The sequence below is a fragment of the Ammodytes marinus genome (assembly GCF_949987685.1).
Source record: "Ammodytes marinus genome assembly, chromosome: 4".
NCBI classification, from domain to species: domain Eukaryota; kingdom Metazoa; phylum Chordata; class Actinopteri; order Uranoscopiformes; family Ammodytidae; genus Ammodytes; species Ammodytes marinus.
In genome coordinates this window covers 14,529,073-14,673,251 of record NC_137233.1, presented here as the reverse complement: position 1 = coordinate 14,673,251, position 144,179 = coordinate 14,529,073, and the positions used below count along the sequence as shown (strand labels likewise).

The following is a 144,179-nucleotide window of genomic DNA, read 5'->3' as shown; positions in this document are numbered from 1 at the left end:
TTTCTTGCAGATTGTCTATGCATTCATTTTTGTCTCTGGTAAACACCTTTTTAACTAAATGCACACTACATGCATGGAATCCTTTCTTTTCTATCAAAGCCAGCAGCAACTCTCTCTTCTCATTTTGTCAATTAAAAGAATAAAGCAAAATAAAAGAAAGTACGGCTCCGGCAGACTAACAAAAAACTTGATACTGAAAATGACACAATATTAAATAAAAGGCAAACCACAGTTTTACAGATAACAACCATGGCGACCCGTCAAGTTCTGTTTTATCACTTAAGGGAAGAGCAGGAGCCTATGCGTAGGTGTAGCTATATGTAGCGCAAGCTAGAGTATCTGTTGATGAGGCTAACTTATAAAGTACAGTAAACTTTTATTTCAAGTTGTTTTTGTGCCGCTCATTGATTGGACGCCTTTTTAATCTCTTTCAAAAAAGTTTTTTAATGGTCTACTTCAATTTACCAGACACTGTGTGATCATTTAAATCATAGGGATATTGTATTTTATATGCCAAGCACTCTCCCACGCACAGGTGCCCTTACTGCTGCCTGTGACTGTGAGATGTGGACAGCTCATTACAATCTTTGGAGCCACCCACAGAGGCAACATCCACAATGAACTGTAATGAGGCATGGTGGTGTTTTGTCACCCTGTACGGTCCTTGTGACCGGAGAATATAAAGTGCATATGAAGAAGAAAAAAACAAAAAACAGCTTGCTCATAAAATGTAATTCCTCCCACGGGAAACATATCCAATCCAGTTTCTGTGTAGGAAATGTTGATTTGTACCGAACTCATTTGAAATATAAAATATCTAAATTGAGTTCAGTCAGCTTTCCCACCAGGAAGTGTTATGTGAGAAATATTAAAATGACTCTTTAGCTTTGCCTCTGCTCACTTTAGGGGCCGACGGTTAACAACACAGTAGCCAACCAGCCTCCGCCAAAGCAGTTTGAGGAAGCTCCAAGAACTCCACTCTATAAGCCCAAAAGACCTGGAGTGGGATAAAAACGATGGGAGAATGTTAGAATGCATCCCAAGACGCAGAGAGCCCGGATACATTTCAGTTACACAGATGCCAAATTAATACACTCCACAACTGTGTTGGGGGAAAACAGTCTGTATTGAACCACACTCCGGATGGAAGCCAGCAAATGTTCAATTTCAAGCTTTGTATAACAAGCCAGTGTATGGCTAACTGCATGTTTGTTGGACAGATCAATTATAGCTAAGCAAAGTTTGATTTGCATAGAAATAACTGAATCCCTCATCTGTATCTGACAGTATCAACACAAGCCTGTAATTTTGTTGACTGCTTCATATTCTGGTGATTGTCCAATTCACCCGCTGGAAGTCACGTTTCAATTCCACAGCAGAAATTGAACACTTTACCTCAAAGGGACACATCTCCCATCTGGATACGTTGTGTCTTAAATGTTCACTGATCAGAATGACATTTGTTTACCATGCGTTGTAAGCATGTTACAGCATGTCACACAAATCTTTTTTTTTTTATCTTCATGACTCGCACACATACAAAGTCGAAGATACATCTCACCCCAATGTCATTCTTCCACACTTCTTCCAAAAGTATTTGATCCTTTCCCTCTGGCTAGTGTCCACTAATTTCTGTTGTCGAACAGATGGAGGCTTTTTGCGTGCGCAGGGCTTTGTCTGCTCTTCGAGTCAAGCTGCATGTGAGCATGGAGTGCATAATTGTGACAGTGTGGATTTAGGAGATTGTCCCTCGCTGGAAAACAAACTACATGGGTTTCTTTTTGTGGAACGGAACTCTGAGAAATCACAGAATCTGCCCAAAACAATGAGGTGGACAGGAGCTGAGGCACACTGCCAGGCAACTTCTTCGAGAGCATTTGATTTTCAGTTCCACAGTTCCCACAACGCAGCAGTCATGTTTTGGCTGGTTTGGATACTAAACTGTGTCTGATCTGATCAGATGTGCATCCAGACACTTAACTCAATTCAGCCAGTTCCAGGGAGAAATATCCCAAATGTCTGTTGTTCATACTCTGTATCCTGCCTGACTTCATGTAAACAAGCCTCATCCAGTACAATTTGTGTGAAATTCTGATTTATGTACAAAAGGCTTCTTGGTTTAATTTGTGTTACTAATGTCTATCAAGAGTATCAACAAATTGGCCAACTGCTAAGTGAATGGCGTCCTGCCTAAGCTGGTCCATTTGATCTGTTTTGTAACACAGTTTCGAACCGCATAATAGTTAATACCGAAGATTGTGAAGACTTGAATCGGTATACAGTCATGAGGTTCTTCGTTTTCTTTTCTGCTTCTCGGTTTGTCTATCAAGTGACACTTGTTAAAAGTAAGACAGTGAAGACCTTGAGGGCAGTCTGGAGGCAAACGTCCTCACAATGAAGGTCTGCAGGGCAGGAACGTTTTAAACTCTTAAGTGCAGATCCACACTGCAGTTTCTCCAGCAAACACTAAATTAGAAAATAATCCGAGTGAGAAAGGTAAAGCTCTCCTCCTGGTAAATCACGTTTTAAAAAAAATTCTCACAAAACATGTCAAACCCGCTTCTGTTGGACAAATCCAGGCTAAGAAATGTAAACTCTGATTCAATTAACCTTGCTGTTTCAAGTCTGTTCACATGTAAACACAGTCATTTGCTCATTCTTACAATGCAGGGCATATCGTAATAAACTTTAAACGGGAACTACATGGGAAAGAAAACGACTCAAGGGAAAACACAAAATGTTTAAACCCCCCCCCCAACTCAGTTTGTGATTAATATAAGTAAACTGATTTCCATTTGTGAAAGTGTCCCTTTTAGATTTAAATTTCTTTGGAACAAGGCCCACCCCCTAAACCATGTAAAACAATCTCAGAGACTCAGGCCGACAGTATACAGATGTACCACTATACTTTTGGTCCCACTGTATAGTGAGAAATCAGCACAGATGCACTTCTCACATGAATCTCCTTCTTAAATTAGGATGCAATTGGCGATTTGCATATTTTGAAGATACCAGCTAGCTACAGGCTAATATGTCAAACACTTGTCTCAGCACGGGACAGTTATCCTGAAGGTTTTGCTTTCAGCAGTCCGCCGCGTTATCTTTGCACAACCTCTGATGTACAAATGTACGATCTACACTAGAAGTCACTCTTTGACCTGTTCAAGTTGAGTTGAGGTCAAACCCTTTGAGGCGCACTGGGATGGGGGAGCCGTATCCCACTGTGTCAACCAGCTCTGCATTAGAGCATGAAGCCCCAGAGTGGAGGAACACACTGCAGGAGGGAATTCATTTTGCCCACAGCAACATTGCCACCACCTGGTAGCTTTGATACATGCTGCAACCGCATGAAATGAAAATGTACCTCTCCAAGCCGTCTCTCTGACCAGCAGCTGCAAGTAAAGCAGTGACAAAGACATGTGACACTGCTGACACACACACACACACACACACACACACACACACACACACACACACACACACACACACACACACACACACACACACACACACACACACACACACACACACACACACACACACACACACACACACACACACACACACACACACACACACACACACACACACACACACTTTCTCTAAGCATCTGAAGTGATTGTCAATGAGCTATCTCAGACAAGTGAATACAGAACATCACACATGTAAGGCGGAAATGAAGAAATCCTGTTTCATTCAAAATAAACTTTTCATCTATATATGATAACGTCCGCAAATTGAACTTTTAACAAACATTTTTTATGACATACGAAGAATAACGGGATTCGTCACAAGAAAATGGTCATGTATGGCCTCTCCAAAGTTAGTTATGTATAATTAAAACATGGTTCTAAGCGGTCGAGATATAGCCGGGACAAAGTGCCCTCCGCTGATCATGCATAACTTTGATCAGTGTGCCACCTAGTGAGTGGTACAAGAGCCATCCCAGGTTTGTTCTTCTTCCTTTGAGTCAAAGACTTTAGAAACACAAATGTCACGGGGCGGGCTGAACCATGAGCTGAACATAAAAGCCCCTGATGGCCCTTTGATAATCTGCCTGAGGTTTCCTCTTCAACACCTAATGAAACCACTCGCAGAAGAGTGTGTCGCTCACAAAAAAAGAATCCTCCACTCATTTAACACACACACAGATGATTAATTTACAGATACACAGTTGCTCTTGTTTACATCAGGTGTTAATGGCAACAAAAAAATAAAAAAGGAGACAGACCGTTTGAGTGACTAAAATTGATTGTCAGGGTTAAAGGGTAATTACTGTCAGCATCCATGAACAAAGTCTCTTTGTTACAGTGTCGTCTAATTGCAGAGCAGGAGCAGGTAAAGGGGAACGGAAAGCAGTGAAATCCTTTTCAAGAGCCGTATATAAGTTAAAGAAAGAAATCCACCCTCGGGGTCTCCTTATATAATAATCCTTTTGTTATGTGTGTTGCACTCTAGGAGTTGCTGCATATCAATTTATTTCTCCGGTGTACCCCACTTTACTGCAAAACTACTTCATCTCCTCCTACATACAGCAAGTAACTTCACATATTTCCCCAAATCACTTTGATAAGAGGATTGTGAGCACACGTCGCATTGAGCCGTGGGTTATACGCGTAGGTGTAGCAAAAAACAGCATCAGCGACAGCAGCAGAGAGAGACGAGAGCTTTTACTTGAAACCAAACACGTCACTGCATATGCCTTGTGTTGTTTTAAGACTATTGTTGAAACTGATACCTCCTCCTATGCAACAATTCTCAATATAAACTTCACCACCAGCAAGATTTAAGCAGATAACTAAAAAAAAGTTACTGCTCGTCTACTGTGGCTGTGCTGCAAATATCTCAACGCAATGTAACAATGTCAATATACAGCTGGTTATCCACTGGGATATGAAATATACAGCAGAAAATAGACCCAGGAAGGTGCATCGCTTATAGCATGTTTTAAGCAGCAACCCCAAAGCAAGATTGGAGAAGATACAACTGAAAAAAGAGGGGAGGAAATCTCTCTGCATCAGCTGTGATCAAGAGGGGGGAAAAGAGGAATCTTTGTACAGAGTCAGGGTAAACACTGCTTGTTAGAGAGGACATGTGTGAGCTCAAACATTATATTTGGAAAATCCAGTGGCTGCGCAGGGCTGGAGTGCCTTTTTCAAAAGCTGGGAGCTACATGCGGCGCCGGTGACAAGGCCGCAGCCAATTAGGACTGTTTGTGAGCAAGTGTCTTTGCATGTCTTTGAGGGCAGATGAAAGTGGGTCAGAGCAGGCAGCTTCTCTTCTTACTGGAGAGCACAATGGCAGGTAGCGCACAACTAACTCACTAACTTGGAATGAGACAGACAGGGCTTAAAGAGCTTAACTTCAAATTAGCTCAGATGCGGCCGGAGTGACGGTTCTGAAACCATTATCAGTATCAGCCACTTTGATGCTCAGAATTCCATTTTGGAGCAGCAGGTTTCTAGTCAGACTGCAGGTATCACTATCATTCATTAAAAACCTTTTCCGTGCAGGTAAACAACTGTGAGAGTTCAAAGGCATATCATCGCTAACATATTAGCGAGTCAGACACTCCGGTGCAGAGAAAAACCGCCGGCGCTGTATTTCATGGTCTTTTTTTTTCACTTCCCTCTCACATCAAACACTCCAGATTGCGCTGGAAAGGAGAGTGCTGTTTAATGATGCTGAGCATGTCTCTCTGAGCACACATCTGTAGAGAGCATCCCCCCAGACTGAGATGACATCAGAGTTGTGATGTAATGAAATACCTTGACGTCATCGCTGGTTCGATACGGTGGTGAAATCGGATGCAGTCTCAAATCTACACTCAAGGTCTCTGGTCTCAGCTCTCTCTACATGTTTTGGTTCAGCTCACCCACAACTGGGTAGACAAGAATACTAAAATAAATAAACAATAACACATTTGACATTGTACTAAATTAATCCATCTATCTGTGCTATAAAGATAATGTATGTTAGGGTAAGTTAATTTTTCTGTATCTGTCAAAACCTCCTCTGTGTTAAGTACACAAGGCTTTGTGTTGACTTCAGCTAGATGAGTTATGTTACTGTATGTAATATATTGTCCTTTGGTCTTTGTGTTTCATATGTGTTGTCTTTCTGCCGTTTGAACTATAGCAATACAAATAAATGAATTGTTGAGGTGGAGAAGGGAAGATGCGTCAGGTCAATTGTAAAAAGAAATGATAATCTTTAAAGTTTGAAACAAAGCATTGGCTCAAAGAGGTCCTGACAAAACCTAATTGGCTGAAGTGAAAATTGAAAATTCCCTTAGTCGGCTGATAAGCATTACAGTCCTTTGTCATGTGCTTAACAGGTGCTTTGATGCATAGGAGGAGACTCATAGTTTTAATCTGAATGTATTGTCACACACAAGTCACTCTGAAAGCTCTGCATCAGTCTTGAGACCAAGAGAGAGTTATTCAACACGTTTAAAGAGGCATTCTCACAGGGCTGCAGACACACAATTTACCAGAAGTGTTTATACGAGCATTAAGTGTTTGACACTGGACCTCTGTGAGCCGTAAACTGTGGTGAGTTTGGTGTCAGTTACAAATCCACAAACAAAACTAACGGCTTACATCATGTAATATGACACACTAGTGACTCAACACCTGCTTTAAGACACACTGTATAACCAAGGGGCATGAGAACAAAGCAGGCATTGACCCCGATATCACTGTTTATCAGCTATTGTTGATTCGGTACTCTTGTGATAATGCAACTTGAATTCAATTAGACTCTTCTCTTCCAGGCTCTGTACAAGGGCATTATAAATTGGTAGCAAAGCCCCTTGTGTAGTCTTGCTTCTCAGCTTCCAAGCAAAGAGTATCTGATGTATCACACCTAGGTTCAAACAAAGCTCATTAGCTGATCCACTGTCAAAAACATCGCCAAACTTTACTTAATTTAGCAAAAAAAAACATGCTGCTCTTTCTTAGCAATGATTCATAGGTATCCCTTAAGAACAACACATATGGAGGGTCTATATTTTTAAAATATAATGGAAACAAATATTGCCTTCTGAAATAAAAATAAATGTTTCCGTAGTTGTTAATCATTCATAATCACACAAAGGAAGTTCATCTTACAAAAAAAATCACTCCGTCATTGCAAATGTTGACGTCACACTGTCGATCCCATCCGTGCACTGCGTCGTGCCCTGCATGTTAAAAAGAAGAACCCGGGAGAATAGGCTGTATTTCATCACCACAGGAGCGCCTCCACTAACTACTAATGCAAATTTATACAGACTCCAGAGCACACCCGATTCCCCTTAGGATTGCTTTTTGCATCACGGTGATGTAGTGCAGAGAGAGTGATAAGAAGTGGGGTGTCGAATGGAATAGGAAAAGTATTTACAATCATGCTGAGCCGTGTAACAATTATTTATTTCCCAGCTCAGGTATACTTTACGTTAGCTGCAGTGAGTTGACAGTTTGCGGAACAGACTTTCATTTATTAATTGAATTTACTTCCTACGAATTTAGGTTCTCTTTAAGTTCCTCAAATGTGTTTTGACTGTTGTCCCCGCCTTCCTCTCCTCCTATCGCAGTCTGCCGTCTGCTCTGTGGTGTATTGAATGATGAACAGCAGTGTGTAGGGAGGCAGCTCAGCATGAGTCTGCACACGGACAAACTGAGGGCTTTGCAGAGGGGCAGAGGGGGAGAGAGAAGAGGCCGCTGGTACTTGGGCAGGGTGAGGCCGATATGCACTGTCAGCAGACACTCAAGCAGAGGGGCTCAATGATGCAGAAAACTCAGCAGGGATGTGAATGGCACACTGAGAGCTGCTCTCGAGGTGTATGAATTTATTAAAAAACATTTTTCATCAGAGCAGCTCTGAGTGTGTGTTTTGTTTTTGTGCTATGGACCTGAAGTAGATAAGAATCTGTGTTTTTACACTGGCAGGAAGTTGAATAGTCACTCAAACGCACACCTCACCTACACGCGCCAAATTATGCAGAACTACAGCCCCTCCCCTTGTGAAAGTTGCTGTTGTTTATACCTTAAACTCTCTCCCAGCAGCCTGCCCTGCACCCAGCAAGATCCCGCGGTGACAAATTTAGCTGCTTTAAAGTAGAGGGGATGAGTGACTATTAAATCCGGGAGATGTGTTCGCTGAGCGCACAAGCATTCAGTGCCTCCACATGAAATTTTGCAATAACCTCAGTTTTCTATGAGTGTGTGTGTGTGTGTGTGTGTGTGTGTGTGTGTGTGTGTGTGTGTGTGTGTGTGTGTGTGTGTGTGTGTGTGTGTGTGTGTGTGTGTGTGTGTGTGTGTGTTAGGGTTGGGAGGTATTAAGGTATGACCATATACCGGGGTATTAAAAAATAGCAAAGGTATTCCTTTAATTACCTTGGATACCGTCATAAAAAATTGTGGTGGTGTGTCATGCCTGGTGCATGTTTAGAATAAATGCCTTAAGAAAGTGTGTGTGTGTGTGTGTGTGTGTGTGTGTGTGTGTGTGTGTGTGTGTGTGTGTGTGTGTGTGTGTGTGTGTGTGTGTGTGTGTGTGTGTGTGTGTGTGTGTGTGTGTGTGTGTGTGTGTGTGTGCATGTCTGTGTTTGAAGATGCTTTAAAAGTGAGTGACAAAACTCCTGTTAATAATGTAGGCCTAAGTCTTATTTGTCAATTAAAGAACCTTAAAAAAAACTTTAAAGAAAGTCAAAAAAGCATAAAGCTTTTTTATTTAGACCTGCCGCGCTCACGTGACGGCCTCTTAGACGGACAAAAAAGAAATGGCGACTGCAATGGAGTTGGTCCCCAAATAAAATGCCACTGCTGGCTGAACCAGCTAATCTGGACAAAGCTGTGTGCAAGATTTGCATGAAAGAGGTGACCGCCAGAGATGGAAACACCTCAAATCTGTGAGCCCACTTCAAAACAAAATGTCCTTCTTTTCCTTCGTTTGGAACGTAGATTGTGATGTGTTCAAGTGCTGTCCGTAAAAATGTGTATATGGCGGATGTAACATCATACTGAGTAGTTCAATTCAATTTTGTAAAATGTAGCAATAGGAAGCCTATACCGTAAAGCAGGGGTTCTCAACCTTCTGCAAGCTGGGCCCCCCCCAAAGCTGGGTCATTGCAGTTGGGCCCCCCCACCGCCCCCCTGACAACACCCCCCCCCACACACACACACACACACCACCCTACATAGATAGATAGATAGATAGATAGATAGATAGATAGATAGATAGATAGATAGATAGATAGATAGATAGATAGATAGATAGATAGATAGATAGATAGATAGATAGATAGATAGATAGATAGATAGATAGATAGATAGATAGATAGATAGATAGATAGATAGATAGATAGATAGATAATCTATTATTGTTATTATCACAAGGGCTAGGCCAGTGGCGCACCTTTGAGTTGAACATTGGGTTTAGGGTTGGGGTCCGGAAATTTCTTATATTTTAACGTTAAATGCATCATTCTGGTGCACTTTAAAAGCTAATTATGAGATTGTATCAATGAGACACTGAGGAAATGTTTTTTTTTTAAATCTCCTTAGAAGAGAAGAAAATAGTAGCCTAAATAGAAAATACACAGAATAAATTCTACAATAGGTATACCTGTTATGAAAAAGCTTCACAAAACAAAGTCTATGATTAATGGGAAACACTGCTGTCTGACAACCCAGTTCAGAGAATGTTTCAACTATTGAGTCAATCAAGATATTAACTTTAAAAAAGGGACCATTTACATTTTAACATTGAGGAGAACACATTAAGCACTGTCCTCTCACAGATTTTTTTTTTTTTACCATCAAACTCTTGAGTCTGAAATAGTTGGGAAATATAGCCTATAGTTTCAGGTAAGAAATCTTCCCAGCCCTTACACTTTCATTTTTGTCCGTTTTGGGAAGAAGGTTGTCTTTAATATTTGGAAAGTGGCCAGCTTTAGCTCAAAATGCTACCTGCGATTAATGTGCTGTGCAGCCTGAACGCGGAGTTGTGAGTGTCTCAGTGGCGATTTCAGGAAATTTTGACTGGGGGTGGCCAAGGTGGGCCACAGAGCTAGAGTGGGGTGGCCATCGCACCCCTGAATGAATAGCATGTGATATGCTGTACAGCCAATTCAAAGATGATTTATAATCCCAAATGCCCAAATCATGTTAGTATTCATTGTAATGTTTGTCAGAAAACTAAACCCCTGAAGGGGGGTCTGGGGGCATCCCCCCCAGAAGATTTTTTTGTGTTTTTAACATGTAATCTAAGCATTCTGGTGCATTCTGGTGCATTCTGGCGAAGATAATAAATATTATTTCAGTTCAGATGAATAGTAAAATTAGCAAGACAACATAACTTGCTAGCAGCCAGATGCCTAACAACTGGACAGAGGGACGGATGACAACTAGCTTTTGACCAAATATCTTGCTAAAAAATAAACCTTTATTTATGAAATTCTGCCCTTACTAAGAACATGTTACACTTGCTAACTACAAACTTAAATTTTTTTATTCAGATTACAAATCTGCTGGGACACGTGCCCATACATGTGCATGGGTGGCACGCATGTCACAAGCACACTTATGCTGTTTTCAAGACCTTTGCTGAACAGAGACCAGTTCTAGTGGCGACAGTCCTACCATTAATTTAGTAGTTGAAAATTGCAAACTGATCTCATATCAGTGGATTGGAGTGTTTGTGTGATGAACTTGGCAACTACCTATCAAAAAAAGTTAAGAAAGAAAAAAAATACATATCATCTCTGAACTAGGCTACATATCAAGAAAAAAAATAAAATTCCAAAAAAAAAAAAAATATTAAGATTTTTTTTTTTTTTTTTTTTTTTTTTTTCCATCCCCCTCGCGCCCCCCCGGTAGAGTGTCCGCGCCCCCCCGGGGGGGCGCGCCCCACCGGTTGAGAACCACTGCCGTAAAGGTATTACCATATACCGGGCTATAATTTGCGGAAGGTTTAAAGGTATTAAAAAATGGTTACCGCCCACCCTAGTGTGTGTGTGTGTGTGTGTGTGTGTGTGTGTGTGTGTTTGAGTGTGTTTTGAGTGTGTGTGTGTGTGTGTGTGTGTGCATGCGTGCGTGTCCTTGAGAAATAACTATAATCCTTTAAAACAACGCAGCAGAGTATGAAATGTCTTAGAAACAGCAAAGACCTTTTTCTTCAATAAATCCGGCAGATACAATAAGACACAAGAGTTTGGTGCTCTACTGCAGCAACACATTGCCTTTTGTGGAGAAGGGAGGATCGCAGCAACTGTCAGGTGGAAATTACTAGGACAAAGCAAAGCATTGTGATGCTAGAAAATCATAATTATAATCATGATATTACATAAATAAATACAGTATGGTGAGAACGAATGTATATTCTTGACCTCTGTGGCAGTAGATGAAAAACGAAATATCTAAAAGCCGGGCAAACTCCATCTGCTGAGAAAGATGATGCGATAAAGCTGCAGCACAGCTGCCTAATGGACCTTGTGGTAAGATTGTTTTGTCAAATAAATATTTATGTTCTCTCTGCTTTCTCTTCCATTATCTTGTGACTCCATTCTCAAGTTCCCTATCATAACAGCAGACAGGTTGACCATCTTCACCTTCTGCTTTGTAAAGTCTTCACGGTTGTGGTGCAAAGATACTGAACTAACTGCACATTCAAAGTTTACAAAAAAAGGCATTATGTCTATTTCAGGATGAATCAATCTAATGAATCAAGGACAGTAGGTCCAACACTTTGGTCCGGACTAAACTAGTTCACCAACTATTTGATAAATTGTAATGCAACTCACTAAAGATATTGACAGAGCCCAGAGGATTAATCCGAATGACTTTGCTCTTCACCTGAAACTATTGGATGGATTGTCATGAAATTTTGTACACACACTCAATTCAACCTCAGGATGGATTGTAGTCAGTGATCCCCCTTAACTGCTCATTTAGTACAACTAGAGGGTCAAATCGTTCATTTGTCAAATAGTTTGGTTTATAACATTCAGCTGCAGCTTTACTTAGTGTTTAATTCTATATGTTAGCATGTTAATACATAAAACTAAGACGGTGCACATGGGTTAACATTATATCTGCTAAACATTAGCATTGTAAGCATGTTAGCATGCTGTCTTTAGCATTGAGCTCAAAGCACCACTGTGTCAAAGTAGAGCCTATCCGAGACTAGCATGGCTATGTAACACCAGCTTCTTGACATGTCCTGTCACACTTTTGTTATGTGTTTTAATGATGTGGGTATGTGTGAGTCATTAAAAATCCAAATGGCCTTTTGGTCTAAGATGTGAACCGTTAAATAACAGTGTCCGGTAACGGGACATGCTACCTCCTCACACTATCTGTCCTGTCTATTTCTACTCACCAAATAAATAAAATTAAAGAAATTAGACAAGAAAAATAGAAAAACATGTATCAGGAAGGGTGTAGTAGCAGCGCATCCTTGGGAGCCATCCTTGGAAGCTGCTCTCTAGCCTCATTCTGTGTGATTTGTCATAGCATAAAACCAATAGTCAGACTCGGTTATGAGCTCCATCGTTAAGCACATGCTGCATCATGCAAGTCTGGCCAAGGATCCGCCATTCCATGCTGTAAGCAACTGCTCAGGAGCTCATAAAGCCCAGCATCTCCTGAACACAGTGGGCAACTTTCTGTCAGTCAAGGAGAATATGTTGATCTCCTGTCAAAGAGCAGAAACGTTGATTGTGCGAGAAAACACCCAACTAATGCAGTGGGTGAACTCCCATTGGTGTATTGATCCCCCTGAGAACAAGTGTGCTAATGAAGACACATGTCAGCCTCTGCCATGAAGAACTGGAGGAGTCTATGCAACTCAATGTGTGCAATTATAAAGAACAACCTGATACAATTCAGCACGCTGCTGTACATTAAACAAAACTCGTACAACGTTTACCTCAAACTGAAAGCAGATATTTATAGCAGATGGAATAGATTTACACGTTTGATCCGAGTGGCCCGAAGCTGTCGATGTGAGTCGGGTACCTCGACTAACAGACGGCCGGGGTCTTCCACTCTCAGCTCTACTGGGGCCGTTAGACTCAATATGGGGATTAGACAAGACGAGAGAGATCTAAATAGGGCCTGTATCTACTCTGAAGGAGTGATTTCCAGTGCTGCTAGGGACTTAGGATCAATAATTTAGTAATTTATAACAAAAACATGAAAAAACATAGTGAGATATGTATTAAGTCAATTTAGCTGTGGCCACCTATATGTTATTTGCATATTTAAGAGGAAGAATGAGGAATTGTATCATATCTGGCAAGAATCCTTTTAGCTCTGATGGGATTTGTTTTGGGTACACACACCTGCACTGAAAATTACTCAATTAAAGAGGCACTTTCAAAGACCCCTCCCCCCTCTCTCTCTTTCTCTGAATTATATTACTATTAGGTGCAATGGCCGTCAGCCGGGGAGGCTTAATAGGGATGAGAGCGTTGGCCATATGCCAGCACCTTGACCTCCCTGCACGGAAACACCATATACGAGGCTGGCTCTGTCCACACACCAGGGAGAATGAAGATATTCAGAGTTACAGGCCCTTACAGACCCCCTGGACTAATGCTGCGGACAACCGTATACACTTTGCCTTTGCTCACATCACTGTGGTCCAGTGGAGCAGAAAGGGGACTGAAAGCTGCGCAGCTGCACTGTCAGGGAAACGGACATTTGGGCAAGAAAAAGAGCGGATCCCTGATCTTGCAGGGATTTGTGCAAACGCAGTACTCATGCACACAGGAGGGCTTTTTTCATGTAGCAGTGGACTTTTTGTTGCCGCAAGCAGTTTAATGGCAAGAGGTGGGACAAATTGTTAGTAAAAATCACAAGCAAAGATAAAGAGGAGGAAAATCTACCAGCCGAGAGGAGAGGCACCACCACACATACAGTCGGAATTGAAGTGATTAATGCATGCAGTTCTCAGAAACAGAGGTTTTGCCTGCCATTTGCTTCAGGCAAAATTAAAGTTGTAGCGAAGATGCACAAATGAACAAAAGCTGAGTGTCGCTGAATATATCGTTTTCCATGTGAGTATTTTGTCTACTCCACACACTCATTGCTCTATTGCTGAAAGCCTGCAAATGATGGACCATCTCTGTAATATTATCTGGCTGTGTTTGTGTACCAACAGCTCTTCTTATGCTCCTCGTGTTTATTTTTCATGAAAAAAATAAATCAGTAACAACTTAGCATAAAGCCCAATCTCTGCCCAATACATCAAAACACAACGGCAGCCATATCTGGAACTGTGATTTGCATATCTGTTAGATTTGCTCCTCTCGCTTTGCTCTAACCCATTCATTTTGGAACAATCAAACAGAATTTGCATGAGGCGGACAGTGTATAACACATACAATATTTTTATGAGGCCTTTCATGATATAATAAACAGCCACAGCAAAAAAATATATTTCTTAAGAACTTAAGTAAGTCACCCTTGTTAGAGGGTGAGCAATAAAAGAAACTGTGAAGCTGTGCAAGACTTCAACAAAACTACCCAGCATGGGGGGCTTAAGATAAATATGAGGAGTCACGAGGGGTCTCATTAATATCTCTGCTATATACATTTTTTATTTTTCAGAATTTTCTGTTATCTTTGGGTTTTTTTTTGTTGTAAAATACTTAAAGGAATACTTCACCCATACGGAACCAGCGTTCTATCATTATAAAATAACTATTATAATATAATTAATTAGGTTTTTCTTCCCTCAGTCTTCCCTTAGTCTTCCCTTGGCCCAGCTGTCCTGTTATTCCTGACCCTTACTCAAGGACGGATTAACATGACCACGGGCCCTGGACACAAACCTGCCATGGACCCCTACCAACACGCAAATACACGCACTAGCACACCGTGCAATCCACAATCACACACATTATAATGCAGCGCGCAGCCTAGAGAGAGAAAGAGAGAGAGAGAGCGAAATACAATTCTATAAAAGCTCTCTGGTGCTGCGCAAGAGAAAGAGACTCTTTGCGCCTGAGCCTACTAGACAGTTAGATTAGGGCAGAGACACCGAAGATGCGAGCGCGCGCTAGGCGCCCGAGCAGAATTTTTTGCCATTGTAAGATCTCTGCGCCTGCTTTTTGGCCCACCCTTGCCCCCCTCGGAGCCTACACTCAATGTCTGAGCGAAGCAGCGCGTCACCCGGTGAAACGCTGTGTTGGTGTCGTTCACAGTGAGACCGTGCCAGTGTGAGCCGCCGTGCAGACACACTGTGGTTTAAGACTAATTGATCACAGGGTATTCCTGCACGTTAACGGGTGTCGAGGGGACAGGCGGGTGACAGGCTCCGCGATCCGATTGCATGTCCCGAGCCTGGATACCCCAATCCCCAATCTCACTGCCGACTAACTGTAAAGTGACACAGCCGACACAGTTAATATAATCACCACCTAAGCATGGACATCGGTTAAAAAAAGCGATCTCATTCTTATTGTCCTAAGGGCTTTGATGCAATCTATAAAATCTGAACATTACGGAAGCAGTGTTGGTGCGTAAAAGCACGGCGCACTTGGCAAACTCTCCTCACTACAACTGCCACAGCAGAAAAGCCACTGTAGGTCGATCGCTGTGCCGATTCGTGCCCCTGACACGTTGACTCGCACCATAATGAGTCGAGGCTTTGATTTCAGTGCGGGGATGTGGAGCTCTTTGGCCATTTCCCGTGCCTTTTTTTCTCTAGACACATCGTTCTCTCTCCAAGCGGGCACACGCTGGTCCCGGCCGAATATAAGACCCCGAATATAAAACGACCCGACTTTTTACGACCCATTCCCAGGGGAGGAGGGGGAAACCCCCGTCAAATTTTTTTAATTACAAAAAAAAAAAAAAAAAAAAAAAATCAAGGGCCCCCCTATTGGCCAGGGCCCTGGACATGTGCCCACTTTGCCCATGCGGTAATCCGTCATTGCCCTTACTGTGATGTCACAGTAAGGAAACACTCATTCTGCCTTTTCTCAGGCTAAGATGATCCGATTTCATTTTTTTTGCACATTTATACTAAATAGGACCTCCGAGTTCAATACACCTTCATATTCCAACCGGTGAAGTAGGCCTTTAAGTATTCTAGCGGACATAGTTGGGGATGCTATTACAACATGCAGCATTATACAAACAGGCGTTTATGTTATTAAGCCTTGGACAAAAACATCTGTCTGTCATGCTGTTGAGCAGTACTGCATTAAACAGACTGCATTGGATCAACACCACTCAAAATAAAGAACATTTAACCTTCATGAAGGGAGGAAACATTGCAGGACTGTTGCATTAGATTACATTAGTTAAAGCAAGGTGTGCATACAACACTGGTATGTGTTTAATATCATTTACAGTTCGAGTTTTATCTTATTATTCCCTAAATCTAAATCTGAGAGTATATCACGCTTCCATTTCTTCCATTTTTATTTTGAAGGTTTAAGCGGCTCAGCTGTCAGCCATGATGCGATACGACTCTCCTGCACTGCACACCCTCCTCTTGTTTTACCTCCCTTTCTTACGATGTTAGCCTTCAAATAAACTAACACTGTCACACATACAGCACGGAACCGAGGGGAAAAGCCTGCACACACACCAACACAAGGCCAGTATGTTTTAAAAACAAGTGAGGACTTGAAGCTCACATCATATTTGACATTCATTCGTGTTTTACGGACATATAAATTGCACATAGAGTAAATCCTGAGAGGGTCGCCCCCTTTGCTCGCTACAAAACACACAAAACTAGAGATACACAGCAGGTTAGCAGCAGCACTCCAAAACCACTCAATTCAGAATAGAGGTTTCCAGCATTCATCCTGTCTGAAGCGAATATTCGTCTCTTATACTCTTGCAACAGTTTCACAGTCATATCATGTAATTTCCTCAACACAGCTTCAAGCCAACAGATACATCCCAACGAAGTGTGACATGTTGGCCGCTCTTGTACAAAGACACATCAGCAAAGACAACAACAATCCACCACTGTGCCAGATTTATGGTCTCAACTCAACAAATCAAGCAGGCTAAATAAATCCCCAACAGAAGAAGTCCTGAGACATAGCTTAGTTAAAAAAAAACTCACGTAAAGAAGCGTGATTCTTTTCAGCTCAGGCTGAATAACTGATGTGTTTCCCATTATTAGCTACACAAGGTGCCATCTTAACTGGGCTGTTCTTAATGACACTCTCACACTTTCTCCCTCCAGTTGGTAATGAAGAAAGACACAGGACTTTTAAAACCCCTGTGCTGTCCACGGCCATGTAGCTCTCCCCTCATTATCCTTGATAACACTGTGTGAAGAATCACTTTGCATTTATGGTCAAGTGGAGACATCAAAGGCATCGACTAACAGGCCAGATGAGGGAGGATACAGCGGACACTTTCATTCTGGAGGCAAGTCAATCTCCCCCCCATTGGTTTCCATACTCCCTCCCACAGGAAATACGTATCCTGACCATGTGCATTACCTAATAAGATATCACAGATGTATGCCTCATTTGAAGTGCTCCAAGGTTGTCTTCAATGTTTATGCGCCCCTGAATATCTTGATACGTTTTTAATAATTCAGCGGTCAGTCTGAGCTCCTCTGGTTGTATCTCAGCCTGTCGGACGCAATACTCACACTGATACTGTGCACCTGCGTTATGAATAGATTTCAGTTAGAATCTGTTTGACTGGTTCTACATCTGATTTGCTGCTCCAGGATTCAGTGAGATTACTGAAAAAACAAGCTGAAATAGTATTTGCTACCAAACCTTGTATAACTGTCCTGTTAACAAAACCAACAACCCATCCACTTAAAAGCCATTACACCATTAAGGGGCAACCTTTGACAAATGTTACGCCAACACAGCCGAGGCACAGTCCCAAGTTCATGTTGAAATTGTGTCGGAATAAAGATCTGCTTTTGTAGCTGCCTCTTAAAATACAATACTACACTGTCTGAAGCATCCAACCTGCTTCTTAGCAACTTGCCGCACTAACAGAAACATCAACTGTGTGATCACAGTCAGCCATCTATTTAAGATTTGAAACAAGCACCTTTCAATCATTATTTCTTGCTATTTTACATACTCACACACATATCCGACATCCTTCCCCAAAAAAACTGAAAATAATTCCTCTTTTTTTTTCCTTCCTAGAAACTTGCTTTGTCTTAGCAGCAGCCCAGTGAGATTTCAAACGTGATACGGTAATATTTTTGTACCCTTCACAGGAGGAATCCTTAGCATCAGCTTAATAAATAACAAAATGTCAATAACATTGAGGATGGGGATCGTGAAGAAATGCTCAATATACAGAATGCTTTCTCAGGGAGGCAAGAACTGTGGCTTTAATACTCACTGGCTTGCATGAGCTGTCCCTGGCGTCCGAACACCTGGGAGAAGGTGGCATGGCTGCAGGTGAGAGTGTCCTCCATGGCTGTCCCACGGGCGCTCGCTGAGGATAGAGAGACAGAGGGAACCAGAGAGCGAGAGAGAGGACGGGGATGAGGGAAGGTCAGCCACACTGCGTCACATCAAGACGGGAAAAGAGGAGAGAGGAAAAGAGGGAAAAGACGAGGGAGAGGAGGAGGAGGATAGGGTGGGTGGCGGAGCTCGCCTTCAGTTGTAGAAGCGTGGCTCTACTGATGACTGCTGCTCTCCTCTGGACCCCGTCCGGCTGCCGCTGCTGCTGAGAAGTGGAATACAGCCCCCTCGCTGCTCCCACAACACAATAACGGGAGGGGGGTGTGCCTGCCTGCCTGCCTGCCTGGACGCCTGCCTGGACGTCAGCTTGTAAGTGTGTGTGTGTGTGTGCGGGACAAGTTCTCTGGATGTGTGATCTGCCTGTGAGAGTGTTCCCGCAAACGGAAAGAGTAAATCACACACGAGGGTGGCGGGAGCAGGTAGCTGTTGGAGCTCGAAGGCATCAGTTGCTCCTCTGCCAGCGACTCTGATCTGGTGCTACGTCTGTACAAGGCTGACAGTCCTCTCTGCTGCTGCTGCTGCTACAGACAGGGTAGAGCAAAAGGAGAGAAGGGGACACGAGGGGTTGGGGTTGGGTGGGGTGGGATTGGATGGGCGCTGCTCCTTTGGAAGGCAGGTAAAAGTCAAGTCCCTTCCTCCTCCTTCTCGGTGCGAGTAGACAGCAGCAGCAGTGTCTGTCCTCTGGGCACCGGACGGGACTGTTGTTTTCTGATCTGTTTGACTATGCACCCCTCTCTTCTCTACTCTCTCTCCCTCCCTCCGCCCCTCTCCAAAGCCCTCATTTGCTGTGGCTCAGCAGTAACATCTCTCTCTCTCTCGCTCTCTCTCTGTCTGTCTCTCTCTCTCTCGGTCTCCCGCACATCTCTTACTCTCTCCACCACACCCCATGCAAATCCCCTCCATCCATCTTACAGCCCGGGCCGCTGCTGGGAAACAGATTCTAGCAAACTCGATGCTTCATCTTCCCCCAGTGCAGAGGAGGAGGAGGGGAAGGAGGATGAGAAAGTGGAAGGGTTGTATAGAAAGTGAAAAGTAGGGCTGGTACAGCTGTTGTTTTCCAGGGTCTTCGTCTTGAAAGAGGAATAGTAGGAGACTGCTGAGTATAAAATAAAAAAATTAGCTCACAGTCTAGTGAAAAACAAACTCAGACAAACTCCTACTTGCTGTGCAGTGCAACAGCTCCGTTCCAGCAGTGCATTCACAAATGAGATGTGTGCACTGCAAAGGAACATGAAGGTGTAATAAAAAAAATATATATACAGTATCTCACAAAAGTGAGTACACCCCTAACATTTCTTCAAATATTTCATTATATCTTTCCATGCGACAACACTGAATAAATGACACTTTGATACAATGTCAAGTAGTCAGTGTACAGCTTGTATAACAGTGTAAATTTACTGTCCCCTCAAAATAACTCGACACACAGCCATTAATGTCTAAACTGCTGGCAACAAAAGTGAGTACACACCTAAGAAAAAATGTCCAAATTGGGCCCAAAGTGTCAATATTTTGTTTTGCCATCATTATTTTCTAGCACTGCCTTAACCCTCTTGGGCATGTAGTTCACTAGAGCTTCACAGGTTGCAACTGGAACCCTCTTCTACCCATTCATGACGACATCAAGGAGCTGGTGGATATTAGAGTCCTTGCGCTCCTCCATCTCCCGTTTTAGGATGCCCCAAAGATGCTCAATAGGGTTTAAGACTGGAGACATGCTTGGCCAGTCCATAACCTTTACCCTCAGCTTCTTTAGCAAGCCAGTGGTCGTTCGGAGGGGTGTTTGGGGTCGTTATCATGTTGCAGTACTGCCCTGCAGCCCAGTTTATGAAGGGAGGGGATCATGCTCTGCTTCAGTATGTCACAGTACATGTTAGAATTCAATGAACTGTAGATCCCCAGTGCTGGCAGCACTCATGCAGCCCCAGACCATGACACTCCAACCACCATGCTTGACTCTAGGCAAGACACACTTGTCTTTGTACTCCTCACCTGGTTGCCGCTCCACACTCTTAACACCATCGGAACCAAATAAATGTATTTTGGTCTCATCAGACCACAGGACATGGTTGCAGTAATCCATGTCCGTAGTCTGTTTGTCTTCAGCAAACTTTTTGTGGGGTTTCTTGTGCATCATCTTTAGAATAGGCTTCCTTCTGGGATGACAGCCATGCAGACCAGTATGATGCAGAGTGCGGCGTATGGTCTGAGCACTGACAGGTTGACCCCCCACCCCTTCAAGCCCTTCAGCAATGCTGGCAGCACTCATACGTCTATTTTCCAAAGCCAACCTCTGTGTACGACGCTGACCATGTGCACTCAACCTTCGTAAACTGGGCCGCAGGGTGGTATTGCAACATGATAACGACCCCAAACACACCTCCAAGACGACCAGTGGCTTGCTAAAAAAGCTGAGGGTAAAGGTTATGGCCTGGCCAAGCATGTCTCCAGACCTAAACCCTATTGAGCATCTTTGGGGCATCCTCAAACGGAAGGTGGAGGAGCGCAAGGTCTTTAATATCCACCAGCTCTGTGATGCTGTCATAAATGGGTGGAAGAGGGTTCCAGTTGCAACCTGTGAAGCTCTAGTGAACTACATGCCCAAGAGGGTTAAGGCAGTGTTGGAAAATAATGGTGGCCACACAAAATATTTACACTTTGGGCCCAATTTGTAAAAATTTTCTAAGGGGTGTACTCACTTTTGTTGCCAGCAGTTTAGACATTAATGGCTGTGTGTCGAGTTATTTTGAGGGGACAGTAGATTTACACTGTTATACAAGCTGTGCACTGACTACTTTACATTGTATTAAAGTGTCATTTATTCAGTGTTGTCCCATGGAAAGATATAAAGAAAAATGTGAAGAAATGTGAGGGGTGTACTCACTTTTGTGAGATACTGTATAAGAGCGCAATTAGATCAAATGAGCATGTTACAAGATCTTAAAGCAGTCCAGTGATGGGCCTGTAAGCTAAATATTATATCGATTGTGGAGTCGTTGGCATGGAGACCTCCAACACAGACAAGAATCCGACAAAATTATTCCAGCCTCTCTGTAGCGTGTAAACCCTGCATTAAAACAGCCGGTTTCCTCCTAAACAAAAAAAAAGGAAGAAAACTTTGCCAGGAAACCCATTGTCATGGAGCCATCTCTCGCAGCACTTCTCCACGAGGCGAGCACACCGGGGACCTGACCACAGAACTCACATCCTCACATCATATCCTCCTGTTTTGAAAGGAAATGGAAGGACACTCACTGGGCCACAGTGGGAGAGCTGGGAGGAAGGCTCGGCCTGGCATTGGGCTGAATTAAACGGGTGGTTCTGCAGGTGAAAAAACCACATGCCCGATGCACTAAAAGCATTAAAAGAAAAGAATTGTGATGTTAAGTGTGTTTGTTTAAGAGCAAGTTAAGAAGCTATTCAATCCAAATCACGGCTGAGGTGAATGGACAGCACGTGGCTGTATACGACCACTAAAATCCGCAAAACGCTAAGGTCGAAACCCAACGCAGGCATTTCACATATAATGAGAAGAGTTGTGATGCGATTTCACTTTCAAGTGTGAGAGACTAATGCCCAGCAGAATAAACCGCCCTGATCAGCTTTAATGCTATTCTCTTTGAACAGGGAGTAGGGGCAGAGTGAAACTCTTTTTTTCTTTGAAGGCTGTATATTGTCATGTATGAGCAGCTGTCATTACCTCCCACACTGCCTCCCTTTCACTGGAGGGTATTTTTCTCTAGAAGACTAATACCTGTATAGTTTCAAAACCTGCAATCCAGCTTCCTTATAGGCAACCATACATTTTGTAAGGAACGAATAACCCTAGCTCATGTATTAAAGCTAAAACAATTTACACTAGAGCTGAAATATTAGTATAGGCTTGATCGATTAGTTAAAGACAATCTTGATGAATCAGTTTATCCTTTAAATAATAGTCCAGACACAATTTCCAAAAAAAGGCTTTTTTGCGTGTTTAACAATCAAACAAAAGAAGCTTACTAATATTGTATTACCATTTTAACATAAATTAATATGTATGTAATGTTATTACTCCATGAAACAATGGCAGATTAAGTAATGATGGAAATAAACAAACTCCCTGTTCACACCGGGGTCATCCCTATGGTCCCAAAGCCCTATGTTCCTGAAATTGGCAATTAGGTTCAGGCATCACAGCTGCCTGGGTGGTATGGATAAGGGTAATGGGACAGGGAGAGGTTAGAATATGAGTGACACTCACACAAACGTACTATTCTCTATTATATAGTTAGATTACTTAGAAATATGGGAACATGGGTCTGCGGGAACATAGAGCTGTGGGAACATAGAGACACAACCGTTCACACCTAGCCTATTTTATCAATATTGTACCAAGGCTAAATATCCAGTGGGATGATAGCCTGATTGTTATTAAATTGCGTTTTCCTTTTTTTAATATGGTAAGCCTAAACATCATACCTCGTCAACATCAGCATGTTAGCATTGCCATGGTGCTTTTTTAGCATGCTGAAAAAAAAGCCTCACACAGCTGCTAGAGTGGCTGTAAATAGATAACCCAAGGTGAAACAGGCCTGAAACTGTCCACCAAAGACAGCATAAAAAAACAAAGAAACTAGACAAGGCTATAACAAAAAAAAATTGGTTTCAACAAGTTTACCTTTTCCCCTCAACTCTGATTTTCCTCATCTACAGTTTTAAATCACTCTATTTAAGACATCAGGTCAAGTTATGTAGTGAAATATTTTGGTGATATATCCCATTATAGTGAAAAAAAGCCCCAAGTTAAGTCTACTGTCATGAATACGCTTCTCCTGAACCGTCTGCATTCGGTAATTGAGTTCCACTGCCAACCCCCTAGAGCAGTCTCCATGCTCTCCCGCGTCTTAAATCTGCCTCTCTGGTGTATCCTACTTTACTTCGTCAAGCCGCGCACAGAGCTGCTTGGAATTGCATTTTTTATGAATAAGGCTGAAGCATCTCACCCAGCAATCAATTGAGAGTGCAGTGATATATCTAGCTGACAGCATGAGTACGGTGCGGCTCTCTTCCAAGTGCCCACCCCATACACACAGCCTCAACACCCATAAACTATAGGCTAGGCTCCATCCAAGACATAAACTACAACGTCATGGCACCGGGGCAAATAAACACATCTCTCCATCCCACTGAAGAAAGAAAAATCATGCTTGTGGATCAAAGCCAACATACAGACTGCATTTAAATCATAACCCCATCCATCAATATGAGCACATTTGTTAGGCCTATGTAAGGATCCAGGTCCACCAGACTTCCCTGTTCAGCTGGAGGCACGTTTCTGTCGCACACCTTCTGTCCGGTGGGCTCGGCAGCTCATTAATGTCCACGACTGTGTGACGGATGGGGCCCGAACAAAAATATAAATTAACCACTTTTCTACACTATTCACTGAAACAGTTATAATATTAAGCAATGACTGTGTAAGAGGTAGAGGGATTTATGAGAGTTTGTAATTAGTGTGCACTTAAATATTACATTTAACTGTAATTCTTATCCTTCATGATTCATTTTTGTCCACATAATCCCATCATTTTATTTGATTTAGGATTTTTTTTTATGTTCACTTATTAGCCTACTTACGAATGTGTTAGGCCTGGTGAATTTTTTTTTTGATTTAGCTTACCAGGTTTGATTACATTATTTCATGTGCTTGTGATTTTTGTTTTACTGATTGTGTGCAAAATAAACTTTTTTTTATTGCCTTTGTGACATTATTCTTACTGTGAGTTGTGTAATACGTTAGTGACCCTACAGTATATTTAATTCAAAACTAAATATAACGCAGTAAGACACAATATATAATATGGTGCTTACACAATTATTATATGGTGGGAAATTTATGTCAGGGGCATAGGACTTAATTTCCACAACAAGGATAATAGAGTTTGTAATTTAAGGCAGGGGGTTAAGGGTAGCTCATTCCAAGGTGCCGTTTTTTTAATGATTTAAAAAGGTGGAGTCAGCGGTTCTGGAGAAAGCTTGTGGTCAAAATCAGTGAATATATCCTTACAATCCGCTGCCTATACTTAATGCATGTGCGCTGAAAAAAGATCTGATGAGAATAAACAGCCTAGGCTCTGTAAACTGATATGTAAACAAGAGGTTCCACTGTAGCTAGCAACATTCCCATTTACAGAACCTAGGCTGTGTATTAACACTGGATTTTTTTTCAGCACACACACACAGTACTTAAGGTGGCAAAAAGTGAGGAGATGGTCTCTGATTTTGACAAGCTTTCTTCAGAATCGCTGACTCCACCTTTGATTCAATAAAAAAAACTGCACCTTCGAATGAGCGACCCTTATGAAGCACCGACAGACAAAATGTGTAACTACTCTTGCACATTTTGCTCCCTTTTCCATGTTGAGCTACACAAAGTGAAGCTTCACAGCGGCATTAAGAATTTAAGGTACTGTATGACTCACATATCAAACTCCCTGACAAGTGCACTGTTCCCAAAATAGATACAGATCTTGCCGCAACTAGCAAGCTGACGATGGCCATGGCCCCCCCACGGTAGCTGCCTGCTGACCTGCAAAATAAAAAGGCAGCAACTTCAAATCTGATTCATGTTAAGTGCTACCTCCTATCAAATTCAAATAAAATGTTAACTAAAAGTCCTTTTGCATAACAGAGCAGATCGTTGACAGGCTGTAAGTGGAAAAAGCAATCTGCAAATGTAATCCGGAAAACTTTATTACAGCCGTAATGGCAGGGACATCTATTATCTTAAATAAAGAAAAGGTCTCCATGAATAAAGTAGCCTGAAAAGAGAAGGACCCACTTATGAGTGCAGTTAATCACATTCTATCACTAAGGCTGCAAAGTAATCCTTGATTTTTACAAAACCATTAAACTAATAAGACAATTACCACAGACTGAATTTATCTCCTAACTGTTTGTACTCACATTTTGCAGAGCAGAATGTTTGGGGAACCCCTGTAAGCAATAATAAAGCTGAACACAAATTGAAAAACTTTTTTTTTTTATTATGTCAATTACAGCAAAAGGTTTTACTTGAGGTCATTCGGGATTTTTTTGTCTTTGTTCATCCTTAAATACATAATCTTGCTGCTAAAAAGGCAAAACATGAAGATTTTTCTTGTGGAAATATAAATTAGCTTCAAATCATATTGTTAAATTTTCCATTAACATGCTACAAGCGCTTAAGCACTGCCTAGTATCTCTGTGGTGCAACTGGGTAGAGAGTGAGACAGTGGGGTGAGCACTGGAGAGACCATAAACTTAAAAATAAGAAACTCGTCATTGGTAAGTCTTACCAAATAGATCGACTCAAAAAAAAAACAAAGAAGATCTTTCAGTTACATTACCGTGACCTGGCTCTCGCCTGAAAAATGACACGTGATACAACTTTTTACAAGTCCACTTAGAAGGGGTCAAAGTAATACAAAACTGCTGCATTCAACTTCTTTGAGGATTTGAGTAACCATCATGCATTTTGGCATTGAAAAGTTGGTTCATGTGTCATTTCCACGCACTCGATTGCTTAACAGAGACGATCAATTCAGAGAGTTGTCGGCAGAAAAGGCCGCAAAAATAGTCTTTTGAGATTAGGTGAGTGATTTGCACCAATTTACCAATGCAACAGACCTGAATACATTCCATTAATCAAAGTTTAATCGAGTCAATCTTACTGATCCAGCCGGAAACATTTTGGCAGTTTGTTTTAAAGTGCTGCAGGAACACTGAGCAGAATGGGTTATATTAAAATTTTCTTTTCAAGGCGGACAATTATTTTAAGGAGACAACATCATTCCCATCATTCTACAACTGGAATCAACTGCTAACGTCAAATTAACAACAAAAAAAATAGTCAAGAGAAAGCAAGTAAAAACATGAGACACACTGGAGATTTAGACCAAAGGAATAGCCGTCAGGCCGCACATCCAACCATAACCATACACATACTTACCATACACATATACAGTGTTCCTGAGGACCAATTGTTGCAGTAAACAACTGCCATTTTCATTTTTGTTTCCAAAACAAAAATATGCCGATAAGATATATTCTACAATATAATGACTACAAACATTTTTAAACCAAACATACATACTTTGCAAATCATGTATAAACTGAGGTGGCTGTTGGGAGAGACATGGAAATTGGCTTAATCTAGTTTATACTCTATTCAGCACACATGCATTAAGAGACTCAAATCTAAAACAAACAAATGGGTGGGGAAACCGAACGAAAGAATAAACAAGTTTACCTAACCCTTACTGATACATGATTGCCATTTGCAATATATCAGCTTCCCAACATAACAGAGCCCTAATGTTACTGTTTTGGGTCCAGTAATGACACATTTGTATATATTAACTCATTGTCATTTACAGTTTATTTTTTCCTTTTTTTTGCAAGGCTGGCTTAAATTGAGGCTCAGTTCAGTTCAGAAGATAAGATGGAAGATAAAGAGAGTTCTCTCCTTATATCCAGCAAAGGCAGTTGAGACAAGCAGACTTCACTTGTTTTGAGTGAAAAAGCCCAACACAAAAGATCAACCTCAGTGCTGTCAGTGCCTTGATTAGTCCGGAGCTGAGAGGTGAGCACAGTATTCCCAGGGAAGAGCTCAACAATATCCATATGGCTCACTTCATCAACACCTCCTGCAACACACAAGACAAAGAACGTTTGTCAAAAACAGAAAAGTAACCTTTCACAGACACACACACACACACACACACACATATATATATAAATATATTTTTCTTAAATAAATAAGATTAAATACAAAAAAATGACACGTGACGTATGTAATGAAACTGGAGAATTTGCTGTTTTTCCTTGTAATTTTTTACTGCATCTTTGGGGTTCTCGACTATTGGTTCAAACAAGACGAATGTCACCACTGGCTCTAGGAAATTATAATGGTTGATGTGATCCGTTTAAGTTGAATAGGTACTGTATATATTCATCTTTTACATAGACACATACTTGCCCTCTAAATTCTAAAAAATTACTTTTTCATAAAATAAGCCCTAAAACAGTTGTGCTTTTAGATTTGTGGTCTTGTATTTCTTAAAGCTCCCATATTATACACTTTTTGGTACTATTATACACCATATTATATGGTCTTAGTGGTCCCTAATACGTTTTTCTTTAATTGTTTGCTGAAAAAAACTTTCAGATAATTTATTGTACTATGCTGATGTTCAGCTAATCTCACAATGGCCTATTTTTTAAAAAGAGCTGCAGCTCCCCTCGTAAATATACAATCTTTGAGCTCCCCCTGCCCCCTGTCCGGAAGCGAAGCCAGATACGCCTTGCCCTCTGTCTGTCAGGGCCGTGGACCAATAAGAAATAGGGGTGTGGGCTGCACAGTGGAAGCTTCTGGCTTTCCAGTTTGTGAGGTCAGAAACGAGGAGAATTCTGACTGGAGTATATGGGGGGAGGGGTGGGGGTTTCAGAAAGGGGGAGAGTGAGAAAAGGAGAGATTGTTATTTTTTAAAATATTTTGGCAGTCTCTAGGCACACCGTGGACCCATGGATATGTTAGAACACATTTAAAAAGTGCATTTAGCATAATATGGGACCTTTAAGATATAACATAAATCTTAGTTAAATTAGTCAATCCATTATGGATCTTATTACTTTAGTTTATCTGGAGACAGCAATAACTGTTAACAGTTTAGTTAACCCAGATTGTTTTTGTTTTGCATTGTGCCCAACAGCTGGACATTTTGTGGTTGAAAAAGTCGTCAGCGCTCTTTTGGTGGCATATAGTGAGGCCCGATATATCTGCCAAGACAATATGAGCCTGGCCTTATTATCTTGTCAGTCCACAATAAAGACGAAACAACACAATGGAGACAAAGGGGAGAAAGAAACGCAAGCAATGTCTCACCTGAGTCTCTTTTGGTTCTTGAATTGGTGGTTCCTCAATTCTGACCTCGGCCGAAGGAGCTGTGTTGGCTATCTGTAAGCTCCTGGTGACTGGACCGCCTACTCTGTCCCTCATTCGAAGGGAGAAGCGCTCCTCTTTCTTCAGCTGTTGTGGTGCTGGTGGTTTGGCCTCTGCTAATCTCTTGGGTGCTGCCTCTTTGCCCATCCGCTGCATTCTCATGGCCGGCCGTTGCTGTGCAGTGTCACTGGGAGTGTCGGGGGCTGATGGGGTAGGAGGTAGAGACTGAACTTGGCCCTTCTTTGTTTTTTTGCTGACAGACACTGGTGCTGGGAAGGAGGCAGGCCTCTTTAGTCGGCCCAGCTTAGCTTTGACTTTGCTTGCCTGAAGGGGCCCAGGGTCTGCTGCACCAGAGCTACGGGCTCTGGTCTTCCCCAGGCGCTTAGGCTCCGGCTCTGTCTGTGGTATTTCGGACTCTGGGGCTTTCTTCCTAAGATTCATGTTTTTATCTACTGCAGACACTACCGCTTCTTTTTTCACCTCGGCTACAGCTTTCCTGCCCTTTTTAACAACAGGCTTCATGGGACAGCTGACAGCCATATGTTTACTGAGACTTGCAGGATAAGTAAACTCACGACTGCAGTGGGGGCAAACATTAGAGTTGACCTCTTCTTCCACTTTAACAGTAGTCTTCTTTGCAATGGTGGCAGCTTTATTTTTATGTGAAATCGCCCTCTGGACGAGCTGGTTTTTCTTCTTACTGAGGGCACTCATTTTCGTTTTACCAGTGTCTTGATTAAAGTTAAGTCTCTTTGGCTGACCCATTCGACGGAAAGCACTCAGGGCTGCAGTGGCTGCTGAGGGTGACACGACTCCATTCGGACTCTTCACTATTTGCTTGAGGGGGATGGGGTTTTTCTTGGGAGTGTAACGCTTCTTATCACTGGCATTGGCACAGGCCAAAATGTGCTTGTGCAGTTCGGGCATATTGTCAAAGCTGTTGCCGCACTTGGTACAGCGAATGGCAGTGGTGAACGTTTGGGGTATGTTGTGGGTGGTGAAGTTAGTGGCTGAAGCTACAGAGCCGGCATGGGAACGGCTATGATAGGGAAAAGGGGGTGGTTTATAACTGGGGTAGTGTTGATTAATGCCAAGGCGGACATCTGGACCTTTAGGCTTCCCACCTTCTGAGGCCATGATTTTTATTGTAGTGTACAGCTCCTCATTGGGGTCCTCTGCGCCGTCCTCTGCATGATTACCATTAACATCAGGCTCTGCTTTTGCTGTATCAGAGTTATTTTGTGGAGCGGCTTCCTCGGTCGCCTCTGGTGCTGGTGTTGAGGGACTGCTTTCCTCTTTGGCTCGGGATGGATCTGTGTAGTTTTGCGGCCTCAGCTTGCCACTCTCCACGGTGGTGTGTGAACATATGTCGTTTGGATGCAGATCCTTTTGGTGCTGCTGGAGGTTACAGAGAAATGCAAACTCTTTTGAACAAACGGAGCACACAAAGATCCTGCCCACTCCATGTAGTGTTGTCCGGTGAGCCAGCAAAGCCTTGGCTTCACCGAACAGCTGTACACAGAATTCACACTTGAACGGCCAATCAGCGGCATGCTCTGCGATATGTCCGCTGAGCTCTTTGATGGAGTTGAACGGCTCCTCGCAGACATTACACACAAACGTCTTGCAGTACGGCGAGTCATCTTCATCCACCTCAGAGGCTTTATCAGGAGCGGCAGGCTGAGGTGCCGAGTCGACACCGTCCCGAGGTCGGTGATTTGTAACAGGCAGCTCATCTACGCAGTTCTGAGGCTCTTCTTTAATCTTAATCTGTGGGAGGGATTGTGAAACCAATGACGGGAGCGGATCTTTTGATACGGGGGCAGGAGATGATGATGAAGACGAGTAGGATTCTGGCTGAGATGAGAGAGCTGCAGGAGATTTCTCCGTTACTGAGTCAAGGTTTTGATTCATTTTGCCATTTGGGAGACTGCTGCAAGCTGTAGCCAGAGAAACATCTTCTGTAGTGGGCTGATCTACTGAGGTCGGCTGGTGAGGGCTTGACGTCTCGGAACGATCGAGGGGATCTTTAAGTGGAGTCTTTAGGGAGTCCGGTGGCTCAGGGATACTGTTCTCTTCCTCGTCTTGGTTTTCTTCAGCTGACAAAATCTCCTCCGAGTCCGACTTGTCTTCAACTGACTTTGGAGACATTTTTGGCGAGAGGACGGGAAGTGGTCTCAGTGCGGAGGAGTCTGAAGGCTGAGACAGAGGAGAGCTAGGCATAGTTGGTGGAGAGGGTATAGTAGGGAGTACAGGGGGTGGTGGGGTCGGGGAGGTCACACTGGAGGCATCGGGGGAAGAGGGGTTCATGGTGACAGGGGTCAGGGAGGGCGGAGAGGGGTGGGCAGACTCCGATGCAGTGTTTGGAGACCGAGGTTGAAAACAACTTAGGTTCGCTAAGGCCAAAGGACCCTCCTCCGCTGGCAAAGGCAGACCCACATACTCATTCATCAGCACTTTTTCAAGCATGCTGGTGTTGGGCTTTCTCTTTTTGACCAGCGGCTGTGGTGCTGGACTTCCTTTCGAGTCAGGCTCCGCATTGCTCTTTCGAGTAAAGCTTAAATCAAGAGCCGAATCCCCCGTCGGCTTATTGAAGCTGTCACTCCTCCTACTGACAGAGTTTGAAAGATCCAAGGGCTGCTGATTACAAGAATTTCCACCGCTGCTTGAAGACGCTTGGCCGTGCATATTATTTTCAGATAGGCTCTGGTTTTCTCCATCGTCCTTGTCCAGAAGGTTCCCGGGGGGTGACACGCTGCAGTTTTCCAGCTTTGGCACCTTAAGTGTGTAACAGGTCGCCACCTCGGCTTTATAGCTTTCTGTTTTACATGAAGGACTGAGCTGCGGGGATGACGGGGGAGAGGCCGTTCTTCTTTTAAACCTGCTAGAGGCCCCCGACAGTGCCGTGACAGAAAGCGGGGAGGCCAGTCTATGGCTTTCTGTTATCAGGGAGATGGTTGATTTATGAAGGTCTTGTGTCTGAAGGAGCTGTTTAAGCTTAGGGGAGAGATAAACAGTTTTCTCTCGTTGCAGAGCTGATGAATCTGAAGCTTGCTGGAACAGTCCGCCCATTAACAAGTTAGATGAGGAAGATGTAGAGGATGATGACGACGATGAAGAGGCTGTGAAAGATGTGGATTCTGTCTCCACTTTAAGGCTGGGGACGAGTGGGGGTGTAGTTGTCCTCCTTTTTGCTGCCATCTGGCCCATGTTGGAGTTTTGTTTTACGGCACTGGTTCTACCCTCCTTCAGTGCCTGACTGATCTGATTTGGGCTGATGATGACTGTGTCCAGACCAAACAGAGCCGCAGATCTAGAGTCCACCTCGATCACCTCACAGCTGCTCACAGCGCTGGTGGATAGGATCTTGCCGTCGATGTAGAAGCTCAAATTCTCAGAGATGTTTTTGGATATGTCGATTGCGTAATCGTCTCGGTCTACCTCGTCTTCTGTGTCTGCACTGGGCACGTAGACGAGCGGGGGGCTGGTGCTGGGGGACTCACCTGGCTGCTGTTGTTGCTGCACTGAGGGCTCTTGCATGAGCATGCCTTTCCTTCGAACGCCCTTCGGTAATAAGTGTCTTTCGTGTATTCTGCGTTGGTGTCTGCGCATGTTTGTGTGTGTGCCAAATGCTTTATTACAGTACTTGCAGGGATGGAGTTCTTTCGACTCCCCATTTTCATCCAACATAAAGGGACGGTCAGCGTGAGGGCCCAACTCCTTTCTCTGCATCTCAGAGTTGTGCAGATGACCTCTAGTAAACTGGGATCCTATGGCTATGTAGTGACTAGTTGGGCTGGTGCAGTCTGGACTTGAACCGTCAGTCTGCACCACTGGACTGAGTAGGCTGGCGGTCCCAGCCAGAGAGCCAGGCCTTTTCTTAGGGCCACTCTCATGCCTTCTCTCGTGCCGCCGTCGTCCCACCTGGGAGCCAAAGGATTTACTGCAGTAGCGGCACTTAAAGAGTTGAGTTTGCTGGTTTGTGATGGCGTGAATGTGAGTGTGACGTTCCAGACCCTGTCTGGTAGAGAAGTGGCGCTCACAGTATTGACAGGGGTACGACTCTCCGTGAGGATCAACCTCAAGGTCACCATCGGGGTCAAGGTCGCCATCGGGGTCAACCTCTGGTTCTTGCCCTGCAAGAGAGGAAGACCCCAACATTCCTTGCAAAGCCTTATGGCTTTCTTCACCACGGCTCAGCTCCATGCCAGGCTGTTTCATTTGCATGAAATGAGCTGTAGGTGAACGCTGAGCAGTTGGCTGCTGAACTGCTCTTTGCTCCTCCAAATAATCAGCATCCTCTTCTTCTTCCTCCTCCTCCTCCTCCTCTCCATTTCCTCTGTCTGTCATCACTGCTGACATGTCCTCCACATCTCTAGGGTCAGTGCTTCTCATGGGATGGGTTTCCTGGAGTTCCAGTGAGGGTCCAAAGGTTGATGACCTCTCATCCTCCTCCTTCAGACCTGTAAAACATTATATCAAGAAATTCAAGTTGTGCTTTTTCATGGAACCATTTCAAGAATCAAGAATAAGGAATTAGTTAACTCACCATCACCCCCATCCCACATTTCCTTGGCAGTAGGTTTGGTTACTCTTGTTTTCTCAAATCCCCCCAAACCAGACTGCCTGGCTCTCTCCAGCAGCTTTCTTCTGGCTGCAAGAACACAGAAACACAGCAGTTTGTTTTGGGCTTGATCAGAAGCAAACAGGTTTAAAAACGAAAATGGTAGAAAAACTGTATATTTTATATACCGTGTTTTTTTCCAGGAGCAGAATAATCCGCAACAAATGCACAAAAAAAATAAGAATCAAATTGGACCTATTACTTTTAAATGTTAAGAATATGGTTGCTGTTATGTGTGCATTATTTATAAAATAAAATACATTTTAGTTAAATAGCAGTTTAAAAAAAAAGTTCTAGTAACCAAATAGGGACGGTAAATTTGGCTTAAAAACAGATATGTAATAAATGACGTCTCTTTGCAAATAAAGGGACCTATGAAACCTATATTGGGAAAACATCTATTTTACTTTATCACCTCATGTGTTCATTTTATTACAGCAAATCATCTGTGATGGCATACCACATAATGCTATTTAGAAATGAAAAAGAAAAGTGCCAGTGACTGCTTTTGAAATTCTAATGAATGTGTGGATAAACCTTACAGCCTCACTTTGTATTCAGGATTATGGGCTTATATTTGTGAGAAAGTTAAATAATACAATCACTAACTAAGTTATGTCTGGCTATGCTTGATATAACCCCATATGAAATTTTGTAAGCCTTGTCTGACTCAAGAGGCTTCCCTGGCACCTCCTCATCATTGGAGTGTGTCAACAAGGTCACCTGACCTGGCCTACAAAGGCTAATTCATACAAGAGAAACACATGCTGTAGGTCAGTCATCTGACTAGACCAGCACAGTGAGAGGGGTCATGTCAAAGCTAGAGCAGCAAGCAACAGAATATTGTATAAGCATTCATGACAACTATCCTGTCTTTTTTTTTTAAATCCAGAAGTCACTTGCAAGTACACAAACTGGCCTGCATCAGTTAGGTAACATGCATGGTGTTTGAACATGAAGCTAGCAGGATGGATAGGCTAACTTCCTCAAGGTTGACTGTAGCATGCAGGGCTGCCAAAAGCCAATTAACTGCAGTATAAAAGAGATGTGCTAGAGGCTATTGCCTGTTGGTTTACTGGTTTAGCACTTGAACAACAAGACTGCAATTAAGCATGACGACATTAAGCATGATGACATTTCAAAAAGCTTAAAACTCAGGACACTAGCTCACATTACTTTATTGTTTCTTGACTATATTTACGTGTTGATTGTTAATTACATCTAAGCAGAGTTGGAATCTCTTAATGATCTAGCCTACACGGGGCTATTGTATTATTGTAATGTTATACTGTAAAATGTCATAAGGGCTTCTTTACCATACATTGCACCACGCTAATGTCCCTGATCCGACCATGCCAAATATTTATGATAAATAGGGAGAACAAGAAGCATCAACAGATACAGTCATACAGCAAACTCTGACTTTATACATTTGTATTAAGTTGCACTCTTCTTCATGGTGCCGCATTTAATCAACAACATGATCCAAAACATGGCAACACTAGCCTATGTCCAAAGTTCATACTGACACATGTAAATTGTGACATATAACAGCAGTGTTTATTATTAAAGTTGTAAATAAGACATCACTGACTTTTAAGTTTATGTCATTATATCTTATTGGGTGTTTTCTTGTGATTTTTACTCCAGTTGAGCAGGTCTTGGTTTTGATGTCTCAAGTCGCGAAATGTTAATGTTGTCAAACCAGGCCATAACACTACATCGACATATTATAATGAACCCCACGGTGTTTACCGTATGCATATAATCAGATGTTAATCATAATTTACCCCAGATATTGTGTCATCCGTACACCGATGTGTGCGTGCAACCAGGACCTAGCCGTTTAGCCTCATGCTAGCGTGCAACAACCAAGTCTGACAACTCGATGAACTGGTTATTCTGGACGTAAAATACGAAGTTTAAAACACTCTTCATAGATACAACAGCTATATTTTAGGTTGTTAACCCCAAACCCTGCGCTGTAGTTCGCCTACAGTTGGGATAAGATGGCAGGCTAGTTAGCTAACCTGCTAGGCCATCATCAAGTAGAGAGGCTCGCCGATGGATGGCTCTCATGCTTTAGGAAACTCAAGGAAGGTCACATCCTCGACAACGTCGGGACCCAGAGGAGGGGGAAAAGCTGCTAAAAAGTTGCCAAGATGCTGGTTTAACAGCCCGACGATGTGTTTCACGGCAACTGTGTGGCTAATCCGTGGTTTTTGGGGGATAATTGTGCCCACGGCGAGGAGTTTTAGATCGGGTATGAAAGTGGAGAAAAGCCCCACACATCGCCACCGTTCACGTTAGCCTCCACTAGCCTTCCTTCATTTGTAGCTAGCTAGCTCGCCTGTTACAACTTCGACTGCAAAGAGATCGATTCATGGCGAACTTAACGTGCAGCACACAGACACACAGAGGGAAAGAGAGAGCAGGAGATTACACCCGAGCAGAAATGCCATCTGTGGTTTTAAAGTAAGGCCTCACCTCGCTTTGCCCTGGGAGAGTTTTTCCTGCTCAGGCTGCTGGCTCTTTCTTCCTCCAGTGCAGCTGTTATCTCGGGGTTGTCTTCCACAGTGTACCACACCAGCAGCTCCTCTCCCGGCCCGATAGGCTGTAACAATGAGAGATGAGGTCGGCCACCAATCACAGTCTGGTTTGCTGAGAGTCAAGAGGGGGATATTTGGGCCACTGTGCATCTTATCTAAGAGGGGGGTGGTGGTTGTGGAATTTGACAGTTTTTTCACCATAGTCTGCAATAAAGATTTTCCTCCAATGGTGCAAATGTTTGAATGGCATGTCTATTTTTTTTTTGTAGTAACCATAACTCTACTTTAAGGATAAAACACCTCACACTCAGTTAAAGTTTCTACTCTCTATTACACAACTTTTCTTTTTACATGTGTGTGGTGGAGGAAGTAAACGAGCTAATAGGCCTACAGCAATAAAAAGTAAATGTCCTGCCTTTATCAACAGGGAGTCGATCCAGTGCAAGAATCACCAATATTTATACCAATACTTTTTATTATTAAAAGTAGCTAATGATTAGATGATATTTTGGAACCACCTATACAATCATCTACATATATTCTACTTTTGCAAAGACACAAAGTTTTAACTGACATTCATTCAACAATATGTTTATCGTAGAGGTATTTTGCAGCAAAGTTTACGATACTACATTATATTACTACATTTGTGATATACCGCATGCATACCTGTATGTATTTTTTATTTGTTTACATGTTTAATTGTATTGTCTTCCTGTAGATTACAACCACAGTACTTATTCCCTTGGTCCCCAAACAATCCAAACTCTAAAAGACTTGTCATTCATCCACTTACTCGATATATTTCAGTTGGTGTGCCCCTGTTTGAAAGACTTTACTTGTAGCCTGCACAAATGTGTGTTTGACCTACCCTTAAAACATTGTAGTAAATAGCTCTGTTGATCTCCAGAGGGAACAGATTCTGCTCTTCACTGGAGCGTGCCCAGTTCACATAGCGCAGCCAGTTCCCCTTCGTGGGCTCCGTGGCGTCGACACACATCCAGCCCCGCGCTGGGAAGTAAACCTACAGGTACATGATAATGATGTTGTTATAAAGAAATAGAAATAGCTCTAGAAAAACTTTAAGAAATTAAACGAGATCACCATTGCCCATGTGGGCTCTCAAACATAAACAGCAGCATTTGTCATAGCAGTGTAATAATAAATGTCTTATACAGCAAATAGAGAATGCAGTTGGGCTCCTCTTAAGTATTTTAGGAATCAACGAGTCAACGGAGCAACCTGTGACATACCTCCCACATGTAAACATTACTCGTCACCTGGGACCTTTTCTTCTTCTCTCCAACAAATGGGCCGAACCTATGGCCCTTAGGAATGACCTGAGTGGCCCAGACGCCTGAATAGTGTAAGGAAAGAGGACATGTACATGTTACGTTTGAGATTATATTTGTAGGCACTAAATAATAAATAACGAAAATAAATAGAATTTTAGGTACATTCAGAAAGTGGTGGCCAAAAAGAGATATCCTTTATCCTGCAGTTTGACTTAAACAGTTGTAACCTTGAACATAACCATAAGACTCAAGGCATGACGAGGGCTGCGTTCCAATACCAATACTTCCTTTCTATATGATAGAAAAAAGATTTAGGAGTTCCCTATACAAAAAGTCAGATGCATGATTCTGAAACATTTTAAGTATGGAAATCTGCATGCTTTTTCGGCCATTCTGACCCACAATCCACTGTGCAGCGGAAGTTACATGGCACTGACGGTGCCTCCAAGTGAAATCAACAAGCAATGCGAGAAAAATGTGTTAGAACTGTAACCAGCTCCAGTTGGAATGCACATAGTGCACCACTTTTTCAAATTCTAAAGTTGCTTTGCATATGATGTTAAAACTCTTCAGACTTTTGTGTTCCAGTTTTTCAATAATTTCCTTCCTTCTTCTTTTAGCTGTTTTTTTATAACCAGGTCACAGATTCATAGTCATCAGACCAGATCTGTAAATCTCCTTCACTGTCAATTTTGCAGAACAATCTTGTCCAGTTTTCAATTAGGCATAGAGGCCCAGTCATTTGGAACAGCTTTCCTGTCAAACTCTGAAAACACTCATCTTTAGTTACTTTCAAAAAACATCTTAACAATGACCTCATCTTTAAAGCTTACAATAATGTATTAACATATTGACTGTATGTTACATTGTCTTTTTGCCTGTCAGTTATTTTCTTTATTTTGCTTTTTGACCATATGAACTTAAATGCGCTTGTATTTGGCATTTTTAACATGATTTTATAGTTGTCTTTGTTTTTTTTTGTTCTTTGTTTTTTTGCTCACTTTATTTCTTTACCTTACCTTATTGTATTTCAATGTTAGGTGGGCATCCTTTATAAGCCCTCTGGGGTTTCTTTTGTCCCACCAGTGCATTTGTGGATGTACTAAACTAAACTAAATATATCAGCAAGAGGCAAGTTCAAAGCAGAATGTTACAATGAAATTAACAGAAAGATTATGCGATTTGGAATGCAGGGATGGTTTACAATAATTGTCTGGAGGTAAAACTGATTCTGTATTCAAGTTTCAAAGAAGAGATGAGTAGGCCAACATGTTCCAACACAGAGTAGTCCTTCTATATGTTTGACAGGAGATCAAGGTGATAAAAACTCATTATAAAGTAGTTTGTCACGGTTTTGACAATAATAGAAACATACTAATTAAATTATCTTGAAGTTTATTAAAGCAATTACGTGGGTGTGCACGAGTGTGTACCATACAAGTGGTGATGTATCGTGTGTCTGAGGCTTTTTAGAAACTAAAAGCATTTTATTAAACACATAACTAGATTTTAAATTTGCTTTTGATTACACTGATCATCCCCAAATATGTTATCCGAAGCTCTGAAAGTCCTGCCTGGTCTCACTGTGGTCCTCTATCATTGGCTATCATTTTCAAAGTTGCACATCGACAAAATGCAAATGGGGGTAAAAACGTCAATGCTCCTAAAAGATGTTGTAAAAGTTCACTCACCGATGCGGCTTTGATTTATAGCAGAAGGTCCAAGACTCAAACCCTCAGGTAAACCCGTCCACATATGCGCTGGAATTTCCTCTAGAGTTTCCACCGTTCCTCCAGTAATGGCCATGATCTATAATACACGAGACAAATTACGTCAAAACCCTGTGGAAATGTCAAATGTAATTAGGCAGGACATCAGTAAGTGGTATCCGAATTTGACCCGCTCGCATAGTTTTCCACAAGTCAGTGAAGTGTTGTCACATGGGCTGTAAATAATGAAAGGAGTGATTCAAAAGCAGCAACACATTGGAATAGATGCTCTCAAAAGGGATTCATTACAAAGTGTGTATCAGCACATCAGCTGCCTAATATAACTCTCCTCTAAAGTGCTGAGGTCCTTTGCATGAAACTCAAAACAAGACACCATATGAAAACAAAAAATGATATTTCCCATTTCCACAGTGGACCTGACCTGCAGAAGTTATTGTCAAGAAAGTGCTGTGCCTAAGCATGGCCATGGACTTCATTAGAGTAGTGATGTGCTAATTCAACTACAAGACGTCATAATGAAGAGATTTCCCTTTCCTGACTTCGCCTATGATTTAAAATAGTTCGAAGCTCCATTCATAAATATAGCAAGCCCATGAATGTAGCCTATGAATTAATGCAGGCTGATGTTTAGGCATACAACCAAGAACCATGTTTCATTGTGAATAAGTCTGTGGATTGTTAGCCTACTATAGTTTTACCTATTAAATGTCAAATTGCTTGTTTAGTAAGAAAACCCCAAGAGATAAGCTCTGCGACAATATAGCCAAGCTAAAATGACTGCGTTTTGACGTTTACAGTTAAGGAGATGTGAAATTCTGGATTTAAAAAAAGTTTCTTTGTTATGAATGCCAGATTATCTGTGCAGGATGGGTGGAATGGATGTCATTGATAATCATAAGAGAAATTAAGAAGATTCTCTAATTTAGGAAGCTGGAAATGGGGAATGTTGCTTAGAAACTGACTCAAAGGATTATTGGAAAAGGCAATATTTTTGCTTTGATCAACTGTTATATTCCTCAACTTTAAGCTTTCTTGCATTAGCGCAATTTCAGATTTTTCAAATGTTCAATCACAAGCACTTGATATGCTTTAGTAGCCTAACTTGTCTTTAGTCTCAACTGTCGGAAACGCCAATTGTTTAGGGGTACAATGAGCTGACCCAAGGATGGTGGGGCTGAACTCACACGTCACGCTGTAGGCCTTTCTTTTTTATAAGGTAAAGAAGCAGATATTTTGACATAACTCACTTGATTTAACAATTAGTCTCATGCTACATTGTGTCAAAGGCAAATTTGTGACAAAGTTAACAGCATGGCTTTTTGGATAGATTCGTAGTGCTCCTGCTTCATCATCCTCTTAATAATATTAAGGATTAAAAATACAGGAACTTTTTGTTGGCCTGTTCATTTGGTTCATTAAATCGATTTTCTTATAGGCAATTCGGCTGGTAGACTAGTGATGAGACATGTTTAGCCTACCTTCAAGCTGAAGTAAAACAACAAATGGAGAGATTTCGATGCGGTTCAGTGCGTAATGTGGATTTCAAAGCGTTATGCCTGAAGTAAAGTTGACAAAGACAAATATATTTCACGGATATGTGAACCGTGCAGCGCCTGGAGGATGCAGTTTATTGTTACCCTTGTACCGGCCGCTCTCCTTGTTCTCACCGGCGATGCTGGCTCTTTCTCGTATGGCTGCTTTTTGGGGGTTTGAAGCTACTCACACGCGCACTTACCTGCTTTATTTGACCGGGGACTTGGGATTGCTTTTGTTTTTTGTGTGCTCTACCTGCTTTCAATCTGCTGAAAAATGGCGGATGGAGGCTGGAGTCGTGAAAGCCTCCTTCTGTAACTCGGATCGTGGTGTAGTGTGTGGTTGGGAGAGGCAGCCTGTCAGAACCCGTGCACTCACACAGCGATGGGGCAATTATGTGCAGCAAGCAGCTTGTTTTGTAGACGTCAAGGCTCCCCGGTGTCCTCTCCTGTCCAGCCCGGTCCACACACTTGCAGCCGCTTAACACGAAACCTTTGCCAATTAAGTAGACCTACCTTGTTGCTTAGTTCGATCTGTGAGCATAATGGGCCTATTGGCTGGTGCCATCTGTTAAGATAATACTCACAACATGGGTTAACACACAATGTGGCTGCTGGGGCGAATTTCAACTTTTTATTTTATTTTTTATATATATTTACTCAGTTACAGGTTAAAAATTACCTATAGCTCAAAACTAATTCAGTCCAATTACACGATGCTGATATAAATCCTACCTCTATGTGGTTATAATGTTTAGTTTTTTGTTGAAAACATGTCGTTTGAGGTCATTAAGAGAATGTATGCCTAGTTTCTAAATTATAAAGCACCACAAAACTGCATAGGCCTACCCCAAAATAACCATAAAGTTGACTCAACTCCTTTGAAACAGCTTCAATATATATCATTATATCCATAATGAAAGTAAGATGTATTGCAGGACGATTTTATTAGACTACATTAGCTTTAGCTGGTGTAGTTAACTGACTGTGAGTGTCCTCTTGGATACAAAAAAAGGTTTTGAAGCAAAAAAAACATTGTGCAATGTTTAAATTTCTCTCATTTAGGCATTATGGGATGTGAAACAGTACTGCAAATTGTCTACAATGGCCTTAAAAAACCTGATGTGTTAAAAAGATACTGTAGCTGCCAAGTGTGTGTGTGTGTGTGTGTGTGTGTGTGTGTGTGTGTGTGTGTGTGTGTGTGTGTGTGTGTGTGTGTGTGTGTGTCCTATGTTCTCTGCGGTGTGCATCAGTTGAAACCTGAATACGTTTCAGTAACATACAGTTCGTGTTCGGATATGTTGTAACCTCAGATGCCACATACATTAGTCTAACTTGTTCCCCAAAGGCATCATGCTAGGTAACCATGACTCCTTTCCTTATTTACAGGTGATGTATGTGGCCACTAGAGGCCACTGTGCTACCATTAACACTCTGAGCCCTTGCTTCCTCAGATTAAAGCCTATGCCTGGAGAATAGAGAACTGTGGTGAAGAAGAACAGGAGGACTGACACAGAACTAATATATGCCATGAATATTTAACTGTCAGAGCAGTATTATGACTGACAGAATACTTTGGGCCGAGTTGTGATAGTTGTTAGCACATGTGTGATCAATTTGTTTTATCTCTCTGCGGCAACACTTCTCTGCACAGTGGCAACCACGTGACAATGTGTGCAGTAGCTCTACTTCTTTTCGTTGTGCTTTCTTTTATAAACTTGAGAGTGACTAAAGGTAGGCAGCACTATCCTTTCTGTTGAAGAGTATATAACGGATCTGTGTTGCACCTTCTTAAGGCTTGTTGAGCATCTCTCAACCAGATGTGCTCATTCTTGTCCCCCTTTTCACAAGCTTTTACCCTTATAGATCAAGCAATGCCAAATTCTTCCGCCCATGCTCCACCCTGATGAACTCCCCGTGTCCGTCTGTCTGACAGCTGTAACACATCACCCTCCTTTTATGACATCATTAACTCCTTCTTCACTGCATGAGGACTTCCATCAACAAAATGTTTTTGGACAAGTCATCCCCTATAGGATAGAGCCACAGTCTTTCTTCTGTTTTAAAACAATAGTCAGGTGCCCATTTGTACACAGGTTCTGATTGGTCTAATCTAATCTTTTCTCCTGTTCGTAATAGCCATTAGGAGACCCCAATTTGAAAGACTTTAATAAAACTGGATAGAAGAGCCTCTTTCACTATAGTTTCACCCCATTTCAATGCCAGTTTTAGAGGATACAGTCTCCCATATATCAGCACATCCTCCTGCATCTTAGATAGTATCCCCACTAAGCTGCTCAGGGAAATATTCTCTACAATTAGCCCTACTATTCTGAAAATCCTTACCAATTCTCTGGCCTCATGTTTCTGTCTGGATAGCTGTAAGCATGCCATTGTTGACCCACTGCTTAAAAAAAAGTTTAGAAAAACTAATTTGGCCCCTATCCTCAAGAAACTTTAGACCTATATTTTTCTTTGTCCTAGAGAAGGTAATGTCAACTTGATTAATATATTTTATTATTACTCATAGTGTTTTTAACAGTTTCTATTACCCAGGGGGCAAAATCACCTTTTTTTTTGGAAATGGACTGTTGTAAAAGCTTGTTCACCAGAAATGATATCTAGGACCTTCAAGGATCACCACCTGGGTGGACCACCTGGTCAACTACCTGCTGGAAAGCTGCAGGGGGCGGAAATAGAAAATCGTAACATTTTAATGCGAGGGTAAAATTGAAATATTTTAACTTATAGATATCATCATGAAACTTTGCCAGTTCATTACTGGCATTAAAACAATGATTTATATATTGAAGTTTTTTTTCTCCAAAACGTTTTAATATAGGGGAGAACGGGGTACTCTGAGCCACTTTTTACATTTGCTCCCCTCTAAGCGAGCTAAAATGATTTATCACTCAAATTTACACATTTCCCATTAATTCAGGATGTTTCCTAGAAACAGGCATTAGCAGAATTTTTTCAAGACAAAGGGCAGTGAAAATATGGTTGTTTAAAAAAAAGTTGTCATGTGGATCACTTTACCCCAGCTGTGGGGTAAACTGATCCACTTACTTTTTCCACTCTGAAACTACCATAACAACACATATTGTAACAGTAAGAATCCTGAAAGCTAGCCACACATTCCAGAACTAATGTCGGACTAGTAAAAGAATGATGGGGAAGCAAATGTTCTAAACACTTGAAAGTAACTCTGAACAAAATCAAATACAACATATTATAATTCAAAAGGTTTTAATAAGATTCAAATGAAAGATAGAACCAGTTAGATTAGAACACAGTCTAGGGGTCAGAACACAGGACCCTTAGAGCCAGCTAGTGTCTGGGGGTCAAAGCATAGGAAAATCAGAACCAGCGAGAACAGCCTGGGACTCAGAATACAGGAGAAGACCCAACTGGATTATAACATCAACCTGTCATACTCTACAACTAGGCCTACTCTACATTCCAGCCCTGAAGGTTACAGGGAAAGATGAGAAGGTGCTCTTTCCGTGTGGTTGCCCCAGGTCGTCTTCCTGGTGTATTTCCTTGGCATGATGGCTTTTCTACAATGTGTATGACATTAAAATAAAACATATGTCATGTAATATTACATTAAAATATGTTTAAGACTAAACTTAACTTGTGCCTCATGGTGTGGGAAAGTGAGACAGTGGCTCACTTTCCCCCACCACCACAATTTGAGAAAAAACTACCTCTCTTGGCATTTCAGGCTAATCTTCAGTTATCAGCATCACATGGTTTCATATGTTGGTAGTTCATCAACACATATGATAGAAGTTTTTCTACATGAATACATTTGCTTTGGCACAACAGTTGATTAAGTTGACAGCAAGACAATTTACTTTTACATGCAAAATAGCTATTTTGGTGAAAAAAACATGCTTACCACAGCACCATGAGGTCCTCTCTTTCAGGGCCATGGGGAAATGAGAGGGGCTTGAAAACATATATCTCACATGACCACAAATGTTTTCCGTTGCCTAGATACAGGGGGTGGCTCACATTACCCGATGCCTCAGATTCCCCCGTTCTCCCCTATATGCAAATGTAGCATATTTCACAAAGTATGTACGAATTTAGAGAATAATAAATATTAAAGATAATAAAAAATAAAGATTTCAACTCTGGCTTTATCCAATATCTAGATTTTTGGTTTTTAAAGATATGCAAATGTGTGCATAATTTGTGAAATATGCAAAATTTGTATTTATATTTAAACATTTTTGAAAAAAACGTCAATACTATACAGTATATATTTTTTTAATGCCGGTAATCAACTGGCAAAGTTTCATGATGATATGTTTAAGTTAAATCTTTTAGTTTATACCCTCAGATTAAACCGTGGTTACGATTTTCTATATACTCCTTGTAGCTTTCCAGCAGATAGTTGAGCAGGTTGTCCACCCGGGTTGGGATTCTTGAAGGTCCTATATATCATTTCTGGTGAACAATCTTTTACAACAGTCCATGCCCATAAAATCACTTTGCCCCCTCGGTATATGTTCTTGTTTTAGATCACTTCATAGTACTAAGACAACACGTGTAAAGGTTACAAATGACCTGTTGTAAAGTGCAGATAGCCGTGACTGCTCGATTTGGTTCTTTTTAACTTAATCGCAAACTTTGACATGGTTGATCACACTGTCCTATTGCATAGCTCAAGAGACTGAGGCTGGCATCATTGGCTCAGCTCTACTATGCACATTCCTCACCAACATAATTTTTTGGTTCACAAAGGCAACTCCCCTTCCTCAAGTTCTCAGTTCCCCTCTGCTAGTATTTACAAGTTGCCACTTGGTGAGGTCATAAGAGGCATGAGCACATAACCATTGTGCCATCCTACTGGCTCCCTGTTTAATGCTGTATTGATTTTCAAAATGTATGTGCTTACTTTTAAGGCCTTAAAGGTGGAATCAGCGATTCTGTAGAACGCTTGTTGACAGAATGGCCGACTCCACCTTCAATGGCCTTTCTGTGAAATACTTCTAAATGATTGTCCTCATATGGACCCTCTGGACCATTAATATCCACAGATAGAGTTTTTTTTTGCAAATCACTTGATAACATTGTTAAGAAAAGTGCTTCATGAGTAAAGTTTATCATTCAAATTTATATTTTAGAATTTACAACAGCAAAGTCCAGATTCTACTGACAGAAACTGAACAGTCCAGAAATAGAAAGAAATAGAAAAGTATCTATTCAGCCCTAATAGCAGATACATTTGATTTCTTAATTTATCAGTTTATTGACACAAAATCTCAAAGGGGCATCAATACATATATTTCTAATATATAGCCTATAGCTATATATATTTTTTAACTAAATAAATAACGCTTTACTAATAGATAATTTACCCCGTATGTAAAGGTCATATCATGTGCTGAAAATTTGTTCTTAAAATAAATAAATTATGTTACAGTCTTCACTCTCAGCTCATTGGATTTATTTAATACAGGCTCTTTAAAACAAGTGCAATTAAAAGCATGCGCAAATTACATGGCATGTCTTCTGTACTTGGGTGCAGTGTTAATACAGAACACAGTTGAAGACTTTGGTTTGGAACACCATGTCCCCGTCACTACCCTAAAAATATTTACTGCAGGACATGCCGTAGACATATAGCTGGTACTGCAGCATGCCAAAGTGTGATTGATAGGAGGGCTCTCCGTCTCGTACTGACAGGACAGGAAAAGTGATAGGCCTACATGACTCCTAAACAGCATGTAGGAGGGTTTCTCATGCATGCAGTCGACTTGGCTGTATGTACAGTATATGAGTCACGAGAACTATGGAAATGTACATATTGTACATAAAGAACATTTTGTCATTAAAAGCTTTTACATTTTTGATGAAGGAAAAAGTATAAAGATATGCACAGATCACTACTTTAAAGTTCTGCAAAAAAATTAAATCAACTAAAGTTACAAGTGCATCAAAGTTTTCATCATCCATACATTTTAAAATCAAAACATGATCATGAACATTCATAAAGGCTAACCATCAAACACACATTACTTTCACAGAGCATGACTACCCTCTTTAATAAAGTTGGTCACAAGCTCATAATTGTTATAAACCACTGCTATACAATATGATGCATTGGCATAGATTAAAGGTACACTGTGGAGCTTTTGACCACTAGTAGTGCTGTGGAGGATTATTTTACAAGCGGGTCCCCATTTTGTTTGTTTTGGTGCATGAGGAAACGTGACACACATTCCTGCAACAGGTTTCGGGCTATTCCACTGATCGACAGTTAGTGGTGGTAACACGCAAAGAAGAGTAGACAATTTGACAGAAAAGGCAGTGAAGAAGATTATATTGCAAGATTTAAAAAATATTTAAAAAATCAACAAAATGTTTCATGAGGATGAAATTACCTCAATACATTTGTTGGACCTAAAAAGGTACACACGATACACACAATAACAAAACACATTGGATTGTTTGCAAGACAATTTCTCATGGAGACTTTAATCTACCCAAATGTAAATTATGTAGTATTAGCTCTACCTCAACTAACAGGACATTTCTTTGTACATTCCTGATGATGCCTGTCTAAGATTCAAAATATGCACAGGGTTTCTCACAATAAATAAGTGCTTTATATTGATGTGTGGCTTTTTTCGTAAAATAAAATATTTAAAATATGTTGTCCACTGTTTTCCATTATTATAGTTATTTACACAATTTCCTTCAGTGGAGATTTCTCAGGCAAAGATCCAATGCAGAGAAACTTGTTTTGTTCAGTGCTTCAGCTGCTCCATCCAACAACTATTCCATTTGTTAATTGATTTTGAATCCTTTACTTCAGTGTCCTAAAACAGGAAAAAGAATCAAAAGGGCAGTGGCATTGAACATGGCATGATTTTTTATTCAACCTTAATTTAACCAGGAGAAACCCATTGAGATTAAAAATATATTTTTCAAGGTTGACCTGGACATATAAGAAGTTATTTGAACAAGAACATAAAATGTAACGAAATATTTGATAATTAATTATGGATTCAAGCAATGTAGATTTTGGTGACCATGTTTTACTCACTTGCATTCAGCGCAGTTTCTTAGATACAGTCGTCCAAAGAAATCCAAGACAGATGAAAGAAATCACGGTGAAAAATGCTGCACCGAGCACTGTCCCTCTGTTTAACAGAACTGGGAGATCAAAACTGTCATTAGTGACATCAAAGCTCATTATTGCTTCATACAGGTTTATTTAACATTTCTCACTGTGAGCAGACACGAGCATGTCCTCACATCATAATTTTTGCCACAGGGGTTAAATTGAAGCCTTTTTTTTATTTAAAAATAACAATAAATCATGGAACATTTCAACATACTAGTTGGGTAAAAAAAAGTAGACCTATGATAAAAGACAACATTTAAAATGCTAATGAAGAGAACATTATAGTAAACTACTAATCAAAACAAAGTTGTAAAGGTAACATATTATGCAAATGTTCAGGTTGAAAAATTGTTATTTAGGTTTCTTTTAGAAACCTTTTTCACTTTGTACTGTCAAAAAAGCCTTTGAATTTCTCACAGTGCCATCTCCTGTTTTCTGCCTCTGTCTGAAACACTCTGTTTTAGTGCCCATCTCTTTAAGCCCTGCCTTACAAATAGCCCAGTCTGCTCTGATTGGCCAGACCAGTGCGGGGGCACAGGCACCGCCCGCCAGCACAATATGGTGGACTGCTGGTTAGAGTAATTGGGTATCTGGGGGTGTGCTTATCACAGATGGAGGTAGTGCTAAGTTAGGTTAGTAATAGGGGCGCGGCTTCTCCCGTTATGATGTCATGTTGTGTGTGTGTGTGTGTGTGTGCGTGTGCGGGGGGGTCTAACCGGGGTTTTTAGAAGGGGGGATGTGGAGAAAAAGAGAGAGGGTTGTTTTTTCTCATGAGTCTCATGAAACACACAGGTGTATTGTAAAACCATGAAAAACTGCATTTTGCATTATAGGTGACCTTTAAACATAGCTAAGTGTTGGATTCTTACCCTCAGGTTCCTCTTCTATCAATACAATTGCAACTGAAATATCTTCACTGTGTGTCTCGACACTGGTTCCATCATCATCTTTTAGAGGAGCAGGAATGATTTCAGCTGGAGTAGGAGCTGTGGAAGGTTCGATTATTGCAACATGAACCTCTGTTGCAGTCATTGGTACATCCTTGCCTGGATCCAGTGTCATTTCTGTGTTATCAGCCTCAGATGCGGTCTCAGTGACGCAGGTGACAAGTATCTCTGCATCACTGTCGCCTGTTTCATTCTCCTGAGGAGCTGTGTCTTCTTCCAGGTCAACTTCATTTGGTATTGGATCTGATTGGACAACTTCTTCCTCTGTGTTGTTCTCTGGAGCATCTTCATCTAGAATTTCAAGAGGGATGATGATGACTGTGTCTTCTATATCTGGCTCCTCACAAGTAGGTTCCACAAGTTCCCCAAGGGCCATTACCGTTTCCTCTTTAATCACATCCTCTTGATGTTCCTCTTCTGTGTCAAGTTCTGCATGGACAACAGATTCATCTTCTTCCTGTGTTCCAGGAAGAGGTTCTTCATTAGTTGCAGGCTCCTGTTTGTCATTTTCTTCGGGGACTATTGGCACAGGCAAGCTATCAGCTTCTGCTTCTGTAGCTTTTTTTTCTGGTTCATCGGGGGAAACTATGGAGGTTGATTCTTGAACTTGTTCTTCCATCTCTATCTCCTCTTCAGTAGGGTCCAAAGGAACAATGACAACTGAATCTTCTGGGGCTGACCCCTGTGGAGCTGCTTCCTCTTCCGCAAGTTCCACTTGAGCTTCCTCTTTGGTTTCAGACTCTATAGGAAAGATGGAAACAAATTCCTCTTCCTCTAATGTAGTAGGAAGAGGATCTTCATTAGAAGCAGTGTCCACTTCATTTTTTTCTTCCACGACTACTGGGGCTGCTGCTTCTTCTTCCTTTGCATATTTCTCTGGAGCTTCTGCTTCTTCTGTTTCAGAAGAAATTATAGGGACTGTGTCCTCTTGTTCCCCTACATCAGGCTCTGGTTCAGCCGGTTCCACAGGAATGATAACAGAGGGATCTTCTGGCAATATTCCCTCTGATACTTTTTCCTCTGCTATCACATCCTCTTGAAGATCCTCCTCAGTCTCAAGTTTTACAGGGACGATCACAACAGATTCCTCTTCTTCTGGTATCATTGAAAGAGGTTCTTCTCTGACTTCAGTATTGTCATCAGGGACTATAAGCAAAGATTCTTCTCCTTGCCCTTGTTCTTCTGGCGCTTCCTTTTCTTCTGTTTCCGAAGAATTGATAAGGGCTGTTTCCTCTTCCTCCTCTAGATTCTCATCCTCCTGTTTAACAGGCTCAACAGGAATGATAACAGAAGGATCTTCTGGGATTGATTCCTGTGGTTCTGTTTCCTCTCCAACAGGTTCACTTTGACTTACCTCCTCAGTCTCAAGTTCTACAGAGACAATCGCATCAGATTCTTCTTCTGCTGGTATCAAAGAAAGAGTTTGTTCTTCGACTGTTTCCTCTTCCTCCTCTAGATTCTCCTCCTCCTGTTTAACAGGCTCAACAGGAATGATAAAAGAAGGATCTTCTGGGATTGATTGCTCTGGTGTTATTTCCTCTGCAATCACATCCTCTTGATTATCTTCCTCAGTCTCAAGTTCTACAGGGACTAGGACAACAGATTCTTCTTCTTCTGGTATCATTAAAAGAGGTTCTTCTCTGACTTCAGTATTGTCATCAGGGACTATAAGCAAAGGTTCTTCTCCTTGCCCTTGTTCTTCTGGCGCTTCCTCTTCTGTTTCTGAAGGACTGATAAGGGCTGTTTCCTCTTCCTCCTCTAGATTCTCCTCCTCCTGTTTAACAGGCTCAACAGGAATGATAACAGAAGGATCTTCTGGGATTGATTCCTGTGGTTCTGTTTCCTCTCCAACAGGTTCACTTTGACTTACCTCCTCAGTCTCAAGTTCTACAGAGACAATCGCATCAGATTCTTCTTCTTCTGGTATCAAAGAAAGAGTTTCTTCTTCGAATGCAGTATTGTCATCGGGGGCTATAACCAAAGGTTCTTCTGGATGAGCTTCTTTTGGTCCATGTTCCTCTGGACCTACCTCTTCTTCTGTTTCTGAAGAAATTAGGAGGACTGTTGTTTCTTGTTCCGCTTGATCAGGCTCTGGTTCAGCAGGTTGCACAGGAACGATAACAGGAGGATCCAACTCATCTGGAGCTATTTCCTCTGCAGCAAGTTCCCCTTGACCTACCTCCTCTGTCTCAATTTCTGCAGATATGAAGACAAGAGATTCCTCTTCTTCCGTTGTCATAGAATGAGGTTCTTCGTCTACTTCAATGTTGTCATCAGGTGCTATGAGTAAAGGTTCTTCTGGAGCAGCTTCTTCTGCAGCATTTTCCTCTGAAGTTTCTTCTGCTTCTTCAGGAAAAATGGGGATTGGTGCTGCTGGAGCTGCATCTTCCAGATCATATTGTTCTGGGGATGTATTTTCTACAACATTTTCCACAGAAACAGCAGTTTCTTCTTCTGCAGTTTCCTCCGAAGCTTCGTCTCCTAAAGAAATGACTGGGATTAGCGCTTCTAGAGCTTGATCCTCCACATCATGCTCTTCTGGAGAATCGCTCTCTACAGCAACAGCCGGGGCAACTTCTTCTGTTGTCTCATCAGGATGTGATTCTGCATGAGCAGCTTCTACTGGGACAGTTTCCTCCTGGGTATATTCTTGTGGAGCTGCAGCCAAAGGCTCTTGAAGGGCGGGTTCCAAAGATATAGCTCCATCAGTGTCTTGTGAGACCTGATCTCTGACAAAAACTGGGTCTGGATCTTTTGCAATCGCTGGAATGTCTTCTTCAGCAGGAGATGCCTTGGGAGACAAAGCTGCTTCTCCTGCAACAACTGGAATGAGTTTCTCCTGAATTGATTCTTCCTCTTCTATTGAGTGACTGTGGACTACAGGCACTGGAGCAAGTTTTGGTTTTTTGACACATTTGGCCGCTGCAATAGAAATATTATATTGGTGCATCAACAGTATAGCCATTTGGTTTGTTCTCAAAGTCAGTCCACACAATTACTTAGAATCTGCTTTAATACACATCAGAACATTACATTTTGGAACATTAAATAGTGTAACTTAGTTGATATACTGTACATATAACAGTATAATATGTTTGTAAATAATTTAATAGTTTTTATGTGTACATTTGTTGTCATTCCTGGAGTTGCTTTTGTAATATAAGGCTCAAATATAGGTATATTTTTCACTTAGTGTCTTGTTTATTAGTTTGGATTCAAAAGTGAATTGTTATCTAAAAGGCTATTAAGCATAAGTGTAGCCACTTTCCACAGAGTAGACCCCACAATTAACTATGGCACTCAAAATGGCTGACTAACTATAAAACAGATAAGAAGATCTCCAGTCACCTTGGACAAACATGGAGGGTGTGTAGAGGTCCATGTTTAGTTTAAACGTCTTACAGGATATTATGCTAACAGGAGCAGGTTTGTCATTGAACAGTCCATTATAATATTTTTAGATAAGGATGGTAGTTCATACCACCTACATATTCAGGGATATTAGTTTCATTCTTATTTTACATGGGTGACTGAGGTGACAGTTTCCAAACTGAATGCATTTTTAAAAAATTCATTGCTAGAAAATACCTAAAGCAAACCAATATACAAAACACAGGTACCTTATTAAACAACACAATCCCTATGAACTCCATCAAGCTGACCCGTTGAATTAATTGTTATTATTATTACAACTGAATAATAATTAAACTGATAAATAAATTTACTCATACTGCAATAGTATGTAGCAATGAGATATTACTTTACGGTATTTTACATTTCACAAACCTATTGTTTAATATGCCAAATATAAGAATACCTATATTTATTAACAGCAAAGCAACATATCTTTGATCCAGGAAAATGAAAGGATTCCTTTATAATAATTTTAGACCATAATTATTATTTTTAAAAGAAGAAATGCAAGGTCTTACGTATTGGTGCTGATGAGCAAAGCTGAACATATAAGACCAGGGTCAGCAGTAGTATGGAAGAGGCTTTGAACATGATGTCCTGATTTTCAGAGTCCTTTCATTAGAGTCCAACAACTTCCAAAAAGACTAATACAGAAGTCAGACCACTGCGACTGTGATCAAATATCCTATAGGAGTTGAAGCATGTAGCCTAAGTATGAGGTGTCAGTGGGGACACATGTTCTGAAGTGACTCACCATATGGAAACTATTGGCAGGGTGCTCCGAGGGGGTGGGTGGGTAAGAAGAGAAACATACTGTGATATCATGTGGACTACTTCTACAAGGCCTGCATTAAACAGTCTGAAACACTTTCTAAAAACGTTGGGTGCCTAAAGCTAAATAAAAAACGGAGAGGCCTATTTGCAGCTTTGAAGCTACACAATGTATTTTGATGTCTGTTTCTGAACAGAACATAAAGATGCAGATTGTAGTTACAACTATCCACTTTTAGTGTCTTAATTTTTGTGTTTGGATTTACAAAGACTTTTCTCTTTGAATACCGTGTCCAATGGCGGACAGGATTACAGACACTAAAAAATATTATAGTACAGTTTTACTGTACTACCTTTTTAATGCTCGCATTAACTGTAGTGAAGCTTGGAATAATTAAGTGCCATGAATCAATTCAAAGCATACCCTACCTCATTTATAATTAAGTTGTTGGCCTAGGAAGTGATCTTTCATTTATCTGTATGTGTGTTTCTGTTTGTCTGGTGTCTCCTTAATACTTACGGTTTGAATTTGTTGTGTATTTATTTGTCTGATGTTATTTGAGGGGCTGCACATATGAAAAATATTGAAGTTTTATTTAATTAATTTATAAAGATAAGTCACCTCCATGTTTGGGTTTACACCATGTCATTTAGACGGAAGTCTTCAGGAACAAAGCTCAAGCAGTACATTAATCCACAGTGAAGTTACCATATTTTATTTCTTTAAGTGCCATTCATGCATATTGGGGAAGGGGGTGGGATGGGCGGTGGTATCGACAATTCTAATAACACTTCAGTTATTTTACAGCACTAAACGAATACAAAGAGTAGCTGTGTCACCTCATTGGACAACAAAAGTAATAAACCGTGCAATAAACAAAAAAAGGACAAATAGGAGAAAAAAATACAAGAAATGACAAAGACAAAATCAAAAAAAGAAAAAAAGGAAAAAGAAGAAAATAAAACACAAACCAAATATATATTATCAACACTGAAACACTGAATGTAGAACCATAGTACAGGTAAAAGGTAGTGTCACACAAAAAGCCAACGCATTTTCATCACATATATACAATATAGATATATACATACTGTCACCCTCTGATTGGACAATAACAAAATACTCTATTCTTTAACCTCCTCTCTTTGATGAATAAGACCCATCCCCTGCCTTGATACCCCACCCCCACAGGAAAAAGGGATGATTGAAAATACATATATGTACAAGCACAACAACACACCAGCACTGAATAAAATAGGCCCCAATCAGCAGTACTTGTTGGCAGTTCTCTCCCATTGTAACAAGTTTTTTTTTAATTTTATTTTTTTTAGTTTTCAAAACCTTTAATCTTTTTTTCCCACTAATAGTAATCTCTCTGGCAGATACATGTCCAGCGGAACTTAAAAAAACTTAAATTTTCTTTTTGAAAAAAAATCTTAATCTCACACAAGCAAACACTCAAAGAGACACACACACACACACACACACGCAGACAAAATGTAAAATTGTGATTGTGATCCACTGATCCAGTCATTGTCTTCACCTTTTTTCCCTTTAAGCCACGTTCATTAGCTCAAATAATTTGTTTTCCCATGGGGCTGCTGTGCTCATATAGTAGTTAATGTGCGCACAATCTTCACCTGGAAGAATTGAGACACACTTTACCTTCACACTAACTAAGAACTAATCAGGACGCTCTGCTGTAGGACCACAGAGTCCTAATGAATACACACTGATGCTCTTTTTCACTGCTGTCTTTAGTTGCAGTCCTTTGGCCCACACTCACTTAAAACAGTCATGATTTGGGTCACCCGTCTGACTATGTATTCGGTCTGAGGACTAATTATGAAACTCTGGCAGTTGAACAAAACTTTAAAAAACTTGTAGTTGAGATCCACAGGCAAGGAAATCCTCCACACATGGCGGACATTTGATATACAAAGGCAGACAACAACATTGCAGAGAGAAGCAGGAGTGGGCAGGTATGATTGGCAGGGTGAAAAAAAAAAACTATAAGCGGAAAATCTACAAAAAAAAATAACGGCAGTATTATCTGGTGAAAGAAGTGAACTTGACTTTCTCTGCAGCTCCGGACGCTGTAGCAGAAGATCTACGGTATACAACTGGACTGGTTCTAGTTTCAAATAACCTCTTATGGGTTCAAAGATATGGGTCTGCAATATCCAATTAAACAACCATGAAAGTGCCTTTACCTACGATGACAGACATGATACAAAAATATGATTCAAAAAAAGAATCCATGATTGTCATTCAAATAAGAAATAAGAACTACGGTGACCACATTTGCTAAATTATCTTAACGGAATAGTTTGATAGTCTTGGAAATACACTTATTTTCTTTCTTGCCCAGAGTTAGCTGCGAAGATTGATACCACTCCTGTGTGTGCTAAAAAGGAAGCTACAGCCAGGGTTAGCTTAGCTTAGCACAAAGACTGACGCAAGGGGGGAAACGCCTAGCCTGGCTCTGTTAAATGGTATAGAAATCCTAACCTTTTTTTTTTTTTTTTTTTTTAAATAGTAAGGCTTTCGTACCAATAAACAAAATCAGATACAAAGACTTTTACATTAGCCTTCAAATTTACTGTACAGACATGAAGAGTAACAATCTTCTTGTTGAGAAAACAAATATATTCGCCAACATGTTATTTTATCCTATAAACAAGGACACACAGTGTTGTATGCAAAGCCCCAAACACAGTTCAACACTGTTGGAGAGCGGATAAATTATTCTGTTCAATGTCAAATGTGGACCATGTCTCATAATTGGCTCTAGAGGTCTGATAGAAACTGTGAGTAAATAAACAAATGGAACAGTGAGTTTGCCAGTGACTATGTTTTGAGATCAATTAGGTGCTTCACATCTTAAAAACAGTAAGGATGAACAAAAGGTTTAAGTGTGCAAAGGGCTTTTTTTTGTATGTTTGTTTTTTAAACATAGTTTCTCTAAAGTTCAGCACCTGTCTGATTGAGGAGTGACTTGTCACATGACAGAGGACAGGTTACCAGAACCGCTGATCTCCTTGCTCTGTGCTTCAGAAACCCTTCCCAAAAAAACCGCACGTCTCAAATCTAGTCTTTAATCACTGTGTGCATCTGCTTTTGTGCTCATAGATAGCTTAGAGATGGTGGCAGCAATCAATCATAGCCCTGAAATGACAATAAAACTGACACACACACACACACACACACACACACACACACACACACACACACACACACACACACACACACACACACACACACACACACACACACACACACACACACACACACACACACACACACACACACACACACACACACACTATGTACTGTCACATTTCTCATTCTGTTACGATTGTATAATAGCATTGTATATAGCATGTTGTATAATTGTATGCTATCTAACCATCACAACAAAAACATTGGGCAGTTGATACAAAAGAATTGTATCTCCATAATTTAAATGCCAGAATTGACAATAAACACAGAGTGTAGTATCCAAAACTAACGTTCATGTACAATTGTTGGGGAAAAAGGCATGAATTGAAATGCAACTCTATCTAAAAATCAAAGAATTGCACAGTCAAGCTCTACTTGCTTTTTCTGTTTAAATGGAAAGTTCAACATCTGATGCATAACCTACTGATCATTAATCAAAGTATTAGGACATTACAGAAGCTTTCACAAAAGAGCATTTTCTCTTTGGGAAGCTATTAAGAACTTTTAAGTGAATTATTTATTTTTAATGTAATACATTGTATAAGTCAGTGAGGCCTGAACCACTGTTGCCATCATTATTTCTTGCCCAGAGGAAGATGAGAAGATTGACACCACTCTCGGTGTATGGTTAATATGAAGCCTGCTGAAGCACACAGTTAGATAAGCACAGAGAGCAGGAACTGGGGGAAAACAACTTGCCTGGCTATTTCCGAAGTTAATTCACTGCAACCGGCCAAGAAATAGTCCAGGACACAAGGCAGACTTTGCTACCTTTCGAAGGATAATTTTTTACTCATGCTTTCAGTCTTTTTGCTAAGCTAAACAAAGCATACCATTATTTGGCTGTAGCTGGTTCCCTGGCTCTTTATAGTTAGAAAGCGAATACACATATTAACCAAAATATTGTTATTCATCTTAAAAAATAAACCAAACCCCACTGAATGTGTGCTTGCAAACTAGAGTCCAACTGATACTGGATCTTTTTTGCATTCCTGTACTGCAATTTATTGTTATTAATGGCTGACAAATATGCCAATACTGATATGTTGCTGATAAGACAGGATTGGCTGATAGTATTGACCTAATCAATGTATAAACCAGACTCTATTGCAATGTATCTCTTTGTTTCTGAATGACGGTTTGTTTAGTGATCAAAAGGCTACTCAATCAAAAACTGATGAACTTTAACGTCAAAAAATGTGAATTTGTTTAATATTGAACGTTATACCAGCTTCTTATAGGTAAAGCAATTATTAATCGATAGGATGCACACAAAGAACCTAAATATCAGGTTACTTTGGGTTGAATGAATTTAAAAAGACTAAAATTGTCGGACTTCCCTGCTTTCACCTTCCTCTCACACTCATCACCATATTCACTCATCCTGAAGTGCTTGAGATGGGGAACTAAGAAAAAAATCAAAAAGGTTGCTGTACTCCTTTAACTAGTCTGTTGCAGTGAGCCGGATCGCGTTGGTTGGCAACGAAAACGGATCACGTTCACTTTCTGTGATCGCTCTCTTTCCCTCTCACTGTCTCTCTTTGCATTTTTAATATTGAGTCTGCTTGAACATTTATCATCCTGCCCAAAACCTCACTTATTGTAAACCTGACTTTACCACCAATTCAGCCACACTTTTCTCCCAAAAGTTACCAACAAGCACCATCACATTACTCAGAGACGGACTGTGTTTCTTAAAAACAAAATCAAAATCGAATCAAAATTATTTTTTTCTTATTTTTTTTTTAAAGAGAGATAAACTCATCCAAGAGGCAGCTGAGGCCAATGTCAACACGAGAAGAATAACAAGCTGAACACGTCGCTGAAATCACATAACAGTTACGGAGCAGGGGGGTCGGGTGGGGTGGGGTGGAGAGGGGTTCCGACTTTGGAAGGCTGCTGGCTAGGGACGGGGAGAGGGCTGGCTGAGGAGCATCATGTGGTTTGGACGTGAATGTGTTCTACTTGTCTCTAGACAAGTACATAAGCATCACTTTAACATGTCCGACTAAATATGATTGTCTTCAAAGTAACTTTTTCTTGTTTTTCTTTTGTAAAAATGTCAGGATTCTTGACGTCTGTCTCTCTCCAAAGCTAGTCCAATGTTCTTCGTCATCCAGCCCACAATGGCCTTCTCTTCCTCCTCCTGCAGCCTGTCAGCTCAGCCTGGCTTCCACCTCCTCTCCTTGCTCCCATTGGTTGCTAGAAGGAGGTCTAGGGGCTAGACAATGGAGTCCCAATCAAAGTCATCCTGGATATCGTCAGCTGGCATACGATGCATCTGGAAGTTTCTAGCAGGTATCATGTGCTGCGGGTTCATCTGTGGATGGTGTCCTGGAGACAGAACAGTTTTTTTTTTAAGAAAAAGTCAAATCAAAGGTTTAATAATGGCAGAAGCTTTTCTCTTTTTAAATGTTTTGATTTTATGTATATTCTTGTATATTTGCTTTTTTTTCTTTCTACTTAATGCATTGCTTGTTCTGTCTTTGTTTTATGTCTACATTTTGAACGAGTTATAAAAAAAACTAAAAATAAAGTATATATATTATATATAAAAAAGGTTTTATAATGGCTGTAAGTGATGATTAGAATCTTGTTTGTCCCTGTTGTGTCACCTGTCATTGTGGGTCCTGCGCTGTTCATTGGGGGCATGTGGGGATATCCTGGAGGACCCATCATGGACATGCCCTGTCTGGTGTCCATGTAGAGATTTCCTTGAGAGAGAATCAGAGCAAAACTTAATGTTAAGCTTTAACTTAACAAGGCGGCGCACCTCTTAAGATAATCTAAGTGATGCAGTTCCTGCAGTGTAACCCATGGGGTATTGGATTTAATTTGAAAACTATCATAGATTTAAGTTTAAAAAGTACCATAGTCTGTAATTTCATTTACACTGAAACAAATTTAACTTTCTGCCAAATATGATGTTTGTTTGTTCAGCTATACTGTATTGGTAAACTTCTTGTGACTCTGCTTGGAGCAATCTTTAACATTTGTAAAAGCATTATAGAAGATTTTAGTCACATTATGGGATTTGGTGAGCAGAAGAGGGCAAATGTGTGTATATTCTTTTAGAATTTACTTTTATCTTTAGTTAGTGAACAATTTTAATTCCTCAGCTCTCTAAATTCACTTTAAGGGTCACACGCCAGTAAATAAATAAACAGTGTCAATGTCTTAATCTCTTTCAAGATACATGATGATATATATAATGTCATTCCCAGCAGAGGCAGATATACAGCTGTTATGTTAATATAGATATATCTTTAAAAGCATTGAGAGTCCAGAATAGATCACCTTGTCAAAAACAAAAACCACTCACCACAGCTGCACAGATTGAATCAGACCGTGACATAAATGGGGTTGTAGGGTTACTGTGTCGGTGCTGTTACCTGTGTTGAGGTGCTGGCTGGGTTTGTTGGGGTGCATGGCGCCATGACAAACAGGAGGCGGCACTGCCCCTCCTGGCTGAATCACACCGGTGCGGGCAAAGAACTGGTTGATGGACGAGCAGAGGTCTGCGATCTGGGTGGGTTCCAGGGACCAATTGTTCAACTCCGCTTGTCTCATACTCTCTCTTAATCCTTTAGGGATCATAAAGCACAAGTTATAGACGGAACAACCACAGTTACCATCAGAGCTCGTTGAGGTATCTTTCTGCACTAAAAAGCCTTTGTGACGATGAAATGTATGAAACTACAACCAGTCGGCGATCCAAAGGATATAAATATAGTAAATAAAAAAACGAATTTACGAAGATGAAGCAAAAGCTTTTGGTTGCAATATATATATTCATAATGTCAGTAACCTTCAGTGGGTGATATTTAAAAAAAAAAATACATCCTACCTTGCATTCCTAGACTGTAATTGGATAAACTGACCTGCTGAGCTCAGTGTTTTGGTAATTAAAGTTGAAGGCAGTGTTATTTAATTTAGGAGCTCAGTTTAATTAAACTCGTAATCAACTCCACAGTGTCAACACTTCAGCACTCAATCAAAAGCTGGGGCAGTGCTGGGGCTATCAGCTCCTGGCTCTGAATGTTTGTCTCTCCCTGTAATCTTCATACAGCTCAATCTCAGAAAGATAAATCAAGCAAGGTGCATCATTATTGCTTCTTTCATATTTGTAAATGCAGTGAGTTCTATTCGAAGTGTCCAAACCGCACCTTGGAAAGGTGAAAGGTCGACATCAGCCCAGTTATAGCTGCTAGCAATACGACAGCTTTCTTTCAGTGCATCCAGATTTGGGTACCAGTCAGACAGTAAACCTGCAACACACACACATGATACTATCTTTAACATTACAAAATAAGACTTGAAGGATAAAGGTAATTAAGGGTTCCAACACAGAGTTCACTGCTGGAACAAATACAGATTTAGTCCTTATTACATAATTACAACTTTAATTTAATGGAAAACTGCAAAATGATTGCTTCTGAAATTTTGGTTTTTACAGTGGGTTACATAAAAAGCCCAGATGATGCATTTTCATTTAGTAAAAAGGTTATAGCCGTGCAGGCAATCTGTGTGTAGTGCCAAATGAATGAGAAGGCAACACCAAATACAGCAGTTTTATCATGGCTTTTAAACAGTTTAGTACTGTGTGGTGGCCACTAGGAGGAGCCAGTCAACTCTGTAAAAGCTGCTCACTGGGATGCAGCATTGCTTTGTTCTCACCACAGCAACTATAAATAATTTCTCAACGCTTTATGACCTTAAAAAAAAAGAAAGAAAAGAGGACGGATACCAGACCATATTCAGCTGTGAAAACATGTTGTCTTTGTGTGATGAACAGGATGAAGAGAAAACAACAAGGGGGGATGCCGGTTTCAAAGAAGGACTATGACAGACACATACAGAAGAGGCTTACCTGGGTTGCAGGCCATCTGTTGCTGGGTAGGATGAGGCTGATGGGAGAGGCTCTGGTGCTGTTGTGGGTGCTGGTTATGCTGCGTGTGTTGGGAGGGGTGCTGCGTGTGTTGCTGTGGGCCGAGGGAGGGGTGCTGCGCTGGGTGCTGGCCGTGCGCAGCGTGTTGTGGGTGCTGACTGTGTTGGTTGTGCTGCTGGGCGTGTTGGGTGTGTTGGCTGTGTGGGCCGGTGTGCTGCTGCTGAGGCGGGAGGTGCTGTGCGTGGGGCGAGCCGTGTCCGGGGTGGGCCTGAGCCGGGTGGGACAGGGGCACCTGGCCACTGTTGTTAGGGTGGTTGTTAGGGTGGTTGTTGGGCTGGTTGTTGGACAGGCTGTTCTGAGTGCTGATGGCGCCGCTAGGGGAGTGCTGATAGGAGCAAGAGGTGTGGGTCTGCTGCGAGGAATCCGACGGGATGCCCATCAGACCTGGGGGGGAACAAAGGACAAACAACGCAGAGTTTGAAAAAGTCCTGAAACGAGTGCGAAATGATGCACAACTCATTTTGTGATGATTATTTTTCTTTCTTTTTCTCATTTAAGTTTTTTTATTTGTTCCTAACATTAAACCATTGTACAAAGTTAACTTATATACATAATAAAATGCAAATACTGAAAAGAATGAAAAAAAAGACTCTCCCTCCGATTCTACCAATACTCCATGTTAGTAACTGTGAAAATACCTATACAGAATTACACCTACATATTAAATATACATGCATAGCATGTCAATATGCACCCCAAGGCACAGCACCTTTAATGTAGACCAGAAATTTTTGCCACATTTGGCTAGTTTTTGATTGGCTATTATTCAATCTGACAAACATTTGCCTTTCTGTCATCGCTGACTTGTGTCTGCAACTATTTTGATATTTGATAGTGCTGCAACTTAATTGTTATAATTGATTAATTTGCAGATTATTTCAAGTTGATGACCAAGTGTCAAAATCCCCCAAATTCTCATATCATTATATGAAACAGAGAAAATACTAATTATTTGAAATATAAGCGGGCTTTGGACTGTTTGTTATAAAAAAATTAAATAATTGGAACCGGCATTTTGGGAATCAGTGAATCTTAAAATAAATCACAAATTAATATATAGTGAAAGACCTTTAGTTGAAGCCCAGTTTAGTAAAAAAAGCCACTACACAAACATCAGTCTAGCGTTTTCAGACAGAGGTGTGTTCAATTAGTGTAGTTCAATTCAGCAGAAACAAAGAGGAGAGCCGGGGTCTTTCCATGTAAAAACATCTACTTAAGGTACGTATGTATCCTACAATATTACAATAATGGGACCTGGGTCCCCCGTGTTTAAGTAGCTCTACACTTGAGACAGAGCAACTGCCATTTTGTTGTATCAGGGAGTGACTCAGCATTAGTTGCATCTCTGAGGTTCATGAGCCTGCGTCGCCTCTCCTCTCTCCAGCTAGGCAGCTCTGGACTGTCTTTGTGCTGCCGCTCGGCTATTTAACAGACATGACTGGAGCAGGAACATCTGCACAGCCAACTGCAATCATCTGAGTGGCAGGGAGTGGTCTTAAGAGGCTCTGTCCTTCACAGCTTTGGCACAGTAAACCTATTTCACTGGAGTGCTTTTAGAGCTGACTCCAGCCCGGCACCTCCACAATCGGCACGTAACACTCACTGCAAGGGTGACAAAGGTGCATCTCTTATCGGCGCGGAAAGCCCATTGTCCAACCAGGGAAATACAGAAAGCAATTAACGCCGCACCAGAATAATAATGCGAGCTCATTACCTATTATCAAAGCCAGTGAATTAGCTCACTGTCTACAGCGGCAGAGTGTGAAATCCTCCAGCTCGATTATTTACGCTTTTTAATTGCTAGAGCTTGTCTGACTAAGAGATTTCACTTTTATGCGCATAAAAAAAAGGTAACAACTTTCAACTAATGAAACGTAGATGATAGATTAAAGGAGAGGAACTCTTTGAAAACATTAGCATGAAATGCATTTGATTTGTGAAAGTAGGTTATACACCAAAAGCTCTATTTTTCTCATAACCCGCATGTCGAGTGCTCTTTGTTTATCAGTCAATCAGATTACAAGCAAAAATGAATTTTTTTCTGCAGGGACTCACTTTTGGAAAAGCTGTGGTCTGTCAACCCCCACTACGTCATATATCAGACAAATTCCCATTATTGTCATTATGAAAAATGAACATTAAATCCAACTGATTTACTGAGGTCTTGTGATGCCTGAAGCCTCTTCCATTCCACTGATGAAACACAGCTGACATGAGGAAACATTTCAAACATGACAAGAAGCAGACAACCTGTCATGTCATTTGAAACATATAAAGCAAGGAGGAAGGTGTATTGATTTTGAAATAACCGTTAAACAAAATGCAGTAACATCTCTTTACATCCTACATATTTAAAATACTGAATATGAAATATTCTCTTCTCCACATCACACAGGCAAAAGAGCATGAAAATGCTCTAACACTATAGATTTGCACTATGGGCAAGTCAGCTTGTTGAATACTTGCTCACTTCTCAGTTAACTGCAGCTGCTTAACAAAAGAAATTAGCAAAATCATCAAAAACAAAAGAAAAACAAAAAAAATTGTGTTTTTTATTTTTCTGTAACAGTAAATGTGTATCTGTGAATCTGAATCTGATGAAAATGGGGGCGGGACCTGATAAGCCTTTGGCTTCTTCCGTCACCCTTCGGACAACACAAAGTATGATGTGAAAGAGATAATTGTGTATTGTGTGGAATTGTCCGAAAGAATAATAATAAAAAAAAAAAACTTATTTAGCACCTAAAGACTATCTATAGCCCCAGCTGTTAACAACAAACCCACGTTAGGAAAATGGTTGGGAGAATCATCCTGTTCCTTGGTAAATGAAGCTTAGGCTCTCTATTAGGTTTCCACTTGATTCTCCCATGAGGCCACTCACCTTGTTGGCTGAAGGACTGCTCAAAAACAGACTTGTAAAGGCTGCGGAGGGAGGCACTGAGATCTTCAAATTCAGAGAACAGAAGCTGCTTATCCCGATCTGGCATGTTGTACTGGGACTGCGGGGGCTGCTGGAGGCTCATAGACTGGGACACGGGCTCCGGGTGACTGCTCACCTGCGAGAGAGAGAAAAGATGAAGAACGTTTAAAGGTTTACAAACACAAAGATCTGGGAAAAAGTTTGAACTGTGTAAACACACACTGGCTACTGTTCTGCTACACCACAGACTACAGGTATTCATGCTAAGAGAAGTGCACTACAATGTTCAATGATACACACATCAATACATTTCAAAACATACCCGCCATGCTCATCTGGTCATGGAGCCGCAAACAAACAGAGAACAGAAAAAACTCTAGAAAAGTTCATGCAAAGTGGCGCTGTATCTGAGTGTACGCAGCAAACACACAAGTCAAATGTGAGGACAGTTTGATTTTTCTTTCTGAAAAGCCACTGTGCAAATGTTGTTTCTGTCTGGAGAGGAGTCAGTCACACAACATGTAAAGAACAATTACACCAACCACAACAATCTAGGTCAGTGCTCCTTGGCTCACATAACATTAAGAGACCAACTCGAATGGACACGAAACCCAATACTCAGGTGGCCAGGCAAAATGTATTTAATACAGAAATCAATAGCAATAGCTTGTACAAATAAGCAGCCATTTTATCCATGTATTTGTGTGGGCAGTCAATGTCATGCACTGCCCCACTGTGTGTGAGACAGCAAGCAGTGTTCCCTCCAGTGAACAGTTTTGTCCACAAGGTTTATCACAGCAAGGGGCAGCGATGCAAAACATTGCTATTTCACAAAAGCAGGACCCGGCCTGTGTGTGTGTGTGTGTCCACTGTGGGGCTAGCATTACAAGAGGAGGTCACGTCCAATTTCTGATCATAACATCTTGCTCTTTAAAAGATGTGGGCGCGCTGCTGAAGTGCACGGCTCACAGTCTGGCCTGGTTAAGAGTGAAGAGGTGATAATAAAGCGTGTTTACTGGGAGATGCTGCCTTGGCTGTGAGCGAGAGAGATAGATTGAGAGAGGGAGAACGAGAGAGAGAGAGAGAGCACATCCATCAGACTGAGGCTGAGCCGATCGATGCCCAGAGCCTGGAGCAGTGAGCACTCTAGGATGGAGGGAGGACCACACCAAAGAGAGGGGCATCTCTGGTGGGAGGACATCAGAAGAAGCGCTTTCTCTTTGTCTGGCTTCCAGGAGCGTGCACATCTTTCTCTGTTTCCCTTAACCCCTTTCCCCTGATGTTGTACTCTAGTGCATGTCCACGCCTGAACCTCGGTCTATTGCCGTCTGCATGCTGGCTCCTCTGAAGAGCAGCCTCCTGGGGCTTTTCTGATCAGATGAAGTATGGGATACTACACTACACTTTCCAAGTCTGCCGGTGTTTTCTTTCGAATCCTTCGAATCATCAGCAACACCACATTTATAGAAACATCCGGTTAATAATATCCAACAGAGAGACATTTTCCCTCAAAGAGTGGTGGAGCCTTACCGGTGTATAGTTGTGCACACTTCCCACACTGTTGAGATTGACAGAGGCCAGACTCTGATCAGACAGGCTGTTGTTAAGGCTGCTTCTTGGACTATCGCTCCCTTCCTGGTCTGTGTTGTACAACGCCACCTGAAACACATACATGTACATTAGCTTATTCTCTCTCTCTCACACACACACACAACCACCCAATGACATCTCCACTCTTGCTGATGGTGAGAAGCATGTCAGCATTCCTCTGAGATAATGGGTGAGAGTTAATGTTGGTCTATAGTTAAACAATGTAATTAAGTGTGGAAATGTTAAGCGTGAGTGTGTGTACGTGTGCTGCATGCAATGACAGGTCATAATAGCAGAGTGCTTTCTTTTCACTTCCTCAAAGAGTGTGCGTGTGTGCGTATGTGCGTGCGAGACACACAGGGTGCTGGCTGAATCCCCACCACGGTCACTAAAGGGTTCCAGCTGAACGTGTAAAGGGTTCTGGAGACAGCTAAGACATTCCCATCAGTAAAGGTCACACTACTGGCGATGTCAGCCACATCTGCTCACCAAGCGCAAATCCGTTTGGGACACCTAACAAAGGATTCCAGAGCAGCAGAGACACTGACCTTTCAATGTAGCAGCAAAACTGGCCGAAGCACTTCAGCGCGACAATCTTAATTATCGTCTAACAATGTTCGGTCCTCCCACCCTTCCCAAATAAAGTGCGGTGTCAGACAATTAAGACAATAGTAAGAAGAACTCTCCGGAGAGTGAAATTAATGATACCACTAGAGAAAAGCCTGTGTGTTGAGTGTTATATCGTGAGAGAGGAATGGCAGTAATGCACGGATGGTGTCGCAGTGTAAGAGGGCCTGGCATTCTAACACTGGTGTGTGTGCAGCCGTTTGTGTGTCTCTGTCCATGACTGAGTGCAGCATGGTGGCTTCTGCTCATCACTGTCAGTGGAACAGAGTGGGCTCTGTGTTCAGCACAATGAGACAGCAGTGGCAGCAGCCTTCAGGCATACAGATTGGTCCGGCGCTGCCCAGCACTCTGCCTCTCAGGCGCAGCAGCGGACTGAAGGCTCTTGTCTTTCTGTTTAGGGGCAGCAAGGCACCACAGAGGGAGGCAAGGAAACCCAGGCAACCTTGACTGCCTTGCTTTGATTGATCCACCGACCGACGGACTAACATGCCGGTACCAATCCAGGACGCACACATGCAGGTGTGATAGCGTCCCATCATATTCAACTTTTAAAAGGGTGACTATTATGCAAAATTTACTTTTTCATGGTTTTTCCAACATTAATATGGGTTCCCAGTGTGACTCCCAAAGTATGAGAAGAAAACAACCATCTCTCTTTTTCTCCGCCTCCACCTCTCTGAAAACCTGTGTTCCATAATCCCAGTCAGATTTATCTCCCCATTATGATGTCATAAGGGGAGAAGCCACACAAACCCATTACCAATCTAACTTAGCACTGCCTACACATGTGATGAGCACACCCCCAGACACACCTGAATCTAAGTTAAATTCAGACTGCCAGTTCAGTACTAACTAGGGCATTTTAGTAGCCTCGAAATAAAGACCTGCCGCTAGGCGCTGGCAAATTAAATTTGCTGTGCCTGTTGGTCTGGACACTCTCTACTGAAGCTCATTTAATATGTCAAGAAATCCTGAGCTACCAATCAAATCATTCTTTCTGATATGGGCGGGCCAGAGCCCTATGTATGGTGCTCTGGGGCGGACGTAACCGGATGACGACAGCGCGCTAATAGTCTAATAGTAAACAGAGATGGCTGTGGGTTGTTCGAGTGTGAGACAGCTTTCGCCTCAACACTTACTATTTGGAAGACGGCACTCAAATCTTTCATTAGCAAGTAAGAGCAATGTTCTGTTTTGCCGACCGACCACACCAAAAGTTTAATTTAACAGTTAACCCGCTGTTCGCTAAACAAACGGGGCTTAATATGTCACCTTGTTCATTGCTCTGATTGGTCGTAGTGCTATCCAATTGCGTGCAGTGGCATTTGAAATGCTCGCGTACGTGCCGCTCCTTGAGTTGGAAAGGTCTATTGATCGTGGCCAGACCCTCTATCGTTCTAGATATGGGTCTAGATTTCCAGGTTAGCATTTTAGTATTAGCATGTAAACATTTTGTCAATTGTATTCCTTTGTGGTTTTCTATTCTTCTCTGTACACGTGACATCTATTGCATGATGTCCATCCTGCGAGAGGGATCCCTTCCTCTGTCACTCTCCCTGAGATTTGAATTTTTTTTCCTGTGAAAGGGTTTTTTATGGGGAGTTTTCTCTCAATCGAGCAAAGGGTCTAAGGGCAGAGGGTGTGAAGCCCACAGAGGGAAATGCCTATATGTGATATTGGGCTATATAAATAAAACTGATTTGATCTTTTTGGAAGGCAGGAAAAAAGTAAGGGTTTTCTGGACAGTACACCATGAAAAGTTTGTAGTAGAAACTAGGGATGGCCATTTAGAATTTTTTCTTTAGCCGGTTAACCACAAGAATTAACGGTTATTAACCGGTTAACCATTAAGATTTAATGTAGCCTATTTATAGTGAAATACATGAAACATTATAGCAGAGCTCCCGACCTTTTTTTGTTCCAAGGACCTGCATATTAATTTAAAAACAATTCAGGGACCAGTAGCCAATTTAAATGCCTACATTTTGACATTCACACGGCACCTTGTCTGTTGTGAGAAGAGGTCTAGTATGCGAATGTAGGAGCAGAAAGTGAAATAAGTGACTGAAAAGGGACATTTACACACACACACACACACAGGCTTAGGGGATGGTTATAGCCTACCGAAACCCGGTGCTAAGTAGTGCTGAGCATGGGGCAACATTTTGAAAGGCCGTAGAATTGATAAGCGTTATCAGTACTGCATAACAGTACTTTACGCTTTTGTTTATGACAGATTTTCGCTATTGATCCTAGCACACAAGCATGGCAGACCTCTCTGTCTGTGCAGGGGCACTCACTGCCTGTCTGTCACTCTCTCACACTCACTGAGACGGTGATAGATGCAGGACAGCATCCACCTCAAGAAGGCTAATGCTAGCGCTATGTTAAGCTAACGGGAGCCCACGCTGTTAATTAAATTATACAAACACATGGCAGGGGAGTGTTGTGACCATAAGTTGTGACTGGCTATCCTTCTGGGAGCGTACCATGGACCTATTATAAAGTTGAGAGTAGCCTACACAACTCTTTTCATTCTTTACCGACAGTTGGCATTCTTACATCCGGTTTAGCGATATCAAAATAAGAGTCCGGATTTCAGATACATTAAGATGATTTAATTTTTTTTAACCGTTTAACCTTTAGTATTAACCGGTTAAAGATCTTCTTAACGGTTTACCAGTTAACCATGGACATCCCTAGTAGAAACCCAAAATACAAATTTGAACTTGAAAGTTAGCATGATATGTGACCTTTAATATAGTATTGGCTCCTCAGCTGGTAGAATGAGATAAAGATACTGCGATATAATAAAAGACAACAACCGTGTATGCTGTAAGGCTGAATCCAGGCAAACGCACAGTACAAAGAAGAGGGAGAGGAGAAAAAGGCGAGGAAGTAAGAGAAGCTCATTAGGGCAACTCTAGCCTTCCTCCACTCATTGTGGGCTTGGCTCCAGTGTTCATTAGCGTGAAAGGGAACTCAATGAGCAGCTAAGACTGAGGGCTTAAGCACGTCTACAAAATCAGCCTGACAATGCTAATCAACAACAGTGTGCCACAGAAATATAAATGTTATGTGTAATGAAGTCATAAAACCGGCTTTTAGCCTTAAGTCTCTCACCGCAATCTATTTTTACTCCACTCACCCGTAAAGTGTGATGATTTCAAAACCTCACTGCTCTGTGGTTTACGCAGACCCCAGAGTCCCCCGAGTGAAGACGCCCACTCAAGCACGCACCGTCACAGACGAACACCCAGTCGCATCGCACCCACATATGTTGAAGCATGCACAAACATATGAAACACACACACACTTCTGTAGCTACAGAAGTGCACAAAGGTAGGATAAGACACACACACACGTACAGAAACACACAGACAGAGGCAGGCAGGCATGCTCATACAGGCAGCAGAGGCTCCACAATAAATACTGTGTACGGTGTTAGCTAGCAGGCAGGCGAGTCAGAGTTCTATTCTTAGCAGTGAATTAAGTAAAAAGCCAGAGGTGTCTTTTACATGGGGGCCTAATCTGGAGCATGAGACATGGATTATGAAATCAAAGCAAGATTGGCCCAGGTGTCTCCAACAATGCCAGCTAGTGTTCAGCACAATCCCTGCACGCAGGATTGAAGAGACAGGGAGAGGAAGAGAGAAGAAAGGGGTATGAGACGGAGAGGAGAAGGGAGGGAGGGGGAGGCCAGACTATTCATCTGCAAACACACTTCCAACAATTCCCTTTCCTTTCATCATCACACTTCAGTGCCAAAGTTTCGTCACATTCGTGCCAATGTTTAGGGCCGTCTGAGAACACAACCTTTGGGGAGGGAGAAGAAAAATCTCAGTCTATGTGAGAAAGACACAGAAGAGGGAAATGGGGGGCGGGGGGAATTGTGAGGAATGTCCGAGAAGAGAGAGAAAGAGAAAAGAGATTCTTGCTGGTTCAGTAGTCGTCAGCGTCTCCCATTGGTCTATCGGAGAAGGCGGGAATGAGTGAGAGAGACTGGAATAGAGAGAGAGAGAAAAACAGAGAGGGAATTCCTGTGGCTTGGCAAACTGCGCCGAGAGAGGCGTGGCCTGTCGTGTGTTTACAGTGTAAGACAGTGAGAAACAAGCTCTCTCCGAGGAGTTGAGGCCTCAGATCTCTTCCTATTGCACTGTCTTCAGTTCACTTTACCACCCTGACACTTTGTCGCAATCAAGTGAACAAAAAGTCACAAATCAAAACTTCAACCTCTTTCCATCACCTCCTGGAGTGACACAGTAGTCGTGCTTTTTTTTCTTCTCTTTTTGCCAAGTTTTAATGTTGTCTGCTTGTTGTTGCTCGTCCGAGTTATTTGACTGGATGTATGTGATGGCAGGAGTCCAGAATCTTTAACTGTCAGCTCTTTACAGTCGGGCCTCATTATACTGTCACTGCTGGCGGAGACCGGGGCCGCGGCAAGTGCTCGTTTGTAGCAATCAAGAGAGGAAAATGGGTCATCTTTCTCCACATTTAGGCCCACGAATCTGTCCGCCACAGCAAAATTAAAAACTGCAAGTTCTTCATAGCAAGCAGCCCCTAGCTACTCATCACAGACAGGCTCGTCAAAACATGCTGAAACACTGCGTAACATACTCTACATACGTGTACGTACAAGTTAAAGCGTACACCGACATATGCACAGACTTTTGAGCCCCCTCCCACTAAATTAACTCCTCTTTCCTGTGAACAGCCCTGTTCCCATTAAACCCTTCTTTTGGTAACGCTTGCAGCAAATGAATAAGCCACTCTTGGAGGCTTTTTAAAAGTACACCTGAGAGCTGCCCCCAGTGGGCTCAGGATGAGAGCTTAAGGTTAAAAGGCCTATTTAAAATTTCAGAGTGAGCAGCACACTCACAGCTAACAGCTAGCGGTCCCTGTAGCTTTGCACTGTGATGTACAAGTGTTTCAGAGCTTTCACACTTCTTAAATAAAAAAAGAATAATAAAAAAGCTACACAGAGCCGACAGACGAAGCAGCAGGAGTGGTGGTCACCTGTAGTGTGTGACTGAGACTGAGAAACACGACTCCGGGCGTCAACCTTCCACTACAGGTGCGAATACAGTAACCCTGTGGAACGTGTGGTGTATCCTATTGCAAGTCTGCACGGGACTGTGTAAGGTCTATCAGGTTGCAAAGCACTAAGTATCGAGTATGAGCATCATATTTCCGCAGCGGAGATAACAAGACCCTGTTGCCTGTTGTAGAGGAGCTTGTAAAAGGTGCTGCAGTGCAGGTAGTTGCGTATTTTGATGTGGGTTGCATTGCGGAGAAGCTTTAGGCATATTAGCGTTTAAGGTTTATGTGTGCGTGTGTGTTAGTGTGTGTGTGTGTGCGCGTGTGTGTGTGTGTGTGTGCCCGTATCTCCCCTCCACTAGAGTGCTCCTCTCTCTGTGGGGAATAGTGCTGTAGGTGGTTGGAGAAGTGGGAGGGGTCAGGGTGCAGTCATGTAGCCAGGTGTGTGTTGGAGCTGGAGGCTGCATGGCTGGTTGTAGTACCTTGTTAGTCACAGTGTTGATTGCCAGCGTTGGAGAGGCACTTCCAGAGATCATACACTCCATCCCCAAAGACTCCGACTCCAGGCTGTACGGCGTAGAAGCCTGAGGGGGTTGGGGAGCAGACAAAAAAAATAAACATCAAAATTCAACACCATCCAAAGAAAGGCCTGTTTTATGTTTGTGAAACATCTTCTGCTCAGACCAGATACATCTGCTCATTTAAAAAAAATAAAAGAAGAAGAAGAAGAAATTAAATTTAGACCTATTGTCATATGACAACACCTTTATTTAGGTCACATTTGAACCGAGCTTTCTGCAAAGATGGAGACAACCCCCATCCTCACCTCCCACCCAAACACACATACAGCACACACACACTTCTGTACAGGCACACTGGTGTAAGAGATAACTGCGCCGTGCCTGTCTCCCCAAACTGCTTACTGTAAGAGGATTGGCTGCCAACAATACCATTTTTAATTCATGATAAACATAAATGAGATTTCACAAACTCTCAATTTCAATGTCTGAGTATTAATGAAATGCCTTGTAGGCAGACAGTGTCAGGAGGGGGGTGCAACACATGTGTCCCACAGAAAACACACTCCTCACTTGGTGCGTTCTTTTGCGCCATGCTCAAATGAACAGAACTGCATCAGCAGAGCTGCTTTGCTTGAAACTGTTAGCAGAGCTACATATTAAGAAAAATGGACGTTTGGTTCTTTAAAATCACACACCAACAAACACGTAGTTATTTAATGGATGTGATAGCATTCCGATAATGTAGGGCCACTACATACTCAGCGTGCAAATTTTCCTGTAGCCTCTGTGCATGTGTGTTTGGTAGAGACAATGGCGTGTGTTAGCGTGTGAGCATGAGCCTGACAGATTCCTCCTTTCCCCCTAACCTCTGGTAAGCCACATTGAGGGGAAGGAGTAGACAAGAGCCTGCTGTGTCGGGATGCCCCAGGGCCAGGTCAATCTGAGATGCTCACTAAAACCTCTACAGCTGTACGTAACGCTGGACAAAACTCATCCATAATTAAAGACAAAAGCTCCCGCTCAGAATAGCCGGCGCGCACAGCTCTGCATTAATTGCTGTTTGTTAAAAGAAAAAAAGTGAGTGAGTGCAGGGTTTAATGTATGTAATGGCTGCCTGGGGCATAGTTTATTAATAAGGACCCCACTTCATGACTGGCTAGCAGAGCAGCATGGAGAGGCAGTTACATAAAGTCTGGATATGAACTCCTACTGAGTCTGTGTGTGTGTGTGTGTGTGTGTGTGTGTGTGTGTTGCGGTGTGTGTGTCCGTGTGTGCGTGCGTGCGTACATGTGTGTGTTTGCATGTGGGGGAGAAAGAGTGGGAGAAAGGAGGGCAAAAGAAAGAGAAAAATGAGGCCGAGCTAGAGACACAGAGACAAAGAGAAATCCTCAACCAACTAGATTTGGAGGCAGTAGCTTTAACAGAGGAGCAGTGTAGAGAAACGTGTGTGCTTAGGAATATTCAGAATGTTTCTCATCATACTAACCCGCTCTCCAGACCGCGGCCTCTTCTTTGGCCGCGTGGGCAAGGCGTCCTCCTTTGGGTTGGTGTCAATAGCCCAGTAAGAGCCCTGTAGGGAGAGACGAAAGACCTGTGAGCTGATGATATACTGTGTGTTTGCACAGCCTAGGCTCTGTAAACTGGTATGTAAGAAATTAAAAAGCATATGTAAACAAAGGGGGCCCACCGTAGCTAGGAACATGACAATTTACAGAGCTTATACTGTCTATAAACAATGGATTTTGTTTTTAGCGCACACACAGTATTCGGCCAGGTAGCGGATCGTGAAGAGATAATCACTGATTTTGACAAAGTTATTTTGACAACAAGCATTTTCCAGAATTGCTGATTGTACCTTTAATAATCAGTACTTTTCTCTGCTCCCCTATTACTTGTCCTATCAGCTCGGGCCTTTATTTGAGTTGATAGCTGCTTGAGTTGTGTGTACGGCTCGTATGTGTGGGCTTTGTTAGTAGGAAGGGCTTGGCTTTTCCTCCTCTGTAGCTACTCAATGAGAGGCTGTTGTTGAGGGCAGCTGGTGGTGGTGAAATGCTAAGCCTTTCTTGAAGCTGTACTTCCTCAGCCTCAGGTTCTGAGTCAGAACTGCTGTTGCCAAGGATGAAGGCTCCACGGTCTGTGTGCAGCGCTTGCCCGGCCATGTTGCTTTCTTCTCAGGTCTGAGCAAGGCTAATCAAGGAGAGGAGAGGTTGGGGCTGGCTCTGGGGCTGCAGCAGCTAGAAATTCCACAACCAGGCTGCATTATTTATCTTTTGCATTCGGCCCCATTTAATTTATTTTTCAACCATGTTCCTTCTCGAAAAAAACCAACAGGAACACAGCTTACAGTAGAGATTCTTACCCTAAGGCCCCCTGCAAGTTCAGAATTTTATTTTTAATATTTCATATGGCCCCTGATAAAATCTCAATCGACAAGAGAAAGTGAGATCAGGACCTTCAAAATGACTTCCTTAGCAGAGAGAATCATTGTTATTTCCAGAAGAAATTCTCGGAACAACAGGAGGGCTCCATAGAACAAGCTAGTATCTCAAGTATCGACACAGTATACAATAACCGCTCCATAGTGCATACACAATGGCCTGCTCTGGTTGAAGCGGGGCAAATCTATTATTTTCAGAGCTCACTTACACCACTGCTGCAAATTTTTTAATTGAAAAGCTAGGGTTGGCCTATATTTGTCAGGGGGTTAAAATTATAAGTTTTAATATGTGCGAGGCTTTTGGGGTCAATTAACATTTCCCTCAGAGGGAGGAATAACTTACAGCGCAATCAACAAAGCTGAAGAAAAATCACATATTGATGTATGCTACAGCAAAATGCTGCATCTCTTTACACACCCCGTGTTTTGTACAAAGAGCAACAGTGAAGAATGTATGTTAAGGTGAGACAAAGTGTCTCTTCATGTGATCCATCTCCCTGTTAAGATGCAGGGGTTAATTGCAGGGGTACAGATGGAGTACGGTTTAAAAAGTAGGAGTCACAGAGACAAAGCCAGGCATGGTGGCGTTCCTTCTAATTAGGGGGGGAAGAAAACCTTAAGTTAACCCTCACGGGAGGGAAGTTTTTGCATTTCCCTACTCCCACCCCAAGAGAGTTGGCAGGAAAAAATGAAAAACATATAAAAGAGTCATTAAATAATTCACAAATATTCCGCAATATACTGTTGCAATGCCAAGTGAAGTGTGTCCGTGGAGTTTGGGGTAACAACACAGCAAAGCAACATTATTTTTGTACAGATAAAACAAAGGATTTTTTCTAAACCATCCTGATAACAGATGGGCTCTCTTCCCCTAAATGACGCAGCTCATTTTCATACATCAACGTCAAATATTTAATCTAGTTCCCCTTTTGTGTGTAAATATAGGAAGGACAAACACAACAACTACACTGGTCAGACCAATTAAAATAAAAATAAAGATTATTAACGGTAGCTGCATTTCTGGCTCTGAGGTGTGTGTATGTACAAATACCAACTGTCATCTTTTACACCATCTCGCAGAGAGAGAGACAGAGACGACATGACTCTCCTATCTCATCCACCCAGCAGCTCTCCTATTCCTGCCACATTACAATATTGATGCAACATATCAAGAGCGGCTAGCGCCTCTTTGAAGTTGTCTTCGGGGGGGAAGGGAGTGAGGAAAATTCCAAATTAAACATTAAGGATGCAAGCATGTTGGCCATGCATTTGGAATGGGATCCATACAGCAATAGATTATTTTGTATTTAGTGGAGCAGCTCCCAGGAGTGTCAATATCAGAGGATTACAGCAAAACATGAAATTAGCATTCAGTCCCCATCCCCTACACTGCTAGGCGTAGACTCTTCTTGCGTGTGTCGGTGTGTATGAGGGTGTGTGTCTATGTGTGAGTGTGTGTGTGTGTAATTATTTTGTGCAGTTCCCTAATGCATATGTAGCCCGTGCTCTGACAGCACCGGGATGAAATCTAGGTTAGACTACATATGGTTAGACCTATGCGCAACATCATACAGAAAATAAGCCTATGTGCCTTTATTTAGTATGAACTACTCAGGGGACACTATTTATCAGGTTAATGTCGCTATAGATTGTGAAATAAAAAACAGGCTAAAAAACGCAAATGTAGGTGGTCCTACTGAGATTCAAATGTCAAATTAACATTTTAGGCTTAAACATCCTTTCACAGAGGAGATACATGGAAAACATAGAGACATGGGTAGAAAGCAAATGAGCTTTTTCCCTGTGTAGGTTCAGAACCTTGAATAAATACTTCAGGGACGCAAGATTCTCAGATGACCTGACTTCTCCCCTGTTATGGCCCCATCCCTACTAGTCATTTGACTTCCACCCCTCACCCATATCTCCTGTCTGCCCTGCTCCAGAAAAGCAAGTCTCTCCCTACATTTGAAAGTTAAATCTTTGGGGGTGGAAGGGAGGCTCATAATAGATTACGAGCATGCCATGCATTTCCAGACTGTCAAAAGTCCTGGCAGCCATTCAAAGGTAACATTTTTCAACAAGAGATGAAGCATGATACCCGCCAAAGAAAATGTTGTAACAGTGAACCTCTGCCAGCTGACAAACTTAACATATTCTTCTATTTGTATTTCTATCATAACGACATGCATTCTTTGCGCTTCAACATCAAAAAATTATTTAAAAAAAAGTCTCACCTTTCCTGGGTCATCTTTGGAGCGAGGCACTTTGAGAAAACACTTGTTCAATGACAGATTGTGCCGTATTGAGTTCTGTGAGGGAAACAGAGAGCGAGAGAGAGAGAGAAATGAAGAGAAAGAGAGAAAATGTGACAAAGTGAGTGAACACATCAAAAATCAGATTACACAAACAAGTCTGGAGTGTGTGGAGTGCATCAATGCCGGCAGCAACGAGAGCAAACAACTTGTTGGCATGTATCATTTAGGTTTAGTCACAGTTCTTGTCATCGAGGTCAGCTTGTTTCAGTGGCACGAGATCTGGCATCCAACTCCACTGTGTCCAGATTTCACTCTACACCATAGATAGTATATACACGCATTCATACACACTACAGGAGGTCAGCGGGTGCACTGCACACAAAGCCAACCAGGAAGCATTGTCTTTCATTTAAAAGTCCAACAAAACTGCATTCAGGTTGCACAAATGCTCCTAGAGTGCCAAAAATAGGAGCCAGAAGGAATCCCACACTGGGCTGGTTTGCTGATACCAGGGCCTGATATTAATTAAGGCTTCAGCAGAGCTCCTGTGGGGGGGAAGGAAATAAATTATGTAGATCATTCTGAGAGTTAACTCATTACGGTGTTACAAGCTACTCCACAGCGGTGAAGAGGGGAGGGTTCACCCAGCTGCCTGATTGGGGAGAAGGGGAGGGCCTGAAGTAGCCACAAGGGCCGGAGGAGAGCGTCAATGCTCCAGGCCCCCGGGTTAACCAGCTCCTGCCAAAGCCCTTTAGAAGCAGCTGGAGGCAGGCCAGCTGAGGGCCCGACAAGAGCCAATGGACACACGTTTCTCCTCCACTCCACTTTATGGAGTGGTATTGACAGATGGTCACGCTGAAAAAGCTGTAGTAGGATTCCTCTGATGAGTTTAACGGACGGCCGTAGCAGATGAGAGAGAGAGCCACAGGGAGAAGGAGAGAGAGGGAGAGAGCGAGAGACCCCCAAGTGCAAAAGATGGGAGCTGCTTGTTCAACACTATAGGCAATTATATCACAGGAGAGGGAGGATAATGACAGCCTCGTTGTAATGCTGTCAATCTCGCTAGTTTTAATCGCTCTGAAATGCCACTGAAATCCCCATGAAGTTCGAACACTGTTCTCCAACTGAAAATATAGGAGGGGGGAAAGTGGCGCCCATAGTCAAAATAATTCTATTCTTGTGCCAGAAGGGAATATTTTCTGGAAAGGGAAACTCAACCAAAAATCTTTTAAGTAGCAAACTAAAATCCCTGTAGGTTTGAAAGAGGGTATAGTTAAAAGTAAACAGTCTGCGCCTCCACAAAGAATTCATGTTAAGGATCACCTGAAACTTTTTCACAACATTGGCTCTTTTTTGCAGCTCGCATCAAGTTCAAGACTGGGATTTTCGAATGCAGGGCAGTGATGGCAACTGCTCTTACTATTGGCAAGCCGTACACTTTGCCTCAAGAAACGCACAGTCACAGCCCCTAATTCTGCTGCAGGGTGAAAAACCTAACTTTTCAGACTGCGGTACTATGCCTGGACACACCATGCATAGTGTAATTTTCATAAGCAATTGCACTGAAGCGCTAACATTTTTTGAAGTTGTTTGTTTAAGAGGGTTGCACTTCTTGAAGGGATTCATCTTGGTCCTACCAAGTAGCTCAGTGGTTTTCAAACTGTGGGGCGCGCCCCTTTTTAGTTTGTGTTTTTGATGTAAACATCGTATTAAGCAAATGTAAGTTATCATACAAAAAAAATAATACAATGTTTTGGTCTAGATAGTTAATAGCCTAATAATTGAATCAGATCACCTGGGAGATAATCCGAGGTTAACTGATCACGTCACGTTCATGTCCATGGCATACACAGTGTGTATTGAGTTTATTTAAAAACATTTGGAAATGGGGCTGCCTTCAGTTGCCCATGCACTGTGTATAGTCTATAGCCTATTTCAGCCTTGTCTGTGGAAATAAAGATAGCTGGACAAGAGTTCTTCTGCTTCGTTCCTCTCACTGCATTTAAATGCATTCACTATATTACAGAGAAATATGTCTTGTTAAAGAAAAAGAGCTCCAAGACAACCCAGAGGACCCTGCATAATATTTTATTTTAAATTAAATTAATATTTTTATGGAAAATCCATGTGTCTTTCTTCAATAGCTTCTAATTCATCCGACCCAGCGTCTCCAAATTATTTGTTCACACAAAATTCCTCAGATTTAGCCTCTTAATTTTCCTCTCAAAGTGCACCAGATTCATGCATTTCACTTTAAAAAGGAAAAAAAAAATCTCCCGTGGGGGCATACCCCCGGATCCCCCTAGGAGAGTCTGGTTCTCTGCTGGCTACTATTTTTACCAAACTGGACATTGGAGGCACAAGCGAAAAAACACTGGGTGTGTGAATGACATTTAACAAAAGTCTGGGCAAGTCTGTCTGTATCTGCCTATCTTTTTCACTCCACTGCACACTCCTATCCATGCTTAAAGGAAGCAGGATTAAACCACTGGATTAAGATGTTCAAATGTATTTAAAAAAAAGCCAAACAAAAACATACTTAGATAAAGATGTTAAAATGTCTAAAAAAAAGTGTTTAAAACGCACAAAGATGTTAAGAATGTTTCAAAAATGTGTTTAAAATGTGTTTTGAATATAATTAATTAAAAGATTTTTCAAAACACAGGGATTTAGATTTTTTTTGAGGGGTGGGGGGGGGGGGGGGGGCTCTGCTGAAATTTGCTCTCTGAGGGGGGGCTCACTCTCTCACACTTTGAAAACCCCTGAAGTAGCTCCTTCCATGTCACTATATTGCCTATTCTGAGACGTTAAAACTCTATTTGAAGAGGCATAAACACAACTAAAGTAGATTAAACTGTAGGACATTTTGACACTTTATTTCTCTCCACTATTGTAATCCAGTACAAGGGACACAAATGCAAGATAACCATAGACGCTTGATTTCCTTCAGAGCCACCTTCCCAAACGGCAGGATTGAGTGTTTGATATTTAAAAAGATTTTGGGTGGAGTATCCCCCAAATACCAGAACTGAGAGATTTATTCCTTCCTCCAACAGCACAAAATACAATAGACATGGTAATAAAATACAAAGACTCTCAAAAGTTATATACCAGCATGCTAGCTAGTAGCTACCCTACGCCTACACACAAGATTTCCAACAATCAAAGTAAAAATGAACTCAAAACTGTTCTCCATGTAAAACAGAGGATTCTAACATTTGAAAAATGTGTATAGCATGTCTTACTCATGATAATTCCATTATTTTTAATGAATCTATCAGGGTTTCAGAAGCATTTTTGTTGCCACTTTAACTTTCATTGATTCATTTAAGATTAATTGATCAATAGTTATAGCTGTAGTTTCTTATTTAAGCATTACAACAGCAGGCCTACAAAACACAATTGGCCATCAATCAATTGTGGTCACACTGCTATCACATCGTTGGCACTAGGAACGGAAACACCCGGGCTTGCAATGCAATCAGTCTCTGAGGTGAATGCAAACCGGCAGCAGCACGATAGAAAAAGGCTAATCTGTAGAATCAGATTATGAAAAGACACATTGTATTGACACTTGTATAGTATGGTGATCTGGTGGCCCTTTGGAGCAAATTAGTACACATGTAGGGATCCTGTCTAGTCAGCTCACTTGCCACAAAATCCACCCGCTTTAAAGACAGCTTCTTCCTCTCAGCAATAAGAACACTCAATTTCCTCCGTTAGCAAGCGACATAAGGACTTTTGGCTGTGTAATCCCACTGTATATAGTATCTTGTTGGATGCAGTTTATTAATGTGATGTTGTTATTTGTGTAACCGGAAGCAGATACCACCATGTACAAAATTCAATTACTATTTGAATTCTATTTTCTTTTCGATACTTTACACAGGCACCACTATACAGGCCTTCTCCTTTTAACCACACTCTTGCCCTTTGCCTTGTCACACAGTTCAACATTACTTCAGATGAATAAAACAATGTGAACGCAGAATGTGATCATGCATATTGGATGGTGACAAATAGATATGAGGCTCCTCAATTTAGTCAGCTACTTGTTACTTTAAAACCCTGAGACGTGTCCAACAGGAGAGAGTGTGTGAGCGGCAGCGTGTGTGTGATGCAAGCTGTACAATGCCATACACACTGTATGGCATTGTAGTACTTAACACTAGTACTTTAAAAAAAAACATTTCTCCTCCACAGCCTCTCTGTGTGTCAGAGTGTTTGTGCCACTTGATGCCAGGCAGACAGAAGCAGCTGAACTTGCACACACAGCAAGGTGGCTCTATCCATTAAGGACCTTCTGCACGGCCTAAATCATTGATACAGTCAAGCAGCCGAAGCCTCCCGCTACATTGCAACTTTACTTTTTAATGAACTCTGCCTGCCTGCCCTCTTCTCCTCCTCCTGCTGACCGGCCCTGTGCCAAACGTCCTACACTGTGTCAGACAAACTCCATCCACCGGATTTAGACACATTTGCGGTGTGTGACACTAAAAGGCTGTGTGTCGTTTGTAGGCGAAGAAATGAACCTGAAAAAAAAGTGTGAATTTAAAATATTACAGCAGCAGCAGCAGCAGCAGCAGCAGCAGCAGCAGGGGAAGGAAAAGCCAATGTGACAACAGCGTTTGATAGATCATAGTGTACTTGCTGAGTAGGAGAGAAAAGGGGAGAGAAAGACAAAGCATCGGGCTGATGAAAAATTAAGGCCAATTACCACTGTGCATATAAACAATATGTCAGCATTTGAGAAGCAAATTTTAAATTAAAAATGTAAGTCTGTGTGAACACTAGGGCTGGATAAAAAAAATTCATTAGTGATACAGATACAGTACCACGACTAACTGGACTTTGATACCGGTTCCTGAACGTTACTTTTTTCAATAGAATTTTTATGAGCTCCAATATTAACAAGACTATATAAACAACAAGGTGAGTTTTATTTTCAGCTCCTTGGCATTTTTACACAATAGCAATATGTTTAAACTTTAAATAGGCTGAAATTGTAACTAACTACCTTCAGATTACCACAAATGCCCTATCTCCTGAGCCACTGCAGCTCCGACAAAATATACAAGCAAAAAGGAACAAAATGTAATGAATCAGTGCAAATGATTTTCAGTGCAAAAGCAAAAAGGTGCAAGTCAGTATGCACACTGTGCAACCTATTTTATAAACTAATGTATTTTTCCGGGATGCCTCGACTCAAATGGTATGGAGTTGGTCGGTTCCAAAAAAGTAGCGAACTTCGATACCCATCCCTAGTGAACAAAATACATCCGCTTGATAAGTTGGAATAAAGGTATACGTGAAGCTATAGTACAGAGAGAGAAGTGAAGTAGGTGGATGAGGTCAGAGGGTGTGAACAGTGGTACACAAAGTGAGTCAGACAAAGCTCACTGTAGGGGTCCTGCCCAAGTGCTGCCCAGCATCTACCTGCAACCCCCACAGAGCACTTCATATCAAACCTCAGCACAAGCCTGTGTCTGTGTGTGTGGGATGCCTCCTACACACACCTCAAACACACACCTCAAACAAACACACACACACACACACACACACACACACACACACACACACACACACACACACACACACACACACACACACACACACACACACACACACACACACACACACACACACACACACACACACACACACACACACACACACACACACACACACACACACACACACACACACACACACACACACACAGGAACGTGTCTCCTAACAAATGGCGGTGATTTAACACACCAGGACAGCAGTGGAGGCGTAAGCAGCTCCGCCCTCGCTGCCCCCCTCCTGCTGAGGAGCGCTGCAGCTCAGCAGAAGGGCCGCCAGGGGAAAGTAGGTCAGGCTGACCTCTGCGCTCGGTGTGTCAAAGCCTGGCAGTGAGCTAAAGGGACAGGCCATGTCAGAGCCCTGCTCCTCACAGCTGGGGAGGAGAAGGCACCCCGCGCACACGGGTCAGGGACCCAAGGGAGCCAACTCGGCATGGTGGGACAGACACACGTATGCACACATACCGGTTATGACATAGGGACGAACACCAGCAACCGGGGGAGAGGCAGAGTCACACTGTGGGCCAACATGAATAAATCAATGCCACCGTAGGTTCCTTCCAACATTCACACCATCTTCCTGCAACTTTATGCCTCCGGACAAAATAAAGTGTGTGGGGGCCCTAACCGACCAACGCACGGCCCACGCTTCTATTTCCCACAACTAACAAAAAACAACAAGAAGCATTAGTCCAGTCGTGAGTTTACTTGAAACATTCCTGAGGCCAAGTGAGATCCTGAGAGGACCTAGAGGTGCTCTTAAAAGAGTTAAGATTGAACTTCAAATGGAAGGGAACTGAAGGGCTGCTGGATTTGCTGTCTTTGTGATCAAACAGTTCTCCCCGGCATTGCAGTGTGTGGGAAAATAGGCAGTGGTGAACAGGGGAAGGAATCTTAAAGGGATGCAATGCCGGGTCAATGTAACCGATTACTTTGATTAAGTAAATACGTCGATTTGCGTAAAATACGTTGATGCATCGCACTGTTTACATTCATCCCCAAAGATGTCGACTCCCACTCTCCGCCATGTTGAAAATAAACTCCTATCGAAAAAGAAAACATCCTGGGGCTCTCCGACCTCAGAACTACAAGACACCAACGTACAATGTATTAACCGTTGTTTCCATCAAGCGGTTGAGTTTAGATTGGTACGTTGTGTTGCGCACGTAAATAAAGTAAGTTTTGTTTGATTGTTGGTTGGCATCCGTTCCAGAGAGCCCCAACAGCCGTTCTGCTGTTGGAAGGCCATTTCAGTTTTGAATAGAGGGCAAAGAGCCATTTTATTTGGTCTCTGTTCCCATTCTTTTGAAGATGTGGATGCAGCTTTTTCAGTTAGAGTTTAAGTTACGTAATTGAAGCAATCTGTTAGGTTGACGTGTCATTGCTGCCCCTAAAACTTTTACTTGCACATTACAATGACCTCAGAAAAACAAATATTACAAGTAGGGGAGAGTGGCCTAAGTTGTGCAACTTTTTACTCAAAGTGATTTTAAAGTGAGGCCTTGACAGTTATGTATCCAACTCAAATATGTACAGTTAAGTGGAATGGAGATGTCAGTCTCTTCTGAGCTACTGTAGACAATCACTTTCTTTTTGGTGACCAGCCTATACAGCCATGCCACTGGCACAACTCTCAGAAATGTTCGCACTAGTTGCTCCGTGCTTGTGACTGCCACCTGACAAATGTGATTCCCTCTCCATTTCTGCCTTTAAATAAAGGCTCAAAACCCATCTTTACACCCTGGTTTTTCCTCCCCATTAACTATCTTACCTCTGCACTACTATCTTTGTTTATATTTGTGGATGTATGGGCTTTATGTCTTTTATTTTTGTTGTTGTTATTTTACCTTCATTGTTTATCTACTGAATGCACTATGTAAAGCACTTTGGACAGTGCAAACGGTCATAAATGTGCTTTTATAAATATATTTTACTTACTTACTTACTTATAACTCACATAGGCCCTTTGGCACAAATCACCCCAACCCCAGAATTTTGGATAATAGACATGATGCAGCAGTTTAGGGCTGACATCGTGCTAACTGTATAGACTCAACGTGTAGCAAACTAAAGCACTAAAACATGTGTCTAATGTTTTCAAACGTGTCTATAATTGTTCAGACACAATAATCAAAAAACCATGATCATGGAAATTTTACTTTGAAAGGCAAAAAACTGTTTTTTGAGCTTAAATGTGCTTGTATCTTATTCCATGTTTCTCCCTTGTTTACAGGATGAGTCAAATAGATGGCTCTTCTTAAATATGTGGTCACATTTCCAATTTCTTCTATGGTTTTCTAGAAACAAGGGATGGCACACTTCCCCAAACGCACAACTTAGGCCACTCTCCCCTATAAATAATTTAATTTTTAGAAAAAAATTAAATAAAATGTAAGTAAAAAGTGTGGACTCCAATGTTCTTTTAGTGTAAAACTGCAACAACATTTTATGATTCTCAAAGATAAATTATATACGCAATGTTCTCACCAGAATTGAATCCACTGCAACATATGTGCAACAATAAACTCATCATTCATTTCAATTTGTGGACTGTCAACCAACATATCCAAACCAAAAGTCAGAACAAGAGACAGAAAGAAAAGAGGCAGAAGTAAGGAGTGTTATAAGAACTGAGTGTAGCGAGCCTACAATAAAGGAAACTGTAAGTGAATCAGAAGAGAAACAGTAACACGCACACACAGGTATATTACTGTATTTTTAGGCCTTTGTTATTTCATACGGACCCTGTGACATGCCCACCAACACAGAACATACTCCTCAGCCTCGGGGAACTGCACCGAGGCCACGGAATGTAGCACCTTCACTGTCTATTTGTAGTGGGTGTGGGAAGACATGTGGGATGCCACAGCCTTCGCTCAACAAGGCACCGCTTTCAAAAAAAAAATTATTGAATATGCATACACACAGGTAGAGAAAGGTAAGTTCGTCCAGGTGCATTCACCAGAGGATGTAATCCTGTTAGCAATGAGAAGAGCTGTGACCTCAAGGCCATCAGCATAGCTCTTCTGACTGACTGGATGCAATCCTCCTACAGTGTGATGACAAAGGAGTACCAGGATGCTTCACTAAAAACCACCATCCCCTCCTGCTTTTACCACAAGCAGCCACAACATAAAAACAAAAATCATGAGAAAAACTTGCCTTAAAGTTTCACACCAGGTTTGACCGTAAACAAGGTTTTTCCTGGACTTAAATGGACATAAATGATTACATGAAGCACATATAAAAGATACATTTCATTCTATTTAGCACTAGTTAAGCCTTATTGACTACAGTGACCCATCCCCCCCAACAACACCATACTGTTAGGACTCCACAAGTCAGACATGCAGCAAAGCTCTCCGAGAAACCTCACTCAAATACCAATAAAGTCAACTCTAACGATTTTTAACTAGATTTTTTTTAACCATCTTCAAAAAGGTGTTTGATCTGCCTCCCTTGGTGTCTACTAGAAATGTGTTGGCATGCTAGGTTTTAACCCCCTTAGTCTCTGATCTTTGCTCACTTGCATGTAGTTTTAATAAAACATTAACCGTTTGCTTGCCTGCCGCAAAATAAACATAAGCCAAGTAGCCAAGGTGAAATCTGTCATAATTATAATAACCTGTTAATCCGTGCGCAAGGAGAGCTTCAAGTCCGTGTCCATAATGGAAAGACAAAAGATAAACAAACAAGAAGAAGTAAAATGATGGCTAAATGTTGCTATCTAGACCCAGGTCATCTAGTGTAGCACACTGAGCTATTACGGCAATTCAAACTCAACAGCCACTTCTGCAGAAGGAGATGACACGATGGGGAAATTGTATTTCCCCTCCCCTCTCCCCCCTAACAGTGGGCATTTAGCTAAATTAAACCAATTTTTTACTGGCGGGCCAATATAATGGAAGCAATGCATGCAAGAAAGAAATAAATTAGCTTAGATAAGCGATTACATACAGTATGTGGACTCAGATGTAACATGTTATCAAGGGAGAAGAGAGCGCAGTGACGGCAAGAAAAAAAAAGGCAGAACATTTTCATCAATGTTTGGATGTATAACTTAGCACTTTTAAAGGCTATAGAGTGCAATGCATGAGAACAAAAACAAGGAAGAGAGACTAAGAGAATCAAAGATGTCAAAGTCCTCTTGCCACCACGGGGGAGCCAATTGAGATGACAACTGAGGTCACTGGTTTGCATCAGCCTCCACAGGTGTATTGTTTCCAGAGGCCAGCTCCATACATTCAAACTGCAGGAAGGGTGAAGTGGACAGACAGGGGAGTCCGCAGGTACAAAATGTGCTTCATCAGTGGAAGAAAGCCACCTCCAACAGATGCATAAGGAGGAGAGACATTTATTCTAGATAAATTCCACGCAAACTAATGGATGTCGACAGCAACACAAGTATCTCGGGACAACTACAGCAGGCCATATTAGACTTAGCTGTCTAAATATAAACCACTGGCCAGGTAAACCAAAGGACTCTGCAAACATACCAGTACAACTAGATGTGAAGTTGGCCTGCCTGCCTTTTCTGATAGTTTGGTTTCATCAGCAAAACAATTCAACTATATCTGTCAAGAAATTCTGCAAAGGGTAATCCAGGTGATACCGCATCCTACAGCTCAGACAATAGATTGAGCCAAAACTAAAACCCCATCGTTCTCTAGTGGAATATAAGAAGTTTATGAATGCTGCACCAAGGACATTCCCTTTTCAACAGAAGCAGTAAGGTTAGAGACCAAAAGCTCCAATATAAATGTTCTGAACTCAATCTCACTCCGGCACATGCATCCACATTCCCTTCCCTATCTGCTTTGTTGCTGTAAGGCCAACCTTGGAATGGATCTGTAGAAATTCAAGGAAAAAAAAAAAAAAAAAAAAAAAAAAACTTCTGCATTATTTTCTATGTGCACTCTAGGTCACAGCCCTGGCTTGAATACTGCCTTTGAAATTCAGGCATTCCCATTATAAATTAGGAAGCAGTCACTGCGTATTTGAAAAGCTTTGAGGGGGAACTTCCCTTAATGCAATGTTGAATGGCAGGTCACACTACAACACAAGCCCTAAACCACTCATATGAGGACTATTTGATCACAGTCCTTCAGAGAGCGATCCATCTGTCTCTCCCTTTCTCTTTTGCCGATATTTGTGTCTCTCTCCCACTCTGTCTCACTCTCTCGCTCAGAGCCAAACTGCACCCAGTCGAAGTGCTTTGTCCAACCTCTGGTGTTGCTACACTTGCTACACTACGGCACAGTTCTAAAGTGTAGCATTATTCCATTAAGGGGATTATTTCAGAGCATCAATGACCTTGGACGGGGTTGTCATTGGCAATGAACCAAGAAAAAAATGAGGAGAAATGATGTACATATAGACGTCTTTGGAAATTGTCAGGATTGAGTGATAGAGGACGCTGTTGAATAGTAGACCAGTCAATACAACACTGTAGATTAGGCTGGAATGATGGTTGAGACATGGCCAGACTGAAATCAAGTCAGTAGAATAAATGATAAGTGTGCACAATCCACTGGAGGAAATCAAGAATCGACCCAGTTTTTAAGTCAGGATTGTCAATTGGCCCATCATACTTTTCTAGTCACTGCTACAAAAAAGTATCAATATGATATGACAATTTATAGAACACATATCATGGTAGACAAATAACGTCTTGTGTTTGCCAATACATCAAACAAATGAGAATTATTTTCATCGTTTAGATGAAAAATATGCTAATCATCAAAGTACAACCATTTTCCACCAGGGATCAACTTTGCCACGACATTATCTATAAAACCCGACAAACTTACTGTAGCTCACATTAAGTGATAACAGCTACATTACTTCACAACGTACAATGTAATTTTCACTGATATAATAGTAGTTAAATATGTTCAAATGTGGAATAATATTACATTTGTTAACGGCTTTGATTTGTAATCCACTATATTGGACATCATTAGCAGTCAATAATCCAGCTGCTGATGAAACCCTGCTTCGCCATGCATCCAAGGTAACTGACAGCAGGTTTTTGGTATAGTTTGGCAAACAAATATAAACCAACTTAATAAAATGTTGGGGGACAACTGGGCACAGGGAGGTTATGGTGATGAAACATTTTATGTTTTAAGGGCGTCATTGTCACAACAATGAGCTCTGGCTCAAACTGTGTGGGCCTACTGGCATGCATACTGTGCCTTAAGTCCTCAAATGTTGTATCAGCCTTGAGGAAACCAAAAATAATTGACAGATTCTCCAACGGGAAGAAAGACGTGGCACACACTGAGCTTGGTCACTCTAGACAAACTGGGAAACTAGTACAATACAGGTTGACAATATCAGCACAGTGCTATGAATTGAGTCTAGTTCTTTGAGAAAAGCGGTAAGCTACACAGGGCCTTCTCTCTCCCTTCCTCCTTTGCTGCAGAAGCAGCACAAGGCCATGAAAGATCGGAGGCAAAGTGCCGTCCTTTGGTTTATCCTCTCTGAAAGCCTTTGCGTGCTCTCAGTTCCACATGAGGGATCTGATGAAAGCCGTTTGTCAGTACGCCACTTAATTATCAGCCAGAAGAAGAGCCTCTGATGCTATCCTCTGACAATGGCTCAAAGCAGCCTGCTGGCTACAGTGCCCACGAACAGTGAAGAAATGACTGCAGCTACTGATGGTGACGGGGCAGTGCCAACTGTGTACTTAAGTGTTCGACCAATTTAGAAACGGCACAGAAATCCTTGTGTGTGATACTCCAATGTATTTTCTTTTCTTTATTGGTAAATAATAAGTAGCAAGAAGCACATTTTACATCTAAATCCCAAGAATGTAAAATGTCCTACTAAAAAAACATATGTAGCAAAGGGAAAACAGAGATGGTGTGACCTTTTGTTTTTCCTGCATTGTGAACACAAACATTAAAGGACTTAAGCTGCTGCTCAATATGCGCATAGCCATCATACTGCAAATAAATAAAAGAGTTGCATGCACTCTTTAACCTTCTATTTTTGCATGTTCAAAGTCGTGTTGAGAAACAAACAGTGACTATAGGTATATACTACTAGTATTTCTGCGTAGGTGAATACAACTAAATAATTCCATTCACTTTGTTTATTAAAGAAACTCTAGTATTACAATAAAATATGTCATTTGAATATCATGTTTAGAAAAAAAAACATGTTACATGAGAACTACTCTAGTCCTTGCCACTGAAATCTCCTTTTGCCTCATATTGTTGATCCTATTTCCAAAATGACTACGGAGTGTACACCTCAAAAAGGTTGTGTGTTCAATGGCACAAGACAATCAGATAGATTGTCAAATGCAACCTTTTCAGTTGCATTCGTCATACAATTCACTCATGCATACAGTCATCCCCGGGCTCTTAAATACACTTTGCCTGAAGGATACTGCACAAGCAAATGAAAGAGAAAGCCATTTAACATCATCTGTATTAATCTGACCTGATACTTAGCTTTTCATTAGCAAAGTACATTGCTGTACATGTCTATGACAGAAACAGGGTGATGCCTCAGTGTAACCTTGGACTCCCCACAGGAACCTGTCAGCAGGGAGCAGATCCACAAAGGAACAGCAAGAAGCAACGGTTCTTTTTAAATCACTGCTCTGCTCCCACTAACAAACTCTGAAAAAGGCCTAACAGAAGGTCCTTTTCTGTAATATGTATGAGATTTGATTTCTTTCAGAAAGGGAATCACAGACCCACCCTACAGTCCATTACCCAAGTTAATGCAGAGCTGCCAGACTTGCTGACCCATTAATAATACATAGCAGTGGTCAAAAGAGGCCAGACACCTCCGTGCACCCCTTCATCCCTCAACATGGCCACATTAATGGACTAATTCAGATGCAATTAACTGGTGGGGAGAGGCTGTGGCCCTGCGGCTGGTGGAGCACAGGCTGAAGGGTTTACAGCCAGGGCTTGGATTATAATAGCTGTGCACACAAACAACACACACACACACACACCCCAAACACATTCACAAAACAATTTACATACTACTCTAACAGCAGCCACCACATTAAGTAACAGAGAGTGATGCTTTTACCATTGGATAACAGAAGCAAAATAAAGCAAATTTATGAATATCGTTTACACTCTCCATTAAATGTATCCATAGAAATACTGTTATTAATTGGCCCTTGTGTAAATATTTATGTCACCCCTAATTGTTGCCAAAACATTGTCCCCCAATTAAACCTGCAATGACTGACTTATTTGCCCACTTTTCGGGCAGTGAAAGCAACATGTTAACACTGACACTAACACATTATCCGCTTTGAAGTTTATGTGGCCAGACAGCAACAATAGAATTTATTTGGAGTCCCGTTTTTGTGCCCAGCCAAGGGCAAATATTATTCACCGTTCTTTTTTTGCTCCATTTAGGTTCCCACTAACTCCTGAGAAAGAAGAATATCTGGATCTTTAGCTGCTAAATGCCCAACTATGGTAATAAAAGCAAATGAGTAAGTAAAACATGTATGTCAGTCGTGTGTTGCTGGGCAGGTGACATATATTCTTTCTCCTTTTTTGTGCTTATTAGCTAAAAGCAGCTGTCTGGTGTGTCCGAAAACAGCACTATGTGAGAGTAAACCAATAGAATAAAGATAATAAAATTAAAACAAAGGGCGAAAAAAGACTATATAATGTATCTGGCTGAGTCTGGTGATAGCAATGCATTTCACATCCAAATATTCATGATCCATTGTTAATGTAAAAATATCAATTTCAGCGATTTAAAACACCTTATGGCAAATCAGATGGCAGAATAAGACCTACTTTGCAATTTCATTCAATTTAAATTTCCATGTTATTAGTTTCTTTTTCCTCCCCAATGTTTTCCATCCATTAGAGCAAATTTCATTCAATATTGTGTCTGCCGAAACCTGCCTCTTTGAGAATGTGACGTTGACAAATGAGCAATTACAGGAGCGATATTCACGTGACACATCTGTGGCCGGCATGACCCGCGATTAGCCCTACTGATGCTGAATGTGAGATGCGAGCGCCGTGCCTGTCAACACAGGCGCCGAGGAACGGCAGCGCCCGCCCATTCTGGCATATCATCCATCACTGGTTCCGCTCGGCTGCCACAGCTGTGTCACTGTCCCCCTCTCACAGTCCGCTGACCTCACTGAGGATGCACCGGCGGGATGATCAAATATCTCTCTGGGATAAGACACAGCCGTCCTGCTTCACTGACAAGGCAGAGGACACAAAAAAGAAAGAAAAACTATTCCTACATATCCTCTGCCACAGTGACATCTTTATCAATAAGCAGCATTTAAAAAGGTGGAGTCAGCAATCCTGAAGAACGCTTGTTGTCAAAAATCAATTACTGTCAAAATCAGTAAATATCTCCTCATGATCATTCGCTACCTGTCCCTACCGTGTGTGCACTATAAAAAAAATCTGGTGTTAATACACAGCCTAGGCTCTGTAAACCCATAGGTACACAAAGGGTACGTCAAACAAAAGGGGCCCACCAAAGCTACCATCAACATGCCTGTTTACAGAGCCTAGGCTGTGTATTAACACATTTTTTTTTCAGTGCAAACACAGTGCGCACAGGTAGCAGATTGTGAGGAGATATTGACTGATTTTGACAAAGTGATTTTCATTCACAAGCATTCTCCAGAATCACTGATTCATGCCAGGCAACAGCACAGTTGGGGTAGACCAGGGGTGGCCACTAGGTCGATCGCGATCGACCGGTAGTGTGGGTCGATCGCGTGGCATTCTTAAAAAAAAAAAAAAAAAAAAAAAAAAAAAAATCTTTTTTTTTTTTCTATGAAAGAGCGAACGAGCCGTGCGAGCATGCGCCGACGTTCGGTGGAGGGAGAGAGGACACCACTTTCTAATTTGACAGTGAGCTAACCAAAGCTAATCCAAGTCAAGGAAGTGGAGAGGCTTCTGCACTGTGACAAATTCTACTATGTAAAATACAGCCAGAGAGAGGAAGACTGTTCACACAAACAGACCACCACATATTCTAGTGCAGGGGTGTCCAAACTACTAAACTTTTTTTGCATTTCTTAGTTAACCCACTAGTGCAGGGGTGTCAAAACTGATTGATTGGGCTGTGGCACATTTTAAAAATATGATGTAATATGGCCCTTTTAATTTTTAAATAATTTAAATGCACTCATTATATTACAGAGAAATATGTCCCATAAAAGAAAAAGAGCACCAAGCCCATCCCAGAGGACCCTGCATAATATTTTATTTTAAACCTGCAGTGTGTAGAATTTTGGGTTTTATTTCCTAGCAGATTTTGTAGAAAGTAATTATAATATCCATAAGTACATTTAATTTAGTGCATAATAGCTGAAAAAAAGTTTTAGAATGATTTTTTTTCCCCTTAGAAAGGGTCTCATATATGTCCATATTTCTCCATACTTTGGACCAAGGCCTACTGGCCGCCATCTTGAAAGTGTCATAGTTGGAATGTCATCAGGTGCATTGTTTAAAATTTAGAATTGTTCTTGTCCTTGAAGGCCACTGTAGCTTCTGTTATTATTCGAAAGGGTTGGGGTTACCCAGGGGGCGTTGCATTCTAGAACTTTCTTGATGATGTCATATTACACACTGCACCTTTAAATTAATATTATTATGAAAAATCCATGTGTCCTTCTCCAATAGCTTCCAATTCATCTGACACAGTGTCTCCATTTTTTTCATACAAAATTCTTCAGCTTTAGCCTCTTAATTTTCCTCTCAAAGTGCACCAGATTCATGCATTTCACTTTAAAGAGGACCTATTATACTACTTTTCTGGTCTTAATTTCTTGTTTTACACTGCTATTCACCTTATTTTGGAACGCCCCGTTTTCCACTTCCGATTCTAGCGAGTTTATCATGCGACTTCCGGTTCAGCGCTGCAGAGCCGCGAAAGAATGTAAACAGCGGCAAACAATGAAGCACAATTGAATCGTAGGGAAGAAATATTTGTTTACAGAAAGGTTCTAAACGTAAAAGTAGTACGTTTAGTAAGTTAAGTACTAAGCCATTTGTAATGTAGTAGTTTGTTTTCGATAAACTAGCTTACATCGCTAACATCTACACACACCGTGGTCGCATCCTCTTATTACGATGCGGCAGTCAGACGCCCGCAACGAGGATGACATGAGAAAGTGGCTAGATTACTATGGTCATATTTAGCTGTCCCTTGGAGAAGATGGAGCCATGGTGAAAAATGTCAAGAGCACTGAGTCAGTACCTTCAGAGGGGTAAAGCGGGCTGTACTAGGCTACTCCAAGTAAAGCAGCTTCAATTGAGGAAGGTAAGACAATATGATGTTTTTTTGTTTTAAACCTACAATGATTGTCAATCATACAAGGGCATATTTCTCTATTCTAAAGTGTAATCTCAAATTATATCATCTGATAATCTTTCCCAATATACAATTATGTGATTAAATTAAGTTCAAATGATCAGTTTTCTATGTTTTGTCTAACCAGAAAATAGAAATAACATGAAAAATATCGACTCATGTGAAGTAGCATGATAAATGTTTGCAGCTACTTTAGTTAAAATAGCCTCTGACAACACTACAACTTTGCGATTACTTATACAATCAATACCATTTCTATTTAAACCTAATCAAATTTAACTTGCTAACATGCTTTTTCGTGTATCACAGCACAACGAGAATGAGAATCGGCAGAGGAAGAAAGTATGTACATAAATGGATTTGAGGTAAGTGTGTAAATCTTCTCTACATAAAAACAAAATATATCCCATTTGAAATGACTCCATACACAAAGACATTATGGCATTGGCAATACACCATGTTTAGTAGTTGCTCGCTCCGTTTAAGTGGAACACTGTGCAAGCAACTATTAAATGAGATGTACTGCCATCTCTGTGCATGGAGTCGTGTTTTACATTTACACAGTTTAATGCAACTCTTTTCCACAAAATTATTTGGAATGAAATAAGATTGACTAAATCTTACATAATCAACACATTTTAATATCAGTTCTGAGACTTATTCAGGATAATCTGTGATATTCAGTCTATTTCTATGTCACAGAAAGTACAAGTCTAATAATAACACTTTGATTCAAAGTAAGTTGTTTATTATAATATTCAGATGTCTGCCATCATTAATCAGAAATATTTAGAACTGCTGTAGGCCTACATGTATATTGATTCAACCACTCGATTGCTGCTTGACAAAAATATATTTTTTCTTTCTTCTTTTTGCACAGTGGTCAGCAGAGGAGCCATGGCTGTCGGGAAGCCCTGATGGAGTGATGAACACTGAGTACTGTTCCAAGTGTCCAGCCTTGGAGAAATCCTCTGACGTCTCAGGAAGACCACTTCAGTAATAAGATCTCAGATGTGAACATGGGGGGCATTAAAATCACAATCACATGGGCCGCATGACTATTACATGAAGTGGTGGACAGTAAATAAGTTAAATTATTGAGTTCCAACTTTTTGAATGTCTGTACTATACTTGAGTATCTGCTTTTTTGGAAACTTATGACTTTCACTTCACTATTTTTCTAAGACATAAATTTTACTTTTGAGACCACTACATTTCTAAGAGGCTAACAAAGTAAAACTTACTTTCAGTCTAAGAAAAGCTTTGAACTCAGCTGTGGATTGAGAGACAGCGAGATCCTCCCATGAGGCAGTTCTCCCTTTACTCACTGCCAATAAGGGCAGGGACACATTTCCCGGGAAAACCCACTGGTCCGTGTTTGTTGTTACGACAGTCACTCTTCTTTCAGGTGATTGTGCAAAATGTTGTATATTAAAATGTGTAAAGAAGTTGCTGTGTGGATTTTAGATTTTTTTTTAATTGCAATTGGCCAGACGCTCTGTCCCTCACGTAAGGACACCAATTACAGTTCAGCGGGTACTGTAATCGGTTGCCTTACGTGAGGAACAGAGTGTCTGGGCTCAGCTGGTTTTCACAAAGTATAAGGAGAGTGTTATCAATACTTAGAAAAACAATTAAACTGAAAGAAGCAGAGCAGTGGAGTCTTAAAATGACGGGAGGAGAGTTTACCAACAAGACATATTTTCAATTTCCAGTTGGTGTAACCCCATCCCAGCAGCAATATTGCTGGGTGTAGCTAATGATGCAAATTTCTGTACAGAAATTGTGCCAAGTCTAAAGGCTTTCTATTTTAAATATATGCTGCCTCGTATTGCAAATGAAATTCAGGCAGGCAGGTTGTCGCTATATGAAATACAAGCAGCTTTGTAAAAACTAGATCTAAACCAGCTGTTCATTTCTCCCATCTCGCCCTAATGTTAAACATTCTGTTAAATGTAGTTAAAATGTATTTCAAAGAAGAAAAAGTTTCCGGTAGTATGTTAACAATTGTTTGTTTTCACAAAAGCTGCTTCCAAAATTGCTTAATTAATATAATACATTTGAGGAATTAAAACAAAATATTTCTTTGTTGAATGCTGTTGAAATAAGTATGTGTTTTTAATAAACTTTGTGACACTTTACTGTACATTTTGCATGTCTTTTGTAATAAGTACAAATTTAAAATGTTACTGTACATTTTGCATATGTCTTGTAATAAGTAAACCAATTGACATTTAACTGTACATTTCTTGGGGGAGACATGAACTGTAACTATGGTCACAAAGGGTCCAGTCCTCCTCCCACTGGGTCACAGCATCTCAGTGAGTTTGGCACATCCACATCCATGGCTCGGTGCTGGGTGTTGCATTGTCACCTAGTAAAATAGAAAATTGTATTTCATTAATGCAGCCTACAAACAAAATAATAATTTCCCCACTGTAAACAACTCTTAGATAACATGTGCATTTACTATTTCCATAATCCACAATGATTGCAAATATCTGATCTGTAGGCTACTCAGCCTGATTGTGGTCATCATAGGCCTATTCGGCCCAATCTACATTAGTAGGTAGCCTATATTATTATCTGGTTTAACTGTTAAATAAGTAAAATATGTATGTTTACATAGAATTGAATGCAGAATTAATTAGGTAACACACGTTACATGATACATAATTTTCGTTCCGCCATAGTTTTTGTTGTTAGGCTACAAATTGTTCACAAACTTTTTAATCAAACCAGTAAACAGAGGAGGCTGTTGATAGTTTGACATACCTGGATAGCACCCAGAGTGGTTTCTTCAACGTAGCTTCATAGCCAAGTCACTTCTCCGGGTAGGGATGCTATTCAGTTGGTTTATTTATACATAAAGTGGACGGAACAAACAACGGGGCTCCGCAGGTATGCTATACTAAGATCAAGCTAACCGGAAGTTCGATGACAGGATCAACAACAATGGCGTCTTCCATGGTTACGTTCCAAAATAAGGTGAATAGAGCAACCTGACACGAATCACATCACAAAAAACTATGTAGATTTTCGGGAAGCTCTTTCTCTTATTTTGGCGATCCAGCACATCCTGTCAACACTTGAGTGTGTGTGCATCGGCCATCTCCGCTCCCTCCGCCTGTGCTTCGGCAATCTCCGCTCCCCTCCCCCCCCCCCCCCTCCTGCAAACCCCACTCCGTTGTGATTGGTTACCTTCCTTCCGGAACACTTTCAGTGGCGGGAAGCGCGAGCATGGACCTATAAGGGCGCGAGGCAGACGCGAACAGGGAAGTGACAGCATTACCATACATGGAAACATCCGCGTGGTGACTTCACACATTTTTTTGCGACGTCACAAATTATGAAAGGGTAGACCGCTTTGAAGACGTGACTTCTCGACTGGCTAGAATAGTGTTTAGTGCTCTGCACAGACACCCCAGACGGTCAGCAGGGAATACGTCGAAATGCATGTAAGTCATTATTTGATAATTTAGTATGGTTAAGCATGACTATGAATCATCATAACAACGTTTATAGGTCATAAAAGTCAAAAAGCATCATAGGTCCTCTTTAAAAACTTTAAAAAATCTCCCGGGGGGGCATACCCCCGGACCCCCCTTGGAGGGGCGGGATCTCGGCTGGCTACTATTTTCACCAAGCTGGACATTGGACACAAAAGCAGAAAACACTGGGTGTATCAATGGCATTTAACAAGAGGGGGGGTGTATCTGTTTAATGTGCAAGTAAAGTGTTGCCGTGAAGAAGGATTACAATTTACGAAGACACTATGAAACTAAACATCAGAGCAGCTACATGTCCTGATAAATGTGTTATTTTTGCAAAGTGGCCCGGCCCTTCGTAGATTTTTCTGTATGTGGCCCTCAGTGAAAATTCAATTCTGCACACATTTTTCCTCTTAACTGAGAACTGTACCATACAGAACAGAACCGTGACTTAAAAACCAAGGTACGTACCGAACCGTGACTTTTGACCCCTTATAGTAGGTGGTAGCTCACTTTGACTTGGTCATTTTAAAAGTAGCTCACAAGCTGAAAAACAGTGGCCACCCCTGGTGTAGACAGTTGCCTTTTATTTCAATAAAGCAGGGATTGTAAGGAGCAGAGTGAAGCCATTCGCTGCTGGAGGCTGACACAGAAGGTGAAAGGGTTAAATAATTGCAAGAGAAAGAGAGAGGGTGGATTGAAACAAAGAAGAAATGGAACAACATCAGCCAGACGTATTCCCAAGATAATTACTTGCCATGCAGCTTTTATCAACATGGCAATCATCAGGGCGAGCCTACTCTTTTAAAAAATCCTATCAGATGTGAATTACCTATAGTCTGGATCTAAGGCAGTGTGGCTGGAGCTCCCAGTCGCTCTAAGTAGATATTCAGTGGAGGGCTTACCTCAGTCAAGCTACGGACCTTTGACCATATCAGCAGTCTCAGGATGCTGTAGACTTTTTTTTCATTTTATTTTTTAAACCTTCTCCATCCTCTGCTAATTAGCCTTGCAGCCTCTTTCTCTTTCATTTCCGAAAGTAAACGCTGCATCTACGCCACAGTGCTGGCAGATAAATTAGCTGTGCGCTTCACAGGAGGCAACCGTTCTTCAGGGAAAGCAGGCTACCTTAATTATGAATATTATTAATTATAGTTTAAAAAGACAAGGAGGAAAAAAACAAAAACAACAATCAATCACACTTGTACAAAAAAATATTTGTTCAGAATTCACCTCGTTTACTTGAAATTGTAGTGGAAATGATGTGTTAAATACAGACCGAGCCAGTGGCAGCAGTAGCCAGTCTACCCCAGCTGAGAGGAATTTAACAGGGCAGATTCAGTGTTAAATGTGGATTCAAGGACTGTGCTCTATTTATAGCATGCAGAATTTAATCGGCGTACTCTCTTTTCTCTGCTTCCTTGTCGGGCAAAAATCAGTACACATACAAGAGGCTATGTTAAAAGGCACCATCTGTGATCCCAGTGTAAACAAAAGGTAGCCTGATATTCAGACTGAGCGGCCATTATGGTGCTACTCTATTATTCAGTCTGACATTGCCTTCTTATTAGCAGCTTCCTGGAGGGGAAGATTTGATTTTACCCTAACACATCACTAAGCCCATGCATCCAGATGCTCTAGCTGTATTAGGCTGGGCATATTTAATACAAGTTAAGGACATTTGCCGAGAACAACAGTCAAATATTGAGAATAATCATTTTACAAGGACAATTTGCTAATAAAAATATCACACATGCAGATGTGTCCAGGTACAGGAAAATATTAAACAAGGCAGATGTTGAATATACAAGTTCACTGAGGGCGTTATTTTCTAGTTTCAGAACATCAGAGGGGCATTATCACTGTTGGGACATGGAAAGTGATCACAGTGTTCATTATCTGAATACAAATGCTGAGGCAATAAAGATTTATGGAGGCCTGCTCAACCTAGCATGTGTGTACTTACAGTACACAAAAGGCCACTCGCTGGGAAAACTAAGTTAAAATACAGGGAAAACTAAAGAGTTTTTTGTACAAGTGTTATTTTGGTCTGAATCCTTCCAGCCACGGAACGATGACTAAAGAGTTTTCGAGTAGCTCCCTTCATCTTCCCCTTTTGAAAAATCGAGGGACCAGCTAATGATTTTTCCAGTTCTGAGTTCCTGTTCTGAAATGTGTTTCAAATTCCTTGCAGTTCATAACTTAAACGGTGACACCAGAGTTTTATTTTCTTGCCTTACTGAGCTTTGGGCTACGGATCTGTGACAAAGCAAGGGCACGGCCTACTGGAGGTGATGATCTCAGTCACCACATAAATGGACAGCTCTGGAAAAGACATAGAAATACAGATCCAACCCCCTCCTATAGCTATTACAGAGTCTTATAGGTCTCACTCATGCCAGTCAGCTAAATACTTCAGTCTACGCTATAGTTCGGTTATCCAAAATCCCATCCAGCAGAGACTAAGGCCAGAGGTCTTAACTTACTAAGGGCCAGGAGGAAAACTCGCCACCGAACAGACCTAACTACACAGCCTTGGCCTCTCATATTTCTCCCTAATTACCAGCTGAAGTGCATGCCTCAACATTACAAACTGATTAACAGTATTTTCCAAAGGCCTGAAGCTGTGACTAAGAATGTGTGCATGGATCAACTGCCCATCGATGTTCATTGTTATCTGCTTTATAAATGATTTGCAGAAACAAGAAAAAAAACATGGCGGCATTGGTCCCAGTCTGTGAGTCAGGTATCGACCTCGACAGTTCTCATTATCCCAGAGGAGGAAGTCCGCCGAATCAATTGATGATGACCATAGCCAAAAGCTTTTACAACTGGCTGCTGTATCACATCTCGCTGAGAAAAAAAGCATATGGGAGGGAGAAGTTAAGGATAAATGACAATTGAAAATGATAACAAAAGTCATATATACACACACACACAGTATGGGGATAAGCTGTGAGGCCGTGGGCATGGACTGTCCAAAAGCACGGCTCCAGTGTCAAGCAAAATTGAAGCCAACATCTCTACACGGGCCTATGGGCCACAAGAGGAAGCGATAGAAGCCTCAGGCCTTTTATGTTCTGCACTGCAGTCAGCACTTCACTCAGCGGAGTGTGGGGACAGCAGCTCCTGCCAAAATGTATCCATGCCAAGGACTGCCAGCCTGCTCTCCCCGCCCACTCTAAGGGCCAGAGCGTGAGCGGTTGGGCGCCGGTGGGCGGGTGCAAGGTGAGGCTGGTGGGCGGGTGGCCAGGCTGGAGCTTCCTGACACGGAAACCCACCTCACGGCAGGATCAAACTGGCTGCTGAGTGAATCACTACCCCTCCCACCACCTGACAGAGTCAGCGCAGGGCCAGCACACCGCAACTTCTGCTGTGTGTCTACAATTAAGAAGGAATCCAAGATGAGACAAAAGTGTTATAAAATCACCAGACACTTGTGAACTTCATGAAAAGGTTAATTTTGGACTTGGGGGTTGGTGTGTATGGGGGGGCAGGGGGTTACAACAGAAACAGCAGAGCAGTCTGAATATGCATCAGTCAGTACTGCTGAAAAAATGTCCTTATCAGCGAAGTGCTTAAAATGTAAATGCTTGCTTTACGGTGTAATGATGATACAGGCTAAGCAAGTAGATGAAGGTATCAGAGAGTCTAGCAGCGGAGCAATTTTACACTTTCAGATTTCAGGCCCTGCAAACCTAAGCTTGCAGTGGGAGATAGGGACAGGAAGCGCAAACTCTCATACCTGACCAATCTTATTCTAATAAGCAACAGGAGCAGGGGTTTTCTGAGCTGTGGCTAGTCGCTAGTCAGAAGTAGGAACATTATCTCCAGAGTAAATAATGTCCTGGAGGAGCAGTAGCTACCCAAATCGCTTCTTAAAAAATAGAAAACTGCTGCAGGCTACTATTATTAAGCCTCAGATCCAATGGGAAGTTGAACCTTTGATCTGTTTAGGGTACTGTGTATTTGCATTTTATAATGAGATCAAAGCCAGGTCCAGGGCCCCTGCAGAAGGCAGCTCTGTGCCCCATCCCTGCACACTGGATGATTTACAGACCAAAGCTACATTTCCCTGTTAACAACAGCATGTAAGAGGCTCAGCTATGTGGACCTCAGTGAAAATGCAGTGGGAGATTCAATGTTTGTTGGGCAATCGACAACAGTAGCCTACCTTCTCTTCCAGCTAATTTCCTCCCCTGTACACAGGTGTGGCATAGATAATAAATAAAATAAATAAAGTAAAGAATGAAATAAAAACATGCCAGTAGCAACAATCTCCTCAACAGTTAAAGTTCAAGAGCAAACATTTCAAGCATTTTTAAACTGGTTGAGAATTGCTCCAGATTCACTTTGGCATTCTTCACCTGGAAGAAATGCAGAGGGGAATTTACACACTTTGCCTGGAGTGAGCCTGCAAGGAGCCGAGGGAAGGTTTACGACGAGGTCAACATTTGAGGGTGTATGTGCATGCAGTCTCTGTTCAATACTTTTCTCAACCTTCTTCTTTTTTTCTTTTTTTTTAAGAAAATATACCAGAAAATACATTTCAAATTCCATCACTCAGTCTTTAGCTCAGGTGAGAGGTAAGGAGAGTCTCATATGTTCTGACAGCATGATCAGAAGTAGAGCTGGGAGAAGGACTGAACGCAACAGACAACCATGCAGATTAATTAGGTTTGCTTAAATCAGCCCACCCTGTATGATGGTATTATTGTAGAAACACTTGACACCTTAATGAATCTTAAAGAAGATGCAGTGAAAAAAAAGGTGGTTGTTGAAGGCTTGTTGTCAAAAGTGTCATCAGTGAAGATCTCATCACAATCCGCTGTATGTTAACAAAGGGTATTTAAAACAAGGGGGCCGACCATAGTTTTTTTTTCAAGGCACACACAGTATACAGATAGCGGATTACGAGGAGAAATTCAATGATTTTAAGTTTTATCCAGAATCACTGACTTCACCTTTAATGTTTTCAACAAATGATAATAATCAATAACTGATTCAGGTTATTTTACTTGACACTATTGTCCTTCACGGTAGGATCCACAATAGCATTTAAAAAAAATCCCCAATCTTAACTGATAAAGAGACACTTAACTACAACAAAAGCTTGACCTCCATTGTTTTGTTCTGACTGTTCAACTACAGTAATCCTCTATCTGACTGTCCAGGATGGGGCATGCCAGAAAAGGTTGACTAGGGGGAATACCCCCTCCCCTGCTGTTGTCGTCTTGAAGCGCCTTAAAGCAAAGTGTCTGCAAATCATTTATGCAGCTAATTGGTCCACAAACAGTTTGTAGCGAAAGTGAGAGAGCGTCAATTCGTAATTCATGACACGCAAGACAGCGTCTGTGAAGCGTCAATGCAGATTTGAGAAGTTGCGACGACAGATTTGAAAAGTAAATATAGCTCATATTCCATTCAGTCAATTACAAATCATGTAAATGGTGCACATTTAAAAAAAATATTTTAAATTAACAATAAAAAAAGAAAACTAAATAATATCATGCATGTTCTTACGGATTATCAAATACTGAAACTATTCAAAGTATTAAAAAGGTCTCATCTTTGTGAAGCACTCAGATGTAAAGAAGACGTGTTCCTAAGACCTTGAATTAAGAGAGGAGGAGGACTCCCTATTTACCTCTTAAAGCTGGGGTATATGATTTCTGATTGGTCAAAGTTAACATGAGCTGTACACTTTGACCAATCATAGCGAGGCTCCGATTCTCTGTTCTTATTGGCTGTTGGGACTGTCCATTCACTTTGATAAACTTTGTTGGTGCAGAGTGTGTCAGGGAGGGACCATAGGGGAGGGACCAGAGAGAACAAGTGGAGCGGTTGAGGTATTTGAATTTGAATCTCTATCCCAACTGCCATTTTCTCCCCAAATCCTCCACCCCAGCTTTAATGTCAGAGGAGTCATGGCCTTGATGGCTTTCAAATGGATGGGACTGATAAAACAGATTTCAATTAAAACTAGAAAATCCTGCAGAGATTTTAAAAGTACAGGCCCCCCCGTCGCCGACCGCCAGCCCCGCATCAACGGCGTTACGGTGTGAGGGGCTTGACCTCCCAAACTTTTTTCAGTCGGGGCTTAATAACAGCGCCACCTTGTGGAAAAATCTGAATACTGAATAATAGCACATCCCGCAGAGTGGGGACGCACATTCTGTTAAATGTTTGCGTTTCTTCATGCAACGGTGTGGGAGGAGATAGCGCTAGACAATGTGGCGGAAGCAATAAGAATAAGTATGGTGGATAACAATAAGTTACAGGTCCTCAATACTTGAGAGCCTGTACTTAATGACAGACAAATCAGAAACACTTTGACGACACAGTAATACTGCCTTATAGAAAAGTCCTGCAAACAAAAGCCTATACTCTTCTTGGAAATATGGGTTTAAGTATCCTAGTGTGTGGAAATACCATTAAGGAATCTGGCAGGTCTTCAGAAAAAGCTATGCATCGATCGGAGAGAAGGACAAAGAAAGCTACAGTATACGCTGAATCATACAAAAGACTGCTTAGACAAACCTGCAAAATATGAATACCTCAGAGGGCTGCAGACGGTCTCAAGAAAAACACCATGTAATTGCTTGTTCATAGATGCCAGACACAACAGTCTGCACTCTCGAAAGGCAGCGCTTACATTTTTTAACCTTGATGAATTATCTGTTTTTATTGACAGCACTTATTGAGATTTCTTAAAAGTGGCGGCTAAATGGAGTTCCATTAAGATGACTAAATGAGTTGCTGGTGCCCAGATTAGCCGGGGCCATCTCGCCGGCACAGCATGCATTATCATACAGAGCAGACGCATGCGTGCGTCAAGTCCCAAATTCCTGCAAATGACATCTCCAGGGGAACAGAGGAGCGATGACTACATCCGACCTACATTCACCCCACCCAGGCATGCTCGCTTCCAACTAATTACACACACAAACATGCGTACTCGGTCACACTATAGGCAAGAGTCAGTCATTTCATAATAATAGTCACAGTGCAGAGAAATGCCTGCATAATATTACAGACCTATACCATTTCAAATTGGATGTGCATGCTACTTTTCTAAAATTAATGTGAATCTCCGATGGGCTCTGAAGCCAAAAAAAAACAAAAAAACAACGGTGACTATACAAGATCCAAGTGACCTCCTAGAAACTTTTCAGGTTAAGATGAAAATACCATTTGTGTGAGAAGATGTGAAAATTCTCCAAAACAGAAAAACATTACGAGCAATCCTAAAACTACTGGAGCTCATTCAAAGGCCCCCCTCCCTGGGCATGGAAGCTTCACTATTGGATAATGGATATAATCCGGATGTTCCATTTCATTCCTACTGACCGCCAAAGGCGGTGCTTTCAGCACTGGATGTTCCATCGCGCGCATGCGCAGGTCGAGATCTTATACCAAAATAGTCACCTGTGACACCTGGGTGACCCGAGAATATGTATATATTCCGGAAGATCTGTTCCTTCTATCTTCTCGCGGACTAGCAGGTCACACACATTGTTGTGTGATAGTATACCATTAGCTTGTTGCAAGTAGCTTTGTAACCTAAGGGTTGGTGCTTCGATTTGACTTTGTCCACCAAAGGCTGCGACTTGCAATTCGTTCGACTTCGGCTGCGGCCGGTCAGGGGTGAGTAAAGTGTGAAGGCTATGCGTAGCCGGCGGCTATCGCGGAAGCTATATCACCTTTCCACCTTGCTTTAAAGGCCAGGAAACGCCGACCCGATAATCGCCGTCGTAGAGTCGGGAGGGGGCGGGGACACGAATCTGTTTGGTGTGTGCCGTGAAATCGGTCGTCGTAGATGTCGTCGGGCTTCTTTTGAGAGCGGGCAGTCTTTCAGTTGGAGCAATTTGATTTGTGGAGGGCTAGCGAATCACCTAAGCCTTGCGTTGCATAGCTTACTTTATTTGCTTGCCAGTGGGCGAGCCGTGCCACACACTAGTATGCTGTTGTATACACTGCATGCTGCTGTATTGCTCGCCGGTGGGCGAATTAGTTTCCTAAATCGCCTTCACCGTGTTATTTTAGCCGTGTCACACTGTTGCACGTGTGTAGGCTGCTGTAGTATGTCGCCAGTTGGCAGCTTAGTATCACACCGCTGTATTATTATAGCCGTGTCGCACCGTTGCACGGTAGCTCACGCCTTAGCCTGGTTGCATAGGCTAATTTATTTGCTCGCCAGTGAACGTCTTGGGATCCAAGTGTTGCCGTCACTGTGTTATTTAAGACGCATTGTTGCTTGGGTGTGCTCTCGCCTGAGGCTCGATTGCCTAGCCTTCGTTGATTTGCTCTCCAGTGGGCGGCTGGGGTTACCTAAAGCCGCTGACACTGCCAGGGGACTACAGATAGAGAATAGCATTTTGGCTAATTCTAGCATTTTAACCCATGTATGATCATGTGTTTTATTAATTTTGACTTCCGGAATATATACATATTCTCGGGTCACCCAGGTGTCACAGGTGACTATTTTGGTATAAGATCTCGACCTGCGCATGCGCGCGATGGAACATCCAGTGCTGAAAGCACCGCCTCTGGCGGTCATCCGGAACTCATAGAACCGTAGTTACATACGTAACTATCGTTTTATGTAATGAAAAGATTTGATGTATACTGTAGTCTGTAGACATTAGTTCACTTGTTTAGGATTCTCAGAAAAAAATAGCAGGGAAAACACCTTCATTAACAAGAACTGAGAAAAAGATGGTGACGCAGGCTCTAGCTCTATGAGCACATCTTCAAACCGCTTTTTCAGCGTTTCCTGTGCTGTACAGCATCCTGGTTAGAGTGATGTGGTTTTTCACACTTTAAAATGAGAGGGGTTATTTCTATGTTTGCAACCCACATTAAGGCCAGATTCGGTTTATCTGTGCAAAGGCTTTACTCAACTAGAAAGCAGTCGAAGAGCGTCAACCGATGGTGACGAATTCTAGAACTTGCTCTTATTCACAAGACGTAATTCCAGTTACGTCAAGCTTGCATTACACTGCAACACTGAAAATAAAGCCTTTCCATTTCGACATTATATATTTCAGTTTCATCTCTATGGTTACAAAAGCAACAGTTTTAAAGCAAAAAAGAAAAAAATCTATTAATCCTAGGCCAATCAATCCACCGAATTTCAGCTAAAACATTAGACCCTGGACAGATGGATTTAATAGATAAACATATTGAATATAATTTATATTCTTCTCAGGACTTACTGGAAAGCATTTATAATACTGAGTGGATAATTCTAGAGAAATAATAAATAAATGTATTTAATGCAGAGTAACTCTGTATTATCACACTAAATCTAAAAACATTGTGTAAAAATGTTATCCCAAATTCGTAATACAACATAAGGTTCAACCTTTAAAAATGCTTTGGCATTGAAAGTTTGTTGCTCAGCTGTGAACTAAAAGTTGCAACTCTGCACTGAAATCAGTTGAGCTTCATAGGCAATGTTATGAATTTAAAGAAAACATCCTCCATGATCTCCACTGCTTGAAATTCTATGCCTACTTCCAATGTTGGGGGTGTGCCTTTGGTGGTCCATTAATTCCAAAGCAATTTGAACCCACTCTCTGGTTAGCTATACTAAATATATTGAAAACATACATTTACTCAAACAAAAATAGGATAAATTGGAACTACTGCAGTTTAACCACATTTTGAGAATAGCTTGAATAGCCTGAGTTTGAATGATATGTATCATTCTTCGGCTTTCAACACAATGTTTCAATCACATAACAACATCCCAAGTGTTTCCTGAAAATGGGAATCCTGTAATCAGCAACTGATTGACTTGCATGATAAAGTCACATTTGACTACAAAAGAAACCAAACACACATGAGCCAAGCTCCACTGCACTAATCATTTGTTTGCTGTATCAGTGTGACTGTAACTCAGTTGGTAGAGCAGAACCTTCCAGAAGTAACAGTTTGATTCTCACCGAGGCCACCCATTCTTAAATGTATAAGAGTGTATTCATTCAAGGGCTTTGGATACAAGTGCTACGTAAATGCTTCGTCTTATTCACAATAATTCTGGTTGGGCTAGTCAGTCAAGAGTCGATCAATAAAATCCGTGGATGTGCATAAGACAATTCACTTCAACCCACCTAAATTACGATGTATTCATAGCTGATCCCTGGACACAAAGACATATTAACACGATAAATAATCAAAATAAATATAGACAGAGCAAGGAGTGCTACATGCTCTGCACCTGGATTTTTTGAACAATCTGAACACAGCGACAAAGGTATAGGAAAATACTGCAACCTTGTACCAGCATCTGGAGAGAACTGTTAGTGTGCAATGAATGGTTAAATTCAATGCCAAAGAAGGTACGCGATATACAAGATATAGAGGTGACCTCAGTGTTGAGTGAAAATGGCTGTAACGTAATGCTGGAATACATGTACACTGACAGCACGTGCTGTTGCTGACAACTGACTAAAGGATGACGAACGTAAAAGAAAAAAAAGGTTGCAAAATAAAACAATTCATTTCCTTACAAAAGGCCTTGTTGCAAAAGCTCAAATCTATCCATTTACAATAACGCGTGCTTTTTCATCTCCTCCTGCGCTACACACAAACACACCTCCATGCAGCCTGTACACGCCAGATCTTGTCGCCCCAGGAAATGGGCTTCATACATCTTGTCTGACTGCAATAAAGCAGTGCCTAAAATTCTATTTCCAATAAACGTCGACTGATTGGAAAACTCATTCTAATATCAATTTCCATCTGGGCCCTTTAGAAGGTAATCAGCATAGCTTCATCTCTGTATATCATGGGCTCCTTGAGATGATGACACAGCACTGAATCTCTCGTTCTGCATAATGGCCTTCTCCTATCGAGGCATCTGCAATGAATAATACCACCCATGAATGGGGCTATTTAGTCTGTGTTCGCACAGATAGCGGCCACTTCTCGGAATATTAATCCAGGGTTTTACACTTCATATGGTTCTCTCAGGGCTGCATCATTTTTCATTTCGGTAGAGTAAGGCACTTTGTGAGATTCGGTGCACTCGTGGTGTCTCTCTAAGCTTTCTGAAAAGTGACGATGGTGATTACCAATGGCATCTCACTTTGTTTAAGAAGCCCAGCGATCACAGAACAATGATTCAAGTCAGGGAATATCACTTTCAACTATTCTGAAAATGTCAAAGAAGAACTTCCATTAGTAAAAAAAGATCTGCCATTGCGCAAACAAAAGTGCATCCAATAAGAAGCCTCACCACAACCAGAATGCAACTCATCATCATCATCATGACGGAAAACAATTTTTTTTTATGGGTTATGGCAAGATATCTCTTTATCTCACCTTCCAGCCACTGCCCGCCTCCCTGTAGTAGGGGAAGTTATCACAGATCCACTGGTAGATCTCGCTCAGCGTCATCTTCTTCTTTGGCGAGCTGTTGATGGCGAATGTGATGAGGCTGGCGTAGCTGTAGGGCGGCTTGCCGTCTTTGTGCTGCTGCACTTCCTCCTGGTCCAGCGTGGTGTTAGGATCCAGCAGGGCGCTCTTCTTGCCCATGCCTGGCCCGTGGGCGTTCTGGGCGTCCGCCTTTCGGATGGCCGCCTGCATGGTCAGCTGAGGGAGCCAATCCATGGAGGTGAGGCTGCTCTCCAGCTCCGACGTCATGGCGACGGCCGGCTGGACAGGACGGGGGGAGGGGGGAACGTGGAGGTGGTGTGTGCTGTCGGTGCTTTGATGGGACAGTGTGGACCAGGTGTGGAGTAACCAACGGTGATCAGTCACAGGTTCAGGATGAGGTCGCCCTCAGCTCAAGACATCAGCATAACGTCTCCTCTAGGTCAACTCTGCAAAACAGGAAGAGATATGCCTTTATTAGTCAACTGTTCTTTGAGATGAGGAGCAACTAAACATTAGTTAAGTTATCTTTATTTGTCAGTTGTACACGAGGCACATTGAAATTCGTCTTTTCGCATATCCCCTCTCAAGTTACCACACTTCGGAGGGGGTCAGAGCATCAGAGGGGTCATTAGGAATAAATGATATGCATATTAGCAATACTGCAGCAAACAAAATGAAAAGCAAGCGAGGAACCAGCTCTAAACAGTTTGCCCAACATGAAAAAACAAGTGTCTCTCTGTAGAGTATGCTTATATTCGCGCACGGGAGATCACAAACCCACCACTTGCTGCTCTCAAAGCTGACTCATAGCTGGGACTCCATCTGCCCAGAGAAAGAGAGAGAGTAAATGCCAAGCAATTGTTTTCACAACTGCCAGCCAAATGGGGGAATGGCTCAGGAGGAATTCCGACTCTCTTGAGGGTAGTAAACCCCCTCTCCTTTCTTCCGTGCCTGCCAGCTTTCCAGCAGCCCCCTCCCCTTCTTTCCCCAAACTGAGCCTCTGCCGTAAACAAGCCAGCCAGTGTCGTTTTGCAGACTGTCCTCGTCGGCACTGTCTCTGTGTGTGTCTCTGTGTGTGTTGTGTGTCTCTGTGTGTGTTGGTGTCGTGTGTGTGCGTGTGCGTGTGCGTGTGTGTGTGTGTGTGTGTGAGTGTGTGTGTCGTGCAGAGAGCAGCCCACAACAGCCTGTCTCTATCCGTCCCTCTCGGCACACTGCCCTCCCTGTCTTAAAATAGAGGGGCAGAGTAGAAAGTTACAAACGGAGGTGAACACGGACAGAATTTCTTTTTTAAAGAATAATAACTAAATAGAAATAAAAAATAAGTAGGATGACACTGCAAAAACCTAGATGGGGGGGCGCGAAAGGAATCTTTACCAAGTTGAGGGATTTTTCTCTTGACTGATCATGCCAGCTTCTGTGTGAGTGAGTGTGCACTCAGGCTGGGAATAAATACAGTCTCAATAGGTCAAATACCACATCTTTATTAAAAAAAAAATGTTGTCCTTTAAAACTAAAGTTTGTTACAATTCAACCAATTGTTAGCTTTTATATAGTTGAATTATTAATATCTATTCTGTTAGTATCAGATATGGCGAGGAATATAATAAACATAACTTGGGTGGCCTTGAGTTGTCAGTAGTATATATACGATGCAGCAGGAATAGTAAGAAAAACGTCAGATGCAGATAGTGGTTGTCCTTTCTATTGATCTCCGACAGCAGGGGTTAGCTTGCGCCCAGCAGCCGCTATCTGCTATCAGTGTGAACATGTAGAGCCAGATGATGAAGGTATTTTTCATATGTCTAGAATTAACTCTGAGAAGGAAAAAAAATATATTGGCATCATTAATGGCCTGGTGCACTGGTCTTCAATCTTCCCTCATAAAAACAGTGTTCGGTTTTGCAAGGCACTGTAAAGTTTTAAATCTAAATTTGTCTAACATTTTCATTTATTTGATTTCACGTCCTGTGTGCCCCCACCCCTTTGAGGCTTTAAAGGTTATGATGGAGAACAGCTGCTGTGGTCACCTTGAATTAATGTCAGTAATTAAGTAAATTGAGAAGTAACACCAAATGTCTGAATAAGCTTCTCAAACCAATATCAACCCCTGCACTGTCCACCTGTATGATGAGAATGTTTTGAAAGTGTTACTATTGAAATATGCTACTCTTTGAGAAAGGTAATAGCACTACATTAAAGCTTCCATGGTTTAGCAAAATGGCGAATGTTTTGAACAAGCTGAGCAAAAAGAAAGACAACCCAGAAGCAGATTATGCTACAGTTTTGATACTTTGGACTGACAGAAATCACTGTTCCAAACTTTGAAACCTTTGGATACTAAGGGATGGATTTGGGATTACAGTTCTATCTGTTCGCCATGAAAGAGGGCATGTTGTTTACTTCTTAATGTCATTTTTTGGTTCTTCCTACATTAACATTTGCACCATGTTTTGTTGACAGGTCGGAGGCCTTGATGAAAACACTACGGCTTTGAGGTAGCTCTGCAGTCATGAGCAGACTGTGATATGAGCCAACTTGCTGAATGACTACCGACTGGTGAGTCAGCATAATGGTTAACAGTTTCTCATCACCAAAGAAGATGAACACATCATCATACACAACCCATCTCCACCCTGTAACTGAAATAATAAAGGTGACTCACAAGCTGCTAATGGCAGTCATTTTCCTCTTTGAATGGAAATTTTAAACAAATTAGAATTTGAATATATGGCTATATGGGCCTAAATGCACATCATAATTATTGTACACCTATAAATCAAGCACCATGCGTCTCACTGAGCCTCTAGTACAGATTTTAATTCAACGGCATACCAGCATTACAACTACAACCTGTTTAACTGACCTCAGATGAATTATTATATAGGAATTCAAATGGGGGGGGGGGGGGGGGGGGGGGCAATTCTAATGTGCTGATTTCACAATTTCTTGACATTTCATAGACTCAGACTAGATTAGTTCAGCAAATGAACATGAAATGGTTAATGAAAATAATTCATTTTTAGCTCTACAACACAATTCCAATGCATTTACCACACCGCCTACAAAATGGCTGTGCATATCAACCACAGCTCATCTGTCTGTCTGTTGACCTGGATTGCATTAGATGTATCAAGGTGAACATGATAAACTGACAGCTCAGAGATAGGTGGATCTTTACAAATTGATTGTTGGTGGTCTTGCTTTAAATGTTTCCATTCATTCCCCCACGTGGCCCCATTCATTCTGAACCCCCCCACATGTTCAGTGTGAACGTAGGGTAGACAAAAAAGAAGAAACAGGAAGAGCCATGTGGCAGCCGCCCGAGGTGAGCTGGAAAGAGACAAGGGGTTGATGAAAGGCGCTCCGCCCGCTACACGGAGATGGGTGCCGTTTGACCCTCGATATTAATGACCCAGCTGCTACATAATCTGCAGGGCCAAGTCGTTTTCTTAATTAGAGAACCTTGGGCTGTGGCAAGAATGATAAAGTGCAACACAGGAAGGCAGCAGCGGCCCCCCTGCTGTGGGACAGTCAGTCAGAGCAGGGACAAGCCCCAGCCTGCTGCCGCGTCAGGGAGGACTGTCTGGGTATGTTCACTCCACGGGTCTGGGGGCAGGAAGAGGAGGACTGAGGAGGAGGTGGAGAAAAGATTAGAAGAAAAGCCAGGGGGAGATGAAGCAGCAGGGGAGAGGGGGCAATGAAGGGCACCAGGATGCTGGCATCAGGCCTGGCACCCAAAACAGCGTCTTCAACCAAGAGTTCAGGCACTATGATTACGAGCCCCAGGGAACAGACTGCGATCCCACACACAGACTGAGCCATTTTGATCTGGCTCTAAGAGAATGGAACTCCGTCACTCTCACCACTAAAAAAAAGGGAAAAGAAGAGGGAACTTTTTTCCCCTCTCTCTCTCGACTTTAATTTGTTCTTTGAATAGGAGCGCTGAGAGTGTTGACTTGGGAGGGAGAGACGGACGGTCAAATTTATTCTCTACTCAACACTCAAAAGCTTTCTTTATTCTCAAGGGATTAATGGCAGATTCAGTTCTGAATGAGAAATTGGAAGAGTTTTTGAAAACGTCTTAATTGACCAAGTTCTTGACAGGACTCATCAACGTTTCTGCTGCCAACAGAGAGAGCACTGACAGCAAATCAGTGATTGCGCTTTGTGTCTCAGCTACTAAGTCTGAAGTGGCCCAATCAAACTGACAGACGGTTATTATGCATGTGCCGCGCCGTCTTTTATTTGAGAATCTTCAATGAAGCAACAAGCTGAGTAACAACCAGGGATTACTCAACACAACATAGCAGATTACGTCAACGTCATCATCCTAAACAAGCATGAACCGACTGAAGGCAGCAACTGCGTCATCGAATCAGTGCTGTTCCCCATCACCACTATTGCAAAATTGATGCCTTTCCTTAGCAACACTTAAAAAATTTTAGTACTCTTAACAATGCATGGCCCAGGGTGAAATTAATATTTCAAGTGTAAGATTGCTACAATGAATGGCACTTAACATGTTCAACATTTTATATGATGACAATAAATACCTATTTAATTTTAATTCTAATTAGGAAAGTATAGATGTTTTATAAAGTTCATTGCGCCCGTAAAACATATCTAATTGGGTCGGTATAACTAAATCAATGATCGCATGTAACATCCAAACGGACGTTGTATTTTTTTTTATTATTATTTTTTAGGCGTCACCTTTTTAGGTGGTGGTCAAAATATCTAGTGTTACTGTTAATGTCCATGTAAATGAATGCTACTTTGTCTTTAAGGAACGTGTATACTATACCAATAGTTAGAGCCTGGGACTTTACCGCTTTTACAACTTGCCACAGCAAAGAGAAGAACCTGATGGTAATTATACCGTTCTACTTTTCAATTATAATTTATTACATTTAATTTTTTACTGTAACTTATCTATAGTCTAGCAGCAAATTGCACCATGCAATTTTGTACTGACTAAATAATTCTGCTTCAATAAAAGTTTGGTGGAAAAGCACTGATAAGGTTTTGAAGCCTTTTTTCCAATTCAAGGACAAGTCTGAAGTATCTGGTTTCCCAGCGAGTGCTTAAGTAATTCACTCAAAAGGTAAGGACCTAATATGTATGGTATGCATGATTACAGTCTGATGCTTTATGGTAAAAGGCACATAGTTAACATGTATTACAACAGATTAAAGATACAGTGTTCTCACTTTAACTGACTCGTAACGACTTCCATTAAATTGAATAGATCAGTTTAAACGGATTTTCACCTGGAATTAATATCCCCATAGAACAGATAAGTTCCATATTTCCGTCTGCAAAAATGTTCACAGAGTAGACTGGGTCGTCTTGTAGCAAGGAAGCTAGTGAGGAATATGCCTGTGCTTTTAGCTAAGTGGGTTCATGTGTATAGAACTGTAAACACCATTGAGCAACTTCACAAATGTACCACAGCATTAGCTAAAGTAGTCTGCAACAGAATGGTGTAACATTAAACTTTGTAATATTGCTGAGCATTTTCCAAAGAACACAGCGGGTTGTTCTAAACTGCTGAATGTGTTTTCTACAGGACAGTAAGAAAACAACCTCACATAGACCTAACTCCTGCAGAGTTAGGTAAGGCATTTTAGTAAACGTGCCGGATTTTACTTTCATCAAAAAATTATGTTATATTGCAAAGCATAAGAATCATCCTTATACTTAAGTTATCCCTATTGCTGATGTCATGTGTTCTGCTATTAAACTCTGAGTTTAAGGACATTGAAATTAAGGTGTTACTTCAAACATCAAAGCGAAGTCACTAGACATATTAGAGAATCCCCCCCCCCCTTCAGTCTCAATATTTGGTATTACTGCTTTCAGCAGCTACAAGTCCTCGTGTTAAAGTCAGTAAAACACCAATGATGTATAGATGCATGATTATGGAGAAGTAACCATTTCAAACTACTGTTTAAGATTTGAGATGAACTACCCAGAAAATTTAAAATACCAAAATAAGCTAATTTCCCTCTTGACAAATGCAACCTTGACTTGAATGAGAATAACACTCAGAGGGAAATACCTACTGAAGCAGAAGCATAGGAGGCACATAAACGGGATGTAGTTAAAAACAAAAAAAGGTGTATAAATCCATAAAACTGTTTGAATTACAGTCAAAGTAATCTGAGTGAAGAGAAAAACATATGAACAAAAAATGTGTTGTGGCCTTATCCTCATACAAGGTCTTCACGGTCCTGCATCCACATTAATCATACTTTCTACAGTCTACATCCAACAACATGTTTTGCCATGTTCATATTGGGAATTTGGTTGGCGTATATAATGCACTTATGACATCTTTTGCATGTCTGTATGTCGTGGGAGAAGGGTCCCTCCTCTGTTGCTCATCCTGAGGTGTCCTCCTTTTCCCCTCCGAGGGTCAAAGGCTGTACACTACAGATTGGAAAGCAATGTAAGGCAAATTGTTATTTGTGATATTGGGCTATAGAAATACAATTTCGACTTGACAAAAAGCAGGTTTCAGTGCATTCCAACTAGATAGTAGTGTTCAAAGACATGACGAGACAGACAACCAACAGGAAATGTTAGTCAACGATAAGATGCCCTAACCAAAGCAGACGGCACGCCACTTAATGTTTTCATTTGCCATTTCTGTTCACTAATGTAAGGTCAATAAAACCTGACAAAATTGTAAGATGTTTGACCTAACTGATAAAGCCAAAGAAGGATTAAATCAGACATAGCTCTCTCTTTGGTGTATGGGTATTGGGGAAATCTTGGTTTGTCGCTGGTGTGAATATGTCAGCATGGCTGATTTGGTTTCATGATGATTTTACACAGGCCTGACACTGAGCTACCGAAAAGCGTGAAGATCTGTGAAAACTGCTTTTGCTGCTCTGCCTGTGTTCACTACAGCAACCATCACTACACATAGGCTTCTCTCCTCTACAGATAGTAGTACTTATTTAATAGTTCATGTATCAACTGAGTTATAGTTGATATATGTTGTTGAAAGTTTGATAAGGAGATCAATACTGTAATGCATGTGCCTTAAATACATTCACTGTATGAATATATCGCCATTTAACACGTATATCAACATAAATATATTGCTTACCTCTGCTTCATGCACTCTAAATTAACTAATACATGGTTTTTAGCTTGTTGGTTTAATGTGTAGACAAACAGAAATGTAAAATAGAACATCTGTTGTTTCGCTTAGTAACAATGTCTTGGCAACTAACAGTGGTTGATCGGCACAATGGTGCAGGTGATACAATGCCAATCTACTTTTTTTAAAGAAGTAGTAGGTCTCAGATTGTCTGCGACGTCTACCATGTGCAATCTGTGTAAAGACAACACAACTACACTGCAGCCAACATTACATCATATAGCAGAGGCATGTAGTAACTGCAGTCGCTGCAGCAACGGCCAAGTATTTACCAAAAGTCTTTTAACATCAGTCAAATATGTGGGTTGAAACCTATGTTTACAATCCCATGTTAAAGGCCTACTTCACCGGTTGTAATATGAAGGTGTATTGAACTCGGAGATCCTATGAAAAAAATTTAAATCGGATCATCCTAGCCTGAGAAAAGGCAGAACGAGTGTTTTATGGTCTCACTGTCTAACCCTACATTTCTCTTTCTGTGATGTCACACAATTATAAGATTTTTTGTGTGTGTGTTTTGTGAAGGGTTGTCTTTAGGGTCGTTAATTAAGGTGGCCCGGTTTAGTTAAAAGGCACTGTAGAGAACAATTTTAATTGCTTTTGGACTCAGTTTCAAAAGACCAAATATTTATTTTTCACCAGTGAAATAGATTTTATTATACTGAATCAATCAGACATTCACCTCACCTAAGTTGGTGCACGTTATCAATATATCAGAATACATGATTTTGTGACACATTTTCATTACACTAATAGCATATGATGATTTGTTCTCTTGATATTTATTCTTACTCGGCTGGTACCAAAATGCATGTGAAAACTACATGAATTCACCGGCACCATATCCGCTTTTGTATGGCACATCTATTAAAATCATTGGCATTTTCAACCCAATTTCCTATTTAGGTTTTGAATAGCCATTTTCAGTTGGCCATTTCTCCTCAGGTATTTATAAATGACTATGATACAAATAAACAAAAATTAATATACATTGTAACACTCCGTCACAGCTAGTCTACCTAGAACACCTAGCTGTCTACCTAGAAACAACTTCCCTTCAAATGCCTGCACATTACTGTCTCATAATTTCCTCTCCGAGAAAAAGAGTCAGCTATTCTGCTTACATCCCCACTCCCGCTTGCAGACACAAGCCTGCTGATAGCTACCAGACCAGGGACCAGCGGCTCTCCAGCATTTATCTGCAATTTCCGCGATTAATCCCCTTTTTACTGCAGCCATCACAGGTAACACTCAAAACAGCATGTGCCTGCCCAGCTACACACACACACACACACACGCACGCACGCACGCACGCACGCACGCACGCACGCACGCACGCACACACGGACTTGTGACGGCTGTAACTGTCCTGTATGATACGGAAATGTAGACATGATGAATGTGGTATGAAAAACCCTGTCAGTTGGATTCAAACAGACCACAATAAATATTTACACAGCTGATTGTTAAATGCTGCCCAAACATTTGTGTGTGTAGAGAGAGAGAGAGCAAGAGACAAAGATGGAGAGAGATCGTATTATGACAAGAATCTTCCTGTAGTGTGATGGTAACTTGGCAAAAGGGAGGGGAACCGCGCTAAGCGTGCTCCCTCTGTTATGCCTGAAGATTTGGCACATGCACTCACAACAACAACAGTGATGTAACCTGGTAACAAGTCTTTGGCATCTTTACTCTCGACCGAAACCCAGGTCATACCTTCCATATCAACAGCTTTATATCCAACGTGGGAGAAGCCCTTGTTTTCCTAGTGATTTGCAAGGGGGATAAACGGGGAAGGGTGGGAACTCAGCTCACCTGCCCTTCAGTCAATAGGGAGACTCCTCACTTTTTCCAGCCCTAGAGGCAAAGGACTTAGGCGCACTGCTATCTTAGTTTGAGAACTCAAAAATAGCTCCCTGTGCATTGTGATTGCACAATAGCTCTGTAATCACACAGAGAACTACCGTAAGCCCCATCTTCATTAAAAAACAAAAAGTAGGTAACGGCAGTGCCGAGGCAACAGCTTTTAATGTCAGGCTTCCTTCTCAATTAGAGGCTTAATGGTTCAGCTGTAACCACCCCCTGGAAGAAAGCATTAATAACCCAGTCCTTACTTGCATTTTTAGGATGTGTCAATTATCGCTTCACCACTCACGCGGCTGAGCACATTGTTGGGCTTATTGGAGCCCTACAGCCGAGCACCACCCGGGGTCTCCTCACTCGCTGCGACACAGACTGTGCAACAGTGCCGAATGTTTTACAGCGCAATCTATATGTCAGTGCTAATAGTGGGCCATTTTGTGTTAACGTCGGTTTTTTAAGTTGCAGGCAAGTAGCCGTCTCTGCTGCGCTCTTAAAAAAGAAAAATGGCATATACATGCTCTTTCTGCTCCCCTACTCCCTCAATCCCACTTCACCTGTGGTGGAACAAATCAAGACCATAATTATTCTGCCAATCAATCGGCAGAGCAGCTGTGGCTGGGGGGCAGTTAAGCGAAGAGGAGAGAGAGAGTTATCAACAACGCTTAGCAAAACCCTTCCTTTAAAGCCAGGGAACCTTAAAAAGGCAAGAGAGAGATACCTTTGACTTTGTAGTCAGTGCTAAACAAAAGGAGGTCTTCTTAGTATGTGGCTAAGAGAAGAAGCATTCAGCTGCTGCAGACATACCGAAAGACAAGTTGGTAGAGCAGGCAGAGGGACAGAGGATGAGCGTAGTGGAAGATCTGGGAGTTGGCTACGGATCAACTGAGCCGCTTCAGGCTGTCTGGAGAGGACACAAAGCCAGCAACAGAGTTTGTGACCCCTGAATTTACACAGACGAACCAGGGGAGGAATGTGAATGGAGGCTGCAGAGTTAGATATTAGAGATATTAGAGAAAGGCTCTCACCAGCAGGGCTGGGAATTGGCAAGGACTTCCCCATACCCATCACGAAACAGGGCTCACACTATCAGGATACATTGAGATACATTTGTGATATTCGGATTTGTAATAAAAAAAAAGGGGGTTGATCTGATTCTGTCATCCGTGTCGGCCATGCTGCTTCCAGCTTTCATGATGCCACAACATCGTGAAGGGCGGGTTTTTTCCTCTTCAAAATATCGATTGGAGTTGGAAATCGATCAAGGTGTCACAAAAATAAACATATCGATATATTGCCGATTCAATTATCGGCTAGAAGAGATCAAGGCAGAGGAAGGTGAACACTCAGAACCAATGCCCCAGCAGCTCATTGTGCAATCTGCAGGTCAATCCAAAAAAAACGTACACATACAACATTCCAGTAATTGAATAAGCCTTTCCAGTGAATCAGAGCAGTGATCAGGGATGGGATTTGTCTCTCTGTCCCTAACAGCTTGCCCCAGAGGCGGCCTTTGTTTTGGAGGTGGCAGCGGTGCCCTGACACCGACCATGCAAACCCAATTACCCTGGTCCCACGGCCTAGGGGCCCGCATTAACACACTGCCCCTGGTAGGTTGACTCCATGCCAGCCTGGCAGCCAGAGAGAGATCCTGCTGCTGAATCACAAATAGACCACTTAAGGCACAGGCAGGCCAAGCAGTTCGGTGGCAATCTTGAGGGCCTATCCTACTCTGCAATTCTCAAGATGCAGTTCAAGATCGATGTTAAATATTGAGCCAGTCTCTGATGCAAGCACTTAGATAACCGTAAGGTGAGTTTGGTTCTGTTGGGCTGCGATATATAAGCTATCCATTGTCCATAGAAAAATCACAGAAAATCAACTATATTTTGATGATCTGTAACATCTTCCAAGTCAATTTCTTTCTAGCAAAAAAACAATTATTCATTGGCTCCACCTTCTCAACTGTAATGTTGCTTTTGTTTATTTGATGCGAGTTCCCTGAATATGAAGGATGAATATATCTGCGTTTTATAAAATTGGTCATTCAAAAAAATGTATTTGATTATGTGATTTTGAGCTTTGCGACAGGCTTTTTTCACTACTTTGATGTTGTGTACAACAAATGATCTACTGTTTAATGGAGAAAAGAAGAATAGTAAAAATTATTGTTAGTTGCAGCCTTAATTTGAACCTTAATTGATAAGCATGTTAAATATTTCTAATGTGGTGATGATTAACATTTAAGGTCTAATGAATAGCTCATATAATTGTTTGCATAGTTACAGTAAAGATAAAAAGAACACTTCCAGCTGTTCAAGTCAGACAGAAAGTAGCATGGTTAAATGTGTGCATGTCACCCCTCACATGAACAACGCTGGGTGAGCCTCATTTTCAAATGCGATTCAGATGTATTAAAAAAATAAAAAGAGAGAAGAACAACCCAAGCTTGATTTAAAGGAATTACCTTGGTGGGCAACGCATGTTCTGAGAATGCTACACAGAGCAAGAATCAGGTCATGAATTTCAAATTTAGACTGTTGATCGGCACTGAAGCGGTGAGAAGGAGCTGTAACACCAGGTTACACTGACACAGAGCACACACTGTCAAACCCAGGAAGCACAAAGCAAATAAACAGCAATTCAAACAGAGTTAGTTGAAATAGCTTGAGATTTGGTAGATTTATTTTTAGATGTTCCTCAAGTAAAAACCTAGTATCGTCTTCATTTAGGATGTGGCATTAGAGCTGGAGTTATAATTAAAACCATTTAGCTTTTTTATCAATATTCAATCTCTCAGAAATAATTAACAGCATATTAAAGAGTTTACTGCCTGACAGAGCTGGGTGCCTCTACATCATTAAGCTTTTGAAGCGCTGCTCTTTGACTCTGCATGTCCCATTTCCCTGGTAAACTGCGCCTCCGTACAGGCTCTTAAAATGCTGCCAGAGTAATACTGTACCTGCAGATAATAACACAGCCCACTGATTACACGCAGCGTCGTGTACACACTCTCCCACTCTCAGTGAAACATGGCGCTTTAACATGTAATACACAAACACTGGCAAGCCAAATGAGTCAACATGTAAATGACATCATAAGTATGACATACACGTCTACATTATTCAATCACTTCACAAGAAACAGTAGTATTACTATGATCAAGGTTTTCAGAGCCAATTTCTAAAAAGGGACAGCCATGCGGCCATAAATCAACGGCCTTTCCCTTCGAGTGATAAGCAGCCTGCATTGGAAGTTGCACAACAACACAGTAGCACACACCACATTAGAGGGATTATAAGTCTCAGGTCAATAGTTTCCTGTTGCTCCATCTTCTGCTTTACTAAGACGTTGTAACAACATGTAGTTGCAGAACAGACAGCACTCCTAGTTTCACGTATTTTAACCTCATCACTCTGTCTGGCAAATAATGTGCATATCTCACACACACACACACATCTTTAGTCCATAATGTACACACAAATAGAAAGGCCTACTCATCAATCATCTGCTTGATCAAAAATACACTACATACCTGAAAATATGTGCACGGAGGAATATTAACAACTAAAGAAGACACGGTCCAAGCAGTAATTTTGCAGCATACAGTGTGAAAGCCCTTCAATCAGCTTTTGAATGTAACCAGCGCCGTCTTACGTCACCAGGAATTGTCTGTGTTTATACAAGCTAATAAATTCCTTGGGCATTCTCCAGATGACTTCCACGGGAATTTCGGGGCAGCTCGGTTTTCGTCTACCGCTGATTAAGGAGAGCACAGTAGAGTAAAACGTGAGACAGAGAAGCTGTCTACGGCGCTGTATGACAGAACAGGAATTTGTTTTCACGTGGAACGGACAGCTGCCGGTGTCTATACCTGTCCTCTTCATGCTGCTCCGTTCCAGATCATTTCAATTAATATGGTTTCCTGGAGACAATGTTACTATTTATCTGGCTGTGGAATGGGGTGGGGGGTGGGAGGGTGGCAGCAGTCATTGTTGGTTTAAGATCTGCCGTCAAAACACCTCATGGCAAAAATAATAAAATTGGATTCATCACTGTGTGGTTTCTGCATTAGAAGAGCCACAATAGGTCACCACGAACACTGAGGATTTACCATGATAAACAGCAGACACGTGAGTTCGCTTTTAGCTTCCACTTCACAAAACTGACAAGATTTAATGGCAACTCAAAAATAGTGGCACTACTCTCATCCTCTGGCGACTCTGAAGAAAAGCTTTTAGGCAAATGATGGATTTGCTTTTTGTATTATTTAGGCATAAGTCACAAAGATGCCAGTGGGGTAACCAAGACAAGGAAATAACATGGCCAATTTTTTGTTGATGTGCCCATTACAACTATATATAGCCTTGAAATACGCCCAAATTAAAAAAACATGCATGTTGTGCTTACAACTGTGGATGTCCTTTGTTACAAACCCTCTGCTTAAAGGGGTAGTTCACGATTTTAGACATAGGGCCTTATTCCCAAGTTAGCCTTGGTGTTCTTTATCAGTGGAGACAGTTTTCAACACATTTAATTCAGTCCTTCTAGTTGCAGAGTGCGCTCGTGCTAAGCTAGCGCACGGCATCGGGGGGATACCTAGCCTGCTACTAAAACAGTCTTACCCACTCCACAGTACACCCGAGGCCAATCAATTATAACGCCAGACTATCGATGTAAATGTCTGTGTTGATAGAATAATTTTAGAAATAAAACCAACCTCGCATGAATTATCGCATTTTGAGGGACTACTTTCTTAGCAGCAGCGGACTTTTACTTTGCTGTGTAACCGAATCACTACAGCAGAAAGTAAACAGAGCAGCGTGGGACAGAAACTGAAACTGCACTGCCACCAGTCTACCGTCATTCTGTCCCGGTTCTCTGCTGCAGCTCCAGCGGGGGCTGTCTCTACAGACGCTCTTTCTCTTTCTGCCCTTTGAGCATCCCTCTCAATTCTTCATCAGTGTATTCCGGCTCGTACAGGTACGGGCAGCAGCAGGTAAACAAACTATTATAGAGCCTGTAACCTAGGTATTAGTCCGCCGCTGCCGCAGCCTACAAGGAATAAAGTCCCTCAAAATGCAATATGCGAGGTTGGTTTTATTTCTAAAATTATTCTATCAACACAGACATTTACATCGATAGTCTGGCGTTATAATTGATTGGCCTCGGGTGTACTGTGGAGCGGGTAAGACTGTTTTGGTAGCAGGCTAGGTATCCCCCCCGATGCCGTGCGCTAGCTTAGCACGAGCGCACTCTGCAACTAGAAGGACTGAATTAAATGTGTTGAAAACTGTCTCCACTGATAAAGAACACCAAGGCTAACTTGGGAATAAGGCCCTATGTCTAAAATCCTGAACTACCCCTTTAAAGATGTTTACAGAGCCTACGCTATGTATTTACACCAGATTTTTTTCCCCAGCTCACATACAATACGGACAGGTAGCAGATTGTGAGAAGATTCTCCAGAATCGCTGACTCCTCCTTTAAAAAAATGATTTCCGTTCAGCAGCTGATTTTTCCACCAGCACATGATTGCCTTGCATCGTAAGACTGTTCATTGAATAGAGGGTGCAAAATCTAAAACACTATGGAGGTTGTTGTTATACATGATTTTTCTCAAGTAGTCAGGCAGCAAACAGAGTGGTGTCAGACAGGAGAAAGGAGCAGACAGGGACACTGTACTACTATTGTGAAATTTGCTGTGCTGTTTCCAATGGGGCACTCTAGTTTCAGAGGAGGAAGGTGAATACGCTGTGTGGGTGGCTGACATTTCATTCTGCTCTCTAGCTTGATATTGAGTTTTGAACAAAGATGTAGTCAATAAATAATATCATTCATGAGCGATGCTGATCAGTTCCTTGTGTGCAGCTACTATTACTAATTTATTATTGGCCCTTATTCCAACTAATGAACATTTTTATTATCTTAATCAATAAACCGTTTAAAAAAAAGATCAGCACATAATAAAAAAAATTCTTAAAGCCACTACGAGTAACATGGCACGTTGGCGTCCCCTTTGGACAAAAGCGGTAGTATTTTTACGACGCCCGCTGTCGCAAAGCTGTTTTCTAGCTCGTGCAAGGCGCGTGAGTGTGAACTGAGAAGGGAGCAATATAGTGCATGTCCGTGTGTTGAAAGTGTGAGGACTCTTTTCGGCTCTGTGAGAGTGGTTTTGACACTGCATGAACTAATGCCAGTCACTGCCACACGCACCTGATTGCAATGAGTTGATGCAGCAGTGTCACCTAACTACTCTCTCTCACAGAGCTGAAAGATTACGTGTCCGACTCCTCACAGAAAGCGAATGAACGATAGACGGCAGTTAGTATGGATCACGATGAGGTAATGTGTTTATGTTGTTGTAAATAATTACTATTTCAGATAATGGTTATCTGATGATGGTGAAGCAAAGCAAACTTTGTGTTAGTACCAACCGCTCATTCATTTAGGAGTAAACACTGCAGTCTAGTTTCGCTCTCGTGAAATTGTATACACGTTGCTTGGCAACGCCCTCGTCCCCCCCCGTCCCCTCCGTAGCCTATATCACTCTCCCTTTTAGCTTTTCTTCATTGCATTTTCTTTTTTTTCTTTGATGGTTCAGCCCCGTTATCAGTCATTATGACGACAAATAACTGTATCAAACAAGGCTCCCGCTCCCCTTCCCTCACCTGGAGGGATAGGCTTCTCAATTCACGTTGCTGCGCCACACTGAAATCTGCAACCAATACGGATATGTGACCATAGAGCTTGCACGAGCGAACCAAAAATCGGACTGGGTGTGTGACCAGACCAAAAGCAGTAATAAAAACTATTTAAAAACGTCTTTCTTTGCACTGATGGTCTCGTTTGCTGTTAAAGGTAATTTATGATTATCAGAGGAAACATGAGGCTGTTTAAAAGATATTTAAATGTTACTCGTAGCCGCTTTAATATAACATTTCCCATAGTCCAGGATAAGTCTTCAAAGATATTCTGTTCACCATCATACCTCACAAGGAAAAGCAGTAACTCGTTGATAAATGGATTGAAAGCAGAATCAGCAATTTAGACAAACGCTGGTGTCAAAATAAATGTTTTGTCAAAATCAGTCTTCTATAGTCTCACAATCCACTACATGCATGTTGAGTGTGTAAAGGTGCGACCACACTACACGCGTTACACGCGTACAGACGCGAATAAAATAAATGTGCAAGATTTGTCACGCGCGGACACGCGAGTAAGGTGACATACGCGACCGAGAGAGAGAAGAAAAAAGGCATATACGACCTGATCTGCACCTCTAAACATCCCGACCAATTTGTTTATTCACTTTAAGTCGAGTCATAGTGGTCTATGACCAAGCAATCAATGAATAAAAACACAGGAGGTTTAAAGCTCCTTGATTCCTGCCACCACAACTGTCAACACTACAATGCAACTGCCTATCCAGCCAGCTCCATGAGACATAAATAAATCATGCCCTTACATTCAATGTTAGCAAAAGACGTGCCCTATCAACACCATTTACAACTGGTTATTTTTATTTTGACATATTTATTTTATTCAATTATTAAAAATATGTTTCACTTATTTAGCCTATTTCTATTCTCCCTGTTTTCAGTTCAATTAGGCCTTTGTTTAAAGTCCAAAGTCATGCTGTTATTAGAAAAAAAACTTGTTAAAAGTAAAATAGATGCATAATGTTCTTAAATCAATGATTAACTGTCTTTGATAATTGTGATAACACTGTGATTACTCAAAATAATCATGATTATGGTTTTTCATAATCGAGCAGCCCTACCTTCTTGCATTTTCCATGGTTTAGATCAGGGGTGTCCAAACTACGGCCCGATTTTAAAAATATAATGTAATATGGCCCTTTGAAAAAAAAAAAAAAAAAAAAATACAAAACATTTTTTTTTTTTTTTGCATTTCTTAGTTAACCCACTAGTGCAGGGGTGTCAAAACTGATTGATTGGCCCGTGGCACATTTTAAAAATATAATGTAATATGGCCATTTTAATTTTTAAATAATTTAAATGCACTCATTATATTACAGAGAAATACTATGTCCCATAAAATAAAAAGAGCACCAAGCCCATCCCAGAGGACCCTGCATAATATTTTATTTTATATTAATATTATTATGGAAAATCCATGTGTCCTTCTCCAATAGCTTCTAATTCATCTGACACAGTGTCTCCATTTTTTTTCATACAAAATTCTTCAGCTTTAGCCTCTTCATTTCCCTCTCAAAGTGCACCAGATTCATGCATTTCACTTTAAAAACGTAAAAAAATCTCCCGGGGGGGCATACCCCCGGACCCCCCTTTTTGGGGCGGGATCTCGGCTGGCTACTATTTTCACCCAGCTGGACATTGGACGCAAAAGCAGAACACACTGGGTGTATCAATGCCATTTAACAAGAATGGGAATGTATCTGTTTAATGTGCAAGTAAAGTGTTGCCGTGAAGAAGAATTACAATTTACGAAGACACTATGAAACTAATCATAAGAACAGCTACATGTCCTGATAAATGTGTTATTTTTGCAAAGTGGCCCAACCCTTCGTAGATTTTTCTGTATGTGGCCCTCTGTGAAAAAAGTTTGGACACCCCTGGTTTAGATCAATTAGAAACAATTAAAGTATTAAATAGGTAGGCCTAGTCATTATTAGTATTTTGACTTCATATCTACAGGTTGTTTATTGTGATTTCATAAGCGTCAGTAAGCTCCATGGTAACACAGTGATTGACAGGCTGACTGAAATGCTCTTTATCTGGACAGAAACTGCCCTCTCCCAACCCTACATCCCTCTTAAAATACATAAACCGTTTGCCTTTACTGGTGCACAGTCGCGACCCCAAAAAAAGTCGGTCCCGTACTGACCCCCCAAAGGCCCATTCTGAGCCAGGAAAAACCCTGCTGTCTCATGCCACAAGCCCGGTTTGAGGGAGAACATTGGGATAATTAATGTTGTTTTGATGGTGTGTTTAAAAAAAAAAAAAAAAAAAAAAGTATTCAAATAGTCACTCTGAAAACCAACAAGTATTCAAAGCCTGTACAATGGTATTGGGGACAGCCTAGACGGTGGTCTTCATTTTTGGGATGGATGCCTCTGGTATTTTCTCTTTCCATCTCCTTTTAAGCATGTATGTCGCACAACAGTGCATTACAAGGAAAAGCACCACCACCACTTGTCAGACAAAGCTTTCTAATCCATGATCAGTCTAATTTGCCTAATCTTCATGGCTCTTGAAACGTGTCGGAAAATGCACGTAACGATTCTGAATTTCTTCCAGACTTTCAGACTACGGAGCTTATAGTTTCTGCGTCTATTTGGGCAAGAAGCCCCTTCTACCATCTACTACCCCTGAATAGTTAAAGACCCCGCGACATATTGTAGGTCTCAGTTTATGTGAAGTGGCAGTTAACCTCCGATCGATCTGCAGAGCTCATCAAAAAGTCTTGAGTGCTTTACATTATTGGATGGAGAGACAGAAGCCAAAGCATCCCGACATTGACTGGGGGATTTCATTCTTTATGAGAGTGAATAAAATCACAATCGCACAGCCATTGGATAGCCCAGCAGAGACCAATGGGCGGGGGTTTATGACACATTTCACAGAGTGTGGATGGCAGGTAAAATATTCCCGCTGCACTTCGGTCAAAAGCACCCACATCACTGTATTTACCCACCTCCATAAATCACCAACATCTAGTATCCAGTTTATTTGACGGTTTAAGACTTAAAGCAACTTGTTCAAACTCCCCTTTCCTTGTATCTTTTACTGTGATCTTTTATTATCACAAGAGTCTGTCACTCTGATTGTTTTGTTGTCATGATAATTTAACGTGTTAACTTTTTGAAGTCAACTGTAAAACTCCAGACATTCACAAACCTCGGAATTACATCAATAACAAGCATGTTAGGATGTTACACTTCCAGCAGAATCCATACAAAAGCCTCATTACATTTGCTAACAGTGATGAGGATGATCTACTGTTTTTTTTTTATTATTATTTTTTTTTTTCACACCACATCTTGCTGGTGTAAAAGATAAGGCTAATTAACACTGCACCATTTGCATCTTTACCTCAACGTTTTAACGGCAAAGAGAAGAGAAGAGAGCAGCCACAGCGGGCTAATGAATGTTTGATTTGAGAAGGAAGACTTCCTGTCACTTCCAACCGCCTGACATAACCCCTCTCCTAAACCCCCTTAAATTCACATTCTCTGCTTTCTGGCACGGTTGTCGGCATCTCACCTTTTCCATCCACCTTTCCCTCTTACCCGCACTTTAAATTCCTGAGCTCATCCCCCTCTCCGCGCCCCTCCGACTACCACAAACACACACACACACACACACTGACTATAACCACCACCAGCACACAGGCTGCGCTCATTACAGCGGATTTGCATGTCTGCTCCAGAGCCGTACGAGAGGAGATGAAACAGAACTCCCAGTGGCTGCCTCTGCAGAGCTTCACTCATCTGACAGAAAGAGCTCCACCTTGGGCCCCAGACACAGCCAGCAAACAAATGCAGGCTTCTTAAACAGGCCATACACACACACACACACACACACACTCAAACACATAAAAGATACTCCACTCGAAAAAATTTACACTGCACAGTATTCAGTTTAAATATATATATAAATATATATATGCAGGAAATAAATTGAAAAACAGAAGTCTACCTTCCAGCATATTGCTCCCCCAACTTGCACATTACCAATCAAGCCTACTCAGCTGAAAACAGTTATGTTACTGTGCCATCAGTCGGCATTTGCACTGAGAGATTAAACACATATAAGACCGGTCACACTTTTTCTAAAAAAAAATTATGTGAGTCTTTGTATCCTTAGATGTTTGTGAAAGAGCTATGGCTTTCTTTATGAATCCTATTATGACCAATTTCTCAGGATGAGCTTACTTCATCTTTAATTTGTCTGAGTTTCAGATCCTAAAACACTGGAGAATTTTCTATTTCTTATTTCTAAATATTATAATTGTAAATTTAATAACGTTGGCCAGTTCGTCAGACAAAAAAAGCAACTTGAAGACATTACTTTGGAATCAGGGAAAATGTTGTGGGCCTTAATAACCCGTTTCATCAATTTGTCTAAGAGTTCTGAACAACAGCACAAGGGGTACAACTGTAAAAACAGTAAAATTGCAAAATTCCTGAAAGAATAACTGTCTGGCCATTTCTCAAACAGTTTGAGAGATTATTTAGATTTTCTTTGTATTTCTTGGTCGAATTAAGTAGTACGGTGCCACAATGCAAATATAAAGATGAAGATAACTTGTTACTTCCACATGCTGTCACAACTTTAAAATGAACCATAAGCACAAATAAAATGTAATTTTTTTGGTATGAGTAATTGTCATACAATTGACTAAAACCACAGAAGAAAAAGGGGAAAAGAGTGCGTGTTTCGTTTTCTGTCCCCTTCAAATGAGGTGCTTTTGGTAAGGATGACTCCCTTGATGAAAGTGGAGCATCACGTGCCATGCGACGTGCAATGAGTCATTGAGAGAAGAGAGAGAGAAGGGCAGAGATACCTTGATCGTGCAAGCTCCTGATATGAACTGTGTTGTTACACACTGACCACAAACCTCACTTTAGTAAAATAGCACTAGGCCTCGGTGACCTGTGTGGACTAGAAACTCAGGAAAAAGTGAAATGTTTAAAAAGTTTAACTTATTAATATCCAAGCCACACCTTCCCATTCTGATGCTATGAACATTCTAATTTTGCAGTCTGAAATGCATTTATTATTGCACCATTTTGACAAGGAAAATCCCCACTCATTCCACTCTGACTCATGAGTATGAGTGTTTACTGAGCAGGACAAATTAAAAAATAAATAAAATGAGAACTTGGAACATTATTTTTGATTTAACACTTTCAGATCCATATTCTTGGCTAGTAATCATTATCAAAATGAGAATAGTTTGATACATTTCTTGACAATAGAAGACCAGACAAGAGTAGTGCTGTATTTGTACAAAGTGTGTAGTACAAAAGCAGGGTGGATTTGAGGCCCCAGCACAAAGCAATGGAATGCTGGATCCCAGTCTTGTCCCAACATCATGTGTAAGAAGCAGGTAGGGTGGCTTTTTGGATACACAATGCATCACAAATTATTCTAAATACAGATTTACAAACTAGTTGAGTGCAGGGTGATATTACTGTGAAATCACATACTATTAAGCAGAAATAACTGACCTCAAAATATGTTCGCTCACATCGCTGCCATTCATAGACAACAATTAAGCGCTTAACTTTTTTTGTCATTTTCAAGATTGGAATGACAAAAGTTTGATTTCCTTACTAAGCTTTATATACATAAATACAAATGTCAATTTCTAGATGCAGTCAATTCTTACAGAGATTAACCCCTCGAAAATGTTTGTTTATTTAAAGTCAAGTGTACTGCGTTCCTTCCCCTTAATTACCCTGTAAACCCAAATCCACAAAATCCTTCTTACTACTTGAAATTCGGGGAGTTAGTTGCACTAAAGCACGCCTACACAGTCCTGTCAAACAAACAGTCTAGACATGTAAAAAGCATTTTATTTTTATTTTTTTTATATTTATTAACATTTATTTTCAACCATATTTTTATATAATCTTATTTAGACACCCAACTTTGATACAATATATTATTTTTTAGTATTTTAGTCCAGGCTTCCAGAATATGAATGCCATGTACACCAACAACAAAAAACCTAGATGGAGTATGTTCCCTATTAAATATATCTCAATTTTAGAATTAAATAAATCTTGGCCAAAATCAGATGTTGACCTGGCTACAAAGACGATCGAGTCAACAATTACAAATTTAGTCACTGCCATTTGCAACTACAGTATCATGTTGTATTATGCCATATTCAATTAGGGGAGAGTGGCCTAAGTTGTGCCACTTTTTACACAAAGTGACTTTAAAGTGAGGCCTTGACAGAAAAGTCTCCAACTCAAATATGTACATATATTTCAGGGTGTTGTGCATCCCTGGCAATAAAAACTTTTGATCTGGAATAAACTGTTGAAGAAATATAGCTTTCGGAAAAAAAAGTTGTCTTGTGGCACAACTCGCCCCCGTTGTGGTGTAAGTTGGAGAGAATACCATGGGGTAAATGGTGCCATTGATATATATCTCATAAACTATAATGCAAGATAAATCCATTAGACAATCACTTATTTAACGTGTATTTAAAGTAAATATTTGAAAAAGATTGAAGGACTATTTTCTTAAACAAGGCCTAGCAGATCTAATGGTTTTACCTGCAAAGCTCACAATGACAAAGTCACCATCATCATCTTTCTGGCCATCATCTGAACTCTCATCAGTGGTGTCGTTAAGTGGAATGGAGATGTCACTCTCTTCTGAGCTACTGTAGACAATCACTTTCTTTTGGTGACAAGCGTATACAGCCATGCCAATGGCACAACTCGCAGAAATTTACTTTGCACTAGCTGCTCCGCCCTTGTAGAACCAACTGCCACCTGGCATATGCGATTCCCCCTCCATTTCTGCCTTTAAATCAAGGCTCAAAACCCATCTGTACACCCTGGTTTTTCCTCCCCATTAACTATCTTACCTCTGCACTACTATCTTTGTTTATATGTGAATGTCTGGGCTTTACGTCTTTTATTTTGGTTATTGTTATTTTACCTTAATTTTTTATCTACTGAATGCACTATGTACAGCACTTTGGACAGTGCAAACTGTTATAAATGTGCTTTTATAGATACATTTTACTTACTTACGTACTTATAACTTACCCCAGGCCCTCTGGCACAAATCACCCCAACCCCAGAATTTTGGATAATAAGCATGATGCAGCAGTTTAGGGCTGACATCGTGCTAACTATATAGACACAAAGTGTAGCATACTAAAGTACTAAAACGTGTCAAATATTTTCAAACATGTCTATAATTGTTCAGACACAATAATCAAAAAACCTTGATCATGGAAATTTTATTTGGAAAGGCAAAAAACAATTTTTTGAGCTTAAATGTGCTTATATCTTATTCCATGTTTCTCCCTTCTTTACAGGATGAGTTAAATGGCTGGCTCTTCTAAAATATATGGTCACATTTCCCATTTCTTCTATGGTTTTCTAGAAACAAGGGGTGGCACAACTTCCCCACCGGCACAACTTATGCCACTCTCCCCTATAGGTGGTTTTGATAGTGAAATACATTGGGGGACACTTAAGGTCGCTTTGTGTTCACTCACTGTTCACCTCTACTTAAAATACATTTAAAACTATGACTTTACATTTTATTGATTCAGCTCAATACACCATTAAAATTGATTTCAATGTCCTATGATAAACCTAAGTGTGGTTGTTGATTTGCACACAATGTGTGATACCAGTATCATCAGTGTAGCTCCTGTAGCACTGCTTCTTGGTTCAGCAAAACTCTAGGAAAGAATCTGCATACAAGGACATGCTGCTGCAAGACGCCGTGCATTTATAAGCGACAAACGTGCCATTGTACTTTGAAATGTCTTGATTGGACTTTATAAAAAAAAGGACCAGTAGGAATTCAATGAAAGCAAAATGTTTAATAAAACAAAAAGGGAAATCAAAATGCTGTGAGTGGTGGTCAAAGTGGTTCACCACTGGGATTACTAAAAAGAAGCAACTACTTGACAGAATTCATTTGGGAGCTGTGACAAGATAAAAAATGAGGTTTTAAAAAGGCAGTCATTTGGAAATGACTAAATAGGGATTATCAGGCATAAACCCAAGCAGCAATCAGCATTAACCAAAGACTGCATAATTTATTCCTCTCCAATTAAAGTCACTTTTGTCAGAGCATCACTTTGACTTTCTTCAACTGGAATCACACAAAAAGGCAGAAATCAGAGCACTGTGAGCTGTCTGCAGTGTGGCTCGGCTCGCTGTACAGTACATATATTAAGTCATTAAAGTTCCCATGCTGCTCAGTCCCTCTCTAACCCCCCACAGTACACACCAGCAAACCCCCTAGCCAGCAGCAAGCCTTTCAGACCAAACGCTAGCTCTGCCTTATGCATCTTAATAAGAGGAGGGAAACTACAAGGGAAGTGAAGGAATGGCAGTCTTTTAGAGGAAGCCGAATAAATGACTGAACACACACCCTGGGGCGGGCATGCCGGGGGGTTTCCAGGAGGTCGGGGAGCAGGGCCAATCGTGTCAAGACGAAGGCGGCAGACTAAAATCAAACTGACATATCAAAGCAGCCAAACCTTGTAGAAAGGAAATAGCAGCCAATACATCATATTCAACTGCATGGAATGGCATTGGATCCAATTCCTGTTTAATTCATCAGGTAGGCAAACTGTAAACCAGTCTTTTGGGAGATTGATTCTGTACATTCATACCTCTCGTCCTAATCCATTTAATAGTTTAAAGCAATTGTTCAAACATTACCTTGACAGTACAGCCAAAACTCTATCGGTACCAAAAAAAACTGACTAGGCCTCCAGGCGACTTTCACTGATTCATGTAGATAAAGGCTTTGTCTACATGTATGTACCATAATCTCTAACAACCAGGATCAACTTGAAATGTGCAATACAAAAGCACAACGATATTGAAGGATTATGAGAGCACTTAAATGAGTTACATTTTTAAATTACCTTGATGGGAGCCAGTGTGGCCTTAAACTCAGTTTGCTTCTAATGAGATATCAAAGCTAAACTGTTTACTATCGTCTTGCCTTGTGATAATGAAGGGAATCCTCAGAGGTTGGCTGACATGCTGACACAGCCTTAAGGTGCTTAAATCCAAAAATGGGTGCATTAAGTGCATTTTAATTGACTTATATTTACCCACTGTATTGTCTTTCAAAAGAAAATCTTCTGGCACTCCTAGAAGAGTTAAAAAGTAGGTCACACAGTCTCCTGTGAGTCATAGATGTTGGCAGGGGACCAAGAAGAGCAGGTATGGGAGAGACAGAGCTAGAGCTGAGAAAGGCCTTATAGTATACTGATACTATGTCATCAATATTAAAATATAATTAATAAGTAGTTATAAATAAAAAGCAAAAATAATAATGATAAGTTTACTTACAACCATCTGCATTTTGTGTTAAAATATAATAATATCAAACCTCCTACAACGCTACTTTTATATAGTTTGCACAGGTCCGATTTTCCCCAGGAACCTACAAAACGATTTATAGGAGGCAGACCTGAACATCCCGTGTTTCCCAAATGGTACTAAATCAAAGTTTACTATGCTTCACCTTTGTCATATTACCATCTTACATAGTCACATATAAATAGATTACCTCATTGCGACACTTCTGGGTCTCTCTTTCACATACTTCCTAAACAAATGCATGTGCCACCGGCGGAAGCTTTGGTGAAGGTGTCGTAGAAACACTACTGCTTTTTATCCAAAGATGCCGCTAGAATGAACAAAGGTTCCACAGAACTAATTTACGCAAAACCTATTGTAAAAGTTAACTGTGTGACACACAGACAGCACCTTGGCAGAGAGCTGGACTTGTGGGGTCAGAGCTGAGATCTTTTTTAAAAGCCAGGTCAAAGCCATCAGTCATACAGCCATCTATAGGGACAACCACATGTTGAGCCGTGCACATCTCAGACCCTGTGAACAACACACTGACGCTTTCTTAAATACATTGTTGAGCAACTGGCGTGCGCACACACACACACACACACGCACACACGCACACACGCACACACACGCACACACACGCACACACGCACACACGGCCCCTCCTCCAGCGGCCCTCTCCGCCCTCTCATTCATCCACCCTGAGGGAGAGGCATACAGGCCAGAGGAAGTATGACTCATCGGAGTAACAAGATGCATTCTTCTGAATCCTCTGCAGACGTGTTGTTTGCTAAGTGAAGAGCACAGGAGAGTGTGGCGCAGAGAGATATAGAGAAGAAGAAATGAGGAAACTAAAATAAATAATCAAGTGAGCGACTACGTCTGAGAGGAAGAAGACGGATGGGACGAGAGCGAGTCATCATTTCTTTGGGTTCCCTGGTCCACACACACAGATCAACATTTCCTCCGACTCCACAGAGAGAATCCTTGGCTTCCGTTAGGGATTTTCTGAATCACAGATGAAGACTCCAAGTACTACATCTCCAGCTAATCAATTAGGTTTCACACATTGTGGGGAGGGGGGGTGATGTGACAACATGATGACAACACAGAGGTTTTGACATTTAATTCTGCTGAGCATGCAGAGGAGAATGAGGCATAAAAACATTATTGCATTGCATTAAGTATTGAGAAAGTGTTAAATCATCGGGCTCTAACAGATACACCGCAGCTCTCTCCTGACCAACAACACCACCATCTGCACAACTTGGCGCTCTCTCTTACAGAACATGAGCCTCACACACCACCACATCACACACAGTCTCCAACTTTAACATTAAGCTATTTCTAGACTGGTCTACATTAACATTGTCTAAAAATCATAAAACAAATGAAGAAGCTATACACACAGCTTTTAAGGTATGATCAACTGACATATGGGCTGTTGACATGTAGCCCGTCTTGTGACTGTGATAAATGACCAGTATCCCACTAGTTTAGTGTCGGGAGAGGATGAGTGATATGTGGCAGTAAACTGCGTCCTCAGGACTCCACTATTTTACCCTTCTAGGCTGAAGACTGTCGACTTAATTAAACCTATGGCCCTCTCAAAGTCTGCAGAATCTTCATTGTTACTACTAGGACCTGTATGCCTTAATAAAAGGTCTTTCAATATACCATATTTCAATACCTAAGGGGTTAATGTCATCAACGTCAGTGAGCCAATAAGCATGCAGCACGCTCAATGTGCCAAGATCTAAACGTGCTGGTGATTGGCTGTGTGGAGGCATCCAGGACAATTACATGAGGGTTACAATATGGGTAAGGCAGAATGCATCAGTGAGCCTTACATATACTGACTTGCACTTTTCATTTAGACTGAAAACCATTTGCACTGATTCTTTGTATTGTTTAATTTTTTTTCCATTTTGCTCGTATATTTTGTTGGTGCTTGCTGCAGTGGCTCAGAAAACGGGGCATTTTTGGTGATCTGAAGGCAGTAAATTTGATTTCAGCTTATTTCAAGTTTTATTTATTCATATTATGTAAAAATGCCAAGGAGCTTACAAAAAATGTTTTACCATAATGTGTGTAACGTCATCTTGTTAAAACTGATTTCATAAAAATGCTTTGAAAAAAGTATTGTTCAGGAACCGGTATCAAAGTCATGGTATCAGTATCTGTATCAATGTCTGTTTCGTCAAAACGACAATAGGATAAATAAAAGTTAAATGAAAAAAATAAAATAGGGTTAGAACACCTATGAGGGGGTCGGAATCATTTCAATTTGCCTTGCCCACTTTGTTAACTGATACTCATACTTATATGCTGCATACCCTTTACAGAAGAGATTATCCCACCAAACATCACTGACCTTCAGCAAGTGACCTAAAGTCTCTCAAAGAGAACTTGATTGACTCAGGCTCCAGATTTAAAAACTGTCAACCCTCCAATCTCTTTGAATCAAGAGTCAGTATCTGGTGCATTTTACACACATCCTGAGTTACCCTATGCTCAGCCGGCTCTGGCTTATGGCAGCTTTTACACTCATTGCCATGGTATAACTTCTAAGTTAAAATGTTATTATTTTTTGAATTTTGAATGCTTTATTTACAGTGCAGAGAGACAGAGGTTAAATGGGACAGAGAGGGGAATGACATGCAGAGAACTGACCACGGGTCGGAGTCGAACCAGGTCTGCTGCGAGGACTAACCTCATGAGGGGGACGCTCTAACCACTACACCACGAGCGCCCCAAACTTCTGTTTAAAGTTATAAGCAACAGCTCTCTGGCTGCTGGTGCGCAGACAGAACTGCATTGTTTAGTCAGTTGCTATCATGGCACTATCATTTTTTGTTTTAAAAGTCCCTGCTAACAACTGACAGAAAGCCCCATCTCTTTGGGTATCCGACCCGTCCTTTTACCTGGAAGTTAATGTATCCGTCACAGCAACTGTAATGATTAAAACAGATACCAAATGCTGATGAAAAGCCCCATTCTTATTACTGAAGATGTGTCAGCTTAGCGAGCTTCTCTTCCTGAACAGGGCTTGAAATTCTCTTAAGAGTCAGTGTCTGAATCATATAAGCATATCAATTGCTTCTACTAGAGTAAAGAACAAAAACGCTAAGGAGAAATACACTGATACCAAGGGCCCATCAAAACTCAAGGGCACAGCACACAATATGATGAATTATTTAATCCTTCAAGGCATTTAAAAGTCAAGCCAGTCTTACTCATTTTAGGGCTTGGTAATTCCTCGGAACCTTAGTAAGTCAACTCTCAAATGGCACAGCTAGTTGCATTGCATTTACCCTAAAAACTTTTCTTGTCATTAAGCACCACATTGACTCTTCCTTTAATGATGGCAATTCATGAGCCCTGATTCCGTTTGCATGTTTAGTGCACGACCACAACCACATATTCTATTTTTATACAAAAGATGTTCATGTTTCTAATTCAGTTCCTCGACTAACTAAAAGATAAGATCAAACTTTCATAATAGAGAAAATGTATAACTTTTTTTTTTTTTGTTACCACAAGGCTGGAATGAGTCACAGAAACCACCGTGCCCTGCCCCCCACCCCACCCTTTTCTCCTACAATTTCTAAACGTACGCAGCATGCTCTAGTGTGGGTAGTTACAGTGGATCCCCAGTAGAGAGAAGAAGGGCTCTCGTTAGTCACACTGGGGAAATAAAATGGCTAAACACTTTTTAGATGAAACCCTGTATCCGAGCAAATGTGCCAGTAATATTAGGGCAACAAATCAGCTGAATTAAACATCACATGCTTCTCTCGCTGATTCATGTCCACATCCAACTCCGACCAATGGGGTGAATTGGAGCGTACGTGGGACAAGTTCACCAACAGATTCAACTCAATAGACCGGGAGGAGGTGGGATGAGGAGAACTAAGCAGTGTATTGCTGGATGAATAAGAAATGAAAGTGTAGTGCTTCAGTAAATTCGCTCGCTCCATCCCGTGAGGAGGGAGGGTGGGTGGTGAAGGGGGTGAGATGGTGGTGGAGTATAGAGGCTCGTTTGAAAACGCAACCAGCGCTGCATTCCCACATCCACCCCTATTTAGCGAGGGGCTCTTTAAAAATTCATTAATTTACAGCAAAAATAGATTAAAGCACCCAGCTGGGCAAAACTCAAAATTTGGCTCCTGAATAACATTAATGATAAAACATCTCCCTCAAGCTCAGGGGGTTTTGCCTGAGGAAAGAGTGCTGGCTTTTTTCACCTTACAGCACCTTGCGAATAATTTATTTTCAATCAGTGCTAAAATAATGCATTTCTAATTGTCATTTTTAATTACGCTTCTCTTCAGATTAAATAAGAAAAAGGAGCTGAGCAGGAAACATGCATAAACTAATTAAGATCCATCCAAGGATCTGCCATTTCCCATGATGCCATGCCAATGTCATTCTTTTTTACCATTTGATATCTCAGCTACAGACTCAATGACAGCTGCTCCAGGCCCCCCAAAAAGCGCAGAGAACTGCAGTTACAGTAATTGCTCTGGCCAGCACTAAATGAGGTTCACTTAAGTGCAATTATCCCCTTCTGATCTCTCACATAAAGAGACTTCTTTAACATGGAGAAGTGGGCTCACACAATGTGACTGCAAACAAGATTCAAATTGGAATCAGGGAGGAATTTTCCAGCAGATGAATGGCTTCATAGCTCATCTGCATTCTGGTGATGCACGGCGTTGCTAATGAAGACTGGGCCAGTCCCTCATCACCAACACACCATGATGAGAGCAACACTTCCCACTGGATACAGCCAAATACAGGGAGACATTTCCTACAAAACTGTCCAGTCATTTGGTCCTGAGCCACATTAGCGAACAGCCTAGCCTCCATGCTGAGTTAACAGCTGTTGAAAAGAAAAAGGGAGATATGTTTTTGTTGTTCTTTGCCTATTCCAAGGTGAAAAACACGCTGAAGGACACAATGATGGGCAAGCAGGGTAAGAGAAGGGAACTCCAAGCGATATACCGTACACATTCAGAACGGAGAGGAATTGAAACAAGCCCACTTTGGATTCAGACCAAAAATAAGTCATCATGAATATACAGGCCTTTGACCAACGGCATCACCACTACACCATGCCAAAAAAAGATTTAGCCGTCCTCATGAATAAATTGCCATCTGCCAATCGCATAACACAATAGGTTTTCAGCCTGAGGGCTACGATGTGGCAGCCTAATAGGGGTTGCAACAGAGGGTACCTGTTGGGTGCTGTCCAACTAAACAGGGTGGAGAGGGTGGGGGGGGATGTGGCCACAGGCTCAACTACCACCAGGAGTCTGATAACTGCATCTCACGGATGGCCATTTGAATAATCACTTCAACAAGGGGAGAAATTAAAAAGCCTCTCAGTGAGACGGGGCTAGGCACAGGGCCACATCCTGAATTCCAAATGAGTAGCCTGTGTTCAAACAGTAGAAAACCTGTTCCAAATTCACTCAACTCGACCAGCTTACTGACCCGTAAACGTCTTCCAAAATTAGCTCCGTATCATCATGTAATTATTTAAGTTCATCTACAAAACGATTTACTTTCACAGCCAAGCTAAACATCATCTTTGACACAATGATGAAATGTAATTTTTATTTTTTTTACAAGTACTAGTTTCTCTCATTTTTCTCGGTTCTTACAGATGATTTTTCTTCAGAGATGAATGTGCTGCCGCTGGCCGCCACACACTCTCACGCAGAACACAGGAAGAACTTGGCTTGGAGAAGTAGTAGGTGTCGTGTTTTTAAACCATTAGGCAATAGACATTTCTCAAAGACCGCTGTGGGCTGAAACCACCATTAAAAGAGAACCTGCATCACATCCTACCATTCACACTTTGAAATGCAATGGTTGCTGTGTGAATTAACATGTGTCATCGTCTATGTACTTTCTTCACAACTTTAAGTCCATTCATGAAATCCTTAAAGTACATTTTTAACTAAATAAAATCCACATATTCTACTCAGCGTGATCTGAGGTGAATTACTGAATAACAAAGAGTCGTAATATTATTTAGAGATTTAAACGGGACATTAATATCTGAGCCTTTTTGCAAAAAAACAAACAAACAGAATTTGATGGATGTTATACTAGCATTCTTAGGAACCCATTTTACAATGTGTGTGCCCGCCTTGATTTATATTTTTGCACGCAATATGTAATAAGCACGCATTGGCTGCCCTCTGGGTCTATTTTTTAACAGCCAGCCAGCAAACAAAGGCTAAATGCTTTGCTTCCACTGTCCCTGCCAATTATTCTCCTGCTGCATTTCACATAGATGATTCAATCAGAATAACGTATTGCTTCTAAACATTAGTCAGAATTTCATGCATCAAGGATCAAAGTATTTCTGGATCAGGCATTAAGATGTATTGCTACGATAAGAGGGATAAACTGGGGACACCGCAATACGATGTCAATTAACATAAACTAGTAAGCTACTGCTCATAATTTCTGAAAAGACTCAAAAAGGAGTAAAATAAAATACAGTAGCAGCCAGGAACAATTGACACACACACACACACACAATAAGACAGACTGACAAATGTCCTTAATAATTTCTAGAAAATATGACAAATGAAACCACCGTACCCCTGCTTACCTGGATGGAGTAAGATCAAAACTTAAACCCCATGTGCTTGTCTAAAGCTATGTGCAGCCAGTGACAGGCTGAATCCAGACAGCACTGAACGCCTGCTATTTAAAGGATGGGTGATTAAGAAGCAAACCAGGTCTGACCTTTGATTGTGGGTGCTGACTAACGCTATGGGCATTTTGTGAGTGAAAGTGGAAGAAGTGGTCAGGGTTCGGATGTTCTGGGGGAATTTGTAATGGGAATTTTGTCATGAATTAATCCACTTTATGCTTGCTTTATATACATGACAGGATAAACTTAAAGCATTTGATGGATGATCAGCTAATAATATGCACATCATTGCAGCTCACTCCTTTAAATAACATCCTGACTGCATTGGTAAAATTTGCACAAGTTGACAGCGGGGCAAATTAGGAGGTCAGTCACCCATCCCCTAATAAAGGCTCTTGGGGTAAAGCAAGGGCACCGTTTGGTATACATACAGCTGCACGCAAATGCCACAGCTGTTTAGTTTAAAGTCGTAGCATTAACTTATCAGTGTCTGTCCTGGGCGATCACACACCAAAGTAGGGCGACATCATTGCAAACAGAAGCATATGCCCTGGCTGAGAAATGTCTTGCAACGCAGGACTAAATATTCAACTGCAGACCCCGTCTGTCTGTGCCATCTCAGGGCAATCCACCAGAGGCGAGAGACAGTCCCAACGAGATCAAATTCAGTTGCATAAAAATGCACGTGAAAAACGCTTTGCACTTGTTGATTGCCCAGCCACATGACAAACATGCGCCTTCTCATGCAGGTCGACTAGTTGTTGTTTTTTTTACATACTGGGGTCATTATTTTCGAGAGGAATTTATAAGCCGCCTGAGAAACAGACGATTGACAGACGAGAAAACACACTGCAACAGCTGTGAGTCAAATACCATCGGAGCACGCAGGAAAGCCAAATGACACTGGGTTCATACACACACACACACACACACACACACACACACACACACACACTTCACGCTGGCCACACAACGTCTCACATACCAAACAGCTAGCTAACGATAGCTGTTGGAGGGCTGGCATAGGTCATTATATCCACCTTAATGCGAAGAAAAACACGCACACACCTAGTCCTGGCCCATGAAAGAGCACTGACACCGCTCAGCTAAAGTTAGCTGGCTACCAAAAAACTGGCTAGCTAGCTGTCAAAGTTGCCCCGTCAGTTGTCACCGGTTGCACGGCGGTGCTAGCAGGCTAACGCGAGAGCTGTCAACTTGGGAGAGTTACAACAACACCGTTATCGGGGGTGTACTAAAAACACTGACCACGGGGGAGACACGGACTGGCCCCGTGGAGGAAAAGGTGTCCCCGCACGCCCCGCGACGGCGAGCGGAAAAGCCGTGTGGCAGGGGCCTGTTCACCGGGCTCAATCCCCACAACTTCAGTGCAGCTCACTTCCCCGTTAAAGTCGTCCATTTCGTGGGCCTTAGTTCAACTTCCATGCCCGTGTTAGCTCACTTACTCTGGGTGAAAGCTGCCGTGACGGTGGCTCCTCCGTAATCCTGACGGTAGTTTTGGAGTGACTGCCCCCTCCCCTTCCTTCCTTCCTTCCACCTCCTCTTTCTTCAGCTAGCAGGGGCTCCCCTTGGAGTGTCCGGTGCTCTTGACGTTATCGCCCTGTGCAAAGAGCCGCCGCCGTCGCTTCGCCGGTGTGTGCCTGCGGTGCCGTGGTGTCCCTCCTCAGCTTCTCTCCGCCTTCTACCGTTCGCCTTTCTCTCGGCTGCCGAGCCAACATCCGGGACTCTCCCCCGCTTGGGTTAAGTGCCCGGAACTACTTTCACACACGACGACGCACACGAGGGTTTATTTTCTCTCCCTCTCTCCCTTGCTCTCTCACCACCCCTGCCGCCACAGAAACTAGCGCGCGGTCAACAGCACAAGCCCGCAGTGGAAACAACAGCGGGTGCACCCACGCATGAACTTGCATGTAAATCAGTTGCTCAATAAATCAGCTTTATGGAGAGAGTTTTATTCAAGTTTTAGATATAACCTATAGGCTAATTTTAAAAATGAACTAAAAACAGAATAAGACATAGCCTAAGTTGAATTCACACAATAAAGGCAGAAAAAAATAGAAGATAACCTATGGCCATAACTTTGGGGGAGTAAAGGCTCTCTTGATCAGTTAAAAGCCATTCATTGGATGAACATTTGAGTGGCCATGTTGTGAAAAATACATTTTGGCATAAGCTGCTGGCATGCATATCGTCTGTAGCCTATTTGGTAATATAGGCCTATTGATAACTTGTGCAGTTCACCCATCACACTAATAAGCCTTCAAGACTGCAGTAGGCTATATAGGTGTGTTGTTAATAGGTGGATTTTGGTCCAGATGTATGTTATCAATTAGAGGTTCTTTTTTGATTAGGCCTATTTAAAGAGCTTAAAAGAAAGAAAGAAAAATACCTGCCCTGCTGGTGGAACACCTAGCCTACTAGAGTAGGCTACTATTTTTACAACTTGGAAACCGTTTGTCAAATTAATGGATGATAAATGATCTAGCATTAGTTAACTATTTAGGCCATAAGCTAACTTGCAAACAATTTATAATGAGTGGCCTATCTAAAAATGGTATGTGTGTGGTAAAGCTGATGAAAATATATCAAATAATTCAGGCCATGTTTAAAAATGTGCATGTTTTGGGAGTTTTTGTTTCTGAAAACTAAAGGCTGCAATTGTAGTTAATGCTGCACGCAGTTTTTTTTTTTTTTTTGCATTTTTCCTCTTAACTGAGAACCGTACCGTACGGAACCAAACCGTGACTTCAAAACAGAGGTACGTACTGAACCGTGACTTTTGTGTACCGTTACACCCCTAATGTGAACTCAGCTTAAGGGGACTTAAAACACCTCTAAATTTTCCTTAAAAAAAAATTTAAAAAAATACCTCTGTGTCTTCAAATGTATACTGCCATGGCTCTCGGTATGCCAGTGGGTTCACTCTCACCCTGTCTTCATTTGTTTAATCTTATCCTGTTATAATGTATGGCTACAGGTTTTCACATTTTATTTTTAAAGGGGCACTGTGTAATATGACATCATCAAGAAAATTCTAGAATGCAACGCTCCCTGGGTAACCCACCCCTTTTGAATAATAACAGAAGATACAGTGGCCTTCAAGGACAAGAACAATTCTAAATTCTAAACAATGCACCTGATGACATTCCAAAAACATGGATGCCTCCATAAGACTTGCCTGCTCAATGTACAAAATGTAATATTAATATTTGTAATTCTCCGCTCAGGAGGATAATTCAGATTATTGGCAGAGGTGATTTTACACCAATGAGGACATATTTATGAATGAGGATGTTGATTTTAGCTAATAAATTACTTAAAATGTTACACAGTGGCCCTTTAAGTATAGCTTATTCTAGTATAATGATACAAGATATAGAAAGAAAGAAGGATTGTTTACAAGGGAGGGTTCACTAACCTTAACTAATTGTCTCATCAGTGCTTATGACACTTATTGAGTTCTTAAAATATAAGGCTACTTTATGTTTTCACTAATTACTTTGAGTCTTATATTTCCACTCATATAGCACAAGCCAGGCAATCAAAAAAATGTCAGCATGGAAAACAAAAACGTTTAGATTAAAAAACCCCACACACACAGCTCTTTTAAGTTTAAACTAAATATTTTATTTATCTTTTTATGTAACCTAGGCCAAATATATATACTGTTTAACCAACTTATTACATTATCTGCTAGTTGTTGTTTTGTATATAATGACTTCTAAATATTTTAAGATTCCAGGCATCTTTTCCATTTTCAATTACAAACAGCCTTATTGACTGCATCATGAACTGACACAGGATGCCAGTGATGTGTTTATTGAAACTGGAACCGACTGTTAATGTACGGCTACATTTTTCACTGTTGGTGTCACACTTAAAAGGAGTCGTATTCGTTTTTATACAACAAATATACGGGGAAACCTATCAGGTTAATTAACAATCAAATAAAGCAGCTGTTCTCGAGTAGACTATCGTCATCGGCTATTCAGCGGGGCAACAGCGCCTCTTGTGGGTTGACTACGGGCACTGCTTTTATTAAACTTAAAACATTTTGGAAGGAGATTCCAGTAGCCCCTGTTAAGGTTATTGAAAACAGCCCATAATTTCACTACAAAACAAATCCTTAGATAATTGTTTTCCTTACTTGCATTCTTGCACTTATTTAGTAGACCATTAGCCTAAACAAGTTTATACTGTCTATGATAATGACTATAATATAATATAATATAATATAGCCAATATCAATAAGTTATTTCATAGGCTACTTGGTACACTTGGTCCTATACTTTCAGTTCCTGTAGCCTATAATATATGCAAATTTAGATATGAATCTCAGTGCAGGGGATTCTTATAGCCTAGGCTACATTTAGTTTTTCCCCTACCGTAATCAATCAAATGTCCAGTGGAGCAGATTAACCATTTGTTTTAATGGTTGGATCTTTCAATGTAGCTTAGCCTATGCCATTTAAACTTTCAAAACTATCATCACACACAAACAAGAGCAAAAGAATCAAAGAAGACGTGCAAAAAGATCTGGTGAGCACAATGTGTTCTTTAGTTTGTCCCATGACACTGGCTGTCAGTGGGACAGCCCGGCTTAAA

The 144,179-nt window shown here is 41.4% G+C and overlaps 2 protein-coding genes and 1 long non-coding RNA gene across 3 annotated transcripts; 1 reads left to right on the top strand and 2 right to left on the bottom strand.

The window, feature by feature from the left end:
- Positions 1-25,484: 25,484 nt before the first annotated feature.
- Positions 25,485-35,611, bottom strand: prdm2b (PR domain containing 2, with ZNF domain b). The gene is made up of 4 exons (XM_080025489.1): positions 35,536-35,611; positions 32,974-33,078; positions 28,368-32,887; positions 25,485-27,129 (listed from the first exon to the last, which is right to left on the bottom strand). The coding sequence occupies exons 2-4, from the start codon at positions 32,990-32,992 to the stop codon at positions 27,112-27,114; spliced, it is 4,557 nt and encodes a 1,518-aa protein (XP_079881615.1). The 5' UTR covers positions 32,993-33,078; positions 35,536-35,611; the 3' UTR covers positions 25,485-27,111.
- Positions 35,612-53,125: 17,514 nt separating this feature from the next.
- On the bottom strand, positions 53,126-141,245 carry foxj3 (forkhead box J3). The gene is made up of 12 exons (XM_080026144.1): positions 141,020-141,245; positions 107,721-108,220; positions 75,968-76,042; positions 72,783-72,866; positions 71,258-71,359; positions 65,052-65,180; positions 63,483-63,657; positions 60,524-60,985; positions 59,820-59,921; positions 59,046-59,237; positions 58,269-58,367; positions 53,126-57,987 (listed from the first exon to the last, which is right to left on the bottom strand). The coding sequence occupies exons 2-12, from the start codon at positions 108,039-108,041 to the stop codon at positions 57,875-57,877; spliced, it is 1,854 nt and encodes a 617-aa protein (XP_079882270.1). The 5' UTR covers positions 108,042-108,220; positions 141,020-141,245; the 3' UTR covers positions 53,126-57,874.
- LOC307249158 lies at positions 92,458-94,351 on the top strand. Its single transcript, XR_013844829.1, has 3 exons — positions 92,458-92,847; positions 93,208-93,263; positions 93,779-94,351. It is a non-coding gene; the product is annotated as an uncharacterized lncRNA (long non-coding RNA).
- Positions 141,246-144,179: the final 2,934 nt, after the last annotated feature.

Excerpts from the sequence above, each read along its gene's own strand:
- foxj3 (XM_080026144.1), bottom strand. The coding sequence starts at position 108,041 with ATGACGTCGGAGCTGGAGAGCAGCCTCACCTCCATGGATTGGCTCCCT. Across the intron at positions 65,181-71,257 it reads TCAACACTGTGACTAACAAG|GTGGCGTTGTACAACACAGA; the intron begins GTACTACAACCA and ends TATGTGTTTCAG. Across the intron at positions 59,238-59,819 it reads CGACCTTTCACCTTTCCAAG|GATTAAGAGAGAGTATGAGA; the intron begins GTGCGGTTTGGA and ends TGATCCCTAAAG.